Source organism: Pipra filicauda, unplaced genomic scaffold, assembly GCF_003945595.2.
Source record: "Pipra filicauda isolate LSUMZ 115617 unplaced genomic scaffold, ASM394559v2 scaffold352_size854550_pilon, whole genome shotgun sequence".
Taxonomy (NCBI): domain Eukaryota; kingdom Metazoa; phylum Chordata; class Aves; order Passeriformes; family Pipridae; genus Pipra; species Pipra filicauda.
In genome coordinates this window covers 712328-851716 of record NW_024104479.1, presented here as the reverse complement: position 1 = coordinate 851716, position 139389 = coordinate 712328, and the positions used below count along the sequence as shown (strand labels likewise).

The window sequence follows — 139389 nt, the reverse complement described above, 5'->3', positions numbered from 1 at the left end:
GACACGGACCCAGGGGCTGGGCAGGAACGGAGGGGCTGGGGCGTCCAATCCATCGGCCCAGGCGGCACCAGGAGTTCCTGCAGTTCCTGAGGGGAGAGCCTCAAGCCAACAAAGGATTAGGAAAAGGATCATTTTAAACTTTAATAGGTATATCTCCTGGAACATGGGAAGTTTGACAAGGCCTACTGGTGCAACAAGGACACACTCAAGGCTATCTATTCAAAGCATCTACCAGCACTCAAAAGCTATCACTGTCCTGCTGTCAGGGGGAACACAGCAAACTCTCTTTGCCAAGAGCCTCCTGGAAGATTTCCAGCTTTTCGGGCTCCCTTTTAACTATTTTCCCCATCACTGTAGCTGGGACTGTCACCTGCCCTACAGGGGAACAGCAGGGATGCCATTAAGTTCACTTGCAGGGATGCCATTAACTCAAAGTCCCTTGTCAGGGGGGTCACTGCACACCTTGTCCTTTGTTTGCCCTCCCAAGCAAAGATGATTCCAACAGTTCTGACACAACTGGCAGACCCAGAGCTCTCCTCAGGGAATGCTTCAGCTGCTTCAAGGCTGCCCTTGCACCATCTAGCCAAGGCAGCAAATGCTTACAGGCTGTTCTTAAAAGCTGGTATAACAGTCTTACCACACATCCAGAGGGAGCAATCCACAGTCCACCCCGTCCTACCATTCCAAGCAAGGCACTTCATGGGCTGTCTGGGGCTCAGGAGGAGTCAGGGGGCTGCTTTTCTTCCTTCCTGCTTTCCAGATTTTCTCCTTCCAAAGCAAAGGTTTCTTGGCTTTCCTTGCTCAAGGAGATGCAGCAGAGGCCATCTTTTCAATCCAATACTGGAAACTGCTCGAGACTGTCATTCAAGGTGCTTCTCTCAGGTCCTGCACTCATCAATCATCTTGGCCACTGCTTTTCTTGGTAGGTTCTTGCATTCACGTCCTACAAGCAAACCAGGATGAGCCAATTTAGCTGTTACTGCAACCAATCCAGTCTGGCATTCTGATTTTAAACGATACTGGGTTTGCCTTACCCATAGAGATCCCACATTAGGGGTAATACCTACAGGTTCTGCCCTCTTCCACTCTCCTGGAACTCCACTGGCCCACACCACAGGAACAACTGCAGCTGCCACTTCAGTCAGGGCCTTGCTGCTGACAGGAGTTATTCCCTGCACAACAAGAGCTGCTGGTCTGCCACATTTAGTTTCAGCAATTACAGTTTCATTATCCCTGGTTTTCCATTTCATTTCTGCCTCAACTTTTCCACTCAATCTCTTCCTAGCATAGGTTTGGGTGAGTTTGGCAAAGAGACAAATTGAAGAATTCCACAATATTTTCCCAGTTTAACCCCTGTCACACCAATCACCTTAACACTGCCAGTCCTTCATTCTCCCTCTCTTGGGTTAAGGACTGAGGAAGTTGGACCTGTGTCTGACCAGGACATGTGCAAACCAAATGCTGGGGACTGGAACACACACCTTGCACTCCTGCAGCTCTCACCATTACATTCCAGAGAAAACAGCCAATTGTGCCATCACTGCGCATTTCTTAATCCCAATCCCACACTTCCTTTGCACTTGGAGCACCACTTTTATCACCCAGTGACAGCCCATTAGAGAGCTCCATGTCTAGCAGGGACAGGGACCCCTGGGATACTCTCAGCAATGCCTGAATCCATGGCAGGGACCTTGCTTTGAGCTCCCCAGGGCCGGGCACCCCGAGGATCTCCCCGAAGAATCCTTTTGGGGCGCGCTGGAGTCCTCGGGGTGCCCCAACCCGGGGGGCACCCACAGCACTGTCCCTCCAGGGGGGCCAATTTGGTCCTAAACTGCAGGGGGATCTTGCCTGTGTCCCAGACTGGTCCGGGGATCTGAGGCCCTTCCCGAGAAAATCTCGGTGCCGGCGTGAAGGGCCAGAGATCCCTTGGAGCCACGGGAGAGCAGGCACAGAGTCCCTCCTGGGGGGCAATTCTGCTGCCTGAAATCAGCTCTTCAAAGAAGCCTCTAAGACTCAGCTGGTGAGGTTTAGAAGCCAGGCAACCTTTTATTCCTATGCTCTTGAATCATTCCAGCCCACCAGGTGTCCTGGCAATCAGATCCCAAAGGGCACACACAGGTGTCTCCACTGCAGCTGATATGGCAGCATCACAGGAGGATTCATTTTTGTTCTCTACATTCCTGTTCCACATTCAGGACATACTCCAACACTTATCACCATACACACCTACCCTTAGAAGGTTTCCAAGGGGCTTCACCGAGGGCCTTCCAGGTCTGCTCTGTCTGGAGCCCTCAAAGTCCTCAGGGCCTGCCTGAGGAACCTCAACACAACTCACCTCCTTACACAGGCACTTGGTGCTGCTTGGCTGCTGCCTCACTTCCCTTCTTCCTTCTTTCTTCACCTCCCTTGCTTGGTCCCTTTCAATCCCTTGGCTCAGCTCTGTGCACTTTCCAGGCTACATCCCACTGCAAAAAGGATTAGCCCTTGTTATATCTCAAAACTTACACAGCATTCCCCCTTTTTTCTTAACACTTAGCCATCAGGCCAGGGTCTCCTTACTTAAAGCAGAGTTTGACTCCTCAGTGACAACAACTGACAGCCCTGAATCCTAACACAGGCTGAGACACAAACACGGATGGGAACTCTGAAGGATCCACTTTGTCCTGCTCACCAACCAAAAGGAGCTTTCTGAACTCAAGAAGAACAGACCCAACATCCTTTTTCTGCAACTTCAGCTGCTATAAATGTGACCCACAAGACCTGCAAAGGCCCTTCCCACTTCCCCTGCAGGGCTGGCAGTGCCACCACTGGACACGGCCCCAGGGGCTGGGCAGGAACGGAGGGGCTGGGGCGTCCAATCCATCGGCCCAGGCGGCACCAGGAGTTCCTGCAGTTCCTGAGGGGAGAGCCCCAAGACAACAAAGGATTAGGAATAACACTTTAAAGTTTAATATGTACATCTCCTGGAATATGGGGACTCGGACAAGGCCTACTGGGGCAACAAGGACACACTCAAGGCTATCTATTCAAAGCATCTACCAGCACTCAAAAGCTGTCACTGTCCTTCTTGCAGGGGCAACTCAGGAAACTCTGTTGGCCAAGAGCCTCCAGGAGGATTTCCAGCTTTTGGGGCTCCCTTTCACCCATTTTTCCCATCCCTGTAGCTGGGACTATCACCTGCCCTACAGGGGGAACAGCCCACAAAGTTCACTTGCAGGGATGCCATTGACTCAAAGTCCCTTCTCAGGGGGGTCACTGCACACCTTGTCCTTTGTTTGCCCTCCCCACCAAAGATGCTTCCAACAGTTCTGAGAGATCTGGCAGACCCAGAGCTCTCCTCAGGGAAGGCTTTAGCTGCTTAAAGGCTGCCCTTGCACCATCTAGCCAAGGCAGAAAATTCTTACAGGCTGTTGGAAAAGTTGGCATAACAGTCTTACCACACATCCAGAGGGAGCAATCCAGAGTCCAGCCCGTCATACCATTCCCAGCAAGGCAGTTCATGGGCTGTCTGGGGCTCAGGGAGGAGTCAGGGGGCTTCTTTTCTTCCTTCCTGCTTTCCAGTTTTTCTCCTTCAAAAGCAACAGCCATCTTTTAAACCTAAGGTTGTCATTCAAGGTGATTCTCTCAGGTCCTGCACTCATCAATCATCTTGGCCATTGCTTTTCTTGGCAGGTTCTTGCAGTCACGTCCTACAAGCAAACCAGGATGAGCCAATTTAGCTGTTACTGCAACCAATCCAGTCTGGCATTCTGATTTTAAAGGATACTGGGTTTGCCTTACCCATAGAGATCCCACATTAGGGGTAATACCTACAGGTTCTGCCCTCTTCCACTCTCCTGCAGTTCCACTGGCCCACACCACAGGAACAACTGCAGCTGCCACTTCAGTCGGGACCTTGCTGCTGACAGGAGTTATTCCCTGCACAACAAGAGCTGCTGCTTGGACACATATAGTTCCAGCAATTACAGTTTCAACATCTCCAGTTTTCAATTCATTTCTGCCACAACTTTTCCACTCATTCTCTTCCTAGCACAGGTTTGGGTGAGTTTGGCAAAGAGACCAACTGAGGAATTCCCCAATATTTTCCTAGTTTAACCCCTGTCACACCAGTTACCTTAACACTGCCAGTCCTTCATTCTCCCTCTCTTGGGTTAAGGACTGAGGAAGTTGGACCTGTGTCTGACCAGGACATGTGCAAACCAAATGGTAGGGACTGGAACACACACCTGGCACTCCTGCAGCTCTTAGCATTACATTCAAGAGAAAATAGTCAATTGTACCATCACTGCTCATTTCTTCTGTGCCACAGCAACATCATTCTAGGCCTCTCACTGCCAACCTTATGCTTCTCCCAGCAGCTCCAGTGGCACCAAAACTTGTCCTGAAGGCACAAAGGCTCCTTTTGGGAGCACCATGACCCATCTAGACTCTAGCACTGGAATTCCATCTCCTGGACAAGCTGGGAGAAGCAGGGAAGAAAACCAGGACCTTACAGGTGAATTGGGGGCACCTCTTCATCCAACAGCAGCTCCAAGAAAGGTACTGAGTCAACACCTCACCAAAACCACAGGAAAACAACTGCCAACACCTCAACAATCACTCCAGTTTTCAATTGAGAAAGCAACACTGAAGAAAAGCTTTTCAGGCACTTGGGAGGAGTCCATCCCACTTTAACCAGTTTGTGGGACTCGTTCCCAGCCTCCTGAGGTTCATTTCCCACCTCACTCGGGGCTGCAGTACACCTGGTTCTACACACACACACAGGGAGCTGCTGCTGCTCCTGGATCCCAGTCTCCTGGTTCTCCTTGCAACTCCTCCAGCTGTTTGCCCAGCTCTCCAGTGCCCATTCCTTTGCCCACTGCACTTGGTCACAGCCCCAGGGCTCCCAGGGCCACCCTGGGCTCTCCCCTGCCCTGACACTCAGGGCCCTTTCCCAGCCTGACTCCATCCAGCACTGACCCAGCTGCTGCACCTGCAATTCTCCTGCTCCTGCCCTCCCTCTGCCTGCAAAACACCCCTGGCAGCTCCTGCACCCCCACCTCTTACCTCCCAGACAACAGGAGCTGCATCCTCCTGGATCCTCCAGCTGGATGCTGCTGGCTCTGGGCAGCTCCCACCCTTCAGCAGGGGATGCCAAAGGCAGCTCTGGGGACTGTCCCGAGGGCAGGGACACCCACTGTGGCTCACACCAACACTCAGCCAGCTCAGGCCTGGGCTCTTCTGCCTGCAGGGCAACAAACAGCCAAGCAGGGACACTGGGACACTCCAAGGAAACAGGGACAACACACTCAGGAGCCTGGGACACCACAGCCCCCAAACCTGCCCAGGCTCCAGCTGCTGCACAGACCTGTGGCCACACAGGACCCAAACCCACCCCCAGCACAGACAACCCTGGGCAGGTCAAGCTGCTCATTCCCAACCACAACCAAACATCCAGTGCCACTGTCTGCCAGCCCCTGCTCCCAGCAATCAATCACCTTTCCCATTTCCTTTCTTTACAGCTCCTTCCATTCACATTCTACTATCAAACCATGATCAGCAAATTTAGCTCTTACTAGAACCAATCCAGCTTGGCTTCCTAATTTTAAAGGATACTGGGTTTGCCTTACCAGGAGAGACTCTGGCTTAGGGGTAATTCTTACAGCTTCTGTCCTTGTCCATTTGCTTGGAATTCCACTGGCCCACACGACAGGAACAACTGCAGCTGCCACTTCAGTCGGGACCTTGCTGCTGACAGGAGTTATTATCCCTCTGTAAACACCAAACTGCTTCAATACAAACAATCCAGTGGACACTACAACTCCTTGGCACTTTCAGTGGAACCAGTGCAAGTCAGTTCCTAAGTTACACAAGGTTTTCTTCTAAAGTTGTAATTAATTAAGATATCAAAAAAACAACAACTGTGAGATAAGAGATCCCCCCTATAGTTCTACTCTTAGGGAAAAAAACACCCCAAACCCCCCTCCCCAGTGCTGCAATAGCTCAGGCTCCCAAAAAGGCCCAGGGGCTGGGCTGGGCTTTTGGCTGCCCTGGAGCACAGGCAGGAACACGATGTCACCACCCCACGGGCACAGCTGAGAACCCAAAGAGCAGCCACACCAGCAGCTCCTGCCAGCCCTGCTGGGCTGGGCCTTGGGGAGGAAGGGCACTGGCCTTTCTTCCTGCCTAGGAGCAAAGAGCCTCCTTGCTGAGCACTTCTCCTGCCAAGGGCATCAGCTCAGACAGAAAGCTCATCAAGTGCAACTTCTTGGAAGGAGAAACATTCCTGTTCCCTGGAAAATCTCTTTCCAACTGAACTCAGAAGTACACACAAAACTTCAGGTGTTACCTAACATTTCTTACAAGAACCTCTGAGACTCAAGTAGTGAACTTGAGAAGCCAGGCAATCTTGTATTCCTATGCTCTTGAATCATTGCAGCCCACCAGGGGCCCTGGCAATCAGCTCCCAAAGGGCACACACAGGTGTCTCCACTGCAGCTGATGGGAGGGGTCAGCAATACAAGAGGATTCATTTTCCTTCCCTGCATTCCTGTTCCACATTCAGGACAATCCCAACATTTATCACCATACACATCTACCCTTAGAAGGTTTCCAAGGGGCTTCACCGAGGGCCTTCCCAGGTCTGCTCTGTCTGGAGCCCTCAAAGTCCTCAGGGCCTGCCTGAGGAACCTCAACACAACTCACCTGCTTACACAGCAGCTTGGTGCTGCTTGGCTGCTGCCTCACTTCCCTTCTTCCTTCTTTCTTCACCTCCCTTGCTTGGTCCCTTTCAATCCCTGGGCTCAGCTCTGGGCACTTTCCAGGCTCCATCCCACTGCAAAAAGGATTAGCTCTTGTTACATCTCAACACTCACATATCATTCCCCCTTTTGCCTTGACACTGGGCCATCAGGCCAGGGTCTCCTTATTTAAAGCACAGTTTGACTCCTCAGTGACAACAACTGACAGCCCTGAATCCTAACACAGGCTGAGACACAAACACAGATGGGAACTCTGAAGGATCCACTTTGTTCTGCTCACCAATCAAATGGAGCTTTCTGAACTCAAGAATAACAGACCCCAGGTCCTTTTACTGCAATTTTACCTGCTATCAATGTGACCCACAAGACCTGCAAAGGCCCTTCCCACTTCCCCTGCAGGGCTGGCAGTGCCACCACTGGACACGGCCCCAGGGGCTGGGCAGGAACGGAGGGGCTGGGGCGTCCAATCCATCGGCCCAGGCGGCACCAGGAGTTCCTGCAGTTCCTGAGGGGAGAGCCTCAAGACAACAGAGGATTAGGAAGATCATTTTAAACTTTAATAGGCATATCTCCTGGAATATGGGGACTTTGACAAGGCCTACTGGTGCAACAAGGACACACTCAAGGCTATCTATTCAAAGGATCTACCAGCACTCAAAAGCTGTCACTGTCCTTCTTGCAGGGGGAACTCAGCAAACTCTCTTTGCCAAGAGCCTCCAGCAGGATTTCCAGCTTTTGGGGCTCCCTTTTAATTATTTTTCCCATCACTGTAGCTGGGACTGTCACCTGCCCTACAGGGGGAACAGCCCACAAAGTTCACTTGCAGGGATGCCATTAACTCAAAGTCCCTTCTCAGGGGGTCACTGCACACCTTGGCCTTTCTTTGCCCTCCCCACCAAAGATGATTCCAACAGTTCTGAGACATCTGGCAGACCCAGAGCTCTCCTCAGGGAATGCTTCAGCTGCTTAAAGGCTGCCCTTGCACCATCTAGCCAAGGCAGCAAATGCTTACAGGCTCTTGGAAAAGTTGCCCTAACAGTCTTCCCACACATGCAGAGGGAGCAATCCAGAGTCCAGCCCGTCCCACCATTCCCAGCAAGGCAGTTCAGGAGCTGTTTGGGGCTCAGGAGGAGACACGGGGCTTCTTTTCTTCCTTCCTGCTTTCCAGATTTTCTCCTTCCAAAGCAAAGCTTTCTTGGCTTTCCTTGCTCAAGGACATGCAGCAAAGGCCATCTTTGCAATCCAGTACTGGAAACTCCTCGAGGTTGTCATTCAAGGTGCTTCTCTCAGGTCCTGCACTCATCAATCATCTTGGCCATTGGTTCCTTGGCAGGTTCTTGCATTCACGTCCTACAAGCAAACCAGGAGGAGCAAATTCAGCTGTTCCTGCAACCAATCCAAGCTGCCATTCTGATTTTAAAGGATACTTGCTTGGCCTTACCAGGAGAGATCCCACACCAGGGGTAATACCTACAGGTTCTGCCCTCTTCCACTCTCCTGCAGTTCCACTGGCCCACACCACAGGAACAGCTGCAGCTGCCACTTCAGTCGGGGCCTTGCTGCTGACAGGAGTTATTCCCTGCACAACAAGAGCTGCTGCTTGGACACATTGAGTTTCAGCAATTACAGTGTCAATATCCCCTGTTTTCCATTTCATTTCTGCCTCAAGTTTTTCAGGAAGTCTCTTCCTAGCACAGGTTTGGGTGAGTTTGGCAAATAGAGAAACCGAGGAATCACCCAATGTTTTCCCAGTTTAACCCCTGTCACACCAATCACCTGAACACTGCCAGTCCTTCATTCTCCTTCTCTTGGGTTAAGGACTGAGGAAGTTGGACCTGTGTCTGAGCAGGACAGGTGCAAACCAAATGCTGGGGACTGGAACACACACCTGGCACTCCTGCAGCTCTCACAGTCACATTCCAGAGAAAACAGCCAATTGGACCCTCCCTGCTCATTTCTTAATCCCAATCCCACACTTCTTGGCACTTGGAGCACCACTTTTATCACCCAATTGCAGCCCATTAGAGAGCTCCATGTCTAGCAGGGACAGGGACCCCTGGGATACTCTCAGCAATGCCTGAATCCATGGCAGGGACCTTGCTTTGAGCTCCCCAGGGCCGGGCACCCCGAGGATCTCCCCGAAGAATCCTTTCGGTGCGCGCTGGAGTCCTCGGGGTGCCCCAACCCGGGGGGCACCCACAGCACTGTCCCTACAGGGGGGCCAATTTGGTCCTAAACTGCAGGGGATCTTGCCTGTGTCCCAGACTGGTCCGGGGATCTGAGGCCCTTCCCGAGAAAATCTCGGTGCCGGCGTGAAGGGCCAGAGATCCCTTGGAGCCACGGGAGAGCAGGCACAGAGTCCCTCCTGGGGGCCAATTCTGCTGCCTGAAACCAGCTCTTCAAAGAAGCCTCTAAGACTCAGCTGGTGAGTTTTAGAAGCCAGGCATTCCTTGCTTACAACACCCTGCCATGATCCCAGCCCGACGGCTGCCCTGGCAATCAGATCCCAAAGGGCACACACAGGTATCTCCACTGCAGCTGATGGGAGGGGTCAGCATTACAGGAGGGTTCATTTTCCTTCCCTGCATTCCTGTTCCACATTCAGGGCATTTTCCAACACTTATCACCATACACACCTACCCTTAGAAGGTTTCCAAGGGGCTTCACTGAGGGCCTTCCCAGGTCTGCTCTATCTGGAGCCCTCAAAGTCCTCAGTGCCTGCCTGAGGAACCTCAACACAACTCACCTGCTTACACAGCAGCTTGGTGCTGCTTGGCTGCTGCCTCACTTCCCTTCTTCCTTCTTTCTTCACCTCCCTTGGTTGGTCCCTTTCAATCCCTTGGCTCAGCTCTGTGCACTTTCCAGGCTACATCCCACTGCAAAAAGGATCAGCTCTAGTTACATCTCAACATGCACATATCATTCCCACTTCATACTTGACCCTAAGGATCCACTTTGTCCTGCTCACCAATCAAAAGGAGCTTTCTGAACTCAAGAATAACAGACCCAACATCCTTTTACTGCAATTTTACCTGCTATCAATGTGATCCACAAGACCTGCAAAGGCCCTTCCCACTTCCCCTGCAGGGCTGGCAGTGCCACCACTGGACACGGCCCCAGGGGCTGGGCAGGAACGGAGGGGCTGGGGCGTCCAATCCATCGGCCCAGGCGGCACCAGGAGTTCCTGCAGTTCCTGAGGGGAGAGCCTCAAGACAACAAAGGATTAGGAAAAGGATCATTTGAAACTTCAATAGGTATATCCCCTGGAAGATGGGGAGTTGGACAAGGCCTACTGGGGCAACAAGGACACACTCAAGGCTATCTATTCAAAGGATCTACCAGCACTCAAAAGCTGTCACTGTCCTTCTTGCAGGGGCAACTCAGCAAACTCTGTTGGCCAAGAGCCTCCAGGAGGATTTCCAGCTTTTGGGGCTCCCTTTCACCCATTTTTCCCATCACTGTAGCTAGGACTATCACCTGCCCTACAGGGGGAACAGCCCACAAAGTTCACCATCAGGAATGCCATTAACTCAAAGTCCCTTCTCAGGGGGGTCACTGCACACCTTGGCCTTTCTTTGCCCTCCCCACTAAAGATGATTCCTACAGTTCTGACACATCTGGCAGACCCAGAGCTCTCCTCAGGGAATGCTTCAGCTGCTTCAAGGCTGCCCTTGCACCATCTAGCCAAGGCAGCAAATGCTTACAGGCCGTTGGAAAAGTTGGCATAACAGTCTTACCACACATCCAGAGGGAGCAATCCAGAGTCCACCCCGTCCTACCATTCCCAGCAAGGCACTTCATGGGCTGTCTGGGGCTCAGGGAGGAGTCAGGGGGCTGCTTTTCTTCTTTCCCGATTTCCAGATTTTCTCCTTCCAAAGCAAAGGTTTCTTGGCTTTCCTTGCTCAAGGAGATGCAGCAAAGGCCATCTTTTCAATCCAATACTGGAAACTACTCAAGGTTGTCATTCAAGGTGCTTCTCTCAGGTCCTGCACTCATCAATCATCTTGGCCATTGGTTTCTTGGCAGGTTCTTGCATTCATGTCCTACAAACAAACCAGGATGAGCCAATTTAGCTGTTACTGCAAACAATCCAGTCTGGCATTCTGATTTTAAAGGATACTGGGTTTGCCTTACCCATAGAGATCCCACATTAGGGGTAATACCTACAGGTTCTGCCCTCTTCCACTCTCCTGCAGTTCCACTGGCCCACACCACAGGAACAACTGCAGCTGCCACTTGCGTCTGGGTGGCTTTGCTGCTGACAGGAGTTATTCCCTGCACAAGAGCTGCTGCCCTGCCACATTTAGTTTCAGCAATTACAGTTTCAATAGCCCTTGTTTTCCATTTCATTTCTGCCTCAACTTTTCCACTCAATCTCTTCCTAGCAGAGGTTTGGGTGAGTTTGGCAAATAGACCAACTGAGCAATTCCCCAATGTTTTCCCAGTTTAACCCCTGTCACACCAATCACCTTAACACTGCCAGTCCTTAATTCTCCTTCTCTTGGGTTAAGGACTGAGGCAGTTGTACCTGTGTCTGAGCAGGACAAGTGCAAACCAAACGGTAGGGCCTGGAACACACACTTTGCATTCCTGCAGCTCTTACCACTATATTCAAGAGAAAATAGTCAATTGTATCATCACTGCTCATTTCTTCTGTGCCACAGCAACATCATTCCAGGCATCTCACTGCCAACCTTATGCTTCTCCCAGCAACTCCAGTGGCACCAAAACTTGTCCTGAAGGCACAAAGGCTCCTTTTGGGAGCACCACGACCTATCTAGACTGTAGCACTGGAATTCCATCTCCTGGACAGGCTGGGAGAAGTAGGGAAGAAAACCAGGAACTTACAGGTCAATTGGGGGCACCTCTTCATCCAACAGCAGCTCCAAGAAAGGTACTGAGTCAACACCTCACCAAAAACACAGGAAAACAACTGCCAACACCTCAACAATCACTCCAGTTTTCAACTGATAAAGCAACACTAAAGAAAAGCTTTTCAGACACTTGGGAAGAGTCCATCCCACTTTAACCAGTGTGTGGGACTCGTTCCCAGCCTCCTGAGCTTCATTTCCCACCTCACTGGGGCTGCAGTACACCTGGTTCTACACACACACAGGGAGCTGCTGCTCCTGCATTCCAGTCTCCTGGTTCCCCTTGCAACTCCTCCAGCTGTTTGCCCAGCTCTCCAGTGCCCATTCCTTTGCCCACTGCACTTGGTCACAGCCCCAGGGCTCCCAGGGCCATCCTGGGCTCTCCCCTGCCCTGACACTCAGGGCCCTTTCCCAGCCTGACTCCATCCAGCACTGACACAGCTGCTGGCACCTGCAATTCTCCTGCTCCTGCCCTCCCTCTGCCTGCAAAACACCCCTGCCAGCTCCTGCACCCCACCTCTTACCTCCCAGCAAAGCAGAGCTGCATCCTCCTGGATCCTCCAGCTGGATGCTGCTGGCTCTGGGCAGCTCCCACCCTTCAGCAGGGGATGCCAAAGGCAGCTCTGGGGACTGTCCCGAGGGCAGGGACACCCACTGTGGCTCACACCAACACTCAGCCATCTCAGGCCTGGGCTCTTCTGCCTGCAGGGCAACAAACAGCCAAGCAGGGACACTGGGACACTCCAAGGAAACAGGGACAACACACTCAGCAGCCTGGCACACCACAGCCCCCAAACCTGCCCAGGCTCCAGCTGCTGCACAGACCTGTGGCCACACAGGACACAAACCCACCCCCAGCACAGACAACCCTGGGCAGGTCAAGCTGCTCATTCCCAAACACAACCAAACAGCCAGTGCCACTGTCTGCCAGCCCCTGCTCCCAGCAATCAATCATCTTGCCCATTTCCTTTCTTTACAGCTCCTTGCATTCACATTCTACTATCAAACCATCAGCAGCAAATTTAGCTCTTACTAGAACCAATCCAGCTTGGCTTCCTAATTTTAAAGGATACTTGCTTTGCCTTACCAGGAGAGACTCTGGCTTAGGGGTAATTCTTACAGGTTCTGTCCTTGTCCATTTGCTTGGAATTCCACTGGCCCACACGACAGGAACAACTGCAGCTGCCACTTCAGTCGGGACCTTGCTGCTGACAGGAGTTATTATCCCTCTGTAAACACCAAACTGCTTCAATACAAACAATCCAGTGGACACTACAACTCCTTGGCACTTTCAGTGGAACCAGTGCAAGTCAGTTGCTAAGTTACACAAGGTTTTCTTCTAAAGTTGTAATTAATTAAGACATCCAAAAAACAACCACTGTGAGATAAGAGATCCCCCCTATAGTTCTACTCTTAGGGAAAAAAACCAAACCCCCCTCCCCAGGGCTGCAATAGCTCAGGCTCCCAGAAAGGCCCAGGGGCTGGGCTGGGCTTTTGGCTGCCCTGGAGCACAGGCAGGAACACGATGTCACCACCCCACGGGCACAGCTGAGAACCCAAAGAGCAGCCACACCAGCAGCTCCTGCCAGCCCTGCTGGGCTGGGCCTTGGGGAGGAAGGGCACTGGCCTTGCTTCCTGCCTAGGAGCAAAGAGCCTCCTTGCTGAGCACTTCTCCTGCCAAGGGCATCAGCTCAGATAGGAAGTTCATCAAGGGCAGCTTCTTGCACTGAGCAAGATTCCTCTTCCCTGGACAATCTCTTTCCAACTGAACTCAGAAGTACACACTAGAAGTTCAGGGGTTACCTAACATTTCTTACAAGAACCTCTGAGACTCAACTGATGAGTTATAAAAGCCAGGCAATCTTGTATTCCTATGCTCTTGAATCATTCCAGCCCACCAGGTGTCCTGGCAATCAGCTCCCAAAGGGCACACAGAGCTAGCTCCACTGCAGCTGATATGGCAGCATCACAGGAGGATTCATTTTCCTTCCCTGCATTCCTAATCCCTACTCAGGACATTTTCCAACACTCATTACCATACACACCTACCCTTAGAAGGTTTCCAAGGGGCTTCACCGAGGGCCTTCCCAGGTCTGCTCTGTCTGGAGCCCTCAAAGTCCTCAGGGCCTGCCTGAGGAACCTCAACACAACTCACCTGCTTACACAGGAACTTGGTGCTGCTTGGCTGCTGCCTCACTTCCCTTCTTCCTTCTTTCTTCACCTCTCTTGGTTGGTCCCTTTCAATCCCTTGGCTCAGCTCTGTGCACTTTCCAGGCTACATCCCACTGCAAAAAGGATCAGCTCTTGTTACATCTCAACACTCAGACAGCATTCCCCCTTTTTTTCCTGACACTGGGCCATCAGGCCAGGGTCTCATTATTTAAAGCAGAGTTTGACTCCTCAGTGACAACAACTGACAGCCCTGAATCCTAACACAGGCTGAGACACAAACACGGATGGGAACTCTGAAGGATCCACTTTGTCCTGCTCACCAACCAAAAGGAGCTTTCTGAACTCAAGAACAACAGACCCCAGGTCCTTTTTCTGCAATGTAAACTGCTATCAATGTGACCCACAAGACCTGCAAAGGCCCTTCCCACTTCCCCTGCAGGGCTGGCAGTGCCACCACTGGACACGGCCCCAGGGGCTGGGCAGGAACGGAGGGGCTGGGGCGTCCAATCCATCGGCCCAGGCGGCACCAGGAGTTCCTGCAGTTCCTGAGGGGAGAGCCTCAAGACAACAGAGGATTAGGAAGATCATTTTAAACTTTAATAGGCATATCTCCTGGAATATGGGGACTTTGACAAGGCCTACTGGTGCAACAAGGACACACTCAAGGCTATCTATTCAAAGGATCTACCAGCACTCAAAAGCTGTCACTGTCCTTCTTGCAGGGGGAACTCAGCAAACTCTGTTTGCCAAGAGCCTCCAGGAGAATTTCCAGCTTTTGAGACTCCCTTTTAACCATTTTCCCCATCACTGTAGCTGGGACTATCACCTGCCCTACAGGGGGAACAGCCCACAAAGTTCACTTGCAGGGATGCCATTAACTCAAAGTCCCTTCTCAGGGGGGTCACTGCACACCTTGTCCTTTGTTTGCCCTCCCAAGCAAAGATGATTCCAGCACTTCTGACACATCTGGCAGACCCAGAGCTCTCCTCAGGGAATGCTTCAGCTGCTTAAAGGCTGCCCTTGCACCATCTAGCCAAGGCAACAAATGCTTACAGGCTGTTCTTAAAAGTTGGCAGAACAGTCTTACCACACATCCAGAGGGAGCAATCCAGAGTCCACCCCGTCCTACCATTCCCAGCAAGGCAGTTCATGGGCTGTCTGGGGCTCAGGGAGGAGTCGGGGGGCTTCTCTTTTTCCTTCCCGATTTCCAGATTTTCTTCTGCAAGAGCCAAGGCTTCTTGGCTTTCCTTGCTCAAGCAGATGCAGCAAAGGCCATCTTTTAAATCCAATACTGGAAACTGCTCAAGGTTGTCATTCAAGGTGGTTCTCTCAGGTCCTGCACTCATCAGTCATCTTGGCCATTGGTTTTCCTGGCAGGTTCTTGCATTCACCTCCTACAAGCAAACCAGGAGGAGCCAATTTAGCTGTTACTGCAACCAATCCAAGCTGGCATTCTCATTTTAAAGGGTACTGGGTTTGCCTTACCAGGAGAGATCCCACATTAGGGATAATACCTACAGGTTCTGCCCTCTTCCACTCTCCTGGAAGTCCACTGGCCCACACCACAGGAACAACTGCAGCTGCCACTCCAGTCTGGCTGGCCTTGCTGCTGACAGGAGTTATTCCCTGCACAACAAGAGCTGCTGCTTTGACACATTTGGTTTCAGCAATTACAGTTTCAATATCCCTACTTTTCAATTTCATTTCTGCCTCAACTTTTCCAGTCCATCTCTTCCTAGCACAGGTTTGGGTGAGTTTGGCAAAGAGACAAACTCAGGAATTCCCCAATGTTTTCCCAGTTTCACCCCTGTCACACTAAATACCTTAACAGTGCCAGTCTTTTGTTGTCCTTAATTCTGCTCTCCTGTTAAGGACTGAGGAAGTTGGACCTGTGTCTGAGCAGGACATGTGCAAACCAAATGCTGGGGACTGGAACACACACCTGGCACTCCTGCAGCTCTTACCATTACACTCAAGAGAAAAAAGCCAATTGGACCATCACTGCTCGTTTCTTAATCCCAATCCCACACTTCCTTTGCAGTTGGAGCACCCCTTTTATAACCCAATTACAGCCCATTAGAGAGCTCCATGTCTAGCAGGGACAGGGACCCCTGGGATACTCTCAGCAATGCCTGAATCCATGGCAGGGACCTTGCTTTGAGCTCCCCAGGGCCGGGCACCCCGAGGATCTCCCCGAATAATCCTTTCGGTGCGCGCTGGAGTCCTCGGGGTGCCCCAACCCGGGGGGCACCCACAGCACTGTCCCTACAGGGGGCCAAGTTGGTCCCAAGGGTTCAATGGACAGCCCAAAAGGCATTTCAAGAGTCCTTCTTTGGAACCCACCAACGTGTACGGGGAGGAAGCCACAAGAAGGCCTCATTTCTAACGGCAGGGGGATCTTGCCTGTGTCCCAGACTGGTCCGGGGATCTGAGGCCCTTCCCGAGAAAATCTCGGTGCCGGCGTGAAGGGCCAGAGATCCCTTGGAGCCACGGGAGAGCAGGCACAGAGTCCCGCCTGGGGGGGCAATTCTGCTGCATCAGCTCAGCTCTTCAAAGAAACCTCTAAGACTCAGCTGGTGAGTTTTAGAAGCCAGGCATTCCTTGCTTACAACACCTGCCATGATCCCAGCCCGACGGCTGCCCTGGCAATCAGATCCCAAAGGGCACACACAGGTATCTCCACTGCAGCTGATGGGAGGGGTCAGCATTACAGGAGGGTTCATTTTCCTTCCCTGCATTCCTGTTCCACATTCAGGGCATTTTCCAACACTTATCACCATACACACCTACCCTTAGAAGGTTTCCAAGGGGCTTCACTGAGGGCCTTCCCAGGTCTGCTCTATCTGGAGCCCTCAAAGTCCTCAGTGCCTGCCTGAGGAACCTCAACACAACTCACCTGCTTACACAGCAGCTTGGTGCTGCTTGGCTGCTGCCTCACTTCCCTTCTTCCTTCTTTCTTCACCTCCCTTGGTTGGTCCCTTTCAATCCCTTGGCTCAGCTCTGTGCACTTTCCAGGCTACATCCCACTGCAAAAAGGATCAGCTCTAGTTACATCTCAACATGCACATATCATTCCCACTTCATACTTGACCCTAAGGATCCACTTTGTCCTGCTCACCAATCAAAAGGAGCTTTCTGAACTCAAGAATAACAGACCCAACATCCTTTTACTGCAATTTTACCTGCTATCAATGTGATCCACAAGACCTGCAAAGGCCCTTCCCACTTCCCCTGCAGGGCTGGCAGTGCCACCACTGGACACGGCCCCAGGGGCTGGGCAGGAACGGAGGGGCTGGGGCGTCCAATCCATCGGCCCAGGCGGCACCAGGAGTTCCTGCAGTTCCTGAGGGGAGAGCCTCAAGACAACAAAGGATTAGGAAAAGGATCATTCTTTCCTTAATATGTATAGCTCCTGGAATATGGGGACTTTGACAAGGCCTACTGGTGCAACAAGGACACACTCAAGGCTGTCTATTCAAAGGATCTACCAGCACTCAAAAGCTGTCACTGTCCTTCTTGCAGGGGCAACTCAGCAAACTCTGTTGGCCAAGAGCCTCCAGGAGGATTTCCAGCTTTTGGGGCTCCCTTTCACCCATTTTTCCCATCACTGTAGCTAGGACTATCACCTGCCCTACAGGGGGAACAGCCCACAAAGTTCACCATCAGGAATGCCATTAACTCAAAGTCCCTTCTCAGGGGGGTCACTGCACACCTTGGCCTTTCTTTGCCCTCCCCACTAAAGATGATTCCTACAGTTCTGACACATCTGGCAGACCCAGAGCTCTCCTCAGGGAATGCTTCAGCTGCTTCAAGGCTGCCCTTGCACCATCTAGCCAAGGCAGCAAATGCTTACAGGCCGTTGGAAAAGTTGGCATAACAGTCTTACCACACATCCAGAGGGAGCAATCCAGAGTCCACCCCGTCCTACCATTCCCAGCAAGGCACTTCATGGGCTGTCTGGGGCTCAGGGAGGAGTCAGGGGGCTGCTTTTCTTCTTTCCCGATTTCCAGATTTTCTCCTTCCAAAGCAAAGGTTTCTTGGCTTTCCTTGCTCAAGGAGATGCAGCAAAGGCCATCTTTTCAATCCAATACTGGAAACTACTCAAGGTTGTCATTCAAGGTGCTTCTCTCAGGTCCTGCACTCATCAATCATCTTGGCCATTGGTTTCTTGGCAGGTTCTTGCATTCATGTCCTACAAACAAACCAGGATGAGCCAATTTAGCTGTTACTGCAAACAATCCAGTCTGGCATTCTGATTTTAAAGGATACTGGGTTTGCCTTACCCATAGAGATCCCACATTAGGGGTAATACCTACAGGTTCTGCCCTCTTCCACTCTCCTGCAGTTCCACTGGCCCACACCACAGGAACAACTGCAGCTGCCACTTGCGTCTGGGTGGCTTTGCTGCTGACAGGAGTTATTCCCTGCACAAGAGCTGCTGCCCTGCCACATTTAGTTTCAGCAATTACAGTTTCAATAGCCCTTGTTTTCCATTTCATTTCTGCCTCAACTTTTCCACTCAATCTCTTCCTAGCAGAGGTTTGGGTGAGTTTGGCAAATAGACCAACTGAGCAATTCCCCAATGTTTTCCCAGTTTAACCCCTGTCACACCAATCACCTTAACACTGCCAGTCCTTAATTCTCCTTCTCTTGGGTTAAGGACTGAGGCAGTTGTACCTGTGTCTGAGCAGGACAAGTGCAAACCAAACGGTAGGGCCTGGAACACACACTTTGCATTCCTGCAGCTCTTACCACTATATTCAAGAGAAAATAGTCAATTGTATCATCACTGCTCATTTCTTCTGTGCCACAGCAACATCATTCCAGGCATCTCACTGCCAACCTTATGCTTCTCCCAGCAACTCCAGTGGCACCAAAACTTGTCCTGAAGGCACAAAGGCTCCTTTTGGGAGCACCACGACCTATCTAGACTGTAGCACTGGAATTCCATCTCCTGGACAGGCTGGGAGAAGTAGGGAAGAAAACCAGGAACTTACAGGTCAATTGGGGGCACCTCTTCATCCAACAGCAGCTCCAAGAAAGGTACTGAGTCAACACCTCACCAAAAACACAGGAAAACAACTGCCAACACCTCAACAATCACTCCAGTTTTCAACTGATAAAGCAACACTAAAGAAAAGCTTTTCAGACACTTGGGAAGAGTCCATCCCACTTTAACCAGTGTGTGGGACTCGTTCCCAGCCTCCTGAGCTTCATTTCCCACCTCACTGGGGCTGCAGTACACCTGGTTCTACACACACACAGGGAGCTGCTGCTCCTGCATTCCAGTCTCCTGGTTCCCCTTGCAACTCCTCCAGCTGTTTGCCCAGCTCTCCAGTGCCCATTCCTTTGCCCACTGCACTTGGTCACAGCCCCAGGGCTCCCAGGGCCATCCTGGGCTCTCCCCTGCCCTGACACTCAGGGCCCTTTCCCAGCCTGACTCCATCCAGCACTGACACAGCTGCTGGCACCTGCAATTCTCCTGCTCCTGCCCTCCCTCTGCCTGCAAAACACCCCTGCCAGCTCCTGCACCCCACCTCTTACCTCCCAGCAAAGCAGAGCTGCATCCTCCTGGATCCTCCAGCTGGATGCTGCTGGCTCTGGGCAGCTCCCACCCTTCAGCAGGGGATGCCAAAGGCAGCTCTGGGGACTGTCCCGAGGGCAGGGACACCCACTGTGGCTCACACCAACACTCAGCCATCTCAGGCCTGGGCTCTTCTGCCTGCAGGGCAACAAACAGCCAAGCAGGGACACTGGGACACTCCAAGGAAACAGGGACAACACGCTCAGCAGCCTGGCACACCACAGCCCCCAAACCTGCCCAGGCTCCAGCTGCTGCACAGACCTGTGGCCACACAGGACCCAAACCCGCCCCCAGCACAGACAACCCTGGGCAGGTCAAGCTGCTCATTCCCAACCACAACCAAACAGCCAGTGCCACTGTCTGCCAGCCCCTGCTCCCAGCAATCAATCATCTTGCCCATTTCCTTTCTTTACAGCTCCTTCCATTCACATTCTACTATCAAACCATCATCAGCAAATTTAGCTCTTACTAGAACCAATCCAGCTTGGCTTCCTAATTTTAAAGGATACTTGGTTTGCCTTACCAGGAGAGACTCTGGCTTAGGGGTAATTCTTACAGGTTCTGTCCTTGTCCATTTGCTTGGAGTTCCACTGGCCCACACGACAGGAACAACTGCAGCTGCCACTTCAGTCAGGACCTTGCTGCTGACAGGAGTTATTATCCCTCTGTAAACAACAAACTGCTTCAATACAAACAATCCAGTGGACACTACAACTCCTTGGCACTTTCAGTGGAACCAGTGCAAGTCAGTTCCTAAGTTACACAAGGTTTTCTTCTAAAGTTGTAATTAATTAAGATATCAAAACAACAACAACTGTGAAATAAGAGATGGTTCTACTTTTAGGGAAACAAAAACCCAAACCCCCATCCCCAGTGCTACAATAGCTCAGGCTCCCAGAAAGACCCAGGGGCTGGGCTGGGGCTTTTTGGCTGCCCTGGAGCACAGGCAGGAACACGATGTCACCACCCCACGGGCACAGCTGAGAACCCAAAGAGCAGCCACACCAGCAGCTCCTGCCAGCCCTGCTGGGCTGGGCCTTGGGGAGGAAGGGCACTGGCCTTGCTTCCTGCCTAGGAGCAAAGAGCCTCCTTGCTGAGCACTTCTCCTGCCAAGGGCATCAGCTCAGATAGGAAGTTCATCAAGGGCAGCTTCTTGCACTGAGCAAGATTCCTCTTCCCTGGACAATCTCTTTCCAACTGAACTCAGAAGTACACACTAGAAGTTCAGGGGTTACCTAACATTTCTTACAAGAACCTCTGAGACTCAACTGATGAGTTATAAAAGCCAGGCAATCTTGTATTCCTATGCTCTTGAATCATTCCAGCCCACCAGGTGTCCTGGCAATCAGCTCCCAAAGGGCACACAGAGCTAGCTCCACTGCAGCTGATATGGCAGCATCACAGGAGGATTCATTTTCCTTCCCTGCATTCCTAATCCCTACTCAGGACATTTTCCAACACTCATTACCATACACACCTACCCTTAGAAGGTTTCCAAGGGGCTTCACCGAGGGCCTTCCCAGGTCTGCTCTGTCTGGAGCCCTCAAAGTCCTCAGGGCCTGCCTGAGGAACCTCAACACAACTCACCTGCTTACACAGGAACTTGGTGCTGCTTGGCTGCTGCCTCACTTCCCTTCTTCCTTCTTTCTTCACCTCTCTTGGTTGGTCCCTTTCAATCCCTTGGCTCAGCTCTGTGCACTTTCCAGGCTACATCCCACTGCAAAAAGGATCAGCTCTTGTTACATCTCAACACTCAGACAGCATTCCCCCTTTTTTTCCTGACACTGGGCCATCAGGCCAGGGTCTCATTATTTAAAGCAGAGTTTGACTCCTCAGTGACAACAACTGACAGCCCTGAATCCTAACACAGGCTGAGACACAAACACGGATGGGAACTCTGAAGGATCCACTTTGTCCTGCTCACCAACCAAAAGGAGCTTTCTGAACTCAAGAACAACAGACCCCAGGTCCTTTTTCTGCAATGTAAACTGCTATCAATGTGACCCACAAGACCTGCAAAGGCCCTTCCCACTTCCCCTGCAGGGCTGGCAGTGCCACCACTGGACACGGCCCCAGGGGCTGGGCAGGAACGGAGGGGCTGGGGCGTCCAATCCATCGGCCCAGGCGGCACCAGGAGTTCCTGCAGTTCCTCAGGGGAGAGCCTCAAGACAACAAAGGATTAGGAAGAGCATTTGAAACTTTAATATCTATATCCCCTGGAAGATGGGGAGTTGGACAAGGCCTGCTGGGGCAACAAGGACACACTCAAGGCTGTCTATTCAAAGGATCTACCAGCACTCAAAAGCTGTCACTGTCCTTCTGTCAGGGGGAACTCAGCAAACTCTCTTTGCCAAGAGCCTCCAGCAGGATTTCCAGCTTTTGGGGCTCCCTTTTAATTATTTTTCCCATCACTGTAGCTGGGACTATCACCTGCCCTGCAGGGGGAACAGCCCACAAAGTTCACTTGCAGGGATGCCATTAACTCAAAGTCCCTTCTCAGGGGGGTCACTGCACACCTTGGCCTTTCTTTGCCCTCCCCACCAAAGATGCTGCCAACAGTTCTGACACATCTGGCAGACCCAGAGCTCTCCTCAGGGAAGGCTTCAGCTGCTTAAAGGCTGCCCTTGCACCATCTAGCCAAGGCAGCAAATGCTTACAGGTTGTTGGAAAAGTTGGCATAACAGTCTTACCACACATCCAGAGGGAGCAATCCAGAGTCCACCCCATCCTACCATTCCCAGGAAGGCAGTTCAGGGGCTGTCTGGGGCTCAGGGAGGAGTCAGGGGGCTTCTCTTCTTCCTTCCTGCTTTCCAGATTTTCTCCTTCAAAAGCAACAGCCATCTTTTAAACCTAAGGTTGTCATTCAAGGTGCTTCTCTCAGGTCCTGCACTCATCAATCATCTTGGCCATTGCTTTTCTTGGCAGGTTCTTGCATTCACGTCCTACAAGCAAACCAGCATGAGCAAATTTAGCTGTTACTGCAACCAATCCAAGCTGGAATTCTGATTTTAAAGGATACTGGCTTTGCCTTACCCATATAGATCCCACAGCAGGGGTAATACCTACAGGTTCTGCCCTCTTCCACTCTCCTGCAGTTCCACTGGCCCACACCACAGGAACAACTGCAGCTGCCACTTCAGTCGGGGCCTTGCTGCTGACAGGAGTTATTCCCTGCACAACAAGAGCTGCTGCTTGGACACATTTAGTTCCAGCAATTACAGTTTCAACATCCCCAGTTTTCCATTTCATTTCTGCCTCAACTTTTCCACTCAATCTCTTCCTAGCATAGGTTTGGGTGAGTTCGGCAAAGAGACCAACTGAAGAATTCCCCAATGTTTTCCCAGTTTAACCCCTGACACACCAATCACCTTAACACTGCCAGTCCTTCATTCTCCCTCTCTTGGGTTAAGGACTGAGGCAGTTGTACCTGTGTCTGACCACGACACGTGCAAACCAAATGTTGGGGACTGGAACACACACCTGGCACTCCTGCAGCTCTCACAGTCACATTCCAGAGAAAACAGCCAATTGCACCATCACTGCTCATTTCTTAATCCCAATCCCACACTTCCTTTGCAGTTGGAGCACCACTTTTATCACCCAATTGCAGCCCATTAGAGAGCTCCATGTCTAGCAGGGACAGGGACCCCTGGGATACTCTCAGCAATGCCTGAATCCATGGCAGGGACCTTGCTTTGAGCTCCCCAGGGCCGGGCACCCCGAGGATCTCCCCGAAGAATCCTTTCGGTGCGCGCTGGAGTCCTCGGGGTGCCCCAACCCGGGGGGCACCCACAGCACTGTCCCTCCAGGGGCCAAGTTGGTCCTAAACTGCAGGGGGATCTTGCCTGTGTCCCAGACTGGTCCGGGGATCTGAGGCCCTTCCCGAGAAAATCTCGGTGCCGGCGTGAAGGGCCAGAGATCCCTTGGAGCCACGGGAGAGCAGGCACAGAGTCCCTCCTGCGGGGCCAAGTTTGCTGCCTGAAAACAGCTCTTCAGAGAAACTTCTAAGACTCAGTTGGTGAGTTTTAGAAGCCAGGCATTCCTACCCACTATGAGATATTTTAAAAGCTTACTGAGTGAAAAAACATACAGCTTTTATCAGTGACATCTGATCTCAAACAGACCGCTCCTTTCTCCTTTCAGTACAAAATTATTTTCATGGAATCATTTAATAGGAAGTGCCCAGGAACCCCACTGTGCTTTCCAGAACAGAAAACAAACAGAGGGAAGGAGCTTTGCATGAGTGTAACATACTCCAGAACACACCTGACTTTAGTTTTACTCTTGATGTTCAAATATAGCAGAAGACAAAAACTCCAGCAGGAGAGCTGGCACATTACCCATGCTACCCTGAAAGTCCACCTTAAGAGAGCTGGAGAAAAATCACAGTTGTGCCAGTCCCTTTTGCCTGCAGATGCCTGGGGATCCTCTCCATCCACCTCATGCTCTCCCAACAGCAGAAAGGGGGACCTCGGGGACATGGTGGCACTCCACATCCTGCTGAGAGAGCAAGGAAACCTTTAGCATAAAGGGGAGTTGGATTCTAAAACTTCCTTTCCTGGGAGCTTTGTGAAGCCTGCAACCAAGAGGGGGAAAATCTGCATCTCCTTTGGTGCAGGTGTCAACAGAGGCCAACAGAGCTTGCACCTTTTTCAGACAACTGTGCCCCTTTTGGCTCCCTGGCAGCTCCAATGGCACCAGAACCCCCTTCCTGCACACCCACGGCTGTCACACACAGCCACCCACACACCTTTGCTCCAGCCCACACGTGGCCAACATTTCCTCACCCTGCACATCCCAAGGGCAGTAGTTTTGCTAGAGAGCACAGCAACCCCCCTGTCCTCACAAACTGCCTCCCTGCAAAAAAAGGAATCATTTCTCCTGGACACTTCGCCCACAGTCAAGGGCTTTTCAAACGTGCTCAGGGTCCCTCCCAGCTTCTGCCTGTCCTTGCATTTCAAGGCACGGGCATGTTTCAGCAGCAGAACCCAGCTCCTCACGGGCAGTATAAGCCCTGCTCTTACCTGGACAGACTCCCGGGCTCGGCACAGCTGTGGCTCATGGAGCAGCTTCCCAAGGCCCTTCTCTCTCCCGGCAGGAAGCACAACTCGCCTCCACTCCCCAGCACCAGGGGAAACCACGAGCCAGGCTGCAAATTGACACAGAACGAGCAAAAAGCATTAATGCAGCACCAAAAAAAAAACAAGCTAAAGCAGTCTTGGCCTCGTAACCCTGCACAGGGAAAGGGTTTGGAATTCCAAAGCAAAACTCGATCCACCCAGAGAGCACCAGCCCCGCAGTCCTGCCACGGCTCCCCCAGGGTCACCCGGCAGGGAAGGGGTTTACCCGGCCCCCGCTGCCCAGCACAAGGCGCCCCTAAACGCCCCCCGGCTCCCCCGGTCACAAACCCAGCGGCCAAGGCGCTCTCCCCTCCGCAGCCCGGGCAGCAGCGAGGCCGCGCCCTCAGCCCTCACACACACAACCGCCCCCACCCCCCCCGCCGGCCCTTTATACCGCGGGCCGGCAGCGCTGCCCAATCAGCATCGAGCGCCGCCGCCCAATCCCAGCCCGCCGGTCCCCGCGGCCCCGCCCCGCCCGCTCCGCTGAGGGAGATCGGGAACTGGGGACAGGAACCTGCTGCTGGGGGAGACACCCTGGACATGGAATTGCACACGGGCACCTGAAGCCCAGGCGATTTGCTTGCCTTGGCAAGGCCCTGCGTTGCTCCCAGTCACGGGAAATCTCTGTTTCCCTGCCCATCCCTGGAGACAGGTGGCCCCTAAAATCCCCGGCAATCAGGAAGCACAGGCTGGAGGAGCTGGCAGGACCCAGTGGCCGTGTGTGCCGTGTGACACCGTGTCCTGCAGCCCCACGGACCTGCACAGCAGGGACAGGTCCTGGCAGCGTTTCAGTGCCGAGGCCAAAGCTGGGGCTCAGGGACAGCTGGGGCACGTGGCAGCTCTGGGAATCTCTGCCATGGATGTCTGGCCATTCCAGGACTGCCTGCTGGGCAAAGGAGCTTCTCTGCAGACCGTGGAACCAACAGGTCTCATGGACTGTAAGAAGCCAGAACTGCTGCAGGACTGTAGAGGAATCTGGGTCAGAAGAGACAGTTCAAGGTCTCTCAGTCTGACCTCCTGCTCAGGCCACAGTCACCGATGGGATCGGACCGGGCTGCTCAGGGAGGGATCCAGTCATGTTTTGAAACATTCCACGGATGGGGATCCAACAACCTCCCCAGGCAACCCATTCCATGAGCGACTGCCCTGACCAAATACCTCCCCCTCCCATGCGGTTGGAAGCAACAGCTGGGCTGGCAGGAGCAGAACCTCCCTGCTGGGCCATTCCCCAGCAGCCCAAATGCCCTGCACAGGGCTCGGTGCGGAGGCCTGGGCGGCTCGTTCCTCCAGCTGGGCATTTTAGGAGCTGCCCTTGCCCCGTCACTGCCAAGTCCCTCTGGCAGTGGTGCAGCTCCTCAGCTGGAGTGCCTCTGAGGGACCCCCGGCCACGTTTCCCAGCAGCTGAAGGAAGGGAGGGTCACCCCCCAAGCTGGGCTGCCTTTCTCTCGCTGCCTTTTCCCCACCTTTACACTGCAGTGACAAGAGCTGCACTTTCCCAGGGAACGGGGCAGTGACAGGGGAGAGCAGCAGGCAGGAACCCCCTTCTTTTCTGCAGGCCAATGACTAACTGTGTGTGAAGGGACAGCGACTCTGGTACCAACTCCACCTCCCACTTCTTGTCACAGATCGATCTGAGGCACTTGTCAGGTCAATACCTGCCCTTTTCAGGAGCACCAGGCTTGTGGTCAGTGTCCTCATTGTAGCCCACGAATCCCTCTAGGTGTTAAATCAGCCTCTCTCTCCTGATTCTTCTCATGAAGAATTAGCATTTAATGAGAGATACAAATTATCCTGAGAGCATCTATGTTACAAGCTCAGTTTGGCAGTGTTGCTATCCTGGAAAGTGTGGAACAGGGACTGTCAGTTCTCCTTATACTGCTTTTAAACACCATCCCTACATTGCCAGGAGAACTCTGGAGGGAGAGACAGAGAGTTTAAAACATGAAACCTTGGCATCGCAATTGTTATTTCTAAGGATGTGTTTCTATCTGATACAGTTGTTGGGGCGATTACTCTGGAGAGTGTTTTGTACCTCAGGCAGTAAGTCTGATGGATCAGCCTCCTCGTGAGCAGGAACCAGCACGTTCCCCAAAGGAATGTTCTGTCAGGCTCTGTCAAACCCAGCACGGAGGTGAGCAGGAGTGGTGCTTGTGCACAGCTGAAGTGAAGCACACTTGGATTCGAACTGCTCTGGGAGATCTTTGTTGAGATGGGTATTTCTGCACAGCTTCTTGTGCCATGTCGAATTTAGAGATGAGCTGATAAAGGCAGTGACACTGTTCTGTCATCACTGAGCTTTTGAGGATTTCCAACCCCTTACTCTTAAGTCCAGGGGCTCGTTGCCGGGGGTCCGTGCTCGGGGGTTTGTTCCCGGGGCTCGTTGCCGGGTCCCGCCCGTGCCCGCTGCAGGTCCTGGCCAGTGCCGCCTCTCGCCCGGCAGGCGGAGTGGGGGCCCCGCGGCGGGAGGACCGAGGTGGGATTGGGGCTGGGATCGGGACCGCTGCGGCCATAGCGGGGCTGGGACCCCCCCAGGGAACGGGACACGGTCCCGCTCGGGCCGGGGGAGCCGGGGCTGTGCCGCGGCACGGGAGAGCGGTGACCCCGGTGGGCACGGCCGGGACTGCAGCCCCGGGGCGCGACCCAAAAGCGGGGGATGGACCCCAAACCACGGCCGGGATGAGAGAGTGTGTCGGGGGTGGCCATAACCACTTGTCCCTCCCGCAGTCCTCGGCCCTGTCGCTCAAGTCCTGCAGTGCGGACTCGCCGTTCCCGGGAGCTGGAGAGGGCTCCCATCCCCGGGCAGCCCCAACGCCCCTAAATCCCGCAGCTCCTGCTCCCGATCCCGGGGTGCCGGCTCTCCTCATCCCGCCCCCGCCGCAGGTATCTGTACGAGTACGCCAGCAGCTACAGCCAGGCGCCCCTGCCTGCGCTCCTGGGCTCCACCAGGACCTTCCTCTCCATGGGCTCCACCTGCTGCATCTCCCCTGCACCCACCGCCTGCTTCCTGAAGGAAGTCTTTTGTATATCGTCTAAAAGTGTACACCTAAAGTAACGAAGGGAAGGACAAGGATCAAAGGGTCAAGAACGAAGACGATAAAAAGTATCCAAGGTGGACATCTGGCAGAGACTCACACAGTAGGCCTCAAGGACTAAAAATTACCTAAGACTACGGATGGGGAAGTACCTGGTGACTAAAAGCGAGCCTGCAAAAGAACCAACCAGACCCAGACTTGCGAACTCGGATCCAATAGAAGGATAACAAGTGACTATGGGAAGGGAATTGACAATAGTATAAAAAAACACTGGTTTTGCCCACTGCTTTGCTGGCCGTGTGTGGAGCAGGGGTCTCCCCGGCAGCCCAGCGCGCTGTTTTGCTTATTTGTAATTTATATAAATCTTTAATAAATTTTTATTAAATAATAAATTTTATATTTAATTAAATATATAATATATTTAATTAAATATAATATATTTACTTTTATATTTAATTAAATATTTATTTAATTAAATAATAAACTTTAAATTAAATAATAAATTTTAAATAATAAATTTTATGCTATATTTTAGCCTAAGTTTCATTTACGAGAATTATCCCGCGGCACACACGCGGCGGGAAGGGCCCGAGGGATGAAATCCCGTCCTCCCGGCAGGTGATGCTGCGGGAAGGGTCCGAGGGATGAAATCCCGTCCTCCCGGCAGGTGATGCTGCGGGAAGGGTCCGAGGGATGAAATCCCGTCCTCCCGGCAGATGATGCTGCGGGAAGGGCCCGAGGGATGAAATCCCGTCCTCCCGGCAGGTGGTGCTGCGGGAAGGGCCCGAGGGATGAAATCCCGTCCTCCCGGCAGGTGGTGCTGCTGCCCCGCGGGAGCGGGAGGGAATCCGGGGACGGAACCGCGATGGGATGGAGGGATCGCGCCCCCCGGGAGCCTTCCTTCAGTGCTCTTTGTGACACCGACATCCTGAGGAATGCATAAAATCCCTCCTTTAAGTCCACCTGTTAAAGCTGTCCTGCTCTTCTCTCTCTTTTTCGCTTTATGTATTTAAATTCTTTCCTTCCACCCTAGGAAGAAAGCCTTTACCTGGCAGGTCGAGTTGTTGCTTTCTCTTACAAAGCCAGTTAAGCTTATGTATGTATGTCCTTTTCTTCATCTCCTTTTGCAGGTGTGCCCGTATAAATCAAAGGGATACTGCTTTTTGTAATTATAAATAACACAAACAAACAAACAAAGCAACTAATTTTGTTTTTCACAACAAAGTAAATGGTGAATGAGATATGAAACAGCTTCTGGCTCTGGAAAAATATGGGCAAACTTCATCCTTGATAAATCTGTGCTTAGGGTTGGAGTAAACATGACTTAACACAGACCAGACATAGAGATGAAAGACCTGGTCAGCTGGAGGGGGGTTGTAGAAGAAAGGGGCTCACACAGCCAATACTGGCAGATAAAATGTCATTGAAGCAAAGTTGCTGGGTATGTGCTCTTATTCTGTTCAAAGTTTCATCTCCTGAAAAACTTGTGTAGCCAAGCAGGAGGAAAATTGTATTTGTTGTACTCTAAGAATATCATTACTGAGAAGGTACTGGAACTAATAACAGTAACAATTCAGGTTTTGATGGTGGTTTGTTTATTTGTTTGGTTTTTCTCTTCCTGGTAAGAATTAGTAAATATATATTTCATCATGAAAACATTACTTCTCTGATTTGTTTTTATTTAATACTATTTTTTTTTGAAAGACTTATAAAAAGTCATCCGTCTCTTGCACTGGACTTTTTTAAAGGGATACACATTAGTCAGATTTGTTATCTAATTTAATACCTTCAAAATTAACTAGGTGAATGTTGTAGCAAGGAGTGCAAATGGCAAAATAGATTGGCCCACATATGCACCAAAAATAAAAGGTAATGACAGATTAAATATCGTGAGATATTGTATGTAAGAGTGTGGTTATGAGGCCAGAAAACACAGATCAGAAACACAGCTAGAAAACTACTACTCAAAGGGGACTTTCTGTTCTACTCAAGACAACGTTTAATCATTCAACAAGACAGTTGAAAATATTTATAAGAAATCAGATATAAAAACTAGAAACATGTCACATTTTCAGTGGCAACCTAGAATAGGCATTGTTCCTAAAAAATTAGGCTTCCCACAAAGGGTAGATAATGCACAACACTAAATTTACCATCTTTGGTTTTAAATGTTAATATTAAGTTCATTGCATGTGAGAAACAGTAACATTTCTGAAACACACATTTTATTCCCCAGCTCCCCTAGCCCCTAAAATCGATGTAGTGTGAAAAAAAGAAAGACAACAGTGCCCTTTTCCTCGTTCTTCTTGCCTTGCCTTGCCTGTACCTTTGTACATATTCGGTTAGAACTTCTCACGGAAGTTCCACCCAGAATGAAACTGTGATAGTAAATAATTTATATAATGGAATTTCAATCATAAAAAGCAATGACCTGTATTAAGTCATTTTTTTTTTCAAAAGACTTTTCCACTTTAAATCCCATGTCATCACATCCCTCTTGGAAGGCAGAAAGGAGGCATTGAGAAGACTATCTGGAAAAATGGTGTTTAAAGACTGGTTATTTTATGCATTTGTGTTAATTTTGGGTCAGTCATGTTATTTTATGAAATATTTTACTGAAAAAAACCCCAAAATAATTTAGCTATTTTCCATCCTCTTTTCTTTAAGGGGAAAAAAAAAAAAAGTAGGGAAAATTGCATGTTTTTGTTAAGCAGAAGGAAGGGTTGTCCCAGAACTTTGCATTTCTCATCTGGTCATGTGCAAACCTTGTTTAGTGCAGGAATAAACAGAGTCACGTTAAATTTGTTGTGAGCTTGAGCCTCTGACAGTGCTCATTTTATCAACAAAGACAAATGAAGGAGCAGAAATTGTAGCATGGCCTCTACTATTTCATCACTGTCAACCTTAAATACAACCATTCACTGCAGATAGGTTTTTCTCCTTCCTTCTCCCACTAATATTAAGCTGTCAGAATCCTTCTTGATATGGTCCAGAACCTCAGGAGCAGTGATTAAAAGAGAAGGAATGAAATTAGCTTTTTTAATCTCTCTGTTGAGAAATACCTTTTTTTCAGAGAAGGAGCTCTGAAATATCCTCTTTCTTCTTGTAGATGCCATTTCACTAAAAAGAGGTGACAGTAAATAGTGGAGTGGTTTGACATGAAGTGAAAATTTAGATGGTTAGAGGCATCACACATTCTGTTGAAAGACAGTGAGTACTGAAGAAGAGGGGAAACTCAGCTATCAGTGGATGTTTATTTTCTGTAGAGAATTGCACAGGAAATACCATAAAGAAAGATGCACACAATTAGAAAGTGCCCAGTCCTTACTCATTTTACTGATAACATGCTGCATTGACAGATTGATCTAATGACTCCAAGGAATTACTTCAGGTGTGGAACAGCTCCTCAGCACAAAAGGTCATGGTCTGACCCTGCGCTCCAACAGTTAAATTCTTTCTTTTGAAGCTTACCTGTGAAAGAACTTATTTGGCCTTTTTTTAAACCTGTCATTTACTGATGGGAAAATTGACTGGCAATCTCGAGGATAGAAAGTACACAGTTTGCCAGATGAGCCTATGTCTCAGTCCAAACCTGCATGACCCAAACAGGTGTTAAATATTGCCATTTAGTTGAATAGGGTGAGGTCACATTCAAGATGAGACAAATTAAATTAGACAAGGCAGATTTCAAAAATACCTGTCTGTCTTACCCTTGCAAAACAGGAGACGACTGCTCATCAGACTGCTCATGTCTTGTATGAGATGAATAACATCCTAGGATATTGATGTAGTTATACTAGGATAATGACAGAATTGAACACAACAACTTAGAACAGTGTAAAATGTGAGGACCTTGATTAGTTTTGTATAAGAGTGCACACTTTGCAAAGGGCAAGGAAAGTGCCAAACGATCATCCACTGGCAAAGACTACACAAGCCACCGTGTCCCACAAATTCAATTTTGGCCATGGGACACAAACTACACTTAAGTGATTTTGAAAGGGATTAAAGCAAACACAGCCCTGCCTCCCTGCTTGGTGATGGGTAGTCAGTCCTGTGCCATGGCTTTGGGGATATAATTGAGTGTTCCATGTAAAAACTGCCCTAGGGAAAGGGATGGAGCTCCTGATATCCACAGTGTTGGATAATCCCTGGCTGGGGGCTGTCCTTGCTGTACCCTAGGGAAAGATAGGAGAGAGTAGAAAGGGGAGAAATAAGAGTCCTGTCTCATTTGTGTGTCTGTCACTCAAATAAAGGAGCTGAGGGTTTGTTGCTGGCCCAAAGCCCGAAGGCCTTGGGACAGCCAACATTGTACTATTGAACTTTTTTTTTCCCCCTCTCTCTCTAAAACTGCCCTCTTTAATAGGAGCTTAGTGGTTCAGCTGGGGTGGTTCTTGTGGTGTCTGGGAACCTTTCCAGTCCTTTAAATTTGCCAGAGCTGGGGTCTGGGAAGGGGTGCTGATGTGGCCACGGCCAAGGCTCACACAGCTGCCACAAGAAGGATCTCCACAGCCTTAATGTGCTGGGATGCTTGGGAGCTTTGGAAGCCCAGCCTCAGCTGGAAAAGCCCAGCCATGGTGGGAGCAGCAGCAGCAGCACGAGGCTGAAGGCTGGTACCTCTTCTCCTGCACTCTTGGTGTAAAACAACCTCTTCTTGGCTGAACCTCCTGAGTGAGTCTCAAGTTCCATGTGAGTACTGACCATATGTGAAATAGGAAACCAAGATGGTTTCCCCCCCCCCCCCCTTAAGGCTCTTAATTTTCTCCCTCTCTTCCTTCTGGGCCCTGTTTCTGTCCTAGTTATGTCTCTGCCCTTACTCCTCTTCTTGGCTCTCGTGCTTTGTCTCTTCTCCTGGAGGTTGGTGACAGCCCTTCCCATCTGCTGAATGGCTGAGGGGGAAAGGAGGCTGTCCTGACTCTCTCCATCACAAGGTGGACTCTGTGATCTTAGAGGGCTTTTCCCTTTGTCCCAGTGACCTGCTCCTGGTCATCTCCAGCTGCCATCCCCGTGCTCCACCCAGCCCTGGGCAGTGCAGCCTGGTAGGGCCGACTCCATCGGGGTGAGAGATCCTGAGAGCAAATCCCACAACCCTCAGAGCCCTCTGTGCTGGCTGGGAAACCACAGTCCCTTCCAGGTTGCCCGGGATTCGTATGCAAATGCTGTGAGCAAGCAGGATGCCAGCTTGTGCCCTGCATCCCAGCGATGGGAGAGGGGCGGGAAGGACCCGGCCAGGACACACGGAAAGGCAGTTTCACCGGGATAACAACACCCAGGGGACGGGTTTATTAATATTTCTCTTTTGTCCAGTGTAGAATAATACGGCTTGTTCAAAGCGATGCTGGGCAGGGGAGGGAAGGCTGGGCTGTGTGACAATCTTCGGCACAAGGGGGAACTCTGTGGAGCTTCCCCAGGGTTGCTTTGATCCCTGCCACGAAGCTTTTAAAAATCCACCCAACTGGGATCGAGTTAGAGGGGAGGGTGCGAAAGCCACACGGGGCAAAGCTCCCCTTCTGTCCTCGCCATCCTCGGGACCATAATTACCTAATTATCACCCGTTAATGAGGGGGATGCAGCTCCTCCCTGACCCGGTCCCGCTCCACCAGTCTCTCTGCTCTTCCTTTCAGCCGCGTTTTATTTATCGGCTTTAGTGGCGTTTCCAGCAAGGCGGAATCTCCGTGAAATGAATCGTTCCACCTGGACCTCGGTTTGCTCTCCAGATGGCTCGGCCCTCCTAAGCTGCCCTGGGTGCCGTATTTTCCCCGAGCTGGGCTGGCTTTTCCCCGTGTGCCGGCTCCTCCCTGGCTGTCGCTGACAGCTGCGCGGCTCATGCCCTGTAGCAGCTCCCTGGCATGTCATTCAGGAGGAACAAAAGCGGATTTCTCCCCCACCTCCCCGCCAGGGAGGATAAAGGGGATGCTTTTGTGCTTCCCCCCGCGTTTCTGCGGAAGGGCCGAGCTTTGCCGAGGGGACCCGTCTCCCTGCAGGGCTCCAGTGTGGATGGGAGAGCTCCGAGAGGGAATTGATTCTGCGCTGGGTCCCACCTGGAGAGCACAACTTGTGTCAGGTAACGTTGGGCTTTTTAACGTTGGACTTTTTTCTGGCTTGCTAAAAAACTCCCGAAAGCAGCATTTGCTGCTGGGTGGGAATTGGACGCAGAGGGTGACCCGGGGAGGGCAGTGGGGCAAGCACACTCCTCTTTGGAGTTGGCAGCACTTGTCTCGTGGGTAGACAGCGAGGATGTGGGCTGGGGAAGGGCATTTGGATTCATTACGAGCGGAGAGCGGTGTGTCTCTCTTCAAGGAGCTCCGCCTGAGCTGTCCCTTCCCCGTGCATGCCCCTGATGGCTGGGAAATGTGTGTGGCTCAGGGAGAAGCGTGGGGATATCCATCGATTTCCCCTGCCCGGCCGGGACCGCGTGTGGCAGCAGGACGCGGAGTGTGCCGAGCTCTCGGCAAAGGCACCTCCGGGGAGCTGCCCTTGGTGGAACTTCCCCAAATCCCTCTGAGCTGACTAATCGCGGCCCCGAGCACCTGTCAGGGGGTTTGGAGCCTTCACCCGGTCCCGGGGGGGTTCTGAGGTGCTCAGGTAGGGCTCGTCGTGCTGCTTCGCTGCTCTTCAGGTCTCTGCAGCTCCCTGGGGGCACCGGCAAAGGTGTTTTCCCACTGCCGGGAGGTTTTCTGAAGGCACAAGGGATACAGGGATGCTTTCTCGGGCTGGTGGGGTGAAGATCCTCAGGGCTGGGGTTGGTTGTCCCACACCCCCGCTGCAGGGGCAGCCGGGAGGTGTCCTCTGGAGGAGGGGACCTGAGCACTTTGTGGTCCATGGGCATATGTTGCTGCCCAGGAGATGCAGGTGTATGAACAGATGAAGGACTAGGGCTAAGACAGGGGGTTTTAACTCAAAATAAATTCAAGGTAATCCCCCTCCGAGGATGTGCTCCCTGCCCTCCTGCAGGGAGTGTGTGGACACCACAAAGCCACTGATTTTCTGGTAACTTGTCACCCCGGTGGGGACTTGTGCTCCTGCCAGAGGCTTGTGGTGTGATCCTCCAGGGCCTGACTGGGGGGAGGGACTAAGAGCAGAGCCTGAGCCCCCCCAGATGGGCTCTTTGCTGTCACAGAGCCTCAGAAAAGCAACGTAAAACATGCCTGGCTGTGGGAGAAGCTGTGAGCAGGAGCTCCACTCTGGCTCAGGGCTGGGTCCTGCTGCTTGTGCCATCAGTGTGAGCTGTGAACTCTTGGAGCTGGAGTGAGAGCAGTCTGCTGTGCTTCACTGCAATCACTTCATGAAGCCCTTTAGGAAATATTAAAAATCATCTGGAGACCACATCAAGCAGAAAGGGATGTCAGAGGTAGCATCTCCCCTGGTTTTGGGTAGGTCATGTCGTAGCTACCTTTGGCAAATCTCAGAACCACAGCCTTACCTCTGCACTTCTGCCTGCAGTGTGGGGAAACAGGATGGCTCAAAGTCAAAATACTGCATTGCTCTCGGCTGGGCTGTACTGTGGGGCACCTGAGAGGATGGGGAGATCAGTTAGAGCTGGGAGACACCAGAAAGAAAGGAAAGGGTCTTGAGGTGGCAGTACTGCACAGGTTGGGCAAGGCAGCAGCCTTAGAAGGAACTTCTAAAAGCAGCAGTTTGCCTGCAAGGATGGGGCTGGATTGGGAATATCCCAGTGCCCTTCGCTGTGCTGTGGTTTGGAGGAACTGTTGACTACTGAGGAGGAGTTGTGTGGGGGTGAGGGGGCAGGGTCTGACTAGGTTTTGGCTGGATTTTGTACTTCCTCCTGGCACTGAGGAAGGTGCAGAACTATGATGCTGTTGAGCATTGCAGGCAGATGTTTGAACAGTGTGCTGATCTCCTGTCCCTGTTTCCCTGGTTGAACAGTGTGCTGATCTCCTGTCCCTGCTTCCCTCATTCAACAGGGTGCTGATCTCCCATATCCTGCCTGCTTCCCTGGTTGAACAGGGTGCTGATCTCCTGTCCCTGCTTCCCTGGTTGAACAGGGTGCTGATCTCCTGTCCCTGCTTCCCTGGTTGAACAGGGTGCTGATCTCCTGTCCCTGCTTCCCTGGTTGAACAGTGTGCTGATCTCCCGTCTCCTGCCCTGCTTCCCAAGCAGGATGCACCGAGTGATGAAGGAGGAATCCAGCTTCAGGACAAGCAGCCTGGAAAACATGCCCCGAGACCCAGGCAAGGACAAGGTGCACATGAAGCTGTGCAGTGGGTCCTGCCACGCCGAGCAAATCCTGCAGACCCTCAACTCCTACCGGCACAGCGGCACCTTCACCGACGTGGTGCTGCTGATCGACGGGCAGGAATTCCCCTGCCACCGTGCCACCCTGTCAGCCAACAGCACCTACTTCAGGGCCATGTTTGGTGGCGAACTCAAGGAAGGCCACCAGGATATCATCAACATCCAGAAGATCTCTGCCTCCACCATGTCCCTCCTCCTGGATTACATGTACGGGGGGAACATCATCATCCAGGAGGACAACGTCGAGGGTATCTTGGAGCTGTCTGACCTGCTGCAGATCTCCAAGCTCAGGGATGCCTGTGTCACCTTCCTGGAGGGCCAGCTGCACCCGTGCAACTGCCTGGGCATCATGAAGTTCGCCGACTCCTTCTCCATCGCGTCCCTGACCGAGAAGAGCAGGAGGTTCCTGCTGGAGTGTTTTGTGGAGGTGTCGTGCCACGAGGAGTTCCTGGAGATGGGGGTGAAGGAGCTGGTGGGGTACCTGTGTGACGAGCAGCTGGTGGTGCCCAGGGAGGAGGTGGTGTTCGAGGCGGTGATGCGCTGGGTGCGGCACGACGTGCCCGCCAGGAAGGGGGCCCTGAGGGAGCTCCTGGAGCACGTGCGCCTGCCCCTGCTCAGCCCCACCTACTTCCTGGAGAAGGTGGAGATGGATGGGCTCATCCAGGACTCCAAGGAGTGCATTCCCCTCCTGCACGAGGCCCGCAAGTGCTACATCCTGGGGAACGAGGTCAGCTCCCTGCGCTCCAGGCCCCGGAGGTAAAACAGCCCCAGCTTCCATGGCCAGCATGGACCCAAAGCTGATGGATCTCACAGTTCGATGATTCCTGTAGTTTGTGGTCCTTGGGTTGTTTTTTTTTCTTTTTTTTTTTTCTTTTCCCCCCACCTATTGCCTCGCTTTTGGCCTCCTTGCTCCTGAAATGAAGCATTGGAGTTGTTTGCCTGCCTTAAAGGGTTCCTGTGGATTTTAATGCATGTGATGCTTTTTGTTTGCATTGTGCTCTAATCACAGCAGTGTCCAATGATCCCATCCAGGGAGGTGTCCAGACTAAGGGCAGGAAGGGGTGTTTTAAGCTCTTTATTTCCATCTGCTTCCCCCAAAGGGTAGAGCACTGGGTTGAGACCTGTTTTCCATTCCCAGCTCTGCCACTGGTCTCCTTTCACCTCTTTGGATCTCTCCCTCACCTTCTCCAGACTGTTAACAGGAAGGCTTGGAGCAGTCTCAGTCCTGCTGGCCATCAGCATGGTGCTTAACTCAAAGGCATTGCTGCAGGGTCAGGAATTAGTATCCAGAAGGGAAAAGCAGTTACTGCCCTGGTACCCACCTAGGCATGCTCAAATTATGATGTTTTTTTCTTTCCACTGTTTTACTGATGAACAACCAGAAGGTAAAGAGAGGTTGGCCCAGGCAGCTTTGGTCTGTAGGGAATTGTCTCAGCCTGCACAAAGCATGGAGGAGCTGAGGATTGGACCAAGCCTTTCAAATCCTCTTTCATCCTCCTCCTTCCTGTCCCCTCCCTTCTTGCAGAGAGGTTCTTTTCTCACCACCTCCTACTTGGCAGGACTTGCCTTCCCCTGCCGTCTGTCTCGTCTGCTCGCTGCTATTAGGGCTGGAAAGGGAGAGAGATTTCCTGGAAGCACTTCTCTCTCCAGGCAGAAAGCTCGCCCCAGGCAGGCTGCCAGGAGTGGCTTTGCACACTCCTGAGGATTATTGGGTCTGACTGTGATGGAAGGGAGAGGGGGAGTGGCAGGAGCCAGTGTCACTGTGGGCTTGTAGAGGTCGTTCCCACTTCCCTTCCCTGTGCACTCTGGAGCTTTTCCCACCCGAGCTGGGGCGTGCCTTTGATCTGATGGTGCAGGGGTGAAATGATTTGCCCAGCAGATCAGTAGCTGAAGCAGCAGAGGGCTTTGCCTTCCCTAGGATGTCCCAGATAGGATGGGAGGGATGCTGGAAAGGACTGGCCCAGGACTCACCCCTGCCCTTCCTGGTGCAGGTTCATGGAGCTGGCAGAGGTCATCGTGGTCATTGGGGGCTGTGACAAGAAGGGTCTCCTGAAGCTGCCCTTCACAGACCTGTACCACCCCAAGAGCAGGCAGTGGACAGCCCTCTCCAGCGTGCCCGGGTACACCAAGTCAGAGTTCGCTGCCTGCACACTGAAGAACGACGTGTACATCTCAGGTGAGAGAGCCTGGGCCAGGTGGCCCTTCCTGGGGACAAAGAACAGCACAAACTCTGCTTGGACAGGCACTCCTTAGGTCTGTTCACCAGGAATCCTTCACGTGTGTCCCAGCTTCGGAGCAAAATCACTTCTCGGTGAAGGTTCTCCTTGGGTGGTTTGGATTTTTCTGTCCCGAGGAATAGTTTCACCTTTGAGGGGGGAGGATGGCAGTGTTAAAAACCCCTTCCCTTCTGATGGGCATCTGTCAAGAGTGTCCAGCTGTGGAATGAGCTGGTTTTGGTGGGTGCTGTCAGAAGGGGTTTCCTAAAGCATCCGAGTCCCTGCCTGTCCCTCAGTTGAAATACAGTGACTGTCAGATGAGTTCTGTGAGAGGGATGGAACAGTGTAACAGGGCCTTGAACTCCAGGCAGAACCTCCCTTGAGAAGCTGGGTTTACATGGCCATGACCCCACAACCACGTTCTGGCCGTGGCTGCTCCATTGCCTGGGGGAGCTGTGCAGTGCTGTGGTGCAGGGAGGTGATGGAGCTGTCCTTGGGATCGCACCAGCCCTCCATCCCTCTGTTTTCCAGGAGGACACATCAGCAGCAGTGATGTCTGGGTGCTGAGCTCCCAGCTGAATGTCTGGATCAAGGTGGCCTGTCTGCAGAAGGGCCGGTGGAGGCACAAGATGGCAACGCTCCAGGGCAAGGTGAGCAACGGCCTGGATTTGGGAAGGAGCCACGTGGAGCACTGTCCCCACTTCTCCTGCTGCCCTGGACAGTGAGGAACTGTCAGTGTTTGTATTCAGGGTCATCATGAGGGTGGGGAGGCCCTGGCACAGGTTGCCCAGAGAAGATGTGGCTGCCCCATCCCTGGAAGTGTCCAAGGCCAGGTTGGAGCAATCTGGGATAGGGGAAAGTGTCCCTGCTCATGGCAGGAGTTGGGACTGGATGATCTTTAATATCCATTCAAACCCAAGCCATTGTGGCATTCTGTGACTCATTTAGAGACAGTTTTGATGGGAGTATAACTGGGACATAACCAAGATGTCACTGTTTCAGAAACAGCCCCAAATGAAGTTGTGTCAGTAAGATCCACCGTGGGACGGTGCCACACCTCTGCAGGCAGCTGTGTTAAGTCTTTGGGTGAAAGCTGTGCAGTGTGGGCTGTTTCATGGCATGGTTTGTGTGGGGAGGGACCTTCAGAGGTGTTACTGTGGCTCTGTGTCACTCTGGCCAAGTCCTCTCCTCCCCTCACACACCCCGTGACAGGGTAGCCTCCAGGAGTTCCTAATGCCCTTGCTGTGCTCCTTTTGTGGCAGATCTACGCCGTGGGGGGCTTTGATGGCTTTTACCGCCTCTCCAGCGTGGAGTGCTACGACACCTTCTCCAACAGCTGGTCCAGCCTGGCCCCCCTGCCCCAGGCCGTGAGCTCGGCCGCCGTGGTCTCCTGCCTCAACAGGCTCTACGTGCTGGGAGGGGCTGTGGACGACACCTCCAACACAGACAAGGTATTGCTGGGCCATCAGGGATGGGCAGAGACCTGAAAAACAAGGTTTGGCAGGGAAATGGGGTTGTCCCTGAGCTACAAGGGTGCCTTTTTTTTTTTTTTTTTTTTTTGTTGAAGACTGATGGAAGCTCTGTTACAATAAGATGGGAAGTCGTGCAGTGAAATAGAAGCCAGTGAGACATGGGGACCAGAGAGGGAAGGTGGCAGGAGGTGACAGTATATTAGATGTGCTTTCTGTAGAGCCTGGTCAGCCCTGAGATGTCACTGGAACAAACCTTCGACACCATGGGCGTTCACCTCAGCAGCAACACGCTCCTCGTGCCTGGCTGTGCATCTGCAAGACAGACACGATGCTTCTGATCTCCTGAGCTGCAGGAAGAGCTGTCAGTACTCCTGAACTCTATCTCCAAATGCTGTCTGGGTCAAGCACAGACACCCTGGGGCTGGTAGTTTGTCTGGGACACTGGAGTGCAAGAGGGAATGCCAGAACCCCTCGTGGCTTTGCTCACCCCTCCAGGGGTTGGAGCTCCCACCCGTGTTTCTGTCCCCATGCACTTTTATTTCTAGTGAAGAGCAGCTCCCCTCAAGCAGGGGGATGTGGGGAATTCATGTTCCTACAGCTGTGTCTCCCCTCCCAGGTCCAGTGTTACGATCCAGAGGATGACAAGTGGACACTCTTGTCTCCCACCCCGTTTTACCAGAGGTGCATCAGTGCTGTCTGCTTGGACAACATCATTTATGTTGTGGGTGGGCTCCTCAGCAAGATCTTCAGCTACGACCCCAGGAAAGACAGCTGGAGAGAAGTGGCTGCCCTCCCTGGGCCTCTGGTAAGGAAGAGCTTTAGGAAAGAAGTTCTGGGTCTTCTCTCTCTCTCTAGAATTGTGGCCATCTGTGCTTTGCTGGGGTTGAAGGCAAGGCAAACGCATTGTGGGTTTGGCTCTGAGCACGTGGACGTGGCCTGTGCAGAGCAAATCAAGCACATGTCCTACTGTCAGTGTCCACGCTGCTTGCAGGAGCTCTCCCACAGCAAACCCAAGTTTTCCTGGGAAGCTGGGTCTACACCACCTATTAATGCCAGAGGAGTGGATCTCTAGGGAGAAAGCATTGGTGTTGAGGACCGTTCTCCACGTTATCTGTCTCAGTGGGAGGGTCACACTGCTCTGCTCTGCTCTGTGGTGGTGGTTGTGTATCCTGCTTCATTGCCATATCAGTTTGGCACTCACAGCCGTGCTGCAGTGGGAGCTGTGGCACAGGGAGGAGGAATGGTGGGACACAGCTTGTGATCTGAATTAAAACGCCAGGAAAGCACCTTTACAAGTGGCTTTCCCGGGGAGGCACAGCCTGGCTCCCTGTGCCCTCAGTGTTCCTGAGGGACTGCCAGAGACAGCAACAGCCCCATCACCGGCTGAAGGCATTTCCAGTGCCTAAACTCTGACAGAAACAGTGAGAGTGCAGCCCCTCCAGAGCCAGACATCTGTCACCCTTCCTGCCGGGCAGGGCAGCGACTCAATGCCCTGCTCCATTGTCTGGAGCTGGAGGCCTGATTCTCTGCTTTCCTCGTGCTTTCCAGGAGAGCTGTGGCCTGACAGTGTGTGGAGGGAAGATCTACATCCTGGGTGGCCGGGACGAGACCGGGGAGGGCACGGACAAGGCGTTCACGTTCGACCCGGCGACGGGGCTGGTGGAGCCGCAGCCGCCGCTGCAGCGCTGCACCAGCTACCACGGCTGTGTGACCATCCTGCAGCGCAGGGACAGGTGACCCCGGGGCTCCCCTGCGCCCAGAGCCTCCCCTGGAGCCGCCCAGCACGTGGCAACAGCAGCCCCTGCAGAGGAGGTGCTCCCCCGACCCCGAGCAGCCTCGGGTTTGTTTTTCCCGGCCCCCCGATGGTGCCGAAGGATTTGATGCTGGTCCAGGTGAGAGGATGGAAGGGTCCTGGGCTGCGTGAAGCTGCATCACAGGCCTTGCCACTGCAGCCCCTGGGACTGCTGAATTTGACCTTTGCTTAGGTTTTCCTGGCTGCAGACGAAAGTCTTCTGCTGCGTTTGCAACAGAGGTTTGCTGTCCTGAAAGGACGTGTGTTTGCTGCTCTCTGATGCCCAGAACTGTTGCTGTAACAGTTACAGCTCCAGGATCCAATCCTTTGGCTAAAAGCTGTCAGGTATTTGTGCATTTATTAAAGAACCCTGTGCCAAACTCCAATGGGGACCTAGATGCTCCTTAACATCCACGAACAGAGAGCTGAGATTGGGACTTCAAAGTTGATGATCCCAAGAAAATCACTAAATCCAAAATAGTTCCAGCTCTGACTCTGCACAGGCCGTGTGAGGGTCTGTGCCCCCAAAGCACAGAGTGCTGTCTCTTTTCATCCATGTTTTGTGGTTGGACTGCTGTGTCTCTCTCACTGAGTGGACAAGTGAATCCTGCAGCCAAGAGTTCCTTCTTCAGAGAGGAGAAGGAGGGGGAATATTAAGGTGTAGGAATTAAGCATGAAGACCTGAAGCATGGTAGCCACAGAACTGTCTCATTTTGGCTCTGGAGTATGTAGCAAATCTTAAAATAAACTCTGTATTTACCAGCCTGGGGTCCCTGGGAGCCTGAGAGTGCAGCTCATTTGGAGGATGTTTGATGGCACAGCCTGCATTGCTCCGAGCTGCCCTCAGGTCTGGAAATGACCCTGAGCATGTTTGATTTGGTAGGATAACCATAGTTTTTGGTGTTGGTGTCTTTAGTCCGTGCCTGGAACTGGTAATTTCTGGTGGCTCCATGTAAATGCTCACATTGTTCAATTAGGGGCTGAATTGCTGCCAAATGTAGAGTGAGGGCTCTTAAAAACTCCCCTGCCTTGGACACTGTGGGGTGCACCCCTCCACAGCAGGCTGCTGGCTGGCTGCTCTACTCTCTGCACCTGCCTTTCCTCACCCCAGTTCTTCCTGAAGCAGAGGAAATGACTGTGGCCACTGGGCCAGCTATTCCCCTTTGACTGTCCCAAACCTGCTGGTTGTGCCTGCTGCCCCCCGTGCTCACCACTAAACCAAGTCCTCAAGGGCCACATCCATGTGTTTTCTGAATGCTCCCAGGGATGGTGACTCCACCACTTCCCTGGGCAGCCCCTTACAATGCCTCAAAACCCTTCCCATGACATTTTTTTTCCCCCTAATATCTAATCTAAGCCTCCCCTGGCACAACTTGAGGCTATTTCCTCGAGGATTCCCTCAAAGGAGATTCCACGCTGGTATAGGTTATTCCCACGAGCAGAGGAAAGGAAATTCTTGCTGGTAAAAGGCAATTTTATTTGCAATCAAATTGCTTCCACGTTTGGGTCTTTAATGGGAACGGAGATTCCAAGAGGATGAGCCTGCCCAGGGCAGGCACTGAGCAAAGTCTGATCTGCTGAGGAGGTTGAGCACTGTGGGGAATCCCTTGTGAAAGGGATGGTCCTCCTGCCAACGGTGAGCCTGAGGAATGTGGAATGGGGCTGGGAACACAGGTGATCTTGCCTGGCTGCTGGTGCTTCTTTGTGCTCCTGCTCTTGAGCACAGGAATATATTTAGACATAGCAACAGCCTTGAAAGGAAAAAGGAAGAGTTTTCCAGTTGCATTTCCAACTTCTCTCTCCACAGTCCTCCCTGATTTTCCTGATGCCTCCTCCCGGGAGTGTCTTGCTGTACTTCCCACCTTACTTCCCACCCTCCTGTAGGAGTGAGCACACTCCAAAGGGTGGAAGATGTCCCTGTCAGCTTTCCCATGTGCTTTTGCCATGTGTGGTGTGTTGCCATAAGTGGGACACGTTGCTGGAAGTTGTGGCACAGACACTGAAACATTTGCCTCTCTCTTGGTCCTGCTATTTATTGTACCCCTGAATTGTGTTTTGTGGGGGCTGTGGGTGTGCAGGGGAGGGGTAGGGAAGGGATTCAACTTGCTTTGATTTAGAAATAAATATTCACCTTGACTCCCAGCTGCTTTTTGCTTCGGGGAATTCATTTGTGCCTATGGCATTCCAGAAATGTATTGTTGATGGAGCATCACAGGAGCTTTGGGAACACCGTCCTTGAGGTGTCCCAGCCTTTGCCTGGGGTACCTAAATCCTCACTGTGAGCAAGCAGAAAGTTCAAGGCACTGCTGTTTGTCCGCAGGGAATGATATCTTTAACTATTCCATGGAATCACGGCCGAGTCAGCGTAGGGGAGGTGTTTGGATCATTCAAACTCTGCTGAGGACAGGGAAAATTTGACTTGTGTTTTGGCATGATGGAAAGAGAAACCGAAAAACTGTTTGTCTTTGGCTGTTTCTTGCTCTGCCTTGCTGTGGCAGAAGGACACAGAGCACGGAACTGCCCAGCACCACAATGTGCTTCACATCCCAGGAGGACTTTCCTCAGCCCATGTGTGAAGCATCTCCTGGCTGTGTTCCCAGGAGTGCCCAGACTTGCTGTGGGAGCTCTGCATGGCAAAAGCTGTAGAAGGAAGTAGTGATCACCTGCAAAGCATGTGCAGTAGGCTCAGCTTTATGTGTTTAGGCTTTGAGAAACAAAATAAATTACTTTTTTCTTTGCACTCCGACTGTCAATCACTTCCAGTGGTACCCAAACCATCCCTTCCTCCCCCATCCCTGGGGTTTTCCTGCTGCCTGTCTCAGCAGCGGGGTTATTTTGGGCATGTTTGCATTATGGATGGGAGCTGGGGGGGAAGAAAAACCTTTTTTTGAACAAATCACAGGGTGGTGTAGGCAGCAAGATCTTCAGGGCCTGATAACATTTGTCCATGACACAAAACCCAGAAGAATTATAAATAACCAGGCAGACAGGGCTGCTGGGGGAAGCATGTGGAACTGCTTGTAGTAAAGAAGGCACAAATGGCCTTTTCCATCCTTTCCCATGAACACTTCCACCCCTCAGAAAGTCCATTGTACCCCTCAGAGGTAGAAACTGGAGCCTCCTCCACAGCCAGGAGGGAAAATGGACCCCTCTAAAGAGTGAGCCATGGAATCCCAGAATGGTCTGGGTTGGAAGGGACCTTAAAAATTATCCAGTCCCACCCCCTGCCGTGAGCAGGGACACCTCCCACTAGCCCAGGTTGCTCCAGCCTGGCCTTGGACACTTCCAGGGATGGGGCAGCCACAGCTTCTCTGGGCAACCTGTGCCAGGGCCTCCCCACCCTCCCAGGGAAGAATTCCTTCCCAATATCCCACCTAACCCTGCCCTCTGGCAGTGGGAAACCATTCCCCCTTGTCCTACCACTTTCTGCCTGTGTAAACATCCCTGTGCTCCATCCCCTGGGGATGTGGGAGCTCCTTTGCCCTGGGCTGCCCAGCTGGCAGGAGATGATATCACCCGGGGCAGGAGGGCAGGGCTGCAGGTCCCAGCTGAAGGGATGAGCTGGAGCTGATTAATTCAGATTAAGGGCCATAACAGCCAGCTGGGAGCTGGTGGGCAGAGATAAAAGCAGTCTCACTGGCTGTCCCTCTGGGTTTAAATGTCCCCAGGAGAAGGAAGGGGAGGAGGGAACTGTTGGCAGATTTATTGCAAGGCTGATGTTTGCAAGATTTATCTCCTATTAAATTCAAATCATGGTAGGACCAGCAGGGACCTTGAGCCCCAGTCCTTGGCTTGAACACTGGTCACTGGCAGTCTGAGCGGGTCTAACACTGGTCACAGTCTAAGTGGGGTCTAACACTGGGCATTGACAGTCTGAGCAGGATCTAACTGATTATTGATGGTCTGAGTGGGGTCTAACACTGGTTGTTGATGGTCTGAGGGGGTCTAACACTGTTTATTGATGGTCTGAGGGGGTCTAACACTGGTTATTGATGGTCTGAGGGGGTCTAACCCTGGTTATTGATGGTCTGAGTGGGGTCTAACACTGGTCACTAACAGTCTGAGGGGGTCTAACACTGGTTATTGATGGTATAAACAGGGTCTAACATTGGTTATTGATTGTCTGACTGGGGTCTAACACTGGTTATTGATGGTCTAAGCGAGGTCTAACTGGTTATTGATGGTCTAAGAGGGGTCTAACACTGGTTATTGACGGTCTGAAGGGGGTCTAACACTGGTTATTGATGGTTTGAGCGGGGTCTAACACTGGTTATTGATGGTCTGAGGGGGGTCTAACACTGGTTATTGATGGTCTAAGAGGGATCTGATTATTGATGGTCTGAGCAGGGTCTAACACCGGTCACTGACAGTCTGAGGGGGTCTAACACTGGTTATTGATGGTCTGAGGGGGTCTAACACTGGTCACTGACGGTCTGAGGGGGTCTAACACTGGTTATTGATGGTCTGAGCAGGGTCTAACCCAGGTCACTGACGGTCTGAGGGGTGTTCCTGCTCGGTTGCCATCAATGTCAGCAGAAGGGGCCCTCGGAGGCAGGGCTGGGCCATGGCCAGCAGCCTTTGTGCTCCCTGCCCTGGGGACAGAGCCTGTTTTTGGTGTTTTCAGTGCTCCTCTGAGCCCCCCAGAGCAGACTGGCAGCCCCTGTGTGCACCAGCAGCATGAAACAGGGGATCCTGCCCACCCAAACTGCTTGGGCAGCTCCGTCCTCCACGTGGGAAAGGGACGATCAAAGAGCAGGAAAAAGCCCAGAGCGGATGCCAAAAGCAGGAGCTGGATGGAAAGGCTGAAGAGGAGGGGGAAATCCAGGATGTGGAGCTAAGCAGAGGTGATTCTTTGTGCTGAAGTACAGTAAAGTTATATAAGAGCTGAACTGTGGTTGCCTCAGTGTTTAATTAGGTCTCCCCATCTCAGCACATGCTGGAATCTGCTTTGCTCCTTTTAACACTCCTGTGGCCCAGGGGAGAGGAGGCACTGGAAGCAGGAGAGGTGCACGAAGACCCAGCTCTGCAAAGTATTTCTCCAGTCACTGTGGCCAGAGAAAGGCCATGGGGGCTTCTCCAAGGACTCAGATAGGAAACAGAGGTAGGGGCAAGTCTCCCCACCTGACTTAAAGTACTTTACAGAACTGCTGGTGGTAAAACTCTGTGGTCCATAAGGAGTTCTGGTTCACCTGCTGGTGACACTTTTCTCTCCCTTCACTGAACGTGGAAGTGTGAATAACCTCTTCTTGGTACCTTACTTATCCACTAAAAATATACCTTTAGAGTCAAATGTAACCAAAAACAACAGCAAAAAATTCCATTTTCTTTTTTTGCCCTTATGGTTGATGACAATTAAAAAAATAAAAGAGTAGATTTTTACAAATATTTCTTAAATCTCTCCCACAGTTTTTAAAATGTCACAGTTATGTTTGTCCCCCTGATGGCTGAACTCAGTTGAGGTGAGTTACAGTCAGTGGCAGAACATGGATTTCAATGTACACCTCCCATAGTCTGTGCCAGGGCTTTTCAGCCTCGACTCTTTCAGTTCCTGTGCTCTGCCCCTTGCATGCAAACATGAGCCTTCCTGGGGACAATTCCCTGCTTTGTCTGCAGGGCCTTGGCCAAAGGGAATGGAAATGGGCTTTCCATGACTCCAATGCACAAGCTGGGGGAGCTGGGAAAGGCACCACTGGGCAGGCACAGACATTTTAGGCTTACAGAGAGACAGGGATGTAAAGAGAGTAAATTTGGTCATTTCCATAATGCACAAACTGGAGGTCACTTAACTCAATAACCAGGGGGGAAGTTGCAAACATGCTGAAGTGGATATTGCCCTTCATGTCCTTAATGAACACCAAAAATTTGCATGGGCTCAGGAAAGCCAAAGATACAAACTTCCCGTGCCTAAAGGAGCACCAGGAGAGCTGGAGAGGGACCTGGGACAAGGGGTGGAGGGACAGGACACAGGGAATGGCTTCCCACTGCCAGAGGGCAGGTTTGGGTGGGATATTGGGAAGAAATTCTTGGCTGTGAGGGTGGGAAGGCCCTGGCACAGGTTGCCCAGAGAAGCTGTGGAAGTGTCCAAGTGCCCTGAAAGTGTCCAAGGCCAGGTTGAAGCAACCTGGGCCAGTGGAAGGTGTCCCTGCCCATGGCAGAGGGTGGAACTGGATGGTTTTTAAGGTCCCTTCCAACCCAACCCATGCTGTGATTCTATATCACATCTTCTACTGGTCCTGAAATACTAGATGAGAAAGGTGTTCAACCTGAGCCCAAGTAGCTGCTTCTGGGGTCTGAAAGGCAGAGTTTGCCAAGGGCTCAGGAAAAACCTGCTCCAAGCTGGAGGACCCAAGAGCAGGCTCTGTTTGAGCTGCTGAGCAGCACCAACCTTCACATGAACCCTGTAATATCCCATTGGGCTGAGCCCAGTTTGCCTCCCAGAGATGATCTGGCCTGAAACAGCTTTTCTGGCAGAGATGAAGGGATGTGGGGGCTGCACAGAGACCCAAACCAGCTGTCCCCACAAAGATTAAGTGAGTGGAGTGATCCTGATTATGGACCTTTTATTTGAAGGCAGGGTAAACAACAGAGATTTATTCAGGTCAGGGGAATACTGAGCAGCTGATCACATGCTAAATATTTATGTCCAGCTGGGGGATCCTCAGAATGACATTTTTTTCCCCCCCATCTGTAACAAATCTGGCAGCAGACGCTCTCCAGAGCTCATTAATGGAGTGGGAACTGTGTCCATAAATCCAGGCATCAGGACTCGCTCGGGCAGAGCACGGGGCTGGATGTGCTTTGGCTGCAGATGAGATTTTTGACAGTGACTCAGAAGCTTTTCCAGCTCTCATCTGCTGAGACTTTGTCCCTTGCTTTCCTGGCTGCTGACAATTTGCTTTCTGACCAGGGGCCGGAGTGGAGAGCTGCTGCTTTTGATTGCAAAGTCGATACAACAGATGATAAAAAGGCTCAGAGCTCTCCCCTCTTTCCCTGTTCCCCGCTCCTGATGCAGTATTCCTGTTTTCCCCAGGAATGGGCCCTCCTCCAGCCTGGGGTGGTGGTGATGCACTAGAGCCCTCCTGAGGTCCCTTCCAGCCTGCATTCACTAGGATCCTACTGGACAGCCCTTGGAATTTGTCAGGAGAGGCTGACTAACAACAGAGAGAGTATTTTCCCTGCCCCAGGCAAGGCAAATCTCCTGGAGGCTGAGATACCCCCAAACTCAGTGGATCCTCCTGCTGGTATTCTGATTTTTCAGCCTTTGTTCTACCCTTACCAGCCTCACTGTCTCAGCACCTTCCACCCCAAGGCAGAGACAGTTTTTTTCTCCTTTGAAAGGAATTTCTTCTCTCAGTGGGTCAACCCCACCCCCCCCTGCACCCGTCCTGTATCTTCCCCCATAATTGCTGAAATATTACAGGGAAATGTTGCTTCCACGAAGGCCAGCGGGGTCAGAATGGAAATGGGGGGATCTCAGCATGAAATCTGTCTGTCCTCCAGCTGATCCACATGGAAAGTGTCAGAGCTGGTGATGGATGGGCTGAGCTTTGCCCAGCCTTGTACAGCCAGAGGGGCCAGCCTGGGGCCAGCCCTTTGTGTGCAGAGCAGGCCCCAAACCCGGCCCTACAAAAATGCACCTGCAGGTAAAACGAGGATTTCCCACGTGTGCAGAAGAGAAGAAATGAGAAATATTCACTTTCTCCACTGTCAGGCTTTAACCAATTTATTCCAGGAAAAATGTAGCAAAAAATGAGGGAAAAAATGTGAGTAATGAGATGGGAATGGAGCTGCCCCACTGGGAATTCATGTGAACAGACCCAGTTTGCCTTCTTCTCCTCCCATGAAGGAAACATCCTTCTTATGCCCAAATCATCCTTGGGAAAGCCCAGCAGAGAGCAATGGTTTGTTTGTTTTCCCCTCTCTCTGAGCAATTATTGTCAGTTGGGTAAGTCAAGTAATGAGCTTTCCATCTGAGGGGTTCTCAGTGCACTATTCTACCTGGGAATCACTGCAGGGTGTGTCCATGCACAGAAATACATGGAGATTTTGTTGTTGCTTGATGATTTGACCTATGTTTCTGTTGGTCAAGACCAACAAAAAGACACTGAAGAGCGTGAAGTTTCCACGAGAGAGTTTTTCAGGAGGACGGAAATATTGGGCTGTATTGTCCATGTAATAATAATGATAATATTAATAATTCAATTCAAAGTAATTTTGGTTAAAATTCTGCAAACACTGCTTCCTAAACTACTACTACTATGGCTAAAGGTGTGGGTTTTTCCCTAGAAAACACGTGTAAAGAGCAACCTGGGGCTTGGTTTGCTTGTGGTTGTGGCTGCAGATATTCTGTGCTGGGGGTGAACGACGTGTTTGTCGGTGGGAGACGACCGAGGACGAGGAGGACCTTCTGCAGGCAGAGAAGCAAGGCCAACAGGCCAGGATTTGGGGTATTTGCAGGGCACACGTGCCCTCTCTGGTGGTCGATGCTGGGGAGCCGCTGCGCTGCTCCAGTCGCTGCTCGTCGGAGCAAGGATCTCATTCCCAGCCCTATTTTCTGGGCAGAAGCGCCATCTGCTGCAAGACCAACACTTCTCCGTCCAAAAGCTCCCTAAAACCCACTTAATTTGGAGAAACAGAGGGAAGAGCAGGTGTTTCCCATCTGCTGGACGAGATGAGGGCTCAACCCACAGACCTGTGCAAAACAACTTCTGCTTGTAGGGCACGTTGTGTTCCTGTCTCTCTGGGGGTGCTCAGACCCCCTTTCCAGTGCACACAGAGCTCCCAGGACACTGACACCTGCTTGCTGGAGGATGAACAAGACAACGGGTCTGTCAAAGTGGCCGTGGATGCTACACTTCCACTTTTGTCAAATAAAACTGGGGTTTTTTTTTGGCGGGTAAAAACACTCCATCGTTGGAAATTGCCTGTCTGGCTGGGGTGGGAGCGCAGGAACGGCTTCCTGGGGATGCAGGGGAAATCCAGCCGTGCAGCTCAAAGATTGGTCCCCTCTCTGACTTGCAGGAGGTCTGGAATTTCCCTGTGAGAAGGGAAAAGTGGGGAAGAAGTTCTAATTCAGCCGGTCACACTCCTGCTCAGAGGGGAAACTGAGGCACGAAGCCACGAATGGGAAAATTTTGTCTAATTCTCCAAAATCACCAAAAGCACCAACACCCCCTTTTCTCAGCACCTCAGTGTGCCACACAAATGCTGAAAGCATCTCTTTGCACCCCATGGAAAGCCCCAGGCAGACTCAAAAGTGTAACCTTATGGGTTTAATCTGTGCTCAGGTCCCCCTGAGCCTCACTCCAGCTTGTTCCATGGTCTGGAAAACCCTCTTTGAGTGCTGATGTTCCCAAGCAAGTAAAAATCCTCCTTGGCCTCACGTATTCCAGCTGTTCCTGCTGGAATGACTCATAGAGTCACGGAATGCTTTGGGTGGGAAGGGACCTTAAAGACCATCCCATTCCAACCCTCTGCCACGGGCAGGCACACCTTGCACCAGAACAGGGAGCCCAAACATTGTCCCTGTTGATGATTTCAGTGGTTTATCCTTCCCTCCTAATTTGTTTCTAAATCTTGTGCAATCCGTTCCTTGTTCTCTTTGCTTTCCGGGGCAGGAGCCCCTGCTTCGCACTTCCAGGGGGTGTGATGTGACCACCTACCCCCAGCGGGCAGCCCCAGGACCCTTGTCCATGCCTAGGAATTCAAATGCTCTGCTGATAATAATAATGCTGAAATAATCAGTGCAAACCCAGCACGGGCAGATCTGAAGCTGCGAGGGACAGGCAGTCCCAGACCAACCTGAGCTGCAGCTGAACGTGCCTTCACTTTTTGGGGTGGTTTTTTGGTATTCTACTGAAATCTGGTCTTTTTTTTTTTTTTTTTTTGCAAACTGAAGACCCTCCCCACGGTTGTTCCGAGGCGGTGTGGCCAGGGCTCTCCTTGCAGTCTCGCTCCTCACCATTGGGTGTCAGCTCAAAACCACCAGTCCGGCTCTCCGTGGCTCTGTTTTCCAATAGGAATTTCTCAGCCTGGAAAAAGGGTGTTGTCCTCTTCTCCCTGCTGCCACGGCCATCCTTAAAACTACCAGTGCAGGCAGAGCTCAGACGGCACAGACGACGGGGGTTTATAACAAATATGGGCACAGACCTTTTATTAGTGACAGGACAAGTGGCAGGACAAGGAGGGACGGTTTTAAACGGGAAGAGGGGACATCCCTGGGCCTGTCACCAGCACGTGGTGGAGCTGGCAAGGAAAGCAAGCACGTCTTGGTCCCCTGCAGCCAAGAGCTGACTCCTGGACCAAATACAGGACCCGAGTTTGCAGCAGGGTGGATTTTTTGTCCCGAGGATTCCGGGGGGGACGTGCTGTGCTGTGCCAGCCCACCCTGCGTGGTGCTGTGCCAGCCTGGCTCTCCCCAGCCCCTGGAGATGCAGACGGGGGGATTTTTGGTGTCCCGAAAATCCTCCCCAGGCCATCGGGAAGGGAGGGAGTTGCTCCATCCCCGTCTTGTTCCCCTGCGAGGCAGCAAAGGCTCCTGCATGAGGTCTCTCCATCAGTCACCCCTCATTACCCCCGACTGACTCCTCTCCCCTCTCCTTTCCAAATTCAGTCGGCTGGGCCAGAGAGGGGAAGGAACGTTTTCCCGAGCTGGGTGTACCCCCCTGAGAGACCTCTCTCCCCCGCCATCTGCTCGCACAAGTGCTCTGGGCTTTCCTCCCACCCACCCTCTCCACAGCATAATGAGAGCTCTGCTCCTTAATTAGCCCTAATAGCACGCTGATTTCCTAGCCATGGAAAAAACAGGGGGAAAAGGGCTGCAGGGCGAGGAGTGGGAAGAGAACTTGTCCTCGAATACCTGTTTGTATCCACAGGGGTTGCCACAGAGCAGCCTGGGAACCGGGAGAAAATTGTTTGGGGCTTTTCTTTTGTTTGTGTCACTTCTCTGAGTTTTGAGGTTTTGGGAGAGGATTTGTTTGCACTGGACCCTCCCACCCCAAAGGAGATTTCTGGTGCAAACACAGGACCCACATCAGTGTTTGCACTGCACGGGTGGAGGTGGTGGGGTGATGTGGGGCTGCCACCCTGCTGGGGTGAGCAGGGAGTGGGGACCAAAGGCACACAGGGATTTGGGACACAAGGTTGTGAGGGCTGCATTTCTTCTTCCCTGGTTTCAAGGGGATCCTCTGGAGCTGAAGAAGAAACTCCCTGCAACCCTGGTCTTTCTTTGGGGTCTCAGTTACTTCAAAGAGAAGAAACCTACCCACCACTAATTTTTTTCTTCCCTCACCCACCCACCCCCTTTTCTTTCCTTTTTTTTTTTTTTTTTGGAGAGCTGTGAAGGGAATTAAATTTCTTAAACAACAGGATCTTTTGGTGCCTGTGGGTTTTATCCCTACATTTATATGGTTGTTCTCTGTTTCCCTCCAGCTCCCCACCTTCCCCTGTGTATGTATTTCTGTGGGGTGCTGAATGTAGAAGGAAGAAGATGATTATGGCAAGGGGTGGTATTTAGGAGGTGACCTACATGTGAAGATCCACACACATCCTAGCATCAACATGGCCTTGGGAAATTGGAAACGTGTTTTGGGACTGGCCAGGGTGAGACAGAGAGACTAAAAAGTCCTTCCCTGTGGCTACCAAAGCAGAGGGACATGAAAGGAGAGGGAAGAGCCCAAAGGGGAGGCTGGGGTAGGTGGCTCCAGGATGGCCAAGGATGCAAGGAGAACAGCATGGGCATGAGGGCAATTTTGGGACCATCTCTACAGAGGTTTTTTTTCAGCCACCAAACCCCTGCATTACCCTTTTTTCAACATACCCTGGAGCTTGCACAGGCTGTTGGAATCAGAGCAGGGCACAAGCACAGGTATCTGACTCGGGAATGTGAGTTTAGAGAGCAAACAGGGAACAGGCCACAGCCTCCAACGTGATTTAACCCACAGGTTCATCAATGTTTAAGCCCCATTCCAGGTACTGAGAGTAAAATTGCTCTCAGTTTTACTCAGGTGGGGCAGACAAATGGCACTGGTCTCAAATGCACCCAGGAATCCTGCAACACCTACAGGGGGGGAATCCCACTGAGGGAGAGATGTTTGTGGGCATCTGTTTGGGGGCAGGGGTGTGTGGAGGAATGACAGATGGATTGACAGGTGGGAGAAGAGCCTGCTGATGGCATGCTTTCAAAGCTGCTTGTTTTCCTTTGTCTACCATAGTTTTTGCTGCTCCTGTGTTTGTTCTGGGGAAGCAAAGGACCTCTCCCTGGATATGGGGTTAGTTTGCTCTCTGCCAGCAAAATGGAACTCAAAGCAAGGGAAGTCTGGTTGCTCATGCCTGTAGTTGGTCTTTAGATGCTGCCAAGAGCAATCTGAGGAGCCATTTTCTGGGGACACTGGGAAGAGTTGATGGGGAGGGATTAAATTCCAGCCTAAAATCCAGCTCCTCCTGCGCAGGGATCCCCAGAGCATCACCCTGTTGGGATCACAGAGTAACCCAGGCTGGAAGGATCTGGACTAGGTGGCTTTCAAGGTCCCTTCCAACCCAAGCCATTCTGTGGTTCACGTGCCTGTGCCTGCAGCCAGTGTTTCTGCAGGGCTGGTTTCCAGAGAAATATTATAATTCAAATTAACTGCACCAAAAACTGTAGGGAAGAAGTGTCTTGCTGAGAGGGGTTGTGCAGATGATAAAAAGAAAGCATGGCACAGTTAAGAAATAGGATCATTCTTTGTTTAAAGAAACCCCACATAAAATGTTTTAAAAAGAACCATATAAAATGTCTTTTAAAAAACACATAAAATTTAAGCTTAAACTGTTAAATCCAGCAAGATAATTGGTGTGACAGGGCATGGCAGAGATTGTGAGAGGCCAGATTCTTGTGTTTGCCTGCCCAGAGTGCAGCCCAGCCAGAGCTGGGGTGCTGGAATGGGAATGAATCACGACTGGGTTTTGCAGCCAGCCCTGGGTTCAGGGCTGGAGAACATCTGTCCAGTCCCCATCCAACACTCATCTCCCCCAGCCCTGACAGCTCCTCTGGTTTATGAATTCACTCCCTGCTGCTGACCAGAGCCAGCCCCCTGCACAGGACCGTGACAAAGGAGGACAATGAGGGACCTCTGCCAGCACAAATGCCCAGAGCCTGCAGCAGCTGAGACAGGCTGAACACATTTGTGAGAGGGGATGGGGATGGAGAGGCCCAGATGGTCCCCAGCCACAACAGAGCACTCCTTGTATGGATTCCCACTCGGAATGGGGAGGGATGCTCGTGGCTGGGTCTGTAGGGAGGCAAACCTTGTGAACATGGGCTCTCTGGGGAAGCTCAGGCAGCACAATCCAGCTTCACCCTGATTTTCCAGCCACTGGGTATTTGCAGGGCTTGCGTTGGCTTTCCCTTTCCATTTGCTCTGTGTTTACAAGGTGTTGGATGCTCCCACCAACCTGGGGTTGCCCAGAGGGCCAAGCCCCCTTCCCGGGGAAATCCTGCAGTGCTTCATCATGTTTCCTCTGGGAAACAAAAAAAAGGGGGAATTAGAGTTGTGGTTTCCACTAAGCCTTTGCTGGGTCAAGGCTTCCTCTCTGCCTTCTGCTGTGGTGGCAGAAGCAAACTCTCACTCAGAGGGAGGGGAAATGCTGGCCATAAAATCACCCCAGTCATTAAAGCTGCGGGTGATCAGCCTGCAGAAGGTGCTGTGAGGGTGTCAGCCGCGTTTAACAGCGTCTGCATGTGATTGATGGCTCTGCCCTGAGCCATCACCACTGAAATTACCCCTAGAAATAGGCAGGTCTGAGCAGAAGGGGCTCATGTGGGGAAGCACAGGCTCTGCTGCACTGACCCACTGTTAACCTGTGCTTGCTGCACCACTGAAGAGCTGCAGAGCCACCAGAAGGGGTTTCACAGAGCAGAAACCAAGTGTGTTGTGCATTAATCCATCGCTGGAGTCTGGAGACATCGCCAAGGGCTGGTCCTGCCTACCAGCAGAACCCAAAAGCTAACACAGAATTGTAGAAATTATCTTTAGATTGATTTTTTAAAATTAATTTTTACAGTGCTCTTCTAGAGCAATAAACTTTTTTCTGGCAGGGGAGAACGTTCGGCTTATTTCCCCCAAATTCCTCCAGACCATTGCATAGAACTGGAGCAACCTGGCCTAGTGGAAGGTGTCCCTGCCCATGGCAGGGGGGTGGAATAAGATAACCTTTAAGGTCCTTTCCCTCCCAAACCCTCCTCTGACTCCCTGATTCCTTCAAAGGTGGCAGCTTGGAGGAATTCAGCAGCCAGGTTTCCCCACTGAGCAAAACACCCAAAGCAAATCCTGCTGCTGGAAATATTCAGTGACCACAACCTGAGCTTGGCTTTCTCGTAGGCTCAGAGCAATTTCCCCAGAATATCAGGACAATATATGGCCTTTCTTGAGGCAGCAGGAGCACCGTCATAAATCCAGGTTTTAATTGACTTGCAGACATTTGCCAGCATTTCAAATTCGGTTTTCCTGGTGAGCTGTGGTCACATCGGTAACAGTGATGCAGGGAAATGAAAAGGAAATCAGAATACAGAACCAGGCAGATATTAGACCACAAATATTCATTAGTGAATCATAACAGTGAAAAGGAAATGAGTCACAGCCCTAATGCCCTGAGGAGCAGCCAGAACACAGCTTGATCAGAATCTCCAAAGACCAAATCTTTGACTGATAGATGAGTTTTTTTCCCCCCAAAGTGTCCATATTAATAAATGGGTAAAATATGACCAGCTCTGAGCTCGTTGTTATCACTGGGTTGAGGAATGCCCAGGAGCCAGGCAGGTGGTCAGACAACAGCCTTTCCATCCCTGGGAGCTGGTCCCAAGCACCTCTGGAGTGTCCTGGGAAAGGGTTTTTCGAGCTGAAACAGTGGGAAATGTTTCTGAGAGGGAGTGCTCCTCGAAAGCCCATTCCACACGTGGAGAAACTGAGGCAGGCAGCGGGTGACTTTCCCAAAATTCCAGACTGAGTCCCAGACATGTAAAACTGCAGCTGAGCTGCAACTGTTGAGTGCAGTTGAACTGATGGTTCCTGAGTGGCAGCTCCTGCTGAGAGGCACAGGATGGTGTCAGAGCCACTGCTGGAGAGACAGACTGACAAAGGGGGGATAGATGACTCTTCCCAGGGTGTGTTTTATTCCCTGCTGCTGCCTGTTCCTGGACAACTCGCTGCTGCTGCTGCTGCATTTTAACTTAAAACCTGGGGGGTTTTTTAAGTTAAATTGACTGGTTTTGCTTTGTTTTCAGCAGAGTAGATTAGATTTATTTTTAATTCGCCTGTCTCTCTGCAGTCATTATCTGCTTTCCAGCTGAGTTGCTAATGAGTGTCAGGACCATCATTTTACTGATGGAGAAACTGAGGTTTGGGCAGCGGCTGTGACATTCCCCAGGGCATGGGGAGGGAATATTGCTGGGATCTGAAATCCCTGGAGCTGGTTCCTGTGCTGCAGCCCCAAGCCAGTCACAGGGAAATTGCACTCCATGGGTACAGTGTGACTGACTGCTCTTGCACACTTCCCTGGGAATGGCTTTTCTGAAGGCTAATTAGCATGGAAAACCAATCCCAGAAGCGAGGGAGAGAGGTAATGATCCATGTGGCAAAGCAGCACGAGCAGGGGACCCCCAGGCCGAGCAGTCAGGCAGAAACTCAGCAGGCTTTGGACTGCTTGAGTGAGGGGCTGGGCTGAAAACATCCACCAGCATTTAGGGATGCAGAAAACAGGAGGTTTTCTCAGGGAAAACTGTGGTACGGTATATTTCCACAGGTTGGAAACTGGAATCAGGGGTGCTTAAACAAGGGTGGCCAGTTTTGCATGGACTGGGTTGCAGCCCTGGAGCTCTTTAGCCCGAGGGAGCTGCCAGGAAAGACGGAGAGGGACTATTTACAGGGGCCTGGAGGCACAACACAAGGGGGAATGGCTTCCCACTGCCAGAGGGCAGGGTTAGATGGGATAATGGGAAAGAATTCTTGGCTGTGAGGGTGGAGAGGCCCTGGCACAGGTTGCCCAGAGAAGCTGTGGCTGCCCCTGAATCCCTGGAAGTGTCCAAGGCCAAGTTGGAGCAACCTGGGCTAGTGGAAGGTGTCCCTGCCCATGGCAGGGGGTGGGACTGGATGGTTTTTAAGGTCCCTCCCAACCCAAACCATTCCATGATTCTGTATCTTACTTGTTCTGCTGGTGATGCTCAGGGTGAAGTGGGTGGACATGGGACCATCGCAAAGACAGCTGAGGGGTTTTTTTACTCTTTCAAAAAAGAAAAGGAGCTTGGAAATTGCAGAGCGGCACGTTGTATTTACAAGATGCTCCTTTAGGTTGCAAATGCAGGTATTTGAAAGCTATGAAAAGCCAAACTGAGATGTGAGAGCTGCTTATGCAACTGCAGTTATGCCAGGGGTGTGTGTTTGCTCAGCCCATCATTTCAGTCACATCCTGCCTTCCCCACAATGCTTCTGCCTCAATTAATGCCCAGAGATGACTGGGGGCAAACCAAACCTCAGGAGAACCACACAGTCTGGATCATCCCACATCTCCAGGCTTGGCTGCAACCATAAAATGTTGATTGAGCACCGTGTTCTCACTGCCAGAACTAGAGAGGCAGCCAGTGTGGGCCAGGACAGGGGTGCCAGGAGCTGCAGTGGCACCTCACCACCATTCCCAGGCAGCAGAGCGTGGGCTGGGGAGCTGCTGCTCTGCTCATCCCTGGCCAGTATTGACATATTTAAACCCAGTGTGGAGCAGAAAAACACAACCAGATGTTGGCTGCTATTGTGTGACAGGACACCTGATCCTGTAGGACCCACTGTTCCCTCTGCTCTGGGCACTGACATTTACCCCATGGCACCCCCCCATCTCCACCCTGGGGGTTCTTGGAACAGCCCACGCTCTCCCAGCATGCTTATTAATTTATTAACCAGCCCTCCACCCCTGCTCCAGCTGCCCTGGGGTGATGCTGCTTCTTGGAAACTGGATCCACACCTGAAGACATGGCAAACCCAGGGCCTGGGGAAGCCAAACCACCACCCAACCAGGGGCAGGTGCTGGACCCCAGACAAGAGACCAAAACAGTGTGGTTTGGGGCAGTAAAAGGGGAGTAAAGGGCCTTTAGGACCTCTCTGGAGCTGCCCACCTGAGGTTCTGCTCAAAAGCAAGGATGGGTGCGCTGTGACCTGCCCTCTTCAAGGCCAGCCTGGATGGGGCTTGGAGAAACCTGGTCTAATGGAAGGTGTGCCTGCCCGTGGCAGGGGGGTTGGAACTAAGCAGTCTTTAAGCTTCCAACCCAACCCATTCCATAATTCTATGATTCTCTTCCCCATCTTCTCTTCCCCTTCTCTTCTGTCTCCTTTCCACACCAGCCCTCTGCTTAATCTGCTGCAGGAGAAGGAAGATGCTCACACATATTTGACATTTTGGTAGAAATTGAAAAAAATGAGATGAATCTGACAACATCCATCCAGCTCCATCCCCACTAACAATAAAGGGGAAAACAGCACAGAATCACAGAATTGGTTAGGTTGGAAAAGCCCTCTGAGATCATCGAGTCCAACCATTCCAAGGCCACCACTGATCCATGTCCCCAAGTGCCACATCCACAGGGCTGTTAAACCCCTCCAGGGATCAGACTCCACCACTGCCCTGGGCAGCTGTGCCAGGGCTGGAAAGCCCTTTTGGTTAAGAAATTTTCCCTCATATCCAATCTAAACCTCCCCTGACCTAAGCTGTCATTTGCTTTAAGTGAGGAATCTCCCAGACTGGCCAGTGAAGCCTGTGAACTGCGGGCCAAGGCTGCAGAGCCAGGCAGGAAAATCAGGTGGACAAAGCAAATGTCACCACGTAAAAGCACTGATGTGACTTGGGACAGGTCTTCCAACGGCCAGGAAACTTTTATTTGCAATAAACAGCGGGATATGGCGAAATCCTGGAGCCCTGATTTCACACTGAGGCAAACAACGTGCCCAGGCTGCACATCTGTGTATGGATGACCGGGGTGAGGTGGCACCATTGTGAACACTTGTGCATTTATGCACAGAGAAGGTGCAGAGCTGTTGTTGTGATCGTGGACACGCAGATCCATTTTAAACAGACCCCCTGCTATATAAAGGGGGGCTCAGCAGTTCCCCTTGCCTCATGAAAGGGAGAAATATTCACTGTCAAGCAACACCTGAGCAACTCACCGGGCAGAAATGGCTCCAGGTACTTTTTATTTTGGTTTTCAGGGATTTGCCAGTGCTGCCATGTGTGGAGAGTGATGGGAGATGATGATGGGGTGGTACTGTGGTGGGACAAACTCTGGGACAGCCCTAACTTAAAGTATGGCAACTTATAAACCAGTGACAAAGAATACCTTTCCCTGCAGTGTGACTTTAATCCATGAACTAATCTTTAGCCTAAACAGGGCAAGGAGAACGTGAAGAACAAGGCCAAGCCACAGTTACAGTTGTTGTTATTAATGTAAATGCTGGCAGGGATATTAAAATTAATATTCCAAGCTTAAGGCAAGGATCAGCATGATGCCTGGATTTTGGGGAGGGCTGAGCTCACCCTTGATGCCAGCAAGGCACCAAGGCAGAGGACCCCTCAGCCATGGAGAGAAGAGAGTGGGAATGAATTCCCAGGTGCCACCCCCTCCTCAGCACAGTGCCCCGAGGCCTGCTGACACTTTCTGCTTTGCTGCAGGGTCCTGGTTCTCTCCTCTGGCCATCGCTGTGATCACGGTGGGGCTGCAGTGGGCACAGCCAGCTGCCACCTTCCCAGCCATGCCCCTGGCCAGCCTGTTTGCCAACGCTGTGCTGAGGGCTCAGCACCTTCACCTCCTGGCTGCCGAGACCTACAAGGAGTTCGTGAGTGCTGGGGCCTCCTCTGCCTGAGCTTGGTGGCTTCGGGAGGTGTGACAGGGACCTCTCGGCCACTGCTGTGCCCTCTCTCTGCTTCCCAGGAGGCTGAGGGGTGTGACAGGATAGGACTGCACCCTGTCTCCCCCTCTCAGCTCCCTGCCCCTGCTCTGATCCTGCATGTCCCCTTTCCCGGGCCATGGCTGCACATGGCACAGATATTTTGCCAGACTTTCCTGTGGCAGTCACCTTTTGCCCTGGAGAGTCTGAGTGCTTAAACCCCTCCCGTTTCTGCTCCTGCCAGGATCTGCCACGAGCTTTCCCTTTGGCAAGAGCTGTCCTTAGGGGCCATTTCCTCCCTGAGAGAACCTGGTTCCGGTGGTTTGTGTTCACCTCAGCACCTTGGCTTAGTGAGAGGAAGACCCTTAGGTCCAGTAGTTATTGTGCCAAGACAATATTCCTGCTTCCCAATCCTGTCCAGAGGCACCTCGTGTCTCACATCCACTTCTTGCCAAGAGTAACCATTCAGGACAGCTCGGGAAGGTCTTCCAGAGGACAGGGGCAACATGTCTGGGTGTACTTGGGCTGTCTCCACAGGAACGCACCTACATTCCAGAGGACCAAAGGCACACGACCAAGAATTCCCAGGTGGCGTTTTGTTACTCGGAAATGATCCCTGCTCCCATGAAGAAGGATGATGCCCAGCAGAAATCCGTAAGTCCTCCCCCTCAGGGCGAGCACAGACCTGTCTGAGGAGCCCAGCTGTGCTTCAGGGCAGGAGCAGAGGGTTTCCACCCGTGCACACTCGGGTGCTTCATCCCTGCCCTCCCAAGAAAGATGTAACCTTGGTTACACTATGAATCACGTTCCCTTCCCAAGGATGAGAAAAGCTCTTGTCTGCACAGGACACAGGTCTGAGTGGTGCTCCTCAGCCTGAAAACTTGGTGTCTGCTGAAGCTGCAGGAGCTGTGGCACATCCCTGGGTCACCTCCAGGCTGCTCCAGAGGCAGCAGGACACCCCACCAAACACCTCCCCCCACAGCTTTGAGCCCTTCCTGTCTTATTTTCAGGACATGGAGCTTCTCCGTTTCTCCCTGGCTCTCATCCAGTCCTGGCTGACCCCGGTGCAGTACCTGAGCAAGGTGTTCACAAACAACCTGGTTTTTGGCACCTCAGACAGAGTGTATGAAAAGCTAAAGGACCTGGAGGAAGGGATCCAAGCCCTGATGAGGGTAAGTCACAGCACGTAGCGTGATTATAGGATAAGAGATCTCCCAGTCACGGGGCACTCAGCTCCTGGGGATCCAAGGACCATGAGAAATCTCCCCACCTTCCACTCTGAAGGCCAGTGGTGTCCTGTGGACTTTGCTCACCTTTAGACAGTGAGATCATGACAGCCCCCTGCACAGGATAAAAGAACACAGAACAAATGTTAACACCCATCACAGAGCAGAACTGATCAGGAATCACAACAGTCGACACCCAGAGTCCACCTAAACCCAGCAACAAAAAATATTCAGTTGTTTAAATCCACTGGAGTAACAGCAACATGATGTTTGCTACATCTCCATGCAAAATACTCAAAAATGGGGCAAATTTCCTCCCTCCCTGCAGCCTGTGCCCAGCTCTGTTCTCACTGTGGCATCTCCCCTGCGTCACTGCCCTTCCTGCAAACACAAACACTCAAAAATATGTTTGAAATATGCTTTGAGGGTGGGGGGAGAACCTCCTGAGCTCATCTAAAGCTCAGGAGGAGCCTTGGCACTGGGCCAAGGAGGAGGATCAGAGAATCCCTGAATCACTGAGGTTGGAAAAGGTTGCTGAGTCCCCCCTGTGCCCCATCCCCACCTTGTCCCCCAGCCCAGAGCACTGAGTGCCACGGCCAGGCCTTCCTGGGACACCTCCAGGGGTGGGGACTCCAAACCTCCCTGGGCAGCCCCTGTCAGTGTTTTTCCGCGAAGAAATTCTTCCTGCTGTCCAACCTGAAAAACCTCTGGCACAGCTTGAGGCTGTGTCCTGTTGTCCTGTCCCTTGTTCCCTGGGAGCAGAGCTCAATCTCCCCCGGCTCCCCCCTCCTGTCAGGGAGTTGCAGAGCCAGAAGGTCTCCCCTGAGCCTCCTTTTCTCCAGGCTGAGCCCCCCCAGCTCCCTCAGCTGCTCCCGGTGCTCCAGCCCCTTCCCAGCCCAATTCCCTTCCCTGGACACGCTCCAGCCCTTGTCTGAGGGTCCCAGAACTGCCCCCGGGGCTGGAGGTGCCCCAGCAGTGCCCTGGCCCTGCTGCCACACCGTGGGTCACACACTTTGGGTACCACCCGGGCTCGTGTCCATCCACTGCCACCAGCACCTCCAGGGCGTTTCCCAGCTTCCCAGCCGCTCTGCCCCCAGCCTGGAGTGTGGGCTTGTGGTGGCCCGTGCTCATTCCCGGCCCCTTGCCCATCGTCCCCCAGGAGCTGGAGGACCGGAGCCCGCGGGGGCCGCCGATCCTCAGGCCCACCTACGAGAAGTTCGACGTGCTGGTGCGCAGCGAGGACGCGCTGCTGCACAACTACGGCCTGCTGGGCTGCTTCAAGAAGGACCTGCACAAGGTGGAGACCTACCTGAAGGTCATGAAGTGCCGGCGCTACGGGGACGGGAACTGCGCCGTCTGACCCCGGCGGCGGCTCCGACCCCGCTCCGGCCCCTCGCCGGCCACGGCTGCCCCGCTCCTTGGAAAGAGACCCGGAGAATAAACCTGCTACAGCCAACGTGTCTCTGGGTCTTGGGGGGCACAGCCCATCGGGGGGGGGCTGGCAGGGATGAGCAGCCAGTGGGGCAGGGTGGATTTGGGGCTTGAGGTGTGGGTTCGGGGCTAAGGGAGCGTATTTGGGGCCTGGGCAGGTGGGGAGCGGATTCAGGGGTAGGTTTGGGCTGGGGAGAAGGTTGGGACTGCGGGTGGATTTGAGGCTGGCGGGCAGATTTGGGAGCAGATTTGGGGATGGGGAGTGGATTTGGGTCTCAATGGGGAGGACTTGAGGCCATGGGGTGCAGATTTGGGGCTGGAGGGTGCATTTGGTTCTGAAGGGGCTGGATTTGAGGCTATGGGGTGCAGATTTGGGGCTGGAAGGTGCATTTGGGTCTGAGAGGCATGGATTTGAGGGAAGGGGGTGCAGATTTGGGGCTGGAAGGTGCATTTGGTTCTGAAGGGGGAGGATTTGAGGCTAGGAGGTGCAGATTTGGGACTGGAGGGTGCATTTGGTTCTGAAGGGGGAGGATTTGAGGCTATGGGGTGCAGATTTGGGGCTGGAGGGTGCATTTGGTTCTGAGGGGCATGGATTTTAGGGTAGGTCGTGCAGATTTGGGGCTGGAGGGTGCATTTGGTTCTGAAGGGGGAGGACTTGAGGCTAAGGGGTGCAGATTTGGGACTGGAGGGTGCATTTGGTTCTGAAGGGGGAGGATTTGAGGGTAGGGGGTGCAGATTTGGGGCTGGAGGGTGCATTTGGTTCTGAGGGTCATGGATTTGAGGGTAGGGGGTGCAGATTTGGAGCTGGAGGGTGCATTTGGTTCTGAAGGGGGAGGATTTGAGGGAAGGGGGTGCAGATTTGGGGCTGGAGGGTGCATTTGGTTCTGAAGAGGGAGGATTTGAGGCTATGGGGTGCAGATTTGGAGCTGGAGGATGCACTTGGTTCTGAAGAGGGGCATGAATTTGAGGGAAGGGGGTGCAGATTTGGGGCTGGAGGGTACATTTGGTTCTGAAGGGGGAGGACTTGAGGTTAAGGGGTGCAGATTTGGGACTGGAGGGTGCATTTGGTTCTGAAGCGACAGGATTTGAGGCTATGGGGTGCAGATTTGGGGCTGGAGGGTGCATTTGGTTCTGAAGGGACAGGATTTGAGGGTAGGGGGTGCAGATTTGAGGCTGGAGGGTGTATTTGGGTCTGAGGGGGCTGGATTTGAGGCTATGGGGTGCAGATTTGGGGCTGGGGTGTGGATTTGGCACTGGGGGTAGTTTTGGTTGTAGATTGGGTAGAGATTTGGGACTGGGGGGTGGATTTCAGGCTGGAAACGGTGAGGTTGGAGCTAAGCATGTGGATTTGGAACTAGGGGGTAGACTTTGGCTGGAAAGAGCAGAGTGCAATAAAGAATAAAGTGCAAGAACAAGAAGGATGGGCTTGTGCCACCAACGTCAGGAGAAGACTTTCCAGAGACACCTCTTGTATGGAAAAGGTGCTGGTGTTACCACAAATCAGCAAATAAGAAACCCCTCGGGCTCAGGTTGTGAGCATTAGCGGGCAGGGATTCTTCTACTGTGAGCACTGGACACACAGGAGGATCCTCCTCTAATCAGGTGTGTGACCCCTTCTCAGCTCAGCATAGCTAATACTTACTTACAACTTCACATTTATACTGGCTAAGAGGAAGGTGAACACACCAACAGAATTTTGAAGGCTTCCCACAGAAGAAGGGGAACTCTTGTGCTTGTTTCCAAAGATTTGCTGTTCCTAAAAGGAGGGCATCACCTGTGGCCTGTTTTACTGGCACGGTCACAGCAGCAGCAAAACTTTTTTCCTTTTTAAAAGAATGTTTTTTATGTGAACTCGGGGCACACTTTTCCATTTGCTTCCAGGAGGACCATGTGCAAAGAGTCCTGTCTGAGCAGGGAGCTGCAGCAATAACAGGAGAGCTCTGGGAATTCAGGGCATTCCAGAGGCAGGGGAAAGCAGGAAACTGGGGAGGGACAGGCTCTCAAAAACGTGGCTGCTGGCACAGACTTGCACGTGCATGGAAAGGAAAGGAAGGGACTTTTGCCATTAGAAAAATAAAAAGAATTGCAAGTGAGAATCGTAAATAAGAATTGTTCAATGTAAATGCCATTTTTATTTTTTGTGAAAAAGAAATTGCTCATGTAAAATAATATTTGTTTAATGTTTTGCAGTAGTAAAAATAATGTTTTACAATAGTAAATTGTAAAAAGAAATAAAAATTAAAGTTGTGTTTAGGTCTTCAGACCACAGAAGACAGAAGGTTAGGCCCATTGGATCTGCAGGGATTTGGGACTGGGGGAGTGGATTTGTGGCAGTGGGAGCAGATTTGGGGCTGGAAGGGGCGGATTTGGGTCTGGGGGAGCGGATTTGTGGCAGTTGGAGCAGATTTGGGGCTGAGGGGGCAGATTTGAGGTTGGAAGGGGCAGATTTGGGGCTGGAAGGGGTGGATTTGGGGCTGGAAGGGGTGGATTTGGGAGCGGTGGACTGGATTTGTGGCAGTGGGAGCATCTTTGGGGCTGGAAGGGGCAGATTTGGGGTTGGAAGGGGCAGAGTTGGGAGCGGCGGAGTGGCTTTGCGACAGTGGGAGCAGATTTGGGGCTGAGGGGGCAGATTTGGGGCTGGAAGGGGAAGATTTGGGACTGGGGGACTGGATTTGCGGCAGTGGGAGCAGCTTTGGGGCTGGAAGGGGCAGAGTTGGGGCTGGAAGGCACAGATTTGGGACTGGGGGAGCGGATTTGCGGCAGTGGGAGCAGCTCTGGGGCTGGAAGGGGCAGATTTGGGACTGATGCAGTGAATTTGCGGCAGTGGGAGCAGTTTGGGGCTGGAAGGGGCAGATTTGGGACTGGGGGACTGGATTTGCGGCAGTGGGAGCAGCTTTGGGGCTGGAAGGGGCGGATTTGGGACTGGTGCAGTGAATTTGCGGCAATGGGAGCAGTTTGGGGCTGGAAGGGGCGGATTTGGGACTGATGCAGTGAATTTGCGGCAGTGAGAGCAGTTTGGGGCTGGAAGAGGCGGATTTGGGATTGATGCAGTGAATTTGCGGCAATGGGAGCAGTTTGGGGCTGGAAGGGGCGGATTTGGGATTGATGCAGTGAATTTGCGGCAGTGAGAGCAGTTTGGGGCTGGAAGGGGCGGATTTGGGACTGGTGCAGTGAATTCGCGGCAGTGAGAGCAGTTTGGGGCTGGAAGGGGCGGGCTCGGGAGCAGCACACATTGCTCGGCGGGGCGGGCCGGGGCGCAGGAAGGGGTTGGTCCCGTCCCGGCCATGGCGGAGGTGCTGGAGTTCCGTGTGCCCGTGGGCAGTGCCCACACGCTGCTGGTCTGGGGGCTGGAGCCGCAGCCGGGGCTGGAGGTGAGGCGAGATCCTTCCCCGGGCTCCCTCTTTCCCTGCCCGGGTCCCTCTTTCCCGCTGGAGTTGTGCCCCATCCGCACCGATGGTTCTGCCAGCCTGCCCCCAGCGTGCTAATAATGTGCTTTCAAATCTGCGATAAACAAAGTCTCGAGTTTCTGTAAGTTTTTGAATAATAGTTTATTATATGGTAAAAGCAAGCAGCCGGCTGGGTGACAGAAATGGGGACCAGTTTCCCAAATCTGCACACCCCTACTACGGGGTACGTTTAGTATTTATCTTAGCTACTTCATGCATATTAATTGTATCATATACGTATACATTCTACAGGTTTTTGCTAAGTATTTAATATATGGGTTTTCTTACAGCTAAAGCTAAAGGGTTATCTCTATAACCAGTCATAATTCATGCATTCTTGGATGAACAGGTGCCTAAAGATTTGAAGTTCTGCTATATTTTATTCTTAGGATAGTAAGGAGGTTTTAGGCCTCTTGACCTTGTAAGGGTCTGTTTTATTTCTTTATGGGGGTGTAATTAAGTTTTACAATGCATTTATTTTATTTTGGTGTAATCACCCATTTGTTTCACGAATCACAATTATTTATTTATCACAAATCCTTCCCTTTTTTTTTTTTTCTTCTTACCTTGTTTTCTCTCTTTCTAACAACTTTTTAGCTCCCTCGTGTTCCCTGCCCCTCTCCCAGGGCCGCTTTAGGGGTGTGCCCAGCACGGCTGCCCCGGGTTGTCCGGCACAGGGTGGGAGAGCTGGAACTGAACCCGGTCAATGCGTTTTGCTGAGGGGTGAAAGCACACGAGGGACAGCACAGAGCTGGGCTGAGGATGAAACCCCGCTCTGGCCTCGCTCTCCTCCCAGCCCAGAAGCTGGATGATAAAGGTGGTTGTGGTCAGAGATGCAGCCAGGGCAAGCTCAGTTGTATGGAGATACCCTCCCCTCGAGCCTGCTGCTTGTTGCAGAGCTTCTTGCCATCCAGCATTGCTAAAACCGTCCCTCGTTTTCCAGGGAAATAGGTCCTGTGAGTGGTCCTCTCTCTGTCACGGTTGTTCAGCCTCTTCCTGGTGTATCAAACCCCCTTTTTTCCCCTCTGTTTCCCCTCAGCACTCCCTGTTCTCCGCGTTCTCCAGGTTCGGGCCGCTGTTCTCGGTGCGGGCGCGCAGCAACGCCGCCGTGGCAGGGCCGGGGTGCTGCGGGGTCATCAAGTTCTACTCAGCTGGGGATGCCAGCAGGGCCCAGCGCGCCTGCAACGGGCAAAGGCTGTTTCAGAAACGCCCCTTGAAGGTAAGAGAACAGCCCCAGGGGGGGAACGTGCAGGACTCGGCCCCGCGAGCTCCCCAGCACGTGGAGGGGGCCAGCACAGGCCACAAAGGTGATTAAGGGACTGGAGCATCTCTCCGAGGAGGAGACACTGTGGGAGCTGGGCTTGGTTAGTCTGGAGAGGAGAGGGCTGAGAGGGGCTCTCCTCAATCCACACAAATGTCACCAAGGTGGTGCCAGAGGATGGTCCCAGACTCTGTTCAGTGGTGCCAGCAACAGGACAAGGAGCAATGGCCATAAACTAAAACACGACAAGTTCCACCTCAACATGAGGAAGAGCTTCTTTCCATGGAGGGTGGCAGAGCACAGGAACAGCTGCCCGAGGGGGAGGGGAGTCTCTCTGTCTGGAGACGTTCCAAACCCACCTGGGCACTTTTCTGTGGCACCTGCTCCAGGTGACGCTGCCTTGGAGAAGGTGGTCTCCAGAGGTCCCTTCCAAGCCTGACAGTTCTGTGATTCCGTGAAATACTTGATCTCAGCGGTGCAAAACCTTTACTAACTTGTGGCTGGGCACTGCCACTGTGCTGCCATCCCCCACTACTGGTTCCCAGGGAGCATTTAAGCAGGAAAATGGCAGCGTCCTCCCCCTGGCATAACAGGGTGGGCCTGTTCTGGGGTAAAGCCCAAGCAAATATTGAACCCAGCTCAGGAGCACACACAGGGCTGGGAATAGGTTACCTGAGGGTGGCTGTGCCAGAGCTGTCAGTGGTGTGGCTGGAGCGGGAGCCTCCCAAGCAGGGCCTGGCTGAGCAGGGTTCTTCTCTCCTGGGCAGGTTTGTGTTTGCCCCAAGCAGAGGGGGATTCAGCAACAAGCCCCTGCCCTCAGCAGCAACAAGTGCCAGGAGTTGGCCAACCACTACCTGGGCTTTGACGGCTGGTCCAGTCGCATCATCGCGGTGAGGGGCCCTTTGTGTTCGTCCGTCGTCCTTCCCCTCATCCCTCTCTTCATTGGAGGGGTTGGTGGAATGAATTGTCCTCCACTCAGCAAATAATAGTCAGCTACGAGAGCTGTGTTTTGGGCCGTGGATGGGGGGGTTTGGGCCATGGATGGGGGGGTTTGAGAGCCTGTGGGGAGCAGGTTGTGATGGGTGAGGGCACCGGCTTGGCTTCCGTTAGTAAAAATGAGGGGGGCCTGGCAGTGCTCTTTGTGTGCCGAGAGAGAGATGGCTGAGACTCCCAGAGGATGGGGACTAGGAGGTGTTTCTAAACTAGGATCAAACCAGCAAATCCCCCTGCTCTGTCTCCACCACCTGCTTCTGCCTCGGAACCACAGGCTGTGCAGAGAAGGTGTGTGGTTCTCAGGCATGGGCCTTAGTGGGCAGAGCCTTCCTATCCCCTTCATCTTTAATCAAAAGTGATTCTCTGTGCTCTTCCCAACAGCTGCAGAAGGTGTCTGCCCTTGATGGTGAGAATGAGGAGCTGGGACAGAGCTCCCAGCAGGGATCTGTGAAGTTCCTGTGTGCTCTGGAGCTGACGCTGCCCCAGCACGGGGTGTGCAGCAGGGGAGTTGCCCTGGGCCAGGCAGCCGTAGGAGATGGGCAAGGTGGGCTTTGCTGGGCTTTGGGGGCAGTGCAAGTCTCTCCCAGCAGCTGTTGCAGACACTGGCCAGTTCTGCTTTTGCACAGTTGATGGGATCCTGAACCTCTCCCCTCCCTGCTTCCCACCTTTCCTGCCCCCTGTTGTGTCCCTCTTGCCCGCGGTGTTATCCATTCCCTGGCACAGCCACTCGGGAGCGTGTCCTGGGCACAGTGCCTGCAGTGCCCTGCCCAGGTCAGTAACATGCTGCTGTTTGTGTTCAGATCCCCTGGAGCTCATCACAGCCACGAGAAGAGCTCAGAAGCTCGCGGTGGGGAAAGCTCTGTCTGGGGCCTTCCAGAAGATCCTCCTCGTAGTCCTGGGTAAGGCTGGGGGGTTGTGTGAAATGTTTGGGCTGATATTAGAACTTCTGTGACCATTGATAGAGGTTCTTTTTGCCCTGAGCCTTTCTTGGGGCTGGAGGGAGCAAAACTAAACTTGTGCTGTGTTCTGTAGTGGTTTAACAGAGAGGTTCCTCCCTGTGAGCTGTGGGAGTGAAAGGGAGATCCGACAGGAGGACGGATGTTTTTATGATAAATAAGCCATTGAAAGTCCACATTCCAAGGGTCTAAATGGTGTTAGGGAGAGCTTTTTGCCGCTCCACATGCATGCTGAGTGGGGATGTGAGGCAGGGGTAACAGGAGCTGAACTGCAGCCCTTTGGATGTTGCTGTCCTGGCCAGGAGAGAAGCAGAATTGTCCCATTTTTGAAGTTCAGGGGAGGTTCATTGTCGTTCCACACGGCAGTAACCACATCTCTGGCTGTTCACTGTGTTTCAGAAAATGGGAAAGTGGCCGTGGAGTACAATTCCTGCCAGGAGGAGCCCACAGACTCCTTAACAGAAGAGGAACTGAAGGGGCTTGTTCAGGTAAAAGTGGTGGATATTTGAGCTTTCCCACAGGGCCTATGTGTTCCACCCGTTGGCTGTGACAGCCTCCAGCAGCCTCCTTGGATGCAGCAATGACCTCCACTTAAATCCTAGGAAGGAATTGCATCTTGGAATTGTGCAGCAGGCTAAGGTTTTTAATCTCCTACGTTTTTGGCTGTCTTTGTGCAGAAAGGCACATGGGATGTAGATGGGACAGGAAAACAAGGAGTACAGGGCTGTGACAGTGCAGCCTGGCAGACCTGACACGTGACAGTGTCCAGGGCTGCTCTTCATGGAGTCTGGGGGAGTGAAAATCCCAGGAAAGCCCTCGATGGTGTGGAAGAGCAAGTATGTTCTAGAGAAAGAAATTTACTCTTGATTTCCCTTCCCAGGTCAATGAATTGTCCTTGGAACAACTTGACCTCGAAGAAGAAGAAGTTTTGTCTGATCTCAGTTTGGATGAGGAGCCATGAAATGCCCTGTTTGCTTTTCCTCCAGATGCCCAACAGGGAAAGAAATGGGCAATAAACCCTGTGTTGCTAAAAGTAAGCCCCCAGATACGTGCTGGTTTTGGAGAGGAGGTGTTTTGCTGTCAGCCTGCTCAGGTCAGCTCTCTCTGGAAGCCAGCTTAGCTGCATGATTTGTGTTTAGACAGGACAGCAGGTGTGAGCAGCACTCCCAGGACAGCCAAAGGAACAAGCTCTCCCTGCAAGAGCCCTGTACAACTCCGGGTCACTCTGATCCATGGGAGAAAGTCTGGGATGGAAGATGTCTTAGCAGCAGGAGGAGCTGTGGGGCTGACCCAGCTCTGCACAGGCTCAGGAAAAAGCATTTCTCTAAGTGCAAATTGTTTTAAATAAAGTTACAAAGTCTCGTAAGAATGTGTTGTCGTGTGTGGAACCCCAGCTAGAAGCAGTGGGGACGTTGTCATTATGTAGAACAAAGATTGTCATTTCAAACGGGTTTTTCATTAAATTAAGTCAAATTTTGCAGTGTGGTGTGGTGAGTGAACCTGGGAGGCAGCACAGGCAATGGGAAGGGGCATCAAGCACACCAAGTCGTGAGGTTGGGGATGCCTGTTTGATAACAAACCCCTGCCCAGAGTTTTTGACCTCTCCTTGTTAAAAAAGGGTGATTGAAAACTGAGAGAGCTCAGGAAAGAGCCACAGGAATGATGTGAGATCCCTCTTGAGGTGAGAATGTTGCCTGTTTAAGTAAGAAGAGAAGAATGGGGGGATTTGCTGCAAGAGAAATCCACTGCTACTGGCTGAGCTTACGAAGGTGAAGCAAAGTGCAGTGGCTGGAGGATGAATTTGGAGAAATCCAAGTGGGAAGATGCAGCGTTTCACATGGGGAGAGTGTTTGGATGGACCGGCCTCCATGGGATGCAGTAAGTCCCCTGTTGAGGCAAGTTCTCGGGTGGAGATGGTATTTTTGTATTAAATTGCCTTACAAATGTATGAAAATATTTTATTCTCACACTTGCCCAGTGTGTGCTCTCCCTTCTGCTCTGCTCTGCTGAGACCCCACCTGCCTCCAGCGCTGGGGTCCCAATAGGGGAAGGACAGGGAGCTGCTGGGGTGAGTCCAGGGGAGGCCACAGACCTGGTCTAAGGTGTGGAAGAGCTCTGCTCTGAGGAGAGGCTGAGCTGGGGCTGTTCAGCCTGGAGCAGGCTCCGGGGAGAGCTTCCAACCCCTTCCAGTAACTGACGGGGCTCCATGAGAGCTGGAAAGGGACTTTGGAATGCCAGGACAAGGGGGAATGGCTTCCTGCTGCCAGAGGGCAGGGTTAGATGGGGTATTGGGAAGAGATTCTTCCCTGAGGGGTGGGGAAGCCTTGGCACAGGTTTTCCAGAGAAGCTGTGGTTGCCCCATCCCTGGAAGTGTTCCCAGCCAGGCTGGATTTGGAACAACTTGGGATAGTGGAAGGTGTCCCAGGCCCTGGCAGGAGGTGGGATGGGCTGATCCTTCAGGCCCCTTCCAAACCAGTCCATGGTGGGGTTCTGTGGTGTGGGTCCATGACTATGACACAGTCTCTTGGTGGCTGTGCTGTGGCACAGCCCTCTGTGACACGGCAGGCCCTGGCAGCGCCCCGGCCTTGCTTGCCCGGTGCCCCCAGGCCGTCATGGTTCACCATGGCACTTCTCACATGCTCCATGTGCTCCCTGCTCCTGCTGGCATTGCTGCTGGCAGCGGCTCCGTGCCCGGCTCAGGCTGGGAAGCCCTTTGGACACCGATGCAGCTCCCCACGGCAGGGGCTGCTGGACTGTCGCCATGCCGGGCTGACCACTGTGCCCCCGGCCACCAGCACGTGGCCCCTGGACATGCTGTGAGTGCCCACTGACCACAGAGCCCTACAGAGCCCTGCTAGGCCTGGCACGGCTGGGAACCCTCCCGACAGCCTGGCATGGCTGGGAACCCTCCCGACAGCCTGGCATGGCTGGGAACCCTCCTGACAGCCTGGCATGGCTGGGAACCCTCCTGAGAACCTGGCGTGGCTGGGAACCCTCCCAACAGCCTGGCATGGCTGGGAACCCTCCTGAGAACCTGGCAGGGATATGGCAGCACAGACTGGCTGGCTCTGGGGGGCTCGTGCTGCAACCCCAGGAGGGGAGCCCAGTTGGCCATGCTGTGGCATTTCCAGGCAAAGCCCACTTCTACCTCAGCAGCTGAATTTCCAGGGAAAAGGGTTTTCCTGAGGGCTGACGGTGTCAGTTGTTTCTTTGCAGGGATTTCACTGACAACTCTATTTCGACCTTGGGACCGCAAACGTGGAAGGAATACCAGTGGACTGAGACCTTGTGAGTACCATCCAGCATCTCAAATGTCAGGAATTCTGGTCTTTCCCATCCTTTTGTCCAGTGTTTGAGCACCCACACAACCCATTTCCATGGGAATTCCGAGCTGGGCTGCTCAGCAAGGAGGGCTGTGAATGCCCAGGGCCTCATAGGATAGCAAGAAATGCCATGAGCTGTGTCCCATCCCACGGGATCATCACTGTGGCTGTTTGCCCAGGGATCAGGCTACGCTCAGCTTCCCCTGGCCAGGAGCAGGTACCTGCTGCAGCCATGAGTGGGGACGATCCCTGCAGTGCCCCAAAGCCATGTTCCAGCATAGCTGCTGTAGGACACCTTTCCATGACAACTCCAGTTGCCCCTGGCGAGCAGCTGGTGTAACCAAGTCTGTTTGTGTCCTCCCAGAATCCTCAAGGACAACGAGCTGCAGGCAGTGAAGAGCCGTTCCCTGGAAGGGCTGTTCCTGCTGAAGCACCTGTAAGTACAGTGGGCTGCTGCCTCCCCCTCCCTTGGGCCCCTGCTGCTCAGCCCAGCCCAGCCAAGGGGGCTTTATCCCTCCTGGGGCAGGAGGCTCAGGTCAGATCAGAGCTGGGGAACACAGATGCTGCCGGTGCCAAAGGAAAGGAAAGACAACGGTGCAAATGGAATTAATGTTTTGTGTTCTCATTGTAACAGGGATTTATCTGGCAATAACATCAAGTCCATTGAGGAACATGCCTTTGAGCCACTGCCTTTTCTGGAACATCTGTGAGTTATAAAAGTTTCCTCCTAGTGTGTTGAATGAAGGCTTCTTGCGTGGATGAACCCTTCTGTGTTAAAAACAACAGGAGCATTTCCTAGAACAGTGACACTTTCCCCTGCTGCAAGACAAAGGGAAAGGATTCATTTCCGTGATCTCCTCTGTCCCCAGAAACCTGTCTGGGAATCAGCTCACCCTGATCCCCAGTGGTGCTTTCGAGGCCTGGCATGGGATGCAGTTTCTGCGGGAGCTGTAAGTGGAACAAGGTCTGAAGGCAGATGGGAGCAGACCCCGCAGAGGCAGAGGGGCAGAGCAGCTTTGCCCCCCACAGCTCACATCCTTCCCATCCACCCTCACAGCCCTCTGCTGTTTTTCCAGGATCCTAAGCCATAACCCCCTGACCCTCATAGCTGACACAGCGTTCTTCAAGCTGCCTTCGATCAACTATCTGTAAGTACTGACTCGTTTGGACCAGACTGGTGCAGAACTTTGTCTCTCTGCAGTGCCCTGTTCTCAGGACAGCAGAGATCCAGCAGCAAATCTCCCTGTTCTCCCAGCCTTTTGCTGCTGGAGGCCAAAATATCCCCAGCAGCAGCAGAGCAAGGCAAAGGCCAAGCAGTTCTGGTGTGTCCCCAGCTGCAAAGACCCAAGGAATTGGGATACAGGCTTGAAAGGACTAGAGGCTGAGCAGGTCTAGAGCCTTGGAATGGCCGGTGGGGTCTCACGAGACCTGCAGGATCCCCTGCTGATTCAGAGCCCATGGGGAGGAGCAGGTCAAACAGGGAAATGGCGGGCTTTTGAATCCCTTCTGTTCGATTGGGAAGAAGTGGATCCCTCTGCCAACACCACCAGCATCATCAGGGACCCAGACTTGTTCTCAGAGCAGTGTTCTGGCAATGTCACCTGAGAATTTAACGAGGTCCTTCCAATCCTTGCAGGGACCTGAGTGCAACGCAAGTGTCTGCACAGACACTGCTCCTGCTCCTGCAGACAACATCCCATCTGGAGACACTGTGAGTAGGTGGGACTGAGTGCCAGCTTGGACTGGGAGTCATGGATTGGGATACCAGGTTTTCCAATAATAACCTCTTGTCTTTAGCAAAGTGCCCCGTGCTGTGTCCTGCTGCCTCTGCAAGGAACATGGCACCATTGAGACCCCGTGCAGGACCATCCAGTTCTTCTGTGAGAGCCTGTGTGACACCAGCACTGCCCAGTGTGGTAGGAGTCCTGACCGTGGGGATTGCCCTTCAAACCTGCCCCCTTTTGGGGGGTTCCCAGGCAGCCTTGGCCACCTCCATGGCATCGGTCCAGCCTGGCAGCTCCCAGCCAGTCCCGGGGACACTAAACCTGGGTGGCCTCTCTAGAGGAGCTTCAGCCCTGTGAGGCCTTTCAGTGAGCCTAAAGGCCAGTGCAGGCAGCTCAGGTGAGACCTGGGAGGCCTTGGACTGTGCTCCCCCTGTGTACCTGCTGCCCGGGGCAACCTGTGCCCCTGTTTTTGGCAGAAAGCTGCTCGAGATGCCGAGTCGCTGATCTGCTCTCCTGATGTTCTCCCACAGGTTCTCCAGCCCAGAAACGGGCAGGAATAACGGGAGCAGCACAGCCTGGACAACTCAGAAGCAGCTCGGTGCTGTACATCAAACCCAAGGACATTCCCCCAGCACACCATGGATCCGTGACGTTTGCAGTTGCTCGGAAGCAGGCCAGCACCAGCGGTGACCTCAGCAGCCAGGGAGATTCCCGAGCAGACTCCTATTCCTCCCAGCACCTCTCCAGCCAGGGAAGGAAAGCCATCGACGAGCTGCTGGTGAAGCTGCACAACATTCAGACCAGGGGCTGGACCGGAGACGTGGACAGCAAACCTGATTTTCTGGCAGAGCAGCTGGCGGCTGAGCTCCAGAGCCAGCAGCCCGATGCTCAAAGCACCCTGGCTGTGGCAAACACCGTCCCACAGCAGCCAGCGCCCGCCAGGCGCAACGTGCAGAAGTTCCCAGCAGTGGAGGGAAAGCAAACCACAGGCTGGGAGCAAAAGCAGCTCGAGTCAGGCTTGAACTGGCCAATCTTAAACCACTGGGACGTAGCTGGTGGGTCAAACCCCCCGGATGACAACGCTGCCTTCGGACATCACGGTGCAAAGGAAGCAGCAGCTCCCCGGAGGAGCTCTGTCCGGGTGTACCAGCGCAGGCAGAGGGACACCGGCTATCAGCTGCCATACAACCCCCTTTTCTACGAGGTGTCTGGTGATGTGCAGGGAGAGGAAGAGCCCACGCCAGGAGAAAGCGAAGGTCTAGACAGAAAGCCAGAGAATCTCTTGGACCTGTGGCTCAAGAGCCACCCTGAGGACAGCGCTGAAGAAGAGCGTTCCTCTCTCGGGGAATCCGGGAAGGAAGGAGAGGCAAGGTCCAGGCTTGCCAAGGAGGCAGGAGGCTCCCAGAGCCCCGGCCGTGCTCCAGCTCCAGCAGAGCTCCCCGAGGCCAGGGTTGAGCATCCCCTGCACTCCGGGGTGCCGGACGAGGCCCTGCGGACGTTCATCGCCCGCGTGACAGAAGCCCTGAGCGCAGAGTGCAGCCAGCTCGACCTGCAGCTGCTCTGTGCCAGGATGGTCTCCGAGGCTGGGCTGCTGGCAAAGAGGCTCAGCCCAAGGCAGGACAGCCAGGGAGTCTCTGCTCTCACACGGCAGTGTCTGCAGCTGGCCTTGGAGATGGGCAAGGAGTCCGCAGGAAAGGTAGGAGAGCTCCTGGGCACTGCTGCATGTGCCTCTCTGGGCAAGGGGCAGTGGAAGGAGCGAGCCTCTCTCCCCTCCTGATTTGCTCTCCTTCTCTCCCAGCACAATGCAGGGCTCAATCACTCCATAGTCACCAGGCTATTGGTGTTTGTTATCATCATGATTTTTGCCATCATCTTCGTCCTCATCATGATCATGTTATATTTAGTCCAGGTAAGCCAGAACCTCCCTTGCCAGCTGTCAGTCAGGCCTGCAGTGCCCAGCTGAGCCCCAGGGGGATGTGGATGCCTGGGCTCGTGCTGGGGAGCACCGGAGATGTTTGTGCACCCCTGGAGCTTGTGGCAGCTCCACATCCCCCGGCTCAGCAGGGTTCAGCCTGCTTGGAGGGGGCTTGTCCTGCCCTCTCTGCTGACTATGCACAGCTCTGCTTTGCTCTCTTGCCTTCAGCCTTGCAGCAGTGCTAACAGGAGAGCTCTGGGAACCCAGGTCATTCCAGAGACAGGGAAAAGCAGGAAACAGGGAGGAGAGGGCTCTCTAAAAATGTGGCTGTTTTCACAGACTTGCACGTGTATAGAGCAGGGTGGGTGGGAGGAAGAACCTTTTGGCCTCCCTTGCTCTGCAGAGAAACACAAGCCAACTGTGATGTTCCAAGTGTCTCTTCTTCTCCAGACTCACTGCTGGGAACGTCCTGAGGATGTTTGGCAGGACACGGTGAAATCCCCCCTGAGCAGGTACCTGCCCCCTGCCCCATGGCCCCACTGTGCCAGGAACCATCCCCACTCTGAACAGCAGCTCCTCCCCAAGCCCCCCGGCCGCCCTGGTGCCAGGCACCCACCAGTCTGTGTTTAACACACTTTGCTTTGGGAGAGACCCAGGAAAGGGACCCCAGAGCGGGAGCGATGGGCACGGCCATAGGATCCCATCCCACCCAGCCCTGCTCCAGCCCGGTGCTGAGGGGCAGGTCTTGGGCTTCTGGGGTGGTCCCACATCCCTGTGACCACGAGGAAATAGCTCTGGGCTCCAGTTCCCAGCAAAACTCTCCTCTGGTGATGGCTCTGCCCTCTTTCTGCCTGCCCCACTCCTGTCTTCTGCACATGCCTTTCCCATCAAGGGCTCATTGCCAGCCACAGCAGCCAATGCCATCCCTTCCCTCTGGGACACCTGTGCAGCCCTCCCCCTGGCCAAACCTGGTTATTTTCCCGTTTTATTTTTTGTCAGATTCTTTGAGAAGCTGCGATACGGAGAGCTCAGGGACATGCTCAGCTGTGCATTTGGCGGAGAGGGCGAAGAGCGGGCAAGGAACGTGCGCCAGGGCTACCCCTCTGCCTGCTGTCCCTCAGCTCTCCAGAGCGTTCCCGTCGCTGGTGGCCCCACAGAGGACACCGGTGAATTCGAAAAGTTTGAGGAGAAGGTCATGCTCCTCATGGAGCAGGACTCTCGGGCGCTCCGGCTGTACGACTGGCACAGGCAGAGACGGGACAACGCGGAAGCTGAAGCAGCGGGGGAGAAGTGAGTGGGGTGGCAGAGATATCCCCCCTTGTTCTGCAGCCCTGGTTCTACACAGGCTGGGCCGGGCCTTTCCTTGGTGGTTATTTCCTTGCTGTTCTTTCGCAGCGACTCGGAGCAGCAGGATGAGTGAGGGAATGTCACCAGCTGAAGACGAGATCCCTCAGCCCAGTCCCTCTGCTGCATCCCAAAGCCCGGCACAGCCCCCATAGAACCCCATAGGCCCCATGCCCCCATAGGCCCCATAGACCCCCATAGGCTCCATACCTCCATAGGCCCCATAGACCCCCATAGGCCCCATAGCTCCATAGGCCCCATAGACCCCCCCATAGGCTCCATATTCCCATAGGCCCCATAGACCCCCCATAGGCCCCATAGACCCCCATAGACCCGATTGACCCCCATAGGCCCCATAAGCGTCATAGACCCCATAGGCTTCATAGACCCCCCTAGGCCCCATGGACCCCCCTAGGCCCCATAGGCTTCATAGGCCCCATAGCCCCAACAGTCCCCATAGCTCTCAAAGCACCCATAGCCCTCAGAGCCCCCCTAAGGCCCCATAGCCCTCCCAAGCCCTCCGAGCCCCCATCGGACCCCAGAGCTGCCAGTCCCGATCTCCCTCAGAAGCCTCCGCATCCCTCCCAGCCGTGGAGCACCCGTTTTGTTGTTCCAAGATAAAAGTGTCTGAAGGATGCCGAGCTCTGAGCCTGTGCTGTGGAGCCCTGGGGTGGGCTGGGGAGGGGTTTGGGGTCCCTCGTTAGGAGTGCAGGGATCACAGCCAGGGCAGGTGTCCAAGGGGAACAGCCCATCTGCTGCCGCTGCTTTGGGAGCATTTCAGGGTGATTCGAGGACTGAACTGAACTTGGGAGAGAGAGGAAAGATTGATCGGAGAGTTGCTCAAGTATTTGAAAAGATCAAGTGGGAAACCCCCACCCAAGGACTTGTTCGCTCTGGGCTGCTGCTCTGAGCACATGGGGTCCCTTCCAGAAGGGGGATCCAGGAGAGCTGCATGGAGAGGCACACTCATCCTCGAGCTGTGGGATGTTTGCAACTGTTGGAATGGGTTGTTGTGGTGCAAACTTGAAACGCCACACCAAGAGCAGCTTCTCCACAAGGTCTCTGCCACCGAAACACTGCTTTGCTTTTTGTATGTGTGAGATTCCTGTGGACCAGCATTTACCTGCAACAGTGGTAACTCTGTTTCTAAAATCAATATTTGGTAATTCCGTGGCTATTTCTAAAATCAGTATTTGGTAATTCTGTGTCTATTTCTAAAATCAACGTTTATGAAAGCACGTTTTTCTACACGTGCGTTTGTGTTGGGTGAGAGGAAGGTAAACACACAAATAGTATTTTGAAGACTTCCTCCAGGATAAGAACTGTTGTGTTTGTTCCCGACTGTTTGTAAATATTCCATTCTATTTGTAAATAGAGGTGTCATTTTCCGGTGAATATAACTGATTAGCTGTAGAAGTCTTTGGGGACAGAGAGGTCCTTTAGGAGGCACCCAGCTGTCCTGGGAACTTCTATCCCAGCTGAGACCAGCCTGTTGTATCAATGAATGACATGTTCACAAGTAGTGAACGATCAACCAGTTGATCAGTAACTTTTTTTAGAATCTTTTGGATTTTATATTGATAATCATTTCCATCCTATGGCAATCCTGTTAGCCTGAATTCTGTTGTGTTTGGTACTTGAAATAAAGCTGTATGGTTAAATAAATGGCCTGAAACTTCTCCTTTTCCCTTTCAGTACATCAGCAGGGATGCTCAATTAAAACAAAAGGATGGCTGTGGAGGAATACATACAGAGTATTATAATAACCATTTCATAATTCCAAATGGATACATAATTTGTGGCATGAGCAGGGCCTGTTTAAAACCCTGCCTGAGGCAAAGGTTCATTTCCAAGTGCACTGTTCACAGAGCTCCTTGTAAGCACTGGAGATGGTACCAGCTGGTCCCCCCTCAGCCTGTGTTTGCTTGTCATGATTGGATGTGGCAGGATGGTTTTTCCAACGAGATCAGTCACCCGGTGTTTCTGAAACATCCCCCTGTGCTGGCCAGATCTGCCTGCTGAAAACAGCTCAGGAGCTCATCAGCTCTTCCAAAAAGGGAGTTCCTCCTGCACAGATGACCTCTTGGCTTGCTCCACATCAGCACTAAAATGAAATCCAAACCACGTCTTACTGGGTGACCGAAGGCTCAGAGTTAAAAATTGTGACTCATATATTTTTAAGCACATTAATAACGCTACATTTACCCATCTGGATTCAGACAAGTTGCCTTTTTTCCTCCCTGGCTTGGCAATGGACTGTTCAAGATGTGTCTTTTCTCCACACGGAGGAACAAGGTAGACGAGATGAACCAGGAGGGAAAATTCAGCCTAAAAAAACGTGGATGATATCTTGGAGCTGTTCAGCAGGAGCCAGTGAGATATCCTAAATATCTTGGTTTGTAGCACAGAGAAGGCTGCCTACAACCCAAACCTCCTCTGTTTGGTGTCCACAATTAAAAACACTAAAACAAAGGCAAAAAGGACACTAAAAAAACACTAAAACAAGGGCAAAAAGGAAATCCTGTATCCTCTATTATGCACAGTGGCAGAGGAGAAGAGAAAATGGATGAGAGAAGCTGGATGCTGCAAAGACAAATGCATCATGACTGGGGAGAAGATAGGGAAGAAGGATCTGAATAGGCTTTGGGGGAGCTGAGAGCAGGCAATAAGTGCCACCTTCTGGGGCAGAGAGGCTAGTGAAATCCTGCAGAAGAGGAAACCATTGCCATCAAGAGAAGCTCCTAAAGCTTCAGTGGGGCTGTCTATTATCAGGCATAATAAAGCAATGAATATTTAAGTGCCAAGGGAGAAGAGCTTTGTGAGGGAAGGGGTGAATTCCCCATGTCCTGGGATATTAGGTCAAGATGATGCCCTGCTGGATGAGGAGGGTTAACTCCGAGCTCTGTTCTGGGAAGAACTGGGAAAGGTGGAAAAGCCTTGGCTCCAGAGCCTGCTCAGACAGGAATCACCTGAGCACACAGCACCGTGGGTGGGATTGCAGGATCTCCCTATTCCTGCAAACCCACTGACCTGGTTTGGTTTCCGTGTCACTGGAAAGCTGAACCACAAGCAGGGTTGCCCACATATCACATTCTCCTCCTTATGCAACTGTTCCAAAAACACAAAGCAAACACAGACACACCTCCTACTACAGACTGGGCAGGATGGGGGAGTTTCGCTTTTTCTTTTTAGGCACTCGATTTTTTGCACTGCAGGGCAAAGTAAATGTGGGTCCATTCCTTTCTCTTCTAATCCAGACCCCAAACAGCAGCATCTTCTCAGCTTTCTCCTTCCCCTGAAACTCGTGGCTTATCTTGCACCAAAAGACCAGATGGGAATTACACCTTCCAGCCCATCCCTGTTCCATTACCTCAACACGGAAAAGCCATTTCAGGACGGTGATTTCATGATGCATCTTTGATGGGGGATAAATTATTAAAGCAGAGTCATAAAAAATGAAAGACATTTTACACGGGGAAGGAGTCCTGACAGTAACCCAGATATGTCACAAAAACTGACTGCCACCAGATAGGAAAACCTGCCCCTTGCCAGAGCAAAAGAGGGTAAACTATGAAAGATGCATGAGGGTAAAGGGAGGAATGAAGTGACTGGAATGACAGAGTGGGAGATAAACACACCGAGGTAAGGGGAACAAAAGAGAGAAGACAATGGAGGAAAGGGGGAGTGAATGGGGGTTAAATAATTCAGGGCAGGATTTATAACAGCCTTGAGCACGAGTCATCTAGGAATCACTGCTGGGGGGGAATCAACCCAGCCCAACGTGTTATTCACGGGTTGAAAAGAGCTGTGGGATGTTCTGTGCCATTTGGACAGACCTTGGCTGGTGTAAATCAGCGAGGAGTCCATCCAGTTGTGGGCATTTGCACCTTCTGAGGATGCAACCCATAAACACAAGGGCAAATTCAACAATTCCAGCAGTTTTGGCCACTTTTCACCACAGATGGGCCTCGAATCCTAATGAATCCCCCTTGGGTCCTGCCCCGGTCTTGGATGGGATGTGTCTGGGAGCTCCCCCCACCCACTGAGCTCCTCCTGTGCTGCCTCATTGAATGGAAATATCCCATCAGATAAGGAGCTTTGCACCATTAATCCCTGCTCGTGCTCCCAGAGCTGCTGGGGGGCAAAGCATCTCCTGTGAACTTTCTACATCTCCTCACCCCCGGGCCAGGCTTCTCCCCGAAAAATCAGCACATGTCCTCAGAGCTGTGAAACCTGGGGCCTGCAAGAGGTGACATCCAGCCTGAAACACTCTGCTGAGCACTTTAGTCTTCTTTTCCAGCCCTGTGCTCCTCTTCTCCAGGGAATACGTCCTCCCTGGACCAGTGTTATCGCCCAGCTCCTGGAGGGGGGAACAGCAACCTTTGCCTCCTGCCCTTATTTCCCTCCATCGCATTAATTTCTAATTTCCTTGCTCTAAATTTCTGGTCTCCTCTGTTGCTCCTGTTTCAGCCTTGGTTTTTCTTGCTTGGGGGATTCCCTCCTCCCCCTCAGCCTTGCACATTTGCACCACTGCCACAAAGCACTGCTGAGGCTGGAAGGATGTGCCACGTGCACCACAGATAAAAGCAGGCATGCAAAATTCAGCAGCGTGGAATTAAGCTTGCTGGTGGGAGGATAATTCCTATTAATCACGTCTATTACAGTAATACCCCAGGATAAGACCAAGATTTTTGAGCAGGGCACAAAATTAGGGAAGGACCCAGCTGCAAAGACTTTGCAATCTTGAAAAGAAAAGCATGGCAGGAAATTGTCTGGGCAGTGCACTGAGTAACTCGATTAATTGTGAGAGGAGGAGGGCCCTGAGTAGGACAGATTATGTAGGGAAAGAAAAGCTAAATGGAACAAGAAATGGAAGGAAGCAGGAGCCTGAGGAGAGCAGTTAAACCAGGAGGAAGGGGAGAGAAATATTAGCAATGGAAACAGAATCTGCCAGGACACAGAAATTGTTGGGTTTTCATAATAAATGGAAAATATTCCAGCTTGTGGCAAGATGAATTTTTTGGGTTTTGGTTTGTCTGAAATATTGTGCCCAGTTTGGTGGGAAAACATACGTGGCTACTTATGGGTTACACAAATGTTTTCTTCTGCCTTGATCTGGGTCACCACTTAAATTGACTCTGCTGCTTCAAAAGCTACCTCTGTGAAATTTCCCCTTCCTACTTCAGACACATTCCCCTACATTTTCCACTGGTGAAATGAAAGGTTGTTCCTGCTCTCACCTTCAGGGAGCTGAAGAGGCAGAAAAAATGTCTGTATTTTGGTGAATGTTTGGGTTGGGTTTTGAGCCGCCTCCCTGAAAATCAGATACTGGTGGGAAAATGATCCTTTTTTTTCCTAAGTTTTCCTCCACGGATGTCTGGGTTACTACAAAGAATTGTGCACAGATAAGGTCCTTGGCTGACTGGATCTATGGTGGGCACCTCTGATTCAGAGATAAGTGGTGGGCTCTAAGACATCAGAGAGCAAGAGCCAGGTCCTGCTTTCCTGGGACACCAGCAGCTCCAGGGAACTGGAGCAAAACCTCCTGCAGGCAACCAACTGGCACTGGAGCTTTGGACTGGTGTCCTCTCTAATAACTGTGCAATCATTGTAATTATATACCAAAAAAAAGTTAATTGCTTAATCATGGACCCTTCAGCTACCGAGCCAGGCAATTATTCCCAGGCATGTAATCTCCAGCTTTTGTGTTGAGGAGTTCATTAGTCACTATTCACATCTTCTCAGAGGTGCTTTGCAATGGTTCAGCGATTGGATTTACTCCAATTCCTTCTTGCCTTGTACAAGCCACATCCTGACAAATATTCCTCTGTGCTTATCCCTTTAACAAGGAGGTTCTTTCCAACCTTCCTGTTACCGGAGGGGATTCACCACAATGTGAACATCGGGAGCTTTGAGGCAGTTTTAGGTTCCTGATTTTCCTTCCAGGTCCTTCTGGGTGGGTGACTTTTGTCCCATGTTTGTACAGCTCCTGGGATTCTGGCCATCATGGGGTGCCTTGGCAGGGGTACAGGATTAATAGAAGTGACCAGTGCAAGGGAAGGAGATTGGATCTCCTAAATCATCCACTCCTTCTAAAGGTGGTCCAGCCACCTGGAATAACTCCAGCACAGAACAGGGGGCTGTGTGGGAGGAGTACCTTGGAGGAGGAGGTGTGTTATGGACTCGCACTTTCACTTCCAAATACTTGGATGACTTCTCCCACCCCAAGGCAGTTTTCTTACGAACTAGACCCAGCAAACCAGACCCTCTGGATCTGGAGGGCTCTGGAGCTGCCACACTCCATGGACACTGCACAGCCCTCCCCACCTCCTTGCATAACTCATTTGGGAAGGGAAAGCAGGGTTAAGCTTCTGCTTAAAGTCAAGGCTTTAGGAAAATAGACCTAATCCCAGCTCTAAGTGTTATAACACTTCAGGCCAAGCCTGGAGGTGTTTCCTGGAGTGTGCTGGGCCAGTGCCTTGCTGGAATTGCAGCCTGGAGACTCCATTCCCACTGGAGGGGATGGGCTGTAGGGATGGGCTGTAGGGCTGGGCTGCATCCCCCACCATGTGCCACATGCATCCTATAGAATCATAGGATCATTAAGGTTGGAAAAGACCTTCAAGAGCATCAAGTCGAACCTCGTGGACACAGGGAGCCTCACCCAGAAAATCTGGGCATACCCAACAACCATGAGCCAGCTAAACTCTTCCTACAGCAATTCCAGCTGGTACTTCACAGTTTTTCAGTTAAACACTTTTTTAGAAAATATGCTGATAAGAAACACTGATTTGCCAGCAAGTTTTGGTGTCTTGTCCAGCACTTGGTAAGGGGACTGGAGCACCTCCCCTATGGGGACAGGCTGAGAAAGCTGGGACTGTTCACCCTGGAGAAGGGAAGGTTGTGTGGAGACCTCACAGCACCCTCCAGGTTCTGAAGGGGCTACAGGGAAACCAGAGAGGGGCTGTTCAACAGGAACTGGAGTGACAGGCCAAGGGGAGTGGGTACAAACAGAAAGAGTAGATTTAGAATAGATATTTGTGAGAGACCCAAGTGCTGTTTCACAGCTACGAATAAAGGGAGAACTGGACCCATTTTTCTTTCTCTGACTTTACTGTACTTACATCAAGGCACAGACATGCTAAACTTCATCACACAGCTCCTGGTGACATAACTCCACGTGCTTGAGAGACAGGAGAAGGTGTCACTGAGCTCTGCTCGTCGGCTCTATTGGAGGCCGCCAGGCCATACACATTCCATGCAGACTATCCGTGTGCTCCAGCGGCTGCTCGGAGGAGTTCCCGACCTCACGAGGGTTGGTCCTGCACCAAGGTACTTGGCTCTTGCTCTGTAGCACCAGGGTTTTTCTCAGGGGTCCTGGAAGCAGAGAAAGAGCATCATTGCAAAGCTGTCAGAGCGATCAGCTGGTGACGACAACACGGGGTTTGCCCCGTGCCCAGGGGCCCTGCAGTGCCCCCCAGGCACATGTTTGGTGTGTCCTCAGGCTGCTTGGTGAGGCTGGTCCTGGGCCCTGCAAGGAGCTGCTCCAAAACTGGGAAGGCTGGGGCTCTGGACTCCTTGTTGAGCTGTGAGCAGGACCATACCCACCATCAGCTCCAAAACGTGCTTGCCAATTGATTATAACCTGCCTGGAACGGGTTTGACACCTTGCTGTGTGACTGCCCCCCAAAGCAGCAGCTTGTTCCCCTCGAGGTGGGTGCTGGAAACCCTGTCCCGGGGGAGCCAAGTTCTTGTGCTGCTCAGGAAGGACCTGGCTCCTCTCAAAACAACCAGCCCTCTCAAAACAAGCCCAGCCCACATATCCTAACCCCAGTGTGAGAGTACCTCTCCTCTTCCATGCCCCCAGGAGACACCAGGGGGTGAGGGCTGATCCATCCAGGCCCTGGATGCCTGCTGGGATCAGCTCTGGAGCCAGCCCTGTACCTGAGGTGCTGGAGGAAAGGCTGGGTCTTGCAGAAGCGCAGAGGGAGGGATGGGGAAAGGAAAGAGCTGCAGGGAACAAGGGAATCAATCTTCATTAGGAGAGAGAAGGAGGATCTGCAGCGATGAGGAGAGAGGTGTGATGGATGGGGAGGGATCTGTGAGGCTGCAGGAAGGCAGAAAGCAGATGGAGAGGCAGGAGAAACCTGCCTGGCTTTCAAATGGGCAGCTTTACACGGTGGTTGCATCAAGGCACTGTGGAGATGCCCATTCACCCCCCAGCCCGACGCTGTCTTTGGGAATGGTTCCAGCTCAGAGGAGGGAAGGAGGTGCTGACACCATGGCCAGGAGGCCAGGGGCTGGTGACCATCTCCTTGGCCCATGAAACCAGCCCAGCCCAGACACAGGAGTCCAACCACTCCTGCAGGAGAGGCTCGTGGGGCAGCACCATGTGGAGGAGCCTGGCAGGACCATGTGGAGGAGCCTGGCAGGACCATGTGGAGGAACCTGGCAGGACAGCTCTCCCTCAAATCCTCACCCTGGCCCTACCCTGCGTGCTGACCACGAGGAGCCCTTTGCTGCCAGAAGCTGTTGGCAGAGGGTGGGAGGAAATCTTGCTGAGTTCTTTCCAGTTCCTATGGGCTTGAGGTGAACCCAGCACCATAAATCAGAGGATTAGGGGAAAATGCTCAGGCTGTCCTGTGCCAGTGTGTATGTGATGATCCAGGCTCAACAGGATCCAGGGGAGCCAACGCCTCTCCCTTGGTGTCCAACCCCACTCTTTCTGCTGCCCTGCATTTCAGAATAGAGCTTGGAAAGCAAAAACAGCTCTGAAGCAACATAAACTCTCTGTCATCCATCAACATTTTTCCTGAGCCCTTGCCAGAGTCACCAGGGGACTTCTCAGCAGCACTGGGCTGGTCCCTCTCTGCCGAGGCTGAAAGCTGGTGCATGCAGTGTATGTTCTTCATTTTAATCTACTGGCTCTCTTCCCGTGACTGGCTGCATCCTTCAGCCATGGATTTCAGGCTAAGACCCAGCCTCCTGGAGAAGAAAGAGTCTGCATCCCATCCCCATCCCCATCTCCATCTCCATCATCTCCACCTCCATCCCCTGGTTTCCTATTTGTTTGCACTGGATACAGACAACTGTGTGACTGTCTGTCCCAGTAAAGCTCATTCCAAACTGGGAGGAGTGTGAGGAGGAGGTGATTCCGGTTTTGTCTCCAGGGCCACCAGAGGATGCAGAGCAGGACCAGCCCTGGCTGCTCTCTGCGGGGCTGCACAGCGAGGTCTGGCTCTTGGCAAGAGGGAGCTGGGAGGGTGCAAGGCAGCATTCCAGCCTTGCTCTGCACCCCAGCAACCAGAGGGGCTGCTGTCACTGCACAGCTTGGGGGAGACCTGGAAACCTGCCCCAGTTTGGGGCCAGCAAGGTCTGGAGGAGGAGAAGGTGCCTGGTTGTGAGATCTGAGCTGACGGAGGTGTGAGGTGAGCAACAAGGACCTCAGCCCTTCGGAGTTCAAACCAAGGTCTGCCTGCAAAGCAGCAGATAGAGAAGCTCTTCCAGAGCTCTCCTGGCACAAATCTAGGTGCCAGAAGACTTCAGTGGACCCCCAAGGTCAGCTGGGGACCTCAGTGGCATATCTAGTCCTGGCCTGGGATGGAGGAAGCAAATGTTCAGGGCACCTTCTGAGCCACAAGAAACCTCCTGGGTATCCATCTCTGGAACATGCCAAGCCAGCTTCTGCTGCTTGCCCTGGGAGATGCATCTGCTTGGGCTTGCACTGACACACTTGTGCCCGCTGTTCTCTGTCCCAGAGCAATGACGTTCCTTTACCATCAGCTGCTTCTGCTCTGGGCTACAAGAGTTCTCCTTCACTCTCCTCGCCTGCTGCATCTGTTGAGCCACCTGGCAGCACAGGACACCTCTGCAGGGAGCTGGAGGAAGGCCAACCTCTTTATCAGATGCACCAGGGTGGCAAAGGACAGGAGGTGCTGCAGCTCCAAGTGTGCCAGCAGAGCTCGTCCCTGGGGCTGTAAAAGAGAGAAACAAAGGTACCAGAGGACAAAAGCACGAGCAGAGTGACCCCAAAAGACTGTGGGGAGAGAGGCAGCAGTGAGAACAACTGCTCCACTGGCCACAGGGACAGACACACGATGCACTTGCAGACACATCCAGTGAAGCCACACCAAGAAAGGAGAGAGAGAAGGGGCAGTCGGTGGGTGAGGTATCGTTTATTCCAAGCAGTGGGTGAGATCACCCGGTACAGGCAGAGACAAAGGCTTTACAGTCCAAGAGACAGCACACGAGACACTCGCTGCGGGGAACGGGAAGGACAAGGCTCCTGCTGGAGCTGGGAATTCAGGATGGTGTGCAGGGGAAAGGTGCTCAGGGGGAGAAAGCACAGGGTTGGAGAAGCAGCTGTGGGACAGGCAGGGAAGAGCTGGCAGGGATGAGGGAGGGGAAATGATTTTGAAGGCAAAAAGGAACAGCACCATGGGATCTGGCAGGGGTGAGGGCACTGCAGGTTGCAGGGGCAGGAGCCAACAGGGCCAGGGGTGTGTGATCAGCAGTGGAACTGGGGGAGAGGGGCGGGAGCAGAGGCAAGGGGGGCAGGGACATGCAGTGTCCTGTGGCTCCTAAGCATGATCTGTGTCAGGAAATCAAAGGTTCCTTGCTCGTGTCCCTGCTGATAAATCACAGGACAACACAATGGTCTGGAAGGATTTCAAGATCATCCAACGCCCCTGCCACGGGCAGGGACACCTTCCACTATCCCAGCTTGCTCCAAGCCCTGTCCAACCTGGCCTTGGACACTTCCAGGGATCCAGGGGCAGCCACAGTTTCTCTGGGCAAATCCCTTGGCTCCAAACAAGGTGGCCACAGCTGAGTTTGTCTTCAGTTGGGTCCTAAATCCTGAACCAGCCCAAGGAGCAGCTCAGTTCAAAGGCCAGGGGCTACTCTCCATGTTTCCCTATCCTGACCGCCTGGTCCTGGCACCACCATATTCTCCTGGGTGCTGTTTAACTGATAAAGACAGACCCACCCTCCACCCTGTGTCATGCCTGGTGCTCCTCACCCTCTGCCAGGAGCCAGCTCTCCAGACCCCTCCCAGAGCCAGGCAGGACGTGCAGGTCTCCCCAGGAGGACACAGGAGACCCAGCTTTGCTCAGGGGCTTGGGGCTGCTGCATGCCACAGGCTGGGGCAGGGTGGGCAGGGGACAACAGGGAGGGGGCAGAAATGCTTCCCCCTTCCATCTCTCACACCACTGAACGCACTGAAGGCACAGTTATCATTCCTCAGGGCTCTCACACGTCACTGAGGTCTGTCACTGCTCCTCATCCATCATTTTCCCGGTGGCTGGTCCTTGGCTTCCCTGGAGCAGACTGCCTGCAGGGAGGGCTGGCCTTTTAGGAAGCAGAAAGATGCCTTCAATCCATTAGCAGGATTTTCTTTCATCCTTGCCTCACATCTTCTCCACAGGACCGTCAGGATTAGGGAGCTGTTCCCGAGGCACCCTGCAACAGAAATGAGGTGTTCACAAGCAGCTCAGAGTTCCTGACAGACCAGCAGTCCTGAGGTGCTCAGAGCTCTGTCACCCCCATCCCACACCCCCCAGCTTGGGAGCAGACCCAGTGGCACTGGGGGGATTGCTCCCAGCCCAGAAAGGTCACGGGTACAAGGACAATTCCCCAGTGGGATCAAACTTACCATGGCACTGCTGGAACCAGGCAGAGCTGAAGCCCATGTCTGAACATCACAGTACTTCCCAGCTGTGGAAAAGATACTGTTCTTAGAGCTGAGCACATCCATATCATCCTGCTCATACTAGAGAATTTCTTCTTCCTGCATGGCTCCTCTTCTGGAGCTGATGCCACTCTTGGGGATGGCAGTTATTCCTTGGATGTTGGGAGACACAACTTATGACAGAGGCATCTTCTTAAAAAGTCCCTTTCTCTCCTGCACTGGCACATCTTTAAATAAACCCTAAATCCAGAGAATATTATGACACACAAGAGGCTGCATTTGTACAAGGGCTGACATGTCAGCTGATGAAACATCTGCACTCATCCTTTCACCAGCCAGGGATGTAACAACGATCACTGAGGTTTTCAGAGGAAGCTGAGAGATTTGGAAGTGTCAGCGCTGATAAATCTCAGTCCTGTGCCCAGGCTGGAATGGAAGGATGGGGAGTAACAAGGGGGAACTTCCCCATCCCCCCATGCACAAGGATCCCAGGTGTGCACACAGGGTATGTAAAAGCAGTTCATTAACACGGGAAGGATGGAGGCCACTCCTCGTGGGGCTGCTCAGGGCAGGCAGGGTGACACCTCTGCAAAGCCACGCTCAGGTCACAGCATTATTTAGGCTGGAAAACACCTCTAAGATGCTCTGTTATCAAGAGTTCGAGAAGAAGACTTTTGGCTCTTTAAATTCCAGTTATTCTCCCCCTCGTTGTCCACTCCCCCAGACCCCAACACTGACCATTAGGGTGGGAGCAGGTGGGGTCCCCATCCATGCTGCAGCATGGAAAAGCCCCTGGACCTTTGTGTCATGGGAGAAACATTTCTTTGGCCATTATGGAATTGTCACAGACAATCCCCAAGAATGACAGATCCCTTAAAAATGAACATTTTCTCCAGTACCAGCTGTGGAGGGTGAAATGGTAAATCCCCTGACCTACAGCCCAGCTGAAACACTGCAAAGGTCACCCAGGGGTGTGTGGCTGATGGATGGATGGAGCTGGTGGGGAAGGGGACAGGGAAGGCAGGGTGGTACAGCAGGACATCAGAAAGCAGCACTGGTATCAGCAGGTGGAATAAATTCAGGCAGTGATCTGTAAACCAGGCAGGGATGTGCAATAGCCCCCAGCAGCAGTAAGGCAGAGAAGGGTTGGTGCTCCAGGGAGGTAACAGAGCTGTGCTGGAGGAGAGATTTCAGAGTTATAGACCTTTAAGACCATCTAGTTGCAAACTCCCTACCATGGGACACCTTCCACTAGACCAGGTTGCTCAAAAATACAATAGTTTTCCTCAGGTCAGTGGGGATTTTATTGGAGCGTCCATTAAAAGAGAAAATATGACTAAAAATCAAAATTGCAGGCTAATTAAAAGAAAAAAAGATTAGGGTCACCACTTAAAATAAAATTGTGCCCCCAGCCCTGCTTTTTCACAACCACCATTTTCTCCAGATATCCAACACTTTCATTAATATAAAACCAGAACTCAGCGTTTCCACAGGCTCTCAAAGTGCTCAACCCAAGAACTCACCACCTCCTTTCAGCGAGGGTTTACAGCCCCTTGACCCCTCATGGGCTTTTCAGGTGGTTTCCACAAGAGTCCCAGAATGGTTTGGATTGGAAGGGACCTCAAACCTCATCTCATTCCAACCCCCTGCCATGGGCAGGGACACCTCCCACTAGACCAGGTTGCCCAGGCTTGGTTTTGGGAGAAAAGCAAAGCTGTAGGCAGTTGGAAAGGTGTCATTAACATTGGAAAAGGGTGTGCAATCATCTCATCCACATCACCTCCCCTCCCTCCAGCTCTCTGTGGGGTTTGCTCCCTGAGCCACTGAAGGTGGGCACGAGAGGGCTCAGCAGGGCTCTCACTTCACAGATGCTCTGCTCACAGACATTTCACATGGAAAATAAAGGCAAACCTGCTCCAACCACACGGCTTCACTGCCCTCTGAGTGCTCCAGGCTAGTCTGGGGTAAGCAGCCACCTAAAGGGAGCCAGGCTGTGCCTACGGAAGGGAACTGCCTATGGAAGGGGCAGCTCTAACAACACAAGCCTGATTTCAGTTGGAAGGGCGTTTCTTTCACTGAACTGTGCTTCTTATCGAGAAAACAAGCTCCAGGAGGTGGTATTCGTCTTCAGCATTTATTTATCATTGGAAAAAGAACCCTTTGAGCAAGCAAAGATCACAAGCACGTCACAATCAATTGGCTATACATTAATTTGTGTGTGTGTGTGTGTGTGTGTGTGTGTCACTCTCATCAGAACAGCAACAAGGAGAAAGCACCACGAGGAGGTGTGCTCAACATGTTTACAAGAGACAATCCGTGATATGCAACCAAACCCAGGCCACAAAATATTAATTAGACACTTCCTATCTGCCTCCAAGAGGCGAGAGTTTGTGGAATTCGTGGGTGCCAGGTCTGCACACCCAGCAGATGGAGAAGCAGGTGATTGGTGTGCGAAGCGTCAGGGAAACAGGAGCTCAGTCAGCAAATTAGCACCATTTTGCAGAAAGGAGTAACAGTACAATACAGTGAAAATGCAAAAGCAAGCAACAGACAGCACAGGAACTCTCACACAGGGTAAAAAGCAAAACAATTTTTTTTTTCTTTCTTTTTTTACAAGGAAAGCAGAACATAATTACAGATCAGCATCGTGGGAGCTGCAAACACAGAACAGCAGAGCAGTTTCCCAGCGGGATCGACAAGCTCAGAGCCCAAAGTGAACTTGGAACGGCAGAGATTTGGTCTCCTTTCTGATAAACCTGAGTGGGTTGGATGGGCACAGAGCCTGGGGAGGGCAGAGTGGGCAGGGTTTCCCCCTGAGGCTCGGCTCTGCTGCGTTTCCTGGCGTTCAGTGCAGTGCTAACTGTGTGCTGGGGGGGGGTTGGATGCATGCTGAGACCTGCTGCACATGGAGCACAGCCCAAGGATGTCTATCCCAGTTCTGTTGCTGTTGAGAGGGGGGTCTCCAGGCCCTACCAGTCTCCCAGAAAAAAAACCCTCCAAGGACCATTCAGGTGGCCAAAATAGGCGGCTCGATGGCCCTTGGGAAGTTCCTTCCTAGGGTGGGAATTTGGACCCCTGGCTAACACTCCACACCTGGCTTTGTACTGAGCTCATGGAATGGTTTGGGTTGGAAGGGCCTTAAAGACCACCGAGATCCAAGCCCCCTGCCACCAAAAAACTTCATGTGCTAAGGAACACCAAGCCATGCTGTGACCACTCACTGTGCACGTTCCACTCAGACACTGGGATGGATGCTCTCCATTGAGAAGGAGCAATCCCAGAGCTCATGGAGGTTCAGTCGATCCAGAGTCATGGAGACGCTTTGATTAGGTGGTCTGAGCACCTGAATCATGTTCCTTGGGCAAAATTTAGTTAACCTTGAAGCCAAGGGCTAAATTCCCCCTGAACTCAAGGCGAGACGGTGGCAAAGCGTGAACGTGTCCCTTTCAATGGGACACTCGGGGCCAAAAATAACAGGGACAACTGTTTGGTGTGGTCTGTCCTTCTGTCAGATTGGTGTGTTGGGCTACTGGGAACTGTCTAGTGCCTTCCTGACGTGTCCTGCCTGCTGTGACACATCATCTTCAGGGCTGGTGCCACATCCTGCGACAGCAGAGGATGCTACTGAGGAGTGGGAAGATGCATGAAGCACCTCAAAAGCCAAGGAATCACACCGAGCCTTGGGAGCTTCTCTGGCCAGTTGTCCCTTGTGGGTGGGAAGAGCTGTGAGCACACTCTTCTCCCCCAGCTCAGTGCTGGAGACAGAGCTGAGCTGCTGCAGGGGCTTCTGAGCACTCAGGAAAGCAATGGTCAGTATGCACAGGTCAGCATCTCCATGAGGGCATGCACATCAAAATTAAAAGAAAAAAAAAAAAAGCACTACATTCACAAAGATTTCCACAGTTTTACTTCCTGGAGGATTTTCCCTGGTTTCCTCCCAAACAGCGGAGGTTTAAATATATATATATATTTCTATATATGAATATATATTTTCCACAGACACAACCTGACTAGCTCATAGCACACAGTTCTAACACAGCTAAGCTTTGGAAACACACCACTGGGTTCAGAACACTACACTCACTGCTACTCGAAGGGTTAGGCTGTCAGCAAGGCAAACAGGACACGTCACACGACACACTGAACGTGGCACTTACTCAGCACTAAGGCCAGCAAACCTCACTACCTGTACAGCACAGAGCTTCCCTCCCCTTGGGAAACTCCCTCGCAGCCTTGCAGCCCACCACTCATTTATGTTTCCAAAAAAAACCCCAATCCTGATGGGGTGAGACCCCAAAAGTGGGACTCCTCATCCTCCCAACACATCCCTTTCTCTGTTATGTTTCACATCCCTAAAACACCCTGGGCAGTGAGACTTTCCTCATCCCAATGCCTCCCTACCCTACCTCCCACCTCTCTCTCCGTCCTTCCCAACTGTCCTCCGGGAGTTTCACGCTGGACTTCACGTTAGGAGAGAAATTTTGGGGCTGCCAAAATAAAAAATGAGAACCCTGCACCTTGACTTGAGGCCTCTCTGCTACGGGAGAGTTCAACAGCTCAGTTTGGTGGGATCAAGGTAAGTCCTCATGTATTTAGGACCCAATCCAGGAGTTAGGCACAATAAATTTGGATTGGGACCACAGCTCTCCCAGCTCCCACTGCTGCAGTGACCCAGGTTCTGGGGGATGCAGGGCCAGCCTGTTGGGCCAGGTCACACTGCTGACAAATGGTCCTGCCGTGTTCAGAGCTTCCAAACTGGGCTGTGGGGATTTCCTGCAGTAAGGGCACAGTAAATAGGATTGGAACCCTGAGATCTTGTCTGGAGGGACTCTAGGGATCCCAGCATCTTTTTCTGTGGCCCTCTTGGGATGCTTATGAGCCCACGTGAACCCCAGCAACCGGAAGGGTCAGCACAGCAGGGGCCGACAGCTCCAGCCGACCTCGGTGACACGGTTCTTTCTACCTCTTGGAAAGGCACCCCTGCAAACCAAACCTCCTTCTGAAACCTAACTCTGCCTGCTGGCACCCCAGGAGTGAAAAAAGCAGACCAAGATTCCAACCAAACCGGGAATAACTAAAAAGGCCCATAACCTGGGGGAAACAATAGGGAAGAACAACCTGCTGATAACCCCGTCTAACCTGCCAGGGGCTTGGAAAGTCTTCACTGCTCTCTGTGCCTTCCCTCACTCATTTTTTTATTTAAAATCAAGGACTTCAAGTGGTTTTGAGGGTGAAGGTGCCTTGATGCAGCTGGACCTGCCCCCAACTACCCTGGGGGAGGATTTGGCCCTTAATTTCCACGGGATCTCCTTTCCCGTTGCTTCTTGGAGCAGAAATCCCACCAGTGCCACCAGGGGGAATCACTCTCGGCCACACCACTGGTTCTGGTGGATTCCCAGCAGACCCATACCACTGGTTCTGGTGGATTCCCAGCAGACCCATACCACTGGTTCTGGTGGATTCCCAGCAGATCCACACCACTGGTTCTGGTGGATTCCCAGCAGATCCACAGCACCATGAATGAACCTGATCCTCTCTGCCTCCAAAACCCTTCACCCGCCGGCACCAGTGGGAGACGACCCAACAAGGGCCAACCCAAAAGGGCCTCCTGGGATGAGAGCAGAGCCCTTTCGTGGCTCCACGGGCACTTCCACGCTGGCAAAGCCCTGAAGGACCAGCCCAAGGAAAGGGCCAGGCTGTTGGATGCAACCATGATCCATCACCTCCATCTCCTACGCCCTGCTCGTGCATTCCCACGTCCCTCACTCTGTGCAGAGCCGTGTTGTGCAGGCAAAGCAGAACAACCTGACCTCAGAAACAAGGATTCCCTAATCCTCCTTGGAAATAAAACAGAAAAGCTTCTAATACAATCAGAACAAAAAGCAGATTAGAAGCCTCTAATTAATTTTGTGGCCTTTATTTAATCAAATGGGTGGGAGGGGGGCAAAAAAAGAAGGAAAAAAGAAAGAAAAGGGGAAAAAAAAAAACGAGTAAGAAAGGAAAGTGCAGTGACATTTACTCTTTTGCCTCAGCCAGTTTATTGTTCATCTCTTTACTTTTCTCCTTGTCCTCTGGCTTTGCTGTGTTGGAGGTCTCGGCGCTCTTTTTCTTGGCAGCCCGGCCAGATGCAATCTGCTTGTCTTTGGCCTTTTTCAGGGGTTTATGGCTTGTTGTGGTCTTTTTTGGTTTGGAAGGCTTTATGCTAGGCTTTTCCACCTGCATGGAGGACAGGCAAAACGACAACAGACAAGGAGAGAGAGAGACAGAGACAGAGACAGAGAGACACAAGGACAGGTGGAAAACAGGATTTAGATCAGAAACAGCACAAATGTTCCTCGTCCGCTCAGCTCTGCCTTGCCACGAAGGAGGGGAGCAGCTGGGCTCATGCTGGCTTGCAAATGGCCAGCTCCTTTGCTGATGCCCTGAAGCCACAGAGCCCCTGGAGCCAGCAGAGCCTGTTGCATCCAGATCAGGACACAGCAGGATGAACAGGAGAGGGAATATTATCAGGCATTTTAGCAATTCCCTCATCTCTCTCTGACTTCAGGAAGGGCTTCGCAAGCCCACAGGGGATTGTCTCTCTCTGGGCTGGAAGCAGAGAAATGATGCTCAGGACAAAGAGGCTGCTACAAATCCCCGCCCTTCCTGCGGGACAGGACTCCTCTATCTGTTCTTAACAGATTCCCACAGCACAGGAAAATTCCTTGGGGATACCTGGGGCACAGGACACTGACTGGCACCTGGAGAAAAGTGCACAACAGCGTCTTGTTTCTGCAGCCCCCAAAATAGGAAGAACAGCTACAAACTTAAGGAGGAACAGAAGCCTTTAGCTCCTCCGTGCCTGCCCTGCCACCCCTCTGGGTCCTCACAGATCCAACACTCCTGAACTCTGGGAAGGACTAATGGTCCTGGTTTCAAATTGCAGGCTCCTTTCAAATGCAGATCCACCACTGCTCCTGGAAAACAAGGCTGGAAGACATTTCAGCTCAGGCCCTTCTCCACACATGTCCTGGGTCTGATCAAAGCCAGGAGTGGGTACTGTCACTCTCTGTGCTCTGAATTAACTGCAGATGAGGATCTGGCTCTTACCATGTTGTTCCTGGGAAAAAGAGCAATGTGGAGTTCCTATAGTTTTAGAGGGAGAAACAGAAAGCTGCCTAGATAATCATGTGGGAAATGACAACACAAAACCCTCTTCATCTGGGCCCTGCCCTCACTCCTCAGTTTGACACAGGGCACTATTCTCTCCAAAGTGCACCGAGCTGTTCTAGAGCCCATAGGATTAAAGGATGGTTTGGATTGGAAGAGTCCTTAAAGACCATCTATTTGCAACCCCCTGCCACGGGCAGGGACACCTTCCACTAGCCCAGGCTGCTCCAAGCCCTGTCCAACCTGGCCTTGGACACTTCCAGGGATCCAGGGGCAGCCACAGCTTCTCTGGGCAACCTGGGCCAGGGCCTCCCAACCTCACAGCCAACAATTCCTTCCCAATATCCCACCTAACCCTGCCCTCTGGCAGTGAGAAGCCATTCCCTGTGTTGTCCCCAGTCCCTCTCCAGCTCTCCTGGAGCCCCTTTAGGCCCTGCCAGGGGCTCTCAGCTCTCCCTGGAGCCTTCTCTTCTCCAGGTGAACCCCCCCCAGCTCTCCCAGCCTGGCTCCAGAGCAGAGGGGCTCCAGCCCTGGCAGCAGCTCCGGGGCTCCTCTGGACTCTCTCCAGCAGCTCCACGTCCCTGTGCTGTTGTTCCCCAGGGCTGGAAGCAGCTCTGCCCCCACCCGAGGGGGCAGAGGGGCAGAACCCCCCCCTCCCCTGCTGCCCACGCTCCCTGTGGGACCAGCCCAGGGCACGGGAGGTTTCTGGGCTGCCAGAGCACGTGGCCGGGGCACGTTTAGCTCTCCCTCCACCACCAGGTGCAAGGTGGATCCCCAGCTGGCCAGAAGGAAGACGCCCCAGGAGGGGTCTGAAGGCAGCGTGTCCAGCCCTGCCCTGTGGGTTGGACGTGTCCCCCCGGGCCCCTCACCTTGGGAGGTTCTTTGTAGGGCTCGCTGTAGAGGGTGCGTATCCTCCTGCGCTCCAGGTATTTGTTGTCCGCTGGAGAAGGCTTGCTGGTTTCCCCCTTGAACTGGGCGCTGTAACTGGTCTCGTGGATCATCTTCTCCTCCGGGGGTTTGTACTGGGGCTTGGCCCGGATCGCTTTCACCGGCTTGACGTCGATCCAGGGCCGGAACTCGTTCCTGAGGGGTCAAAGGGAAGCAGGTTCAGGGATCCAGCAGTGGGTGGAATCCCACGTTGCTCAGCGACATAGAAACAGGCTCCTTTTTTACCTCACCCAAAACCCACCGACAAATTACGAGGAAGTGAAAAGAAACATGGTCTGTTAACATCAGCCAGCCCTGGGCACCCCTCGGCCACGCCTGTGAGGACAGAATTGTGTGATTCCACCTGTACTGCACCAAACTGTGCTCAGCAGTTCAGTTAATCCCATACTAACAGATAAAATATTGGGATAAACAGGTAAATAATCAAGAGAAAGCTGTCTTAGATGCACAGTCTGTCAGGTGGAGCTATGGCTTCTCTTTATTAGCTCACAGTGAATTCCTGAGTTACAGGAAAAAAATAACCCCATCTTTCATTTCTTTTGGACAGAGCTGCAACCTTTTGGAGGAAGAAAACCCAAACATGCTTGAAAGACTTTTAACATCTGCTGGACACGTTCCACAACCTCCTTCTCTTGTTTTTTCCAGTTCTTCCCAGCACAGCACCAACATCTGCTCAGTTTTGAAGCAAACCCTTTCATTTTTCTCTCTAAAAATCTATATTCATCTGAGAATGGGGATGGAGAGACCCAAATGTGTTGGTACCTTGCAGGGGTTGTGCTCAGACACAGCCCAAGGCAGTGTTTAGGTCCTTAAAACTCCAGTGCAAGCCAGGAGTTATCCCAACAGTGGTGACAAAAGCCCTCTGCAGAGGGGTGAGTTTTCCTTGGAAATCCCAGAGTTTGGTTTGGGAATGGTTTGGGTCGAGAGGGACCTTAAAGCTCATTTCATTCCAACCCCTTTTCATTTTCTTGCCTTAATTTCAGGGCTTCTGAGGCAATGGGATCTCTGAGCTGCAGACCCTGCCCCTCCTGCCCCGTTCCATGTTTTTGGGCTGTGTTACTCATTTTCAGCCCGGATTATGAGGGAAATGAACTCTGTGTGAGGGTACTGCCAGTCAATCCCTTCCCATAATAGCTCTGAACATCTTAATCAGCTTCAACCAAATTTGACAAATGGGCATGGGGTTATTCAGCTTTCCCTTTTACGAGGATAAGCAGCTGGAGCGAGTCCAGGGGCTCAGGAAAGCTTCAGTTTGGACATGCACACATCACCAGAGGATGCTCAGACAGGGCTCCAGAAGGTCATCCAGTGCCCTCAGGGACTGGGAATCCAGGATCCTTTCCATGTGCAGGATCAGGGCAGCTCCCTGCCTGCTCACTGCTACACTTCTCATTCCCACAATCCCTCAGGAAAATGGGAAACCCCATTTCTCTTCCAAGGGAACTGCTGCCTGCAGGATGAGCTCAGTGCCTCTCTGGGCTCTGTTCATGGATGGGAAAGCAAACATGGAGCACGTGTGAGATACTCACAAATACCCCCCCGGAAGTTGGTATTGTTGTCTCTGAGCCACATCCCAGCTCCTACTCTCCATCCTTAGTGTTGCTTCTACCTACATTGACTTTTTATTTTACCTGTATTTCCTAATTTCTCTCCCTCTTTCCTCTTCAGCCCTCCCTGGGCTTGGACAATGCTGCCAAAGGCAGGGATGCTCCCTCTTTGAGGGATGCTGTTCCTCAGGAAACCACTGCACTGAATGAGCAACACGTGAATTGAAGGCTTTTCCATTTGAAAAAAACCATTCCATTCCCATTTGAAGACATTCCCAATAGAAGACTTTCCCATTCATTTGTCCACAGGTATTTCTCTGCAGCCCATTGTTAAAATATCCCTCCTGCATGACGGGTTTGGAGAGAAAGGAGGAAGAAACACGTTTGAAGAACTGGATTAAAGACATGAATATATGACTGACAAACTGCTCTCCAGGGCTTGCAGAGGAGCAGAAGGAGGACACAATCTCAAACCATTTACTACAGCTACATCTGATGCTCCAGGATATTTATGTCACTCAGAGATGTTGTATCATAAATTTAAATACTCCTTATATGCAGCAAAGAAGTGAGGGGAAAACCAGCAGCTTAAAAAGTTAATTATTTTATTTTTTTTCTGTATTCTGAGAATAGTAAAATAGTAAAAACATCTGTTTGCTCCTGTAACACTAAAACTAACTCTGGTTTGGAGAGAGATCCTGCACTTGAGAGAATTCCCTCATCACTGCTTAACATCCTGAGGCCAACTGGTGGGGAAGGTGCCCAGAAGTTACAAATTCCTTTTTCAACCCGAAACAAGCCCTGAAAACATTATTTCCCCCCCTGTTTTCAGAACAACAGGTCATGCTGGTGTCCGGACCACTGGAGAATCCTGCACACCAAATCAGCTCTCAGAGTGTGCCAGACCCCATCCTAACAGAGCTCAGCTCCCAGCTCACCTAACCCTGAGCAAAGGCCTCTGTGAGGCAGCAGGGATGAGCCATGGACCAGCTCCAGGCTGGATGTGTCCAACAGGCACAGCTCAGCCCAGCTCTGGAATTCTTTATCTCCGGGATTGTCACGGCTCTTCGTTTTGCTGAGGAAGATTTGAAGAGCTGCTGCTGGTCTTGGCAGGAAACAAAGGGCCTGGACTGAAATAGCAGCAAATTACAGCTCTCCTAATTCTGTGCCTGGCTCTGGCCCCAGCCTTACAAAGAATAATTAGAATTAGTGGGGAACCCAGCGCCGACCTGAAACGGAACTGGAAATGAAACTCAGCAAAAAGGAGAATATGAGGCACCAGACGACCAAGTTCGATGGGGAAAATCCCCAGGGCAGCTAAAGAGAGTATATCCAGGAGAACTTTGGGCTGTGCAGGATGGGGCAGGTGCCTTGCAGATCCTCCAGGACCACAGCAGCCTGGGGAGGTGGGGCCTGATCCACGTCCATGAAAGCCAGGACACATCCACATCCTGTCCACATCCACCAGTGGACACCACACTGCTCCACCCACCCCTCAGTTCATTTGAACTGCATTTCCCCCTGGCTGGGTATGGCTGCAGGCAGGGGAAGGTGACCTGAATCCCCTCCATGGGACACTGGGGCTGAGCTGAGCTCCAGGCTGCCTCTGGAGATGCTCATCCAGACCCGTGTGGGCACGGATTGCCTTCATCTGCTGAGCCAGAGCAAAGCCAAGGGGGGGAAGGAAGGGGAGGACAGGGCCAGGCTTAACCACTTCAAGGCTTCCACCTCCTTTGGAGGGCTTTAAAGAGAGGCTGTGTTTGTTCAGCATCAGCACGGGGTGTTCAGGGGTTCTGCTGACAGCAGCTCCACCGGCACTGGGCCAGCCCAGTTCCCTTGTCCCAGTGTACAAAATAATGAATGGTGCAGAACTTCATGCTGGAGTCCTGCACAGAGGGGTATTTCCAGCTTAACCTGGAAAACCACAGCTCAGAGAAAAAAAGAAAAATATTCAGGTTTTTCACCAGGAAAAAAAAAAAAAATATGCTTTACAAAGTGTTAGGCCTGAAATGTTTAATTAATTCTAAAGAGAAAAGTTGGGGGGTTTTTCGGTTTCTTTAGTTCTTTCCCATCCCATTTTTTCCCCCTTATTCTACTCAGGACAACTCAAAGGGACTATGAACCTTCTTTTGAAGCAAAACACCAAAATGCTTCACAGATTGTATTTTAGAACATCACAGTTCTCTTTAATGTTCCTCTACCAAAACAGCAATGAAAAAACTAAGTAAAAAGTTTGTCTGGGATTTTCAAATTATTTTGCCTTTCTGGAATACAGTATCATTTGCTCCTAAATATCCTCCAGGTCCCTTATACCTGTTAATGCAGGAAAAGAGATGTTCAGTGACATGAAATAGTGGGAAACCTAAAATCAATGATAATGGTTGGTTGAACTCTGGAACTCAGTGCCAAAGGAGGACACTGAACTCCAGTAAATAATGAAGTTTAATTAAGTCACGGCTGTTTAGCTGGATATTGAGAGCATTCAGAGTTATCTTCAGCATTTAACTGTTCTCTAAAAACCATGGGCCAAAGCAGCAGTTATTCCATGGTGAAGGAATCTCCTCCAACCTCCCTCTGGTTGTGATCAGCCAAAGACACTGGACTGCCAGCAAATCCTGCTCTGAAAGGACTGCCCGTGTTTTGACCCTAAACTGTTCTCTTTCTAGTGTGAACAGAAAACATCCCATTGGGACTCCATATAAACAGGCTGTGCATCCTCCTGCAAACACCAGTGATTTTAAGGACAGGCCTGAGCAGTGGTCACCGCTCAGCAAGAGCCAAACTCTGACTCCCAACCCACTTCCAGCAGGAAAGGAACTGAGGTCCCTCATCCCAATTCCCATCCCAGCCTCCTTTAGTTAGAAAATCCAATTCCAACCCTCTCCTGCTGTCACTGGCCTGGCCAACACACCAGATCTGCCCCTGCCAGTGTCAGCACTGCCCTGTCCCTGCCTGTGCACCCAGTGCCCTGTCCCCAGCTCCTACATGGATGTTTAATGGCAGCTTTATCCTCTGCTGCCTGGGCTATTCTCTTGTGCACAATAATTTACTGTAAACTGGCACTGTCAATGGTATAAAGAAGCTCCTGGTGCCCAAGATAATTTTTTCCCCAAACATTAACAATCAACCTCTAAGACACACACACCCACACAAATAAACATATATATATATATATTTACACACGTGTACACAGAGCAAGTCAGTTTGGACGGGCCCATATCTAATTGTGTACTAAAACAAAGTGATATATATTAATGCAGGAATTGGAAACTTGGACAGTGGACAATGGAGTGAGTGTGAGCAGGATGGGGAGGGATCAGCATGTGGGAACATCCCCAAGCACAGAACTGGCACAGAAGAGGAGCAAAGTGCTGAGCCTTCAAGAAGGTGACTTTGGCACTGGCTGAAGGAGGTTATGAGCAAGACACCAAGATTAATGTCCTGGAAAGGATGAAGTCAAGTCATTTGGCAGAGCAGAACCATGCTGTGATCCATTTATAAAAACAGCTTCAGTCAGCAGCCCACAAATCATGGATATTGCCTTGCCTGAGGGCCATGGGCATGGACTTCCAGGGAGGAAGAATTAATAATTCCTCAGCCCAGGCTGTCGTGTTTGAAACGTCACAGACACGGGAGTGAACACTGAGAGGGCCAAGGAGTGAGGGAGAAAAGGAGCTGTGGGAGAGTAACCCCAAGAGGAACAGCCCTGCCACTGCTCACGTCTCAGTGTGGAGAAACGGGAGAGTTCAGGAGCACCCACGAGGAATAACAGCATGGAGAGGCCCTTGGATGATAGAAAGGGTGAGAGAAATCCCCACACTGAGCCTGAGTGGCCAGCCCACGCCGAGCTCCCAGGGTGACACAGCCTGACATTTCTGTGCTCGCCTGCAGAAATAACCCAGCTGTAAATGTCATGTTCACCCCTGGAAAACGGGTCAGGATCGGGTCAGAGCTCTGCCAACAGCCCATTTAACAGCCCCTGTGCCTGTTCTCCAGTGGGCAACACCCCAACCCCTCAGTGCTCCAGAAGGGCAGAGGAGTGTGAAATTTGCCACGAGGTTCAACAACCAAAGCAGCTCCAGAGCAGGGATGCTGCGAGACAGCAGCATCAGGATTGGGAACAGCACTGCCCCAGGCAGAGCAGGACGGGCTGCAGGGACCTGAACAGAGGCAGGAGAGCCAAAGTGCTCCTCTGGGAGTTTGCTGGGCCAAAGAGCATCGTGGATCTGCCTCCATTTGCAAGACAACACGTGCAACTGCACAGAAATACGGGCAACTGCATTAAGTAGGTTCCTGCATTAGGGCCCCACGGGTAAAAGTCCTCGGGAGGAAACCTTCGCGTTAGGAAAAGTGGAAGAAAATGCAAATTTAATTCAGCATTGTAAATTCTTCTCCTCTATAAGTGTGAAGGTTTTTTTTAGTGCAGTTCCTGGTGAGTGCAATGGACTCATTCAAATATCCAGCTGGAGACAGGGAAACCAGGAGCTGTCTGTCCCTGCCCCTCCCCATGGAAAGGGCACAAGGAATCACTGAATCTTTTAAGATGGAAAAGCCCTCCAAGATCATCGAGTCCAATTGTTCCTCCAGCACTGCCAAGGCCACCACTGACCCCTGTCCCCAAGTGCCACTTCCACATGGCTTTTAAATCCCTCCAGGGATGGAAATTGCACTGCCCTGGGCAGCTGTGCCAGGGCTGGACAACCCTTGACTAGTGAGCCTTGGCTCCAGTGAGATTCCTGGTGGGGGGATGTTTTTCAGCACCTCAGGTCAAGTGTCTGAAGACACAAATAGGAGAAGAATTAAAAATGCTTTATTTCAATTTAGCTCGGGTTGTGGGGATAAATACAAATGAAATAATAAAAAAAATCATAATACTAATAAAATGCATAAATACTATACAAGGCATAAATACATATAAAAATACATAAATGCTACATAAAATGCATAATAATAGAAACATTGGCACAGATATCTTTTGCAAGAACTCCTCTGGTAGAAATTCCTTGGACCCCCCTGCTGGGTCCAACCTGACAAATATTTCACAGCAAACAGTTCTGCAGCTTGAGGAGCTGCATTTCCACTGTGTCCACAAGCCAGGGACAGGGAGATGTGCTACACATCCCACAGGCAGTGTGACAGCACCACAGCCTTCCATAATGCAACACAAATGTGGATTAACCCATGTTTGGTCTGATCATCCATCTCTGCCATGCCCCACGTGGGTTTGTATTTGAGCTCGTCCCATTGCTTTACAAAATTATAAAATCTAAAGTACTTTTAGCACACAAAAGTCCCCAGCCAGTCCCTTGGACAGAGGGCTGAATTCTGTTTGCCACCTTAGGCTTTCTGTGCAATGCACCCGCTGAACTTCTCTGCAGTCGAAATTAAGAGGTTTTAACTCTTTTCAACTGGGAAAACCATAACAGGGCTGGGTGGGAACTGAGGAGATGAAGGAAGAGAGCTGAGGATTGAGCAAAGATCTTCAGATAAAGGATTACTGGGCTCAGAGAACGTGATGAAAGGCTGAGGCGGATTTCCCCTCCCATCTTTACCCTTAATGCTGTGCCATTGCAAGGGCTGCAAAACCTAGTTGTACAATTGATTTGTGCTGCAGACAGGAAGGTGCAGAGCTCCTTGCACGACATATGGGGAATTACTGGAAAGGAAACAGACGAAAATTCCCTTGAAATTGCCCCGGGTGTTGTGGGGAAGGTTGTTCTAAAAGCATGAGAGACTGGGACAAGGTGGAATGGCTTCAAACTGAAAGAAGGGAGATTTAGGTTGGATATTGGGGAGGAATTCTTCCCTGTGAGGGTGATGAGGCCCCGGCACAGGTTGCCCAGAGAAATAGAACTGGGAGGTGGGAAAAATTCCTTGGGGAGAGGACAAAGCTTAAGATGCCCCTTGGGGAGAGGACAAAGCTTAAGATGCCCATGAGTCTTTTTTGGAACCCACAAAACACAACAGCACGGGTCACCAGGGCTGTGTGGGTGTAACAGGGAGCACAGTCAGGTCCATGAGAGTCCATCCCTTTAAACAGTGTAATACTCAATCCACGCCACTTCCAGTTAACCTGTCTTTCTTTCCAAGCTCTCCCTGCCAGAGGGAGGCACAAAATTATCTGAACTGCAGGGAATTAGAAAAACTAGTGAAGAAAATGCTCGCCATTTTCCCACCCCAAGCTTGGGAAACCACCAGCACCACTTTTCCATCAGTAATGTTCTGATGGGGAGGAACCACTCCCTCTGGCTCCCCAACAGCTGGATTAGTCCCGTGGCACCAAAATGGTAAATGCTGGGACCATCAAAGCTGTCTCAGGGGAGTCTGGGGAAGAGCCAGCAGAAGGCACTGGAGCAGATGGCTCTGCTGTGAAATCTCCTCCTAATTAGTTAAAAACAAGGACCAGTATGAGTGAATGAAGCAATTAGTGGTCACTGCAGGTACCACGCTGGCCACACCAAAGCCATCAGGAAATAAAGGGTAAGGAGGATTCTCAGAAAGCTTTATAGAAAGCATGTTCTGGAAGAAGGTTATTTTACAATTAATTGGTCGTTTTCAAGGACTTCTCCAGTGCTTGCAAGGAGTGCAAAGCTCTGAGAGCAAAGCTCAGCCCAAATGGGTTGTGGCTTTTTTCCCAAAAGTGCTCATGTTCGGCTGCTCTGACCGGGACAGAACCCCAGAAACACCTCAGAGACTCAGAGCCTGTTCCCATTTTGGGGAGCATCCTGCATTGCCACGGCTTGGGAAGCTGATGGGATGTTCCCACCCAGGGATCTGATGCCCTGGAGTCTTTTGGCACCTCCAGACCCAGCCTGGAACATCTGCAGGAGGCTGCAAAGGGGCCACTTGCTCTGAGACAGAGCTGCACTGGTGCTCCTGCGGCCAGAGACACCGGTCTAGAGGGCAGTGCCATTGTAATGTGGCTGCAAATAGCCTGAAAAATAGGTCTGGATCATGGAAACCCACTTCCCAAGAAAGACAGGACTGAATAAAAGCATCCCTCCCTGCAAGCATCACCTATCCCAAACCCAGCTGCCAGCACGCAGACGTGGGCACAGCAATCCCTTCCCTAAAGCCGAAAAAAAAGCCCCCGGGCAGGAAATCTGGGGACCAAAAATCAACAGCATCACTTTTACAAGTCCTCTGCGAAGAACTGGGAGGAGGATTTGGCTCTTAGGAAGCACCTTTGTGGGCACAGCAGACGTTCACAGCCTCTCCCAGCCACCTGTACCTGCCGGGTAAATAACATCGGTCTCGTTTGGAAGCGAGACCATTTGCAAAAATACTTCTTCCCTTGGAGCTGCTCCAAGCTTGATGGAGAAGCACAACATGCCAGGCACCAATGTATTAAGCAGGTAAGTTAATTGAGAGAGGAGCTGATGGGAGCAGGCAGCGTCCCTGTCTCCCAGGCAGAGCGTGCAAGCCCTAAACACACTCCCAGATTGATATTTATTGCAGCAGACAGAGCAGAAAGGCTCAGAAAAAGCCCTCCTTCCCCTCCCATAAATAATTCACCTCCTGTAGCAGGTCGTAAAATGTTTATATTAAGTAATAATTAAATACTGCATTGCAAAAAAAAAAAAAAAAAAAAAACCAACACAAAAAAACCACAACAGCCTAGAGAAAAGTCAACCCAAAGGAAGGTGGGGGAAAGGGTTGTTTGGGAGCTGTCACGTTGGGTTTTCTCTGCTGCAGCAGTTAAATGGGGTCATTCCTGGCTGTGTTCTGCTCAGTTTGATCAAATCCTGATCCTGCCCCAAACGATGAGGTGTTTTCCACTGATCTCTGCAATATCCACGTGGATATCCTGCTGTGGAGTCACGGAAACACAGAATATTTATATTGCAGGAGCCCTCTAAGATCATCAAGTCCAACTGTTCCCCTGGCACTGCCAAGGCCACCACTAACCCACGGCCCCAAGTGCCACATCCACGCCCTTCCTGAACACCACGGGGTGTTTTCCAGCCAGGCAGGGCAGGTCCTGTGGTCCCACGCCCACCTCTGCTGCCAAGGGACAGGGCTTTGGATCCCAAGCCCCTGGCAGGGTAGGAATGTGAGGAGGCTGTGAGCCCACACGTGGGTGGGTTGGTCTTGGTTGCAAAGACACACAAGGTCCAACATGGGATAAGGCTCCAACAGTGGGACCCCAACATGGGATAAAGGACCTGGAGCGTGGCAGGGAGGAGAGAGGGCAGTGGGGCAATGTTTGGTGGTCAGCAGAAGCCACCAGGATCATATAAATCAAATGTCCCCACAAACACACACACCCAGGCAGCTTTTATTAAAACTGTAATTGCTTCGTCCCACCTGTGCCCTGGAGAGCAGGAAGGAAAGCCAGCAGCACCAAGGTCACTGCAGACAGAAAATCAATGCAGGGAAGGAATGGTAATGACTTAGTTTTCCCCCTAGATTCAGAGAGGGGCTGTGGAGACACCCTGCTGGCACCTCCCATGCACAGTGTCCCTCAACTTGTCCCTCCAGCCAAGCATTAATACACTTTTTGCTCTGGACATCCCAGTCCAGACCCCTCTCCTGGGTGTCCTCAGGACTCTCTCTGGCCCATGATTGCTGAAGGACAAACCTGAATAAAAGAGTCTACCTGAGACCTGACTAATGTGGAAGGATGACACGTCCTCTCCATACATCTCAGTGCAGGACTTGCTCAAAAGTGTTTCTTTTTTGAGTGATTTTGTTGTCAATTTATTATTTTTAAAAAAAAAATAAAATAACATTACTGACGTGTGATTTGTGATTCCCTGCAAAATAGCTCCTGCACCAGCACTACTGCTGATCCCCACCTCTGTGTCCTACCCTGCCCTCACCTCTCCTGAGCTGCTGCTTCTTTATTTCAGGCTATTTCTCCCACATGTCAAGATCTCTGTGAATTCCAATTCATGCAAAACGATTTAGCCAAGCACAGGTGAAGGACTCAGCACGAGTTACACCGACAAAACACAGCTCTGAGCTGGGATGGTCCTGTTCCCATGTTCTGTCCTGAAAAATCTCTTCCCTGCACTAAGGAACCAGTCAGAACCACAGCAGGAAAGCAGGGTTTAATTTAAATTTAAATTTAAATTGCCTGTGGGATGTTTAAGGCATTCTATACCTGAAGGGGCTCCAAGGGACTTTGTACAAGGACCTGGAGGGACAGGCCAAGGGGGAATGGCTTCCCACTGCCAGAGGGCAGGGTTAGATGGGATATTGGGAAGGAATTCTTGGCTGTGAGGGTGGGGAGGCCAAGGAGAGAAATTGCACCTGGTCATAAAGGAGAATCTCTCTTGGGAGGATGAAAATGCTCCATGTACAGGGATCAGCACATCAGTCAGCAGGCCTAGAACAGGCAGGAAGGGGAATCATGGCAAGTGGGGCTGGGGAGAACCTCAGGAGCACCTTCAGTCCGTGCCCATGGCAGGGGGTGGGACTGGATGAGCTTTAGGGTCCTTTCCCACTCAAACCATCCCATGACTCCCTGATCCTGCTCCAAGCTTTATTCCAACGCTGCTGTGCCACCAGAGGCTTCTACCCACTGATGGAGGCACAACCACTGCAACCTTCAGCACCAGCCCCTCCCCTGCTCTCTGCAGGACCAGGACGATGCCAAAACCCATCCCAGCTCCCCAAAACCCACCTCAGCTCCCCAAGACCCATCCCAGCTCCCCAAAACCCATCCCAGCTCTCCAAAATCCATCCCAGCACCCCAAAACCCATCCCAGCTCCCTGAATCCCACCTCAGCTCCCCAAAACCCACCTCAGCTCCCCAAAACCCACCCCAGCTCCCCAAAACCCATCCCAGCTCCCCAAAACCAATCCCAGCTCCCTGAAACCCACCTCAGCTCCCCAAAACCCATCCCAGCTCCCCAAAACCCATCCCAGCGCCCCAAAACCCACCTCAGGTCCCCAAACTCTCCCAGCTCCCAAAACCCATCCCAGCGCCCCAAAATCCATCCCAGCAAACCCCAAAACCCATCCCAGCCACCTCCCACTGAATCCCACCTCAGCTCCACTCCCAGCGCCCCAAAACCCACCTCAGCTCCCCAAAACCCAGCTCAGCTCCCCAAAACCCACCTCAGCTCCCCAAGACCCATCCCAGCTCCCCAAAACCCATCCCAGCACCCCAAAACCCATCCCAGCTCCCTGAATCCCACCTCAGCTCCCCAAAACCCACCCCAGCTCCAAAAAAAACCACCCCAGCTCCCCAAAACCCATCCCAGCTCCCCAAAACCAATCCCAGCTCCCTGAAACCCACCTCAGCTCCCCAAAACACATCCCAGCTCCCCAAAACCCATCCCAGCTCCCCAAAACCCATCCCAGCTCCCCAAAACCCACCTCAGTTCCCCAAAACTCATCCCAGCTCCCCAAAACCCATCCCAGCTCCCCGAAATCCATCCCAGCACCCCAAAACCCATCCCAGCTCCCTGAATCCCACCTCAGCTCCCCAAAACCCACCCCAGCTCCCCAAAACCCATCCCAGCTCCCTAAAACCCATCCCAGCTCCCCAAAACCCATCCCAGCTCCCTGAAACCAGACCGGTCCCCAAAACCCACCTCAGCTCCCCAAAACCCATCCCAGCTCCCTGAATCCCACCCCAGCTCCCCAAAACCCACCTCAGCTCCCCAAAACCCATCCCAGGTCCCCAAACCCCATCCCAGCTCCCTGAATCCCACCTCAGCTCCCCAAAACCCATTCCAGGTCCCCAAACCCCATCCCAGTTCCCTGAATCCCACCTCAGCTCCCCGAAACCCATCCCAGCTCCCTGACACCCACCTCAGCTCCCCGAAACCCATCCCAGCTCCCCAAAACCCACCTCAGCTCCCCAAAACTCATCCCAGCTCCCTGAATCCCACCCCAGCTCCCCGGATGGGTTTTCCTTGTGTGGTTTTGGGCTGCTTGCCAACGCAGCCCTCTCGGGGACTCCTCCCCGTGAGTTGCCATGGCTACTGGCTGTGACACTGTGACAACTCTGCTGCCTGGCTGAGCCGCTGCCTTCCTCCCCTGGATGTGCAGGGGACCTGGGGATGTGCAGGGGACCTGGGGATGTGCAGGGGACCTGGATGTGCAGGGGACCTCTGGATGTGCAGGGGACCTGGGGATGTGCAGGGGACCTGGGGATGTGCAGGGGACCTGGATGTGCAGGGGACCTGGGGATGTGCAGGGGACCTGGGGATGTGCAGGGGACCTGGATGTGCAGGGGACCTGGGGATGTGCAGGGGACCTGGGGATGTGCAGGGGACCTGGATGTGCAGGGGACCTGGATGTGCAGGGGACCTGGCTGGGGGCTGTCCCCCCCCAGCAACCCCAGCCCAGGGCTTTCACACCCTCACAGGACCTCCAGTGTGGAAAGGACCTTCCTTTCCCCCCTCTCAGACCTTCTACCTCCATTTACATCCAAATAACGAGGGCACAGAGCACGGCCCAAGTCCTGATCTGCAGCCCAACAAAGTGGAAACATCAGACCACGGCAGCCAAAAATTCCCCTCCACCCCCCCACCCCCCAGTTTTAGGAATTAATTTCACATAACCATAATTTAATTGACAGCTGGTCCTTACACACAGGAGGCCCAAAAGAAGCACGTTGGTCAGACCTGGTGCCAGGGGAGCAGGACTGGGGTGAGTGTGGAGAAGGACCTCTGAAATCAGATGATCCAAGCAGTTGTTGATGCCTCATCCCTGGAAGTGTTCAGGGAAGGGCTGGAGCAACCTGGTCTGGTGGAAGGTGCAGGGGGGTTGGAATGGGATGATCTTTAAGGTGCCTCCCAAGCCAAGCCGTTCTGGCACGAACTAATTTGATTAACTAATGCATAGCTCCTCTCCAGAAGGCCACTGGTTTCTTTAAACACCACCACCTTCTGTTTTTCTCCCCTTTCCGAGTCAGACAAGCTGTGAAGCACCTGCACAGCCCTTTTAAAGAACAAGAAGAGCAAAGCAGCAGCCAGGCACCACTAGCTGGGCCCCGGTGACCTTGCAAAGAATTCCAGAGAGGAACCCCTGGCTGCTTTCTGGGAGGGCACCTGCAAGGCTGGGTGGGCAAACCCGCAGGAGCTCAGGGACAAAACAAAACCCAGATGAAACCAACCAACCGAAACCTTGAAAACCCAAACAAACAAGACGAAACAAAACAAAACAAAAAACCAAACAAAAAAAAGAAAAAAAAATCCCCTGAAACAAACAAACAAAAAACCCAAAAACAAACCACTCAAAACATAAAAAAATAATTAAAAACAAAATTTTAAAAAATAAATTAATTTTTTAAAAATTAAATTTTAAAAATTAAAAATTAATTTTTTTTTTTTTTAAGAAAAAGTAACAGCCCTCCAACCTTCCCAGCACCAAACCCCTTTATTTTGTAGTCTCAGCAGCCCAGCTTGCAGCCAGCTCAGCGAGCAGCAGGAGTCTCTCCACATGCACAAAGTGCTGCAGGGTCCCCTCAGGTGGAGGCATCGTTTGAGCAAAAAAAAAAAAAAAAAGTATTAAGACAAAGAAAAATGTGTTCCCTTTACAATGAGTTATTAATGGAAATAAAGCAGTTATTAATAGAAAGCAAAATGTGTTTGCTGTAGAACACCTGCAATGCTGGGGCTGAGGAGGAGAGACGAGTTGGAGGTTAAAGGAGGACAGCCCAGTTTGTGTGTATATTATTTTTAATATAAATAAATATATATAATATAATATATAAAATAGATGACTATAAAAATAAAATAAATAATTTATAAGTACAAAAATCTAAATATAAAAATACATATAAGTATGTATATACATATAAATATTGTCTATAAAAAATACAAAGGACGTTGGAAGGATATCCAGAGTAATGAGTTATAAAATCAAGAGAAATAAAACTTCCACCCTATAAAACTTCCCTAAAACAGCCCTGGTGACCGTGGTAGCAGCAGAGCATCCTTGCTCCTGCCCTGATGGGGCAAGGCTTAGCTGGAGGTATCATACAAATATATATATATTGAGTGGATGTGAACACATTCAGCTCAAAGAACAGCAAGATGGATGTGGGATGGAGCACAAAGCACTGGGAAAGCAAAGGCTTGTGCAGCCTGCAGGAGACAGGAACAGCAAAGGTCACGGTCTGGACGTGAGAGAAGTCAAATCTACAACTGCTGCTCGTGATTCAGTTGGAAAAGACAGAACTGGGGGCCTAAATGAGCTGATTCCTCTCCCCTCCTCTTTTTTTACTGTTTGTGTCACAGCCTGGAGCCACCAGTGGAAGTGGGACGTGCTCCTGCATCCCAGGGAAGCTGGTGGTGCCACCAGACACGGCTGCGTGGGGAAGGGCAAGGGGAGAGATGCTTGACATGTCTTTGGATGCGATAACTGACTGAGCAGACAAAAGAAATGTGAAAATCTACCAGGTTTCAGCAAAGCACTTTTATCCAGGGCCGTGTGGGAAATCCTTAATTAAGCCAGCGAAGACGAGCACCAGCAGAGCAGGGAGCTGGGCGAGGGGAGTGACGAGTGCTGCAAGGCTGAGCCGCAGCCTGGAAGGGGGTTAGCAGTGTTTAACATTTTTAAGGTTGACTTTGGCACGAAAAAATGTAGGGCAGCACTAACGAGAGCTCCTAATGACACCAGGTGGTCGGGCAGCACCAATGCGGAGCAGGATGGGGGAGGCAGAGGGGAAGGCAGGCTCTGACCTTGACTGCCGTGCTCAAAACGGGCTGGAAACGAGCAGGACTAAATGCCAGGCTCCGTACTAACCACCAGGATCTTCTGCTGTGGGATGGGAGCTCCGGGGGTGGAACTGCCCGAGGAGAACAGCGTGGACATGCTGGTTTATCCAAGGGTAAACGAGGGATTCCCAAGGAATCCGTGAGACCCACAGACACGGCTGGTGAGCCTCAGCACAAATGGGCACCTCACCTCTGAAGGGCAACACTCTGCACCTCTGTTTACTGAACAGATTTCACCCGGGAAGAGCTGGAGAGGAAAGGTTGACACAGGGAGTAAACAGGAGACTAAAAATATTTGGACTTTCCCAAAGGATGTGGGAGCGGTACCTGGGGACACTGAGCGGTGACATCTGGGCAGGAGAAAGGTACTGAGCAGCCCAACAAAAACAGCCAAAAAATAAAGCAGAAAGAAAAACAACCCAACAAAACAGCAAACTACAGAAGGAAAGAGAGAAAGAAGGGATGAAGGAAAGAAGGAAACCCAATAAAACAGTAAATGACCCAGGCTGGAAATGGGTTGCAAACCACCAGAGACTGAGGTTCAGAGGGTCCCATCCAGCCCCGTGGGCCTAAAGGTCCCTGCTGGGGTGACCCAAATGGATGGGAGCAGTGAAAAAATTGCTCAACCTGGCCTTGGACACTTCCAGGGATGGGGCAGCCACAGCTTCTCTGGGCAACCTGGGCCAAGGCCCCACCATCCTCCCAGGGAAGAATTCCTTCCCACTATCCCATCTATCCCTGCCCTCTGGCAGGGGGAAGCCATTCCCTGTGTCCTGTCCCTCCATCCCTTTTTCCCAGTCCCTCTCCAGTTCTCCTGGAGCCCCTTTAGGCCCTGCCAGGGGCTCTCAGCTCTCCCTGGAGCCTTCTCTTCTCCAGGTGAACCCCCCAGCTCTCCCAGCCTGACTCCAGAGCAGAGGGGTTCCAGCCCTGGAGCATCTCCGGGGCCTCCTCTGGACTCTCTCCAGCAGCTCCAGGTCCTTGTGCTGCTGTTCCCAGGGCTGGAGGCAGCTCTGCAGGGGGATCTCAGCTGAGAGGGCAGAGGGGCTGAATCCCCCCTGCCCTGCTGTGGGATCAGCCCAGGGCAGGGGGGCTCTGGGTGCCACCACACGTTGCTGGGTCATCTCAAGCTTCAACCCGGTGTGGTCTCGATGCATCATCCCCTTCCCTGCAGTGGGATGGGCACCAGATGGTCTTGGCAGGTCCTTCCAGCCCTACATGTCCACAGCCACAGTGGTGGAGCCCAAATTCCCTGCCTGTGTGTATCCTGCTCCTGCCTTCCCACGTGGACATCCCTGCCCAGGTTATCTCCTCTGTGCCTTCCAAACCCACACAGCCAGTCCCCAGTGCTGACTCATTCATCTCTACAGCTACTACAGACTCTCATTTGCTCCACATCTTCTGTACCTCCAGGGTCTGAGATGAATGACAGAACCTTAGCAACAGGCAATTCATTAATACCAGGGCCAGGCCAAAAATTTTCCACCGAAGCCTTTATTGTTTTGTTTCCTCTGCCAGGAGAGGAAATTGGTGGGAGAGAAAAAAAAACTAATTGCTTTGGTAAAGAACTGGAAACCTAATTTGGGCAATATTGCTTCTCGGGGGGGAAATTCATGGCCTTAGCACTCATTCTGATACCCTGCGAAGGGGGTGAAGTGTTTCCTCTCCCTTTTATATCTTTTGTCTTCAGGAAATAAAGGTAACAAAAGGAGAAGAATGCAAGACAAAGAAGAAGAAGAAGGGGGGGGTGGGAAACACCCAAGAAACACTTAATTCTGGCCTTTTTCCATATTTTCCAGACAAAAATATAAAATATAAAATATTCACTCATTCCTTATTACATTTTTGCCAAATGTGCTTCTAATTGTCCCACATCCCCAGCAAATGTCACTGTCTGCACATTTTGTCACCTGCTCTCTCTGGTCCCAGATCCCCAGGGTGAACTCCAGCAGGGAGAAGAGCTCTGCCCATCCCTTCCAGGGGAAAACATCCCCTCCCAGGCACTGCAGAACTGGGGTCACAGGGTCACCTCTGTGCCCAGTACAGATAAAGCCCCCAATAGTGCCACCAGATCTTCCTACAAGACATCTGAGAACTGAACAAGAAAAGGTTCCATCCACCAGGGGGTGGCCAAATTATAGTTAACGAGTAAATAAATATATAAATAGTAAAAGTACTGTTAATAATATAAACAAATAATAAATAATACACATAAATGCTGCTTATTCCGTAGGATCCCTGAGCACAGGCAGTCACCAGCAGACACCCACTGCTGCTCTGGCCTCTCCAAAGGCTTCTGGGCTCAAACAAATCCCTCATCCTTGTGGCTGGGAGGAGCCTCCATCCTCCATGGACACCACCACCAGGCACCACCTCTGCTCTGCCCCTCTGGGCAGACCTGGCAGGAGCTCACATGGGCTCTGCAATATCCATCTGCCTTGGTACACAGAGGTTAAAAAATGGAATTGCTCCCTTTGGTGTGGACTTCCCCCGTGACCTTGGGCTGGCTGTTTACTCCATTCCGTGCTCCCAGCCATTCCTCACAAGGAAATAATGCCCAGGGGGACAGAGGGAGGTGAAAACCCACCCCTGGTGTGCTCTTTGGCTGCACCAAGGAATTGTTTGCCAGGCTTGGAGCGTCACATTACGCTGATGTGCAGCGGTGGCAGAGCACTGTAAGGAAATCTGCCCTGCTCTCTGCTGCTGGCCAGCAGCACCAGCCCATCCCTGCACCAGCCCAGCAAAGGCCACAGAGACAAACAAGCCCCATGTGAGCCATCCCTGCTCCTCCCCAGTCACCAGGAGATAGTCTGGGCTGCTGGGTAGCCCCAAGGGTTGCCCAAATAGGCTGTGGAGCCTCCATCCCTGGAGATGTTTCAACACCCACCCGGTGTGTGAGCAGCCAGGCCCTTGGGAGTAACAAGGATTTGGAGCATTTGGCTTTTTAAAAAGAACCCAAACAATAAACAACACTTAGGAGATGCCTAATTTGAACAGAAAATGAGAACAATTAGCCACAACATCACTTATGCATTAATGAAGAGATGCTTATGTTCCAGGGCTGAGCATCAGAGCAAACACTCCTCCTGCAATATGCTGCAAGGAAGGAAAACATGGAATGGGAGAGCAGATGAGGACCAAAGTAGAAAGAGAAGCCCTAAGGGTGTCCTGAAAGCCAAGGAGCAACAACAAGGAGAGCTGAATCCTTCTAGTTCCTCTTAGATTTAACACCCCAGCTGACCCAACCCTTTCCTTCGGGAGGAACCCCAACCCAACTGCTGTAGGAATTTGCTGGAGCAGACCACAGTGATGGGAAGGTGAGCAATCTGCATTTAAATGTGCAAGTAAATAAGTCTAATTATGCTTTGCAGCAGTGGGAGAGAGGCATCACAACAACTCCCCAGCTCCAGGAGAGCTTTCTGCTTTAGCCCTGCCATCCCCAGCACAAGCCCAGCCCTTGCAAGGTGAGCAGACAAAAAGCCCAGTCTCAGCCCCCAGCTGGCCACGGCAGATTAAAGGGCTGTGTCACTCCTGGAAAACCCTTTTCCCACACACTCCATCCCTGCAGAACAGAGCCCCCGAAAATCCCTGGCCATTTTCCCCTGTCTCAGCCGAGCAGCACCGTCACACCTGGATGCTCCCGAGCCTCCAGCACCACTCGCATCCCCAGGGAGAGCCAGAGCTGATGCCGAGCGACAGTAAAAATCAAAATCTCACTGCTTGAACCGCCCAGGAACGAAGGACAGGAGGTGACTGTCAGCTCTGCTGTGCCACACAGTCATCGGTGGGACAGGGGAGTCAAATCCCGGCTTCGGCTCGGATCTGCGTGGATGTACCACCTGTTTGATGGCTGGGTGTCACCTCTAAACCTCCCCAAGGAGGAAAATCAATCATCCGAAGGCACAGACACCCCGGCATTCACGCGGCCACAGGGAGAAGCAAAAAGGCTGCGATGACACTTCTGTCACCACAACCCTCGCGTTTGCTCCCTGCCACCTCCACCCCGGGCTCGGCAGCGGTGGGCTCTGCCAAGGAAAGCTCTGGAAAACACAACCGCCGCAAACCCTCCTTGCAAACGTACGTGCAGGGCAGCCGCCCCACCACTTTTGTTTTGCATTCCCAACGCATCCAACCCCTTCACCGGGAGAGAAACAACAGCAGCGGCTCGCGGCGAGGAGTTCCGCGCCCCGAATCCCAAACCAGGTCTCTTGTTTGAGGTGAAATAAGGGCACCCGTGTCTGGCCGGGGGGGACACGGGGATGTGTCATCCCCCCCGCGCCGCGTTAAACATGGCAGCATCCGAGGCTGCCCCACCCAAGCGGCCTGGGATGCGTGTCCCGCGGCCCCGGGATGCTTTGTCTCGGGGGGTGCCCAGCCTGGGACGATTCCCGGGACCCTCCTGCGCGTGGGGCACCCCACCCGCGCGTGGGCCCCTTGGGGATGCTGCTCCTTTGGGTCGGCTGCAGCGCGACATCCAGGGATGCGCTGGGAAAGGACCAGAGGCCACTCGCACATCCCGGGGACGTGACCCCAGACATTCCCCCCGCGGAAATCCCAGGCGGTGGGTGTCTCTGCATTTTGGGATGCGGGGGGAGGGACCACACATACACAAAGACACTCAAACCTCCTGCCAACCCACCCGACAAAAAGCGTCCATGTATTCACCACCTGCACATCATCTACTGCCCCATCGCCGACCCCAGAGAGGGGGGGAATTTTAAGGACAACCCCCCCGAGCGGGGGATGTGCGAACCCCCCCGGAATGTTTCACAGCGTCTCTCCCAGGGTGGGATGCTCCTCCCGGGGACGTGCAAAGGGGGACCGGAGAAGGGCTGGCGAGGGGTCGGCAGGTTGGGGGTCTGGACGGGGGGGGGTCTCACCTGTAGGACGAGCTGACCCCCGCCGCCACCTCCTCCTTGATCTGCCTGTTGAGAGCATCGGCGGCCGCCCGGCCCCTGCCCGGCTCCGCCGGCTGCCCGCCCGCCTCCTCCGCCTTCTTCCGACCCTTGTCTCTCCCGTCCCCGGCCCGCACCGCTTTGGGATGCTCATCCTCCGCCTCGGGGTCTTCCTCCTTCTTCTCGGGAGCGATGTGCACCTTCCGCCGCTTCTCCTGCGCCGGTTTCTCCGGGGAAGCGCGGTCCAGGGCCAGCACGGGGGAAGGGCCCGGTTTGGGGATCCAGGGGTGGTCGCCCCGCTTGGGGATGGGCCAGGCACGGAAATCCTTCTGGTACTGCGTCTCCTTCTCGAAGGGAGTGTCCGAGGGCTGGTACTCGCTCTTGGGCTTGCAGCTCGGCTCGGGCCGCTGCACCTTCCAGGGCTTGTAGTCGTGCCGCATCACCGAGTCCGCCGGGGGCGAGGCGTGCGGGGCCGGGCCGTGCGGGGCCGGGCCGGGCCGGGCGGCACCGGGACCCGGCTCCCCGCCCGCCGCCGCCTCCCCGCCCGGCTGGGTCTCGATGGGGGCCGCGGGGCGCGGCGGGGCCGCGGGGGGATGCTCGGTGGCCTCCGAGTACTTGGTGAAGACGAGCGGGACGGCGATGTCCGCCTTGTCCAGCTGGTTCCAGAAGCGGGCGATGCAGCAGGCGCGGGTGATGCAGGGCCACGCCATGGCGGCCCCGCCAGCCCCGCACCGCCAGCGGCACCGGCACCGCGCCGGGATCGCCGCGATCCGCGCCGGGATCCGCGCCGGGATCCGCTCCGGGATCCGCTCCGCCCACACCGCGCAGGGCGGGGCAGCGCGGGGCGGGGCTTGGAGGGGCGGGGCGCGGGGGGCGGGGCTTGCACGGGGGCACGGGAGAGGGGGGACGGTGTGTGACACACCTGAGAGATGGGGGGGTGACACACCTGGACACACACCTGAGACTGGAGGGGGTGTGTGACACACTTGGACACACACCTGAGAAATGGGGGTGTGTGACACACCTGGACACACACCTGAGAGATGAGGGGGGTGACAGACCTGAACACACACCTGAGACATTGGGGTGTATGTGTGACACACCTGGACACACACCTGAAAGATGGGGGGTGTGACACACCTGGACACACACCTGAGACATGGCTCTGTGTGTGTGACATACCTGGAAAGACACACACCTGAGACATGGGAGGCTGTGTGTGACACACCTGGACACACACCTGAAAGATGGGGGGGTGTGTGACACACACCTGAGACATGGCTCTGTGTGTGTGACATACCTGGAAAGACACACACCTGAGACATGGGAGGCTGTGTGTGACACACATGGGCACACACCTGAGAGATGGGGGGGTGTGTGACACACACAGGAGACATGGCTCTGTGTGTGTGACACACTTGGACACACACCTGAAAGACGGGGGGGGGTGTGCAACACATCTGGACAGGCACCTGAGACATGGGGGGGTGTGACACACCTGGAAAGACACACACCTGAGACATGGGGGGAGTGTGTGTGTGACACACCTAGACAAGCACCTGAGACATGGGGGTGTGTGTGACACACCTGGACACACACCTGAGATGTGGGGGGGTGTGACACATCTGGACACACACCTGAGGCATTGGGGTATGTGTCTGACACACCTGGACACATACCTGAGACGTGGCTCTGTGTGTGTGACACACCTGGAAAGACACACACCTGAGACATGGGAGGGTGTCTGTGACACACACAGACACACATCTGAGACATGGAGGGGGTGTGTGACGCACCTGCACCTGGACACACACCTGAGACATGGGAGTGTGTGTGACACACTTGGACAGGCACCTGAGAGATGGGGGGGTGTGTGACACACCTGGACACACACGTGAGACATGGGGGGTGTGACAGACCTGAACACACACCTGAGACATTGGGGTACATGTGTGACACACCTGGACCCATACCTGAGACATGGCTCTGTGTGTGTGACACACCTGGACACACGTGTGCACATGAACACTCACACAGGGGTGCACACTCACACCTGCACACACATGTGCACACACGTGCCACACATCCACGCTTGCATGCAGTTGTACCTTCACATACACACACGTGTGCGGGTGTTTGCACACCCACACGTGCACACACACTCCTGCACACACACAGACACACGAGCACATGTGTGCACAGACCTACACGCCTACACTGCCCCACACACACCCCTGTGCACACACGTGTGCAAATGCACACCCAGATCCTTCAGGAGCTGCTGCAGCACCAGCTGCTGCTCCCAGTTCCCCTCCCTGGACGGGGTTTGGGGCTGAAGCCAAACACGTGTGCACACGTGTGTGCAGACACACACACACACACGTATTTTATTCTTGCCTTTTGCCCATTTTTTCCCATTTCATTGCAGTCTTGCAGCTGCAAACCCAAAGCAGAACACCCCCCACCCTGCTCCTGCAGCGAGGCCGGCTGAGGGCTGCCTGCAAATTCCTATTGCCAGGCTGGATTCACAACCCCAAATCCCACCCTGCACTCCATCCCCACCCTCCTCTTTAACCTTGCCTCCACCTTCTCCCCATCCCTTCCTCCCTCCCTCTATTTCTCCATCTCTTCACCCCACCATCCCTCCATCTCCCCGTCTCTCCCTTCATCCCTCCATATCTCCATCCCTCCATCCCTTCATTCCATTATCCCACTTTCCCTCTGTCCCTCCATCTCTTCCTTCATCCCTCCATCCCTCTGTTTCTCCCTTCTCTGTATTCCCTGATGCCAATAAAGTCCATTTGCACCCAAATCACATCCCCTCCTGCTCCAATCCTGTGCAGACGCCCCTCCCTCGAAGCTCCCGGGTCTTTCCCAGCCTCCCTGCACTGCCAGCATTCCCACTGGGAGCAGGACTCCAACAAAAGCAGCGATCCCAATGAAAGCCACACACTCAAACACGGAATTGCCACCAGAAGGAAACAATTCCCACCCGTCAGTGGCTGCAGCTGCCAGGAGTGCAGTGAAAAGCAGGATTATTCCTGTCGGGATTGTTCCTTGAATACAACACTTTACATCCCCTTATTGATCCTTGGGCCCTGAGGGGTTTGGGTTTGTTGGGTTTTGGGGTTTTTTTGGCTTGTCTTTGCCTGGATTTGCTTAATTTCATTCTCACCTGTAGGCAAATTGTGGAAGCTCATTTTATGGATGGGATTGGAGCCCTCACTGCTGGGGATGGATGGATCAAAGGGCCGCCTTTGGAAAGAATAAATAAACATCAACTAGGGGTGTTTATACACAGCCATTGCTTTGTCTTTTGGGATTATATCACCCCTGCTATTACAGCCAGGGCAATTAAAACTGGGGATAATAATTAAAGGTTTGGGAAGCTCCTCAGTATCTCCCAGGTTGGATATAGATCTTGGTCTGGGATCTGCTGCCCACGGAGGTCTTGCACACATTTGTGGACTTTCCTGCGGGAAACATTTTTGAATTCAGTCTGCGTTGTCATTTCAGGGTTTGCTGCACAAAGAACTATTAGTGAAATTAATTGCCCGGGAAGTTATGCGGGAAGAAGGACCTGGAGCTGCTGGAATGAGTCCAGAGGAGGCCCCGGAGATGCTGCCAGGGCTGGAGCCCCTCTGCTCTGGAGCCAGGCTGGGAGAGCTGGGGGGGTTCACCTGGAGAAGAGAAGGCTCCAGGGAGAGCTGAGAGCCCCTGGCAGGGCCTAAAGGGGCTCCAGGAGAGCTGGAGAGGGACTGGGGACAGGGAATGGCTTCCCACTGCCAGAGGACAAGGATAGATGGGATATTGGGAAGGAATTGTTGGCTGTGAGGGTGGGGAGGCCCTGGCCCAGGTTGCCCAGAGAGGTCTAGTGGAAGGTGCCCCCATGGCAGGGGGTGGAACTGGGTGGTCTTTAATGTCCTTTCCAACCCAGACCATTCTCCATTTCTGTGATTCTGGGGTATCAGTGTGTTCCTGCTGGATCCCAGCCCGTGTGAACCCACTGGAACAGCCCCCACTCTGGAGCTCAGGCGTGTCCCAGCCCTGCACCCAGCAGTGCCAGCACACAGGGGTGTGCACAGCACCTCGCACCATCTGGGGGCTGGGGACTGGCCTGTGCACAACCTTTCTTTGAGGATCCCTCACCTGCAGCCAGTCTGGGCTCCTCTCACATGCCCAGTCATGCCCTGACCATCCTTCCCTTGGACATGGGCAAACCTGCCTTGTGAGGTTTTGCAGCATCAGGAGCCTTTGCTGCTCTGCAGACAGCAGGCAGACCTGGGTGGTGGTAGAATGAAAAAAAATTGCTTGGTGTCTCCTGCAGTGAAATCTCTGGTTATATATATATATATATATGTTCATCCTGAAGCATGGCTGCTCACTCACTTGCAGGAATCAGCTATGGAAAAGCATCGTCAGGCAAAATCCATTAGCTCTAATCAGTGGAATTGATGTGCTGGCTGCAAACCTCTCTGAGAGAGGATGGGAGCTAAATAAATAAAAATGTCTCTGTTTTTAAATTACAGCCACCGTGGCAGGAAGCAGGAGTCGCTTTCTCCTGTTCCAGCCTCTTCTGGGAAAAGGCTGTGTGAGGCCACGTGGTGGGACATTGGTTTTTGGGGCGGCCAAGGACATCACAACATCCGACCGTACCAGAATCCTGCCCAAAGGGTGTGGCAGAGCTCAGTGCAGGACCTTACAGGAGTGGAAGGTGGGGTTGTTTAGGGAACAAACCCCACAGGGTGGTAGCCACCTCAAAGGGAGGCTCCTGGCTGATCCCTGACCAGGGGCGGAGGGAGGGGATGGCAGCTCCTCCCATCGCTCCCGGGAGATCACCAACAAACGCCAGAGTGAAGTGAACGCAAAGAAAAAGAAAATCCCAACAAGGTAGGGCTGGCAGGGACCCCACATGTCCTTAGGAGCCTTTCTCCTCCATCACAGGGGGACCTGGGCATCAGCTCCAGGGGCTAAAGGTAGGGCAGACTCCAGCTCCAAAGCCAGCCCTGGAGCACAACAGCAGCCTCCCCGGTGAAGGGTGTTCACCACAACACCCCAGTGAGGTGCAGGAAAGCTCCACTGACCCGCCTTTCTCCTCCCCGGCACTGCCGTCCCCTGTCCCCGCCCCGGCAGGGCTGTCCCACACACCCCCTGCTCTGCAGGACCTGTCCCTGCGCTGGGGACACTGCTCTGAGCTGCTTCTGTGCCCAGCACCGACCTCCGGGGACAGGAGAACAGGACAACACTGCGGGGGACAATTTAGAGAGGATTTCTAGTGGCCTCTCACATCTTAAATCATTTTATAATCACACACAACTTCTGGGAACGGGGTTCTGCCTGGGGTGTTCTCGTTTTCCTTGTCAGCTCTGCTTATGATTCATATATGTTGGGAGAGTTTTTCAGGGCCAAATGGGACAGGAACCAAAGCAAATCCATATCAGAGTGCTGCATAAAGAGAATAATTGAAGTGCATGAAAAGAAGAATTCGACCAATAATTCAAGTGCTCTAAAGGACATGAAATTTCTTTGATGAAAACCACTGGCAGAACACAGCCACATTTCAGAAGAAGTGATTTTGTAACAGGTAGGAGGGGGAGTAAGATCTGAAATACTGTGTTTTGAAAGAATTTATATTAAAAAACAAAAACAAAACCAACAAAACCCCAAAAATCAAACCCAAAAAACCCAGCAGGCAGAAGTGGGCTTCTGTCACACCCACACCCTCACTCAGAGCTGGGGAGGGACAAAGACCAGGCTTGGTGCAAAGGCATCACGTGGGTTTGGGGTGATGGGGAGAAGGAGGACCTTGCAGGGGAGACACTGCTGGAGGAGTGATGGGTCAGGAAGGAACGGGACTCAGAGAAACCATGGGACAAGCACTAAGAAGATACCTTCAGTCTACTTCTGATAATTTTGCCCACTGGAGGGTAAATTAGTTTGATGGGAAGCCCTAGGAATATGTGTGGATAACTGAGAGGCTTTAGGGTAAATGAAAGGGGGTTATGTGTGATTGGAAGGGAGGAACACTGACCTGAAGGGTGGTTATAGCTCTGCTGCTGGGGCACCAAGTCCCACAGGGTCCACACGTGGTGGGGACTCACCAAGGAGCCATGGACAGCTCCTGGAGCTGTGCAGTGTCCTGGCACCCTGTCCGTGCTCTGTACCCTGTCCATGCCCTGCACCCTGTCTGTGCCCTGCACCCTGTCTGTACCCTGCACCCTGTCCGTGCCCTGCACCCTGTCCGTGCCCTGCACCCTGTCCATACCCTGCACCCTGTCCGTGCCCTGCACCCTGTCCATACCCTGCACCCCTGCCCTGCACCCGTGCCCTGCACCCTGTCTGCCCTGCACCCTGTCTGTACCCTGTCTGTCTGTGCCCTGCACCCTGTCCATACCCTGCACCCTGTCCATACCCTGCACCCTGTCCGTGCCCTGCACCCTGTCCATGCCCTGCACCCTGTCTGTGCCCTGCACCCTGTCTGTACCCTGCACCCTGTCCATACCCTGCACCCTGTCTGTGCCCTGCACCCTGTCCATACCCTGCACCCTGTCCATACCCTGCACCCTGTCCGTGCCCTGCACCCTGTCCGTGCCCTGCACTGCTCCTTGCGCTGCTTCCCGCACATCCTCTGGGCCAGGCTTTCCCAGCGCTCCCCCTGGAGCCTGGCCAGCTCTCCAGGGACAGCCCAGGAAGGCTCCTGGGCACATCCCACCGCGCTGACTTGCAAAGCCTCCGGCTCTGACTCAGGGTTTATGGGGAGAGGTGGACGTTGCCCAGTGGAGTCGCGGGAGGCACTGATAAAGGGATTACAGGGGACGACTTATTGAGGGATTAAAGGAACTTAATGTTCCCAGACTAAATGCAAGCCGTGGGAGATTGGATAAATGGCTATAAATAACTGAGAAGGGAAAGCCAAGGGGAATGTGGTGGGAGCCCCCGTGTGTGAGTGGCTGGGTGTGTCAGGAAAGGAGGCTTGACTGGGGTATCAGGGCATAGGATATCAGGGCTCGGTGTTTGGGCATGTCACCTACTGCTCAGCTAGTTCAGTACCTCAGACACAGCTCTGCCCTTCCCAAAAATAGGAAAGAGAGGCTCAGGGGGGACCTTCTGGCTCTGCAACCCCCTGACAGGAGGGGGGAGCCAGGGGGGGTCGAGCTCTGCCCCCAGGGAACAAGGGACAGGAGGAAGGGGAACGGCCTCAAGTTGTGCCAGGGGAGGTTTAGATTGCAAATTAGGAAAAATTTCTTCATGGAAAGGGCTGTCCAACCCTGGCACAGCTGCCCAGGGCAGAGGGGGAGTCCCCATCCCTGGAGGGATTTAACAGCCCTGTGCATGTGGCACTTGGGGACAGGGGTGAGTGGTGGCCTTGGCAGTGCTGGGGGAACAGTGGGATTTGATAACCTTAGAGGGCTTTCCCAACCCAAATGATTCTGTGATTCTAAGTCACAGGTTCAATTTTATCTGCACTCAGCAACGAGATGCATCTCTCCCAGCTCCTCCTTTCTGTCTGGAGTTCTGTGATCCCCCTCTAATTTAGGCAGGGGATCTCAAAGCCCTCCATTAGTAGGTATTTTTCTCTCCTAATTTAGGAAAGTAGAAAGATAAAAAGCAAATGACATAACCACAGCAGAGCAGCTCATGAATATTTATTACCCAGCTGAGCCTTGCTTCACTCCTTGGTCAGCCCTTCCAAGGAGCCGACTTGTTAATAATAAATCCGGAGCGTGGGGCTGTGCTTGTCATAATAAACCACAGACAAAGAGCTGGGACTCTCTGCAGCACAACTGCTCTGGGAACAAGCAACACAACTGCTCTGGGGCTTAGCCTGACGTTTTCTGGGAGCAGAAAATGCTTCCCACATGTCTGGGTGTCCCCAAGGCACAGGTGTGTGACCCCTTTCACCAGCAATAACCAGAAGAGCTCCTTGGCATGGCTGGGTTCCAACAAGGACAAGACCAGATGGAAAACACTTTGAAACACCATCACTGAACCAGAGATGTCCCTGCCAGGGCTTTTCAGAGTCATAGAATTGTTTAGGTTGGAAAAGCCCCCTAAGATCACCAAGTCCAACCCTTCCCCAGCACTGCCAAGGCCACCACTGACCCCTGTCCCCAAGTGCCACATCCACAGGGCTGTTAAATCTCTCTGGGGACAGGGGCACCACCACTGCCCTGGGCAGCTGTGCCAGGGCTGGACAGCCCTTTTGGGGAAGGAATTCCCCCTAAGAACCTCTCTAACCCCTCCCACCACCCCCTCCCTGACGGTGAAGGGGTTGCCCAGCCCAGGAAGACCGGGAGCCCCGGACCCGCAGGTTTCTGCAGAGCATTTTGGAAATCACTGATGGTTTCTCACCAGGAAACATCCCGTCTCCAGGCAACAGCGCTGAAAGAGTTAAAAACCTCCTTTGCTTTCTCGAAGCAGGCAGGGTCCTGACATTAGCAGCAGAACACAAAGGATGGGGAGAGATTCGAGCGAAATCTAAACCAGTTCCAGCTCAATTAAAGCAACCGGTGTCTTTAGGAAAAAAATCCCTTGGGATTTCACCAGAGCCCTGTTGTTCTGGCGACTGGGGAAAATGGAGTTTAACAGCTGTAAATCCCTCGTACCCCCGACGACTTCCTAGGGTCTGACAAAGGGGAGGGATTATTTTTCGGTCAACATCCCTGATTTGCTTCTACCAAAGGTTGTTTTCGGTTTAGTTCTGTAATTCTTGGCCGCGGCGACCCTGGGGATTTGAAATGCCCCTTAGACAAGCGAGCTACGCCTTTTGTACTCGGCCGGTGCTTTGCAGTTCATCGGCTCATTGTTCAGTGCAGCCTGTTCCCGGTATTATCCTGTATCCTGGTTACAGCCAGGCCTCTCACAAGATGATTTCTTTGTTTTACCTGAGTGGTTTGTCAGTTCCCTGAGGATTTTTTTTTCCTCCCAAATTTCTGTGTGTTTCGCTTTTTTTGTTGTTGTTGTTGTTTTCCCCATGCAGTAAATTGCAGCTCTTGGCACTGAGGCTGAGGCTCAGACTGCACCTGCTTGGGGGTGGAAATGCCAGAAGGAGGGAGGATTTCCTTTCTCTGTACCCACATAAACGCGTGCAAAGATGCACGTGGACACTTGTCTGCCCCATCCATCCATCCATCCATCCATCCATCCATGTCCCGACAGAAGCATGAGATTGCTCGTGTACCCTGTGCTGAGCAACGAAAACCCTTCTGTTGTCTCCCCACCTCCTCGGCTGAGATGGAAACCCATCCTCATCACATCACCCGCAAATAAAAGTGACCTGCCCGTGCTTGTCCCTCCTGCTTGTCCCTCCTGCTGTGTGAAACCCAAAAGCTCGCCGGGGGATCGGGGTGCACAGGGTGGTTTGTAGGGGCAGAGGGAAAGCAAAGCCTGGCTCACAGGCACCGGTGCCTCCTCCTCTCTGCCAGCGCCCAAATATCGCAAAATTTGAGAGAGACAGGGAAGGCGAAGGCAGGACCGGGTCCTGAACGCAGTTTACTTCCCATTCGGGTGGCCGAAGCAGGAACTGGTGCCCGTCCAACAGCGGTGAGTCACTTTGGTGTCAGGCTGGGGACACCTCCCGGCAGTGCCCGTCCCTCTCTGCCCCCGGAGGGTGCTGGGGACAGCCACCAGCGCCACTGTACATTGCACAACCCCCTGTACAGTAACACTGAGCAAACATTGACGGGCGACTTTGCACTTTGCATTCGCCACTCGCTTCCTCCTCCTCCTCCTCCTCCTCCTCCTCCTCCTCCTCCTCCCGAGACGCGAATGCGGAGCCCAAGATGAAGGTCGAGTTCGCACCGCGCTCGGTGCCGCTGCAGAGGAGGCTCCAGACGGCAGCCGTGGCTCAGTGGGTCTTCAGCTTCCTGGGGCTGGGTAAGACACGTCTCCCTTTCCTTCTCTGAGGAGCCTTCCGCAGAATCCCAGAGTGGTTTGGGTTGGGAGCGACACGAAAGATCCTCCAGTGCCACCCCCGGCCACGGCAGGGACACCTTCCACTACCCCAGGTTGCTCCAAGCCCCGTCCAGCCTGGCCTTGGACACTTCCAGGGATGGGGCAGCCACAGCTTCTCTGGGCAACCCGTGCCAGTGTTTTTGGCTTCTTCTCACCCCCTGCTCAGTGCACGGTGGCACCAGGGTGGGTGGCTGCCTGCCTGTGCATGGGAATATCCACAGCTCTTACGGAGCATCCAAACCTGAGCGGGGTTTTCAGCTCCTCCTGCTCTTTAGGTTCAGTGTTTTCCCTGTCTGAGGTGCTGCCCCGCACGGCTTTAAGTGTGGGAAGCAGCATTCCCGTGCTTGAGGAGGGGAAGAGCCCCGGGGACTCGCCTTTGCAGCCCTGGGAACAGACACTTCATACAGGTGCCCCTGCACATCCCTAAAGGAAGTTTTTCCAAGATACCCCAAGCAGGTTTAGGGAAGAGACACATTAGCAAACTGAGACCCGGGCGAACTCGGTGCTGTGTGGAGGGCATCGGGTGCTGATGGAAGCGACGCGCGGGCAGGTTTGGATGGGATGCACTGGGAAATAAAGAGATGGGAGAGCCAGAGGCAGGTTAGCAGAGAGGGCAAACTCGGGGGCCATTTACGGCCCATCAGGCGCCAAGCTGGAAGGTGACATCCCGGAATTTCCGATTGTTAGGGAAATAGAGATGGGAGCATCAGGGGCAGGTTATCAGGGAATGCAAACTGTCTGCGGCCATTTACAGCCCATCGGGAGCCAGGCTGGAAGGTGACATCCCAGAGCTTCCCATTGTTATGCCAACTGGGAATCTGGGATAAGATCTGTGTAAAGCTCCTCCTTTACTGCGGGAGGGCAGTTGTTGGCCAGTCCCAGCTCCGCAGTTCCCTCTCTGTCCCTGCACCCCCATTTCCCTCCGTGGTGCCGGGATGGGATGGGATAGGATGGGATGGGATGCAGCAGAGATGTGGCCGCAGTGTTATCAAGGGATACAACAACACATCCCCATTCCTGACACGGATGCAGCTGGGGCTTATGGAGCTTTAACAGTGTTTTCCAGTAAAACAATTCGTACTTGAGGTTTTTCTCTCCTTGGTGTTGGGAACAAGCTGGCACTTGATTTTCCAGCGAAGGAAATGACTTCTGGAGCCAGCAGAAAGACAGCACATGGCCAAGAGGAGGGAATCCTCCATGGCTGTAGGTTACTGTGGAGTTTCTTGAAACACAGGCTCGACCTCCTGCAGGGAAATGCTGCTTTCTGTGGATGAGGATGAGACCCAAACCCACTCCTCCTCCATGGCTAACCTTTCAGGGTTTACCATCTTTCCCTAGAACAATTTGGTTTTGATTTTGGGGGTTCTCTGCGATAAAATCTGAAACCAAAAACAGATAAGAAATGCATTGGAGAAGCGATAACCAAACCTTAGGAAGCAATTCCAGCCGGTTTGGTTCATTTCACAAAGTTTCTCCGAGCCTGGACCTTTCCACCCAAAACCTCCCAGTTTAACAACTGCAGAAGCTCGATGCCAAGGGATACCCTTCGTTTCACCCCGTGAGCTGCCAGACGTCCCTGTTGGCGCTGTTATAACCCTCGGGCACAGAGCTCAGGCCTCTCGTGGGCAGGATTGAGCTGCCGGCTGCTCCTTTGTCTCGGGGACAGGCTCCTGCTGCAGCTACCAGGGAAGGGCTCCCGAAATTCCCGTTCCAGCGCTGCCAGGCGCTGGCGCAGCCCTTTGGCCAGAGCTCCCCGCGCGCTGCTGGCAGGCAGCTGTTGCCATGGTTGTGCAAATACATCCCTGGAGAAGCCAAGCGCGGGCCGAGGGCTCATTCATTGCCGGCGGGATGCGGGATGAGGCGGCAGCAGCCCGGCCCCGCTGCCCCACACCCCTCTCAACAGGCGGGCATTGTCCGCTCTGCCGCTTTTCCCGAGGATGCTTTTCCCGAGGATGCTCCCGGCCAGGGCGCGGAGACAGAAGGTGCCCCTTGTGCCAGATGCCGGGGGAGCGTGCACGGGGCAAGGATGGGCTGCAGGGCACGGAGTGGGGACCTCCCCGGCCCCCAGCACTGCCCCGGGCCCCCTCCTAGTGTGGAGCAGCCAGGCTGTGTGCAGGGAACTGAAACCAGCGGGGTGGTGCCCGCGCCTGCCGCACTGCTGCACTGCTGCCTCCCTCCTGCCCACTCTCCATGGGCATGGACATCCAGCCAGGCTCACCATGCAGAGCCTGGAGTGCAGGGCTGAGCCCCTGCACACAACCCCAGTGCAGGGGCAGGAGAGCAGGGCACGCTGCAGACCCAACTCAGCAAAGCCAGCCTTTGAACCCTCCCAGTCACCAGGCCTGGCTCAAAGGGCACACGGTGCCAGGGCGATCACGGTGATTCCAAGTCTCTGATTCTTCTTGGAAGTGTTCAAGGCCAGGCTGGATGGGCCTCTGAACAACCTGCCCATGGTACATGGAGTGGGCTCCTTTCCCAGGGAGAACCAAAAGGTTTTCAAAGGACTCAAAAAAACCCTGATCTTAAGATTGAGTGAAGGTCACTGTGGCCAAATTCTGCTCTGCAGCAAAAAAAAAAAAAAAAAAAAAAAAAAAAAAAAAAAAAAAGAAAGGAAAACAAAAAAGTCCAATTGCAAATGAATCGAGGGTGAAATTAATAATTATATAATTGCAAGATAAAGCCTCTCTTGGATGATAAGTGTGTGCATTTGGACCAGAACAACTCCTTCATTTTGCAGACTGTACTTTGAGCTTTGCACAGCACGATAAAAGGAGAATTAGGCATTGCCGGGTTTTGCAGCAGCCTTGACAACCTGGCTCCTGGGTGCAGGAAACTGCAGCCTGTGTGTTGTGTTCACCTGTCAGGTGGACCTGGAGCTGCAGTTCATGCTCTGTGCAATTCTCCTCCAGGGTTGCAAAGTCTGTGCCTGTGGCATTTGAAAAAGAAGCCTGAGCAGCAGGTTGAGGGAGGGCATTCCCCCCCTCTGCTCTGCTCTCATCAGACCCTACTTGGAGCAGGACCAGAGGGGGCCATGGAGGAGATGCTCCAAGGGCTGGAGCCTCTCTGCTTTTCCACACAAAGCTCTGGGGGAATAATCACCAAAACAAGGACTACGAGCTAAATATACTTATTTATCCTTAACTAAAAGCAAACAGCAGGTACAGGGAGGTCTAAAATGAGAGCATCCTATTCCTCTCCTCTGACAGGGTGAGATGAGCTGGAGAGAACAGGTGCCAGGTGACTCCCAAAGATGGAAATCCAGGTCTCAGAGGATGAGGGTGTGAATGCATCTATCTCACAGCTGAAGCTGAAGCTGAGTAGGGCACCTCCATCCTCGGGTCCTTCAGTCCTGGTGCTGGATCTGTGATGGAGACCCGAAAAAGAACAAAGCACATAACACGTGGTGTAACCCACGGGCAGGGGAAGGCAAACCACTCGGGTGCTTTGTTTTGGTTTTTAGCTCAGTCTTCCCCTTCCCAAGCAACACCAAGGCTTCCAGAGGGACAGATGGAGAGGACACAGCTCTTCCCAGGCATCTGCTTTAGCAGGTGGCATCTTGGTGGCCATCACCACTTCCCAGTCTCTGCAGACAGACAGTCTTGGGCTTGGGCAGGATTTCATGCACCAAGTGGTGCTTGTTTGCACATAGACTTTTCTCCTCTTGTTTCATGCCAAAATCCAAGGTATGAGGGGGGTGGAAGGGAGAGGTCAAAGCTGAGCACTGACTGGAAGCAGCTCAGAAAATTCTCTAATGACTTGGGAAAGTCCCAAGTCATTAATGTCTTGGAGAATGAAATAGAGCATTCTTATAGAATTCGTGATGGCACCGAGTTGAAAGCACTGAAAACCCTCTGGAGGCCAGATTAGAGCTGAGAGAGAACCTGAGAAGTGGGGGAAAGGGTCCAAAATCAATAAGAAAAAACTCGATAAAGACTAAAATCTTAAATGTGGGGTTAAGTCAAGGGCACAATTAAAATGGGGAATCAGACAGGACACAGTGCCCTGTTTGCCGCCATTGTAAAATGTCAGATGTCAGCAGGGGGCATTAACAGGAGTTTTGGGATAAGACAAGGCAGTTATCATGGTTCCTCTTCACATTCCTGGGGCAGGCAGAAAAGAAACCACCTCTGGCTCAGAGGTGCCTTCACTCTGATCAAATAACTCAGCAGGAAGCCCAGAGGGGGCTCGGGCTCCATCCCAGGACAGAAGAGCCTCTCCCAATGAACCATCCCTCTGCCAAAGCCCCCCTGACCCCGCTGGCTTCTCTTCCAGCCCCGTGCTGCATCGCTGCCTTCATCGCCCTCCTCTTCACCCGCTTCTGGCTGCTCAGTGCCCTCTACGCCGTGTGGTGGCTCCTGGACCGGGACCAGCCCAGCCGGGGCGGGCGGCGCGTCCAATTCCTGCGGAACGGCGCCGTCTGGAGGCACATGAGGGACTATTTCCCCATCACGGTAAGTGCCGTCCGCCCGGCCCAGGGGCCCTCCGGGGAGCAGCGTTGTCCTTGGGGTCTGGGGCCAGGTCACTGGAAGATCCAGGAAAAAACCGTGGAGCACCATTTTCACAACCCCATCCCTCAACCACCTGCCTCTTCCGCACCAGTTTGGCCTCGCTGCCTTCCAGCTGTTTTCCATGTCTATGTTTCAATATTCCCACGTCCATATTTCAATATTTCCGTGTCTATATTTCAGCACTCCTGCCCTTCGGGTCGCTCAGCACTCACCCTGTGGACACGGGGCCAAGTTTTGACCAAAATCCAAGAGGTGCTGGTGCCGAGGGAGGGGATGGGTGGGGGGAGCTGGGTGTGCACTGGGCAGCCTCACAGAGCTGCTACTCTTTCGAGAGGACTTCTGTGACATTGCCTGACTTACTCCCAAGCCCGTGGCTGCCCTTTGCCCTTACCCTTTATCTGGCACCCCCCTGGATGCAGGGAGCAGCCCCCGGTCCTGCCTCAGAGCCGCCACAGGTCGGCTCAAACCCGAGCAGTGCAGCAGAAGGGCTCTCCCAGGTCCCTTCCCACCCGAGCCACGGCGTGACTCCATGAGATGCACGACTCCAATGATCACACGCAATACATACTGCGTAAATTATTTGTGGCCGTAACGCACCACTTGTGCAGCGCCGGACCAACCCCTCTGCTAAAATTTAGCTGCCGGCTGAGGCCGGCGGTGGCCCCTCTCCCGTCCCTTTGTGAGGACGGGCAGAGCCTCTCCTGAACGCCGCAGCCCTTGGCTGGAGGACCAGCAGGACCAGTAGAGGGAGTGCGGGACTGGGTTTGGCTGCAGTTCGCTCGGTGGAGCCTTTCCCCCCTCTGGTCTGGGAGAAAACAAGAGGGGGTTCCGCAAAGGGACAGCAGAAAACAAGACAAAAAGGTAATAAAAAGAGTTTTATAACGAAGTAGCCACAAAATAGTATTTCCCAAAAACATTTTCTCAGTCGTGGAATCATGGAATCATAAAATGGTTTGGGTTGGAAGGGGCCTTAGAGAGCGTCTGTTTGTAACCCCCTGCCATGGGCAGGGACACCTTCCACTAGCCCAGGCTGCTCCAAGCCCCGTCCAACCTGGCCTTGGACTCTTCCAGGGATCCAGGGGCAGCCACAGCTTCTCTGGGCAACCTGTGCCAGGGCCTCCCACCCTCATAACCAGGAATTCCTTCCCAATATCCCACCTAACCCTGCCCTCTGGCAGTGGGAAGCCATTCCCTGTGTTGTCCCCAGTCCCCCTCCAGCTTTCCTGGAGCCCCTTTAGGCCCTGCAAGGGGCTTTCAGGTCTCCCTGGATCCTTCTCTTCTCCAGGTGAACCCCTCCACTTGCCCAAAGCCCCAACCAGAGCAGGAGCACAAGAAGTGGGATCCAGGGACACAAAGCAGGCTGGCCCCCAGCACCCAGGGCTGTGTCTGTGTGTGGATGGAGTTTGCTCAGCCCTGGAGAATTAGATGTCCTGGGAAGATTAAACGTGGCTCCTGATCATCCCCAATCCCAGCAGCAAACAGGAACACCAGGGTTTGGGCAGCAGCTTTAACTGGTGCCCTGGGTGTGTTTGCTGTGGGGGCTGAGCACTGCTGTCTGGGCAGGGTGGTGGGCAGTGTGGAGCTGAGCTGTGCCCCCGTGCTGTGTGCCAGGAGCACCCTCTGCCCAGCCCGCCCTTGCACAGGAACCACTTTGCTGCTGGGTTTGCTCCCCTTGGGACTGGCTGTATTTTAGTTTATGGTTTGGGAGTCAAAGGGTCAGGCAGGACCTGAATGAGTTTGGATGTTTTTAAGAAGTGGATGAGAAGAAAGCAGGGAGAATCCAAATGCATTGCCCAGGAGAGTTACTTCTGCTTCATTTCCCTGCATTTTAACCCTGCTCTAGTCCTTTTTTTTTAATACAACTGATAGGCCTGGAATTGGCCTGAAGTTGTTTAAAAGCTTGTGTGGATGTGGCACTTGGGGCCATGGGTTGGTGGTGGGCTTGGCAGTGCTGGGGGAATGGTTGGACTTGATGGTCTCAGAGGGCTTTTGCAACCCTAATAATTCTGTGATTCTCTGATTCCAGTACCTGGCTGAGCTCAGCTGCACTATAATATCGTGTAAAATATACCAAAGGGTTTAAAATGAATCTCTTTGGGCCAGACTAGGTTTGAACAGATAGTCAGTGATGCCTGCTGTGGGCTGATGAGTGAGACAATCACAGGACGGGTTGGGTTGGAAGGGATCCTCATGGATCTCACCCAGTCCCACCCCCTGCCCTGGGCAGGGACACCTTCCACTAGCCCAGGTCGCTCCAAGCCTTGTCCAACCTGGCCTTGGACACTTCCAGGGATCCAGGAGCAGCCACAGCTTCTCTGGGCAACCTGTGCCAGGGCCTCGCCACCCTCTCCTCAAGCATCAGTGCCCGGCCTCACACAGGGAATTGCCTGTTCTCTGCCTGCCCATGGCCTGGGGCACGACAGTCCAGTCCATAGAAAATCCCAGCCACATCTCAAGGGGTGAATTAAATCAGGCTGGGTAAAGCAGTGCTGAACTCCTGGGCTGGTAAAGTCACTCAGAAGCCCTAACTCCAATTAGCTTAATTCCCCTCCAAAATGAATTAAAACCCAAAGAAAACAAATACTAAATGAGGGGCACTTTAATTCCATCTAAGAGCATCTACTTGGGATGTTAATGCCATTTAACTAATCCAGTTTAAAATTGATTTGGATTAATTTGCTTGAGATCCTCACCAGGACATGGGCTCTTTTTGGGGCTCCTGGAAGTTTGCCTGTGCAGCTCCCTGGCTCGGCTGGCAGTGCATGGAGAAGGTCTCACTCAGGAGCTGGAGGAACCGGGACAGGGTTTCACCCACGTCTTAGGCTCGTATTTGAGCAGAGAGAACAAGGGGAGTTTTCTGTTTCAGAGCAATCACTGCAAGCCCTGAAAAACTGTAGCTATCAAGATATTTTTTCCACGATGAAGCACAGAATAGATCTCATCCTTCGAAACCCAAATTTAAATTCAGCAAGTTCTTCACTGAAAGGGCTTTCCAGCCCTGGCACAGGCTTTCCAGGGCAGGGGTGGAGTCCCCATCCCTGGAAGAATTAAACAGCTCTTTGGATGTGGCACTTGGGGACATGGATTAGTGGTGGCCTTGGCAGGGCTGGGGGAACGGTTGAACTCAATGATCTTAGAGGGCTTTCCAACTTAAATGATTAGGATTTGTTAGGAAGGCCAAGATCACCCCCCATCTGGGATGCAAAGGGCCTCATGGCACCTCTGAGAAGGGATCATCGCTGCTGGCAGCAGCCAGGACACCAGGCAGCACCCTGACCGTGCCAGGGGGCAGCTCGAGGAAGTCAAACCCCCATGGCTGGGTTTGGAGGGCACAGCCCTGAGCTGCTGCAGCTCCCTGCCTTCAGAACACACGCCAGACACAGGGACTGGGCACCCCTGGCACCTGGGAGATGAGGAACTGCTCCTGGCTGACCCGGGCTCGGGCATTGGCTCAGTGAGGTGCTCACACGTGTGACACTGGCCTGGCTGGACACTGAAGTCCTCGCACAATTATGGAATGTTCCACTCACCCACAAAGCCCAGAGCAGCAAGTGCCTTCCAGAGGGTGGGGGAATGACAACACATGCAAGGCAGGAGGGAGGACAGTCCCACCCCTTGGCACCCCAACCCAGCTCTGTAAGGCACCTGGGGCTGTGCAGGGTCAGGGATTAACTTCCCTGGCGGTTTGGGAATGGAGATTGACCTCTGGCAGGTGGAGAGGGGAGGAGGGAATAGCCAGTGGGAACAATCCAGAAGGGAAGGTGGAGTTTCTGTGTTAAAGAATTTCCAGAAGGAGAAGGGAGGGTGAGAGTCCGGGGGCCTGACCTCAGTGTGAGAGACTTTGCCCGAGTCTCTCCTCTGCTGCAGATTTCCTTCTCAGCCCTGTCCAGGCTCCCTGGTTTCTCTGGGAGCTCTGCCCAGCTCATCCAGGTGTGAGCAGGCACTGTGACCAAACGGGGACCTGCTTTCCCCAGGGCAACACAGAGCCACAAACGTTGCAGTTTCCAACACACCAAGAGCCTTCGCCTTCCCTCCCTGCTCGTAAATCACCTGGAGATGAAGGGCTGTTTGGGAGCTGAAGATGAATGCAGGGAACATTGATGCAAGCTGAGACTGCTCAAAAAAAGAGCACAGGGTGGCAGGGGCCCCGGGCACTTAGTGACTGGGCCATCTGCCCTGTTCCTGCTGGGCAGGGGGGGACTCGTGTTTGTCCACCCCCTCATTAGGAGCAGGCGCCTGAATGGGCTCATTCGAACAGTCAACAGAGCTTTGGGACAGGGGGGAAATGAGCCATGAGGGAAGGAAGGGAAATACAGCCCCACCATTAACCTGCAGCTCTGGCTGCTCCAGCAGGGCACAAACACCGTCAGCTGCACCCCGAGGGGGACGGGGGTTCTGGGAGGGCTGACACCCGAAAATGCATGGGGTCTGGTTCTGCTTGAGCACAAGAGCCTTGGAGCTGCCTGCAAGTTCGTGGTGGCTCTGTGATCCCAGAATCACAGCATTGTTTAGGCTGGAAAAGCCCTCTCAGACCATCGAGTCCAACCGTTCCCCCAGCACTGCCACGGTCACCACTGGACCACGTCCCCAAGTGCCACATCCACATGGTTTTTGAACACCTTCAGGGATGGTGATTCCACTGAGTTTTAGCTTTTTTCCCCGTATTAGGAATTGTATTGGAGGACATTTTACACCAAGCCAGCTCCCAACAGCACCGGGACCAGCCCAAGGCAGCACGAGGGACTGGGCCTTTGGAAAAGTCATCTTGGGCCCATGGGTGGGGGGAGATGGAAACGCTGGCAATGAAACACAGCTGGGTGAAAAAGGACGGGGTTGGGCCAGTGGACCCTTTCCAACAGCAGGCGTGGTGGGTGCTAAGGAAGCCCCTCCAGGAACACCTCACCCGCTCTGCAGAGCAAACACTCCCCCCCAGAGGTGACAGCCCCGACTCACAGCCCCTTCTTGGCTTCGTCCCTGTGTCCAGCTGGTGAAGACAACGGAGCTGGACCCCAGGCAGAACTACCTGCTGGGCTTCCACCCCCACGGGGTCCTGGCGACTGGAGCCTTCCTCAATTTCTGCACGGAGGCCTCGGGCTTTTCCACGCTCTTCCCGGGCATCACCCCCCACCTGATGATGCTCTCCCTGTGGTTCCGGGTGCCCTTCCTCAGGGACTACCTGATGAGTGGAGGTGAGGAGCACGGCTGGGGGGGTGGGAGACAGAGGGGAAAAGTTGGGGCTGTTTTCCCCCATCTGTGGCCAGTTGGACCCCATGTGTGGATGCAGCCGCTGCAGCTGGCACCCCGAAAACACCCTGAAGCTACAAATTGCCCTCCTAGTTGTTATCTCTGCAGTTCCACTTCACAGATGGTCTCTGAGCTCAGGGCATCCCAGCCAGGTGCTGTGCCACAGCAAAAGGCAGAGCAAACTGTGAGCAGGAGTATCTGCTGCTTACAGGGTGAGAGGATGAAAACGGCAGCTCGTGCTGCTGCAGGGTGATGGGGCAGGGGAGGAAGGAGCAGCAGCAAAAGGGAATAGGAAATGGAATAGGTAAAAATGAAATGGAGAGAGGGGAAAGGGGATTTTGAGAGATGTTTAGAGCCTGGCAGGATGGCCTCCATCTCTCACCAGTGGGCTTGGGCACGGCCACTTCTCCAGCTGAATGTGGGTAGAATTCAACAGACTAAACGTAGGCATCCTGTTCCACCTGACAGACCCCAGGGCATCCATCACCCTGTTTTGCACAGAAACTCTGGCTCCTGCTGCTGAAAAAATATTTACCTGGACGGTGAGGGATCAAAACAGTGAGATGGGAGAGAGCTGTGACCCAGGCAAGGGAAGGTTTAATCCCTGTAATGCAGGAGTTGGGTGCATAGCTCATTTTCAGGTCCATTGAATCCGTTTCACATAGAAGTTTTAATTTGCAAATTATTTCAGCCCCTGAAACAAGGATTTTATTTATTTTTATTTTTTTTTTAGATAATCAAGACAATGTCGCTTTGTCATTTCTGAATTAAAGATTTCTAACTTTTGCAAGTAAACAACATCAAGGGACCAAATCCCTCATTACATTCCACTTTAAATCAGCAGCATCCACTGAAATTCACGTTTTGACCTAAAGCAAATGTTTCCCTGACTTTAGAACGGTTCAGGATTGGACATGGTCTCACTTGCCAACAAACCAAAACAGATTTTCCCCGGGGCTTAAGCACAGTTAGTTCTCAGTCTATTTTATTCCTAATTTTTTTTCCCCTCACTACTCCCTTCTGAGGCAGACAGCAAAGGGATAATTGTGTGTTCACCCAGCAGGGCTGTGCACCAACCCAGCACCTTTCAGGGGGCCAAAGAGCAGGAAAACTCTGGGAATGAAGAGTCTGGCAGCCCTCCAGAGATGGATAATGGGGGGAAAAACACCCAGAGCACAGCAGTGGGGTGGGTTTGACAGATCTCATCATTCACCCCTCTGTGTCCCCCAGGCCTCGTGGCCTCTGACAAGGAGAGTGCCTCCCACGTGCTGCAGAGGCCGGGGGGGGGGAACCTGCTGGCCATCATCGTCGGGGGGGCTCAGGAGGCCCTGGATGCCCGGCCGGGGTCCTGCACGCTGCTGCTGAGGAACAGGAAGGGCTTCGTGCGCTTGGCCATCCAGCACGGGTGAGCAGGAACACGGGGGGGGCTCTGGGCAGGGTGATGGGGGGTGTGGGACGGGAATGGGGGGTTTGGGGTGGGCTGGGCTGATCCTGACAGCCCCAACCCGGGTTCCTCTGCCGCAGCACCCCGCTGGTGCCCGCCTTCTCCTTCGGGGAGAACGACCTCTTCGACCAGGTGTGGAACCCCAAGGGCTCCTGGCTGAGGTGGATCCAGCACCGGCTCCAGCGGGTCATGGGCATCTCCCTGCCCCTCTTCCACGCGCGAGGCATCTTCCAGTACAGCTTCGGGTTCGTGCCCTACCGGCGCCCCATCTGCACCGTGGGTGAGTCCCCCCCAGAGCCCTGGCACGCCCCCGGGCCCGCAGGAGACCACGGCTCAGAAGACCTCTGGTTTTGAGGAACTTTTGCCCGGTTTCAACAACCCCACGCCCGTGAACCCGGGGAATTAATGCGGGGAATTAATCCAGCCAGAGCCACTGTTTGGAAAGGCTGGAGCTCACCCCACTGATTCAGTTTGACAGCCAGCAATTACTCCTAATGGCATTAGGACCTGTTTGCATCTTCTCAATGGTTTTATGGGCTGGGCGGTATCACCAGGGCTCTCC

At 52.7% G+C, this 139389-nt stretch overlaps 6 protein-coding genes across 9 annotated transcripts in view; 5 read left to right on the top strand and 1 right to left on the bottom strand.

Moving 5' to 3' along the window:
* The first annotated feature begins 31965 nt into the window (after positions 1-31965).
* Positions 31966-43995, top strand: KLHL35 (kelch like family member 35). 3 transcript variants are annotated; one of them, XM_027717867.2, is made up of 8 exons: positions 31966-32208; positions 33144-33583; positions 35641-36531; positions 37767-37951; positions 38523-38641; positions 39254-39442; positions 40080-40268; positions 41012-43995. In XM_027717867.2, the coding sequence occupies exons 3-8, from the start codon at positions 35642-35644 to the stop codon at positions 41198-41200; spliced, it is 1761 nt and encodes a 586-aa protein (XP_027573668.1). In that variant the 5' UTR covers positions 31966-32208; positions 33144-33583; position 35641; the 3' UTR covers positions 41201-43995. The 3 variants fall into 3 exon arrangements, with proteins under 3 accessions (XP_027573668.1, XP_039240356.1, XP_039240355.1); XM_039384422.1 differs by having other exon boundaries at positions 35564-36531; XM_039384421.1 differs by having other exon boundaries at positions 35488-36531.
* A 15418-nt stretch (positions 43996-59413) lies between these two features.
* LOC113982953 (somatotropin-like) lies at positions 59414-62787 on the top strand. The gene is made up of 5 exons (XM_027711600.2): positions 59414-59456; positions 59940-60103; positions 60692-60808; positions 61165-61326; positions 62540-62787. Exons 1-5 carry the CDS (start codon positions 59447-59449, stop codon positions 62738-62740), a joined length of 654 nt encoding a protein of 217 aa, XP_027567401.1. The 5' UTR covers positions 59414-59446; the 3' UTR covers positions 62741-62787.
* A 3308-nt stretch (positions 62788-66095) lies between these two features.
* RDM1 (RAD52 motif containing 1) lies at positions 66096-71014 on the top strand. Its single transcript, XM_027717861.2, has 7 exons — positions 66096-66182; positions 67297-67476; positions 68286-68408; positions 68893-69055; positions 69312-69410; positions 69867-69955; positions 70348-71014. The coding sequence occupies exons 1-7, from the start codon at positions 66096-66098 to the stop codon at positions 70426-70428; spliced, it is 822 nt and encodes a 273-aa protein (XP_027573662.2). The 3' UTR covers positions 70429-71014.
* A 1016-nt stretch (positions 71015-72030) lies between these two features.
* Positions 72031-76291, top strand: LOC113986278. The gene is made up of 9 exons (XM_027717863.2): positions 72031-72283; positions 72684-72755; positions 73155-73226; positions 73425-73496; positions 73660-73740; positions 73867-73938; positions 74427-74501; positions 74588-74706; positions 75045-76291. Exons 1-9 carry the CDS (start codon positions 72090-72092, stop codon positions 76289-76291), a joined length of 2004 nt encoding a protein of 667 aa, XP_027573664.2. The 5' UTR covers positions 72031-72089.
* An 8591-nt stretch (positions 76292-84882) lies between these two features.
* Positions 84883-118457, bottom strand: MAP6 (microtubule associated protein 6). Of its 2 annotated transcripts, XM_027717848.2 has the most exons (5): positions 117663-118457; positions 97481-97694; positions 95482-95678; positions 89427-89488; positions 85174-89233 (listed from the first exon to the last, which is right to left on the bottom strand). In XM_027717848.2, exons 1-4 carry the CDS (start codon positions 118385-118387, stop codon positions 89473-89475), a joined length of 1152 nt encoding a protein of 383 aa, XP_027573649.1. In that variant the 5' UTR covers positions 118388-118457; the 3' UTR covers positions 85174-89233; positions 89427-89472. The 2 variants fall into 2 exon arrangements, with proteins under 2 accessions (XP_027573648.1, XP_027573649.1); XM_027717847.2 differs by lacking the exons at positions 85174-89233; positions 89427-89488 and adding an exon at positions 84883-85150.
* An 8888-nt stretch (positions 118458-127345) lies between these two features.
* MOGAT2 (monoacylglycerol O-acyltransferase 2) overlaps positions 127346-139389 on the top strand; it is a 12997-nt gene continuing 953 nt past the window's right edge. Inside the window, exons 1-5 of the mRNA XM_027717838.2 lie at positions 127346-127553; positions 131904-132082; positions 137124-137328; positions 138614-138788; positions 138908-139107. Coding sequence (XP_027573639.1) covers positions 127460-127553; positions 131904-132082; positions 137124-137328; positions 138614-138788; positions 138908-139107 — 853 coding nt within the window. The 5' untranslated portion in view covers positions 127346-127459. The remainder of the gene's footprint in view (positions 127554-131903; positions 132083-137123; positions 137329-138613; positions 138789-138907; positions 139108-139389) is intronic.

Excerpts from the sequence above, each read along its gene's own strand:
- KLHL35 (XM_027717867.2), top strand. The coding sequence starts at position 35,642 with ATGCACCGAGTGATGAAGGAGGAATCCAGCTTCAGGACAAGCAGCCTG. Across the intron at positions 39,443-40,079 it reads ACACCTCCAACACAGACAAG|GTCCAGTGTTACGATCCAGA; the intron begins GTATTGCTGGGC and ends CTCCCCTCCCAG. Across the intron at positions 40,269-41,011 it reads CTGCCCTCCCTGGGCCTCTG|GAGAGCTGTGGCCTGACAGT; the intron begins GTAAGGAAGAGC and ends CGTGCTTTCCAG.
- LOC113982953 (XM_027711600.2), top strand. Across the intron at positions 60,809-61,164 it reads ATGATGCCCAGCAGAAATCC|GACATGGAGCTTCTCCGTTT; the intron begins GTAAGTCCTCCC and ends TCTTATTTTCAG. Across the intron at positions 61,327-62,539 it reads GGATCCAAGCCCTGATGAGG|GAGCTGGAGGACCGGAGCCC; the intron begins GTAAGTCACAGC and ends ATCGTCCCCCAG.
- RDM1 (XM_027717861.2), top strand. The coding sequence starts at position 66,096 with ATGGCGGAGGTGCTGGAGTTCCGTGTGCCCGTGGGCAGTGCCCACACG. Across the intron at positions 69,056-69,311 it reads AGCCGTAGGAGATGGGCAAG|ATCCCCTGGAGCTCATCACA; the intron begins GTGGGCTTTGCT and ends GTTTGTGTTCAG. Across the intron at positions 69,956-70,347 it reads AACTGAAGGGGCTTGTTCAG|GTCAATGAATTGTCCTTGGA; the intron begins GTAAAAGTGGTG and ends TTCCCTTCCCAG.
- LOC113986278 (XM_027717863.2), top strand. The coding sequence starts at position 72,090 with ATGGCACTTCTCACATGCTCCATGTGCTCCCTGCTCCTGCTGGCATTG. Across the intron at positions 73,227-73,424 it reads CTGTTCCTGCTGAAGCACCT|GGATTTATCTGGCAATAACA; the intron begins GTAAGTACAGTG and ends TCATTGTAACAG. Across the intron at positions 73,939-74,426 it reads CTGCCTTCGATCAACTATCT|GGACCTGAGTGCAACGCAAG; the intron begins GTAAGTACTGAC and ends CAATCCTTGCAG.
- MAP6 (XM_027717847.2), bottom strand. The coding sequence starts at position 118,387 with ATGGCGTGGCCCTGCATCACCCGCGCCTGCTGCATCGCCCGCTTCTGG. Across the intron at positions 95,679-97,480 it reads CCTACAAAGAACCTCCCAAG|GTGGAAAAGCCTAGCATAAA; the intron begins GTGAGGGGCCCG and ends TCCTCCATGCAG. Across the intron at positions 85,151-95,481 it reads AAACTGGCTGAGGCAAAAGA|GACCCCTGAGAAAAACCCTG; the intron begins GTAAATGTCACT and ends CTCTGCTTCCAG.